General features: G+C 43.2%; 8 protein-coding genes and 3 long non-coding RNA genes across 15 annotated transcripts; 7 read left to right on the top strand and 4 right to left on the bottom strand.

The window, feature by feature from the left end:
• Positions 1 to 8,386: 8,386 nt before the first annotated feature.
• Positions 8,387 to 18,960, bottom strand: LOC135488672 (uncharacterized). Of its 2 annotated transcripts, none has more exons than XM_064773335.1 (9): positions 18,905 to 18,960; positions 18,016 to 18,258; positions 14,299 to 14,406; positions 13,523 to 13,781; positions 12,080 to 13,381; positions 11,231 to 11,494; positions 10,738 to 10,864; positions 10,152 to 10,322; positions 8,387 to 9,940 (listed from the first exon to the last, which is right to left on the bottom strand). In XM_064773335.1, the coding sequence occupies exons 2-9, from the start codon at positions 18,238 to 18,240 to the stop codon at positions 8,851 to 8,853; spliced, it is 3,546 nt and encodes a 1,181-aa protein (XP_064629405.1). In that variant the 5' UTR covers positions 18,241 to 18,258; positions 18,905 to 18,960; the 3' UTR covers positions 8,387 to 8,850. The 2 variants fall into 2 exon arrangements, with proteins under 2 accessions (XP_064629405.1, XP_064629404.1); XM_064773334.1 differs by having other exon boundaries at positions 18,821 to 18,953.
• Positions 18,961 to 20,487: 1,527 nt separating this feature from the next.
• Positions 20,488 to 28,268, top strand: LOC135487552 (sorting nexin-12-like). Its single transcript, XM_064771337.1, has 4 exons — positions 20,488 to 20,662; positions 21,346 to 21,441; positions 21,941 to 22,065; positions 23,127 to 28,268. Exons 1-4 carry the CDS (start codon positions 20,489 to 20,491, stop codon positions 23,233 to 23,235), a joined length of 504 nt encoding a protein of 167 aa, XP_064627407.1. The 5' UTR covers position 20,488; the 3' UTR covers positions 23,236 to 28,268.
• Positions 28,269 to 29,695: 1,427 nt separating this feature from the next.
• LOC135488594 (uncharacterized) lies at positions 29,696 to 31,087 on the top strand. The gene is made up of 2 exons (XM_064773238.1): positions 29,696 to 29,843; positions 30,255 to 31,087. Exons 1-2 carry the CDS (start codon positions 29,696 to 29,698, stop codon positions 31,085 to 31,087), a joined length of 981 nt encoding a protein of 326 aa, XP_064629308.1.
• A 13,837-nt stretch (positions 31,088 to 44,924) lies between these two features.
• LOC135488438 (uncharacterized) lies at positions 44,925 to 48,876 on the top strand. The gene is made up of 3 exons (XM_064773047.1): positions 44,925 to 45,164; positions 46,719 to 46,876; positions 47,500 to 48,876. Exons 1-3 carry the CDS (start codon positions 45,118 to 45,120, stop codon positions 48,393 to 48,395), a joined length of 1,101 nt encoding a protein of 366 aa, XP_064629117.1. The 5' UTR covers positions 44,925 to 45,117; the 3' UTR covers positions 48,396 to 48,876.
• Positions 48,838 to 59,775, bottom strand: LOC135488437 (uncharacterized). 2 transcript variants are annotated; one of them, XM_064773045.1, is made up of 13 exons: positions 59,349 to 59,775; positions 58,673 to 58,815; positions 55,628 to 55,771; positions 55,243 to 55,363; positions 54,663 to 54,825; positions 54,310 to 54,496; positions 53,960 to 54,120; positions 53,534 to 53,613; positions 51,824 to 51,924; positions 51,369 to 51,482; positions 50,834 to 50,966; positions 50,233 to 50,325; positions 48,838 to 49,811 (listed from the first exon to the last, which is right to left on the bottom strand). In XM_064773045.1, the coding sequence occupies exons 2-13, from the start codon at positions 58,769 to 58,771 to the stop codon at positions 49,624 to 49,626; spliced, it is 1,584 nt and encodes a 527-aa protein (XP_064629115.1). In that variant the 5' UTR covers positions 58,772 to 58,815; positions 59,349 to 59,775; the 3' UTR covers positions 48,838 to 49,623. The 2 variants fall into 2 exon arrangements, with proteins under 2 accessions (XP_064629115.1, XP_064629116.1); XM_064773046.1 differs by lacking the exons at positions 58,673 to 58,815; positions 59,349 to 59,775 and adding an exon at positions 57,064 to 57,208.
• A 1,352-nt stretch (positions 59,776 to 61,127) lies between these two features.
• On the top strand, positions 61,128 to 67,229 carry LOC135488701 (uncharacterized). Of its 3 annotated transcripts, none has more exons than XR_010447014.1 (5): positions 61,128 to 62,460; positions 63,940 to 64,008; positions 64,800 to 65,733; positions 66,148 to 66,301; positions 66,823 to 67,229. It is a non-coding gene; the product is annotated as an uncharacterized LOC135488701 (long non-coding RNA). The 3 variants fall into 3 exon arrangements; XR_010447015.1 differs by having other exon boundaries at positions 65,693 to 65,733; positions 66,823 to 67,220; XR_010447016.1 differs by lacking the exon at positions 61,128 to 62,460 and adding an exon at positions 63,464 to 63,594.
• A 1,636-nt stretch (positions 67,230 to 68,865) lies between these two features.
• Positions 68,866 to 70,716, bottom strand: LOC135488323 (uncharacterized). The gene is made up of 3 exons (XM_064772884.1): positions 70,674 to 70,716; positions 70,061 to 70,249; positions 68,866 to 69,747 (listed from the first exon to the last, which is right to left on the bottom strand). Exons 2-3 carry the CDS (start codon positions 70,149 to 70,151, stop codon positions 69,521 to 69,523), a joined length of 318 nt encoding a protein of 105 aa, XP_064628954.1. The 5' UTR covers positions 70,152 to 70,249; positions 70,674 to 70,716; the 3' UTR covers positions 68,866 to 69,520.
• Positions 70,717 to 70,729: 13 nt separating this feature from the next.
• LOC135488325 (uncharacterized) lies at positions 70,730 to 73,995 on the bottom strand. Its single transcript, XR_010446953.1, has 5 exons — positions 73,759 to 73,995; positions 72,274 to 72,493; positions 71,855 to 71,944; positions 71,265 to 71,512; positions 70,730 to 70,814 (listed from the first exon to the last, which is right to left on the bottom strand). It is a non-coding gene; the product is annotated as an uncharacterized LOC135488325 (long non-coding RNA).
• A 1,045-nt stretch (positions 73,996 to 75,040) lies between these two features.
• LOC135488743 (uncharacterized) lies at positions 75,041 to 77,947 on the top strand. Its single transcript, XR_010447034.1, has 4 exons — positions 75,041 to 75,101; positions 75,453 to 75,528; positions 75,736 to 75,806; positions 76,027 to 77,947. It is a non-coding gene; the product is annotated as an uncharacterized LOC135488743 (long non-coding RNA).
• A 6,943-nt stretch (positions 77,948 to 84,890) lies between these two features.
• On the top strand, positions 84,891 to 96,771 carry LOC135487697 (cytochrome P450 20A1-like). Its single transcript, XM_064771742.1, has 11 exons — positions 84,891 to 85,055; positions 85,607 to 85,656; positions 86,365 to 86,534; positions 87,022 to 87,167; positions 87,557 to 87,724; positions 88,017 to 88,089; positions 88,491 to 88,667; positions 88,895 to 89,015; positions 89,359 to 89,473; positions 89,915 to 89,979; positions 90,310 to 96,771. Exons 1-11 carry the CDS (start codon positions 84,984 to 84,986, stop codon positions 90,566 to 90,568), a joined length of 1,416 nt encoding a protein of 471 aa, XP_064627812.1. The 5' UTR covers positions 84,891 to 84,983; the 3' UTR covers positions 90,569 to 96,771.
• A 12,287-nt stretch (positions 96,772 to 109,058) lies between these two features.
• On the top strand, positions 109,059 to 119,918 carry LOC135487696 (cytochrome P450 20A1-like). The gene is made up of 11 exons (XM_064771741.1): positions 109,059 to 109,206; positions 112,722 to 112,771; positions 114,377 to 114,546; positions 115,029 to 115,174; positions 115,566 to 115,733; positions 116,020 to 116,092; positions 116,490 to 116,666; positions 116,879 to 116,999; positions 117,172 to 117,286; positions 117,722 to 117,786; positions 118,114 to 119,918. The coding sequence occupies exons 1-11, from the start codon at positions 109,135 to 109,137 to the stop codon at positions 118,370 to 118,372; spliced, it is 1,416 nt and encodes a 471-aa protein (XP_064627811.1). The 5' UTR covers positions 109,059 to 109,134; the 3' UTR covers positions 118,373 to 119,918.
• Positions 119,919 to 121,896: the final 1,978 nt, after the last annotated feature.

Consider the following 121,896-nt stretch of genomic DNA (forward strand, 5'->3'; position numbering starts at 1 on the left):
TCGTACAGCATTATTTGGAGTACTCGTTCTAACACAAAGTATTTTTTTCAAGAAATCTGTCTGAACTTGTTCAACACATCTGGCTGTTGCAAAGCCCCAAATCTCAGCTCCATACTTATAAACTGGTGCAACACATGTATCTAAAAATTTTAATCTTTCGTTAACATTGACATTATAGAATTTCTTTAACTGGTCTTGAAGGGCAAATAAACTTCTGTTAGCTGCACTTGCAGTCTGTTCTATGTGATAAAACCATTTACCTTTATAATGGAAATACAGACCTAGATATTATTAATGGGAACAATTTCGACCTCCTCTTCATTAAAGTACCACTTCTCATTTACTAGTAGTTCTTCTGTATTACGAAAAACAACGATCTTTGTCTTAAGCAGGTTTACAATCAGACCCCATTTTTCTGTGTACTTCTGAAGGGAATCTATCAAGGCCTGTAGTTCTTCTGGTGTGTTTGCCATTAATACCATGTCGTCTACGAACATCAGTATAAATATATCGAGCCAAGCGATACCTGTTCGTATTTTACCAATACCTAGTTGCGATACTATATCATTAGTGAACAACTGAAATAATAAACAACCTTGTTTCAAACCTGTATTGCATGTGAAACCGTCTCCAACATCACCATTTACCAAGACATGTATCAGGACACTGCTGTATGGTACCATCAGAGCCTTTACCAGATATTCTGGGACACGACATTTAATTAGTTTATACCATAGAAGGTTTCTGTCAATACGATCGAAACACTTCGAAAAATCTATAAATAGACAATAAAGTTTACCTTTCCGTCTTTTCAGTGCTTCTTGTATGCTGGCATTTAGTATGAACATGTTATCAACCGTTGAATATTTTGGTCTAAAGCTCGCTTGCTCTTCGACTATAATGTTCCGCTCTTTACAAACTTTTTTAATCTATCTAACAACACACCGGTATAGACCTTACCTAAAATGGTAGTTAATGAAATGCCACTATAGTTATCTACACTGTTTCTATTATCTTTTTATATATAGGGCACAATAATGATTTAGACCATGTTTCCGGGTACTGGCCATCTAGCAATGATTAAACATGATTCTCAAAATGTCTTTGCACAGGTCCGGGTAAGACTTGAATAACTCGGTAGGCAGGCCGTCAATTCCTGCAGCTTTACCCGCCAATACAAAGCTCTACCTCGATACCTGTTATCGGTTCTACATCCAGAGTTGTTGTTCTATTCCACCACGTTAGATATTCTGAAACATACTCTAGCCACTGCGCATTCTTATTATGTGTTGTGTCTACGTTCAAAAGCCCATTAAGATATCTTGTCCATTCTTCCATTCTCACATTCGGTAGTACAAGTGGGCTTTTATTTCCTTTCAGCTCTCGCCAGAACTCTCTTGGGTTTCCTTTTTTCATCATTAAATTCCTCGTTTTCGTTTTCATGAACGCTCTCCTTTTCTTTCTAACCAATGTCCTATAAAAAATTTTCTCTTCGTGATATCTCTGCTTGGTTATAAGGTTTCTTACTCTTCGCCAATGATTTAATAGCCTTGTTAACCTTGTTTTACTCTCTCGACACTCTCGGTCAAACCATGATTTCCAATTTGCTTTCAATACTTTCTTATTTCCTCCACGTGCACTGAACATGTCTTTACCTACTTTTTGTAGAATTCTGTTTACACTCTTTTCAAAGGTATCAACACTCAGATCATCATTTCTTTCAACACATAATCTAGTTCCCTCGCAATTAGATTCAACTTATTTTCGAAATTATGACGATTTTGATCACACCATCTAACTGACATTAACACTCGATTGTTTTCGTTCACCTTCTGCTGCACATTCGCTGTCTGGTTCGAAACACGCCCGGTGTTGGACAAATCATATCTAAATTGTAGCGGTAAGTGATCTGATTCACACCTTAGACCCACCTCGAAATCGATCAGTTTACTGAAATTTCTATAGCTGCACAGCAAGTAATCTACAGAACTCTGCCCTTGTGCGCCGATAAAGGTAAAGTCACCAATGTCTTTGTCCTTGCCTACTCTACCATTCACAATTCCTACACCAATACCAGCACAAAAATTACAGAGGGTTCGACCGAATGCACTTACCTTCTTATCCCTATTATTTCTATTATAAGGGGTGTGAATTGTGTCACTAGTTTGTAAACACGTCATTTGGTTCGGCTTTACACATGCCATCACTTAATGTTCCAGTCCGTCCATTGAAATCAGCAAAAATCAATAGGTCGCAATCTGGGTCCTCAGGGTTAGTATTGACATCTAGTTTGTCCTTACAAACTGAGATCACTCGATCCTTGCATTGATCCTCATTGTCGTCATTTTGATCGAATCCAAAAATTCGTATATTCTGCCTGCGACTGTGTGCTCCTATCTCGTCAACTTTGTTCACTAAACTTTCATTCGTCCTTTTTTTCGAATCTCGCAGTTCATTTTTCACATGCTCCAGTTCGGTATTGACACGGGCCTGTTCCCCACAGATGGAGTCCAAGCGAGCACCAATGGTTGTCTTGAAATCTATTAGGTCGTACCTCATAGCATGGACATTTTGCGTAAGAATATTGATTGATTGTTGAATGTCGTTTAGAGGGTCGATTACAGGCGTGACTGTAGGGCCTAATGACGGTATAGTATGGTGAAGGTAAGCGTCCATTGGTACATGCCCTACATGGTATTGGTTTGCCTCGGGTCTGCCCTCCTGTTGCATTGGTGGTGGGCCTGGGTTGATTTCCACCAAGCAGCAAATTGCAAGGAGCATGAATAAACAAAGCCTTACGGCTAGACTTGGACTACACTTGATTCCGTAAACTTCTAATGACCCACTCCTCCATGCACGTGGCATAGTGTATGAACCTATGCGTGCCCGATATGCTGTAATATCAATTCCCATTTTATCCTCTTTCTCTGGGGTGCACTTCTTCTAAGGAGCCTATACTGCTTGGGTGGGTGTTTACTTACTTAATAGTCACTGAAATAATGTCACTTCTATAAGAAAAACTCAAAAAAACTGGGAATTTGTTGGAGGGGTTGTATGTGGTGTCCTCCTCACGCCGCCATGTTGTCACTTATGGTGTACAGGCATAGACTATTGAATCAAATGGGTTGGGGGGGGGGGGGGGTCACATGACTTAATTAGCAGAACCACTGCCCAGTGCATTTTGAATCAGTGCACAGTCTGTCTTTGGGCTGAGGTGTTTGGAAAAAAACTGTTTCTCATTCAAATTTATCTAAATTTGAGGGACGAAATTTCATGTCTTTTATGTCTAGTAGCCAGTAGATTCTTGGAGGGTAACCTCCAAACTGCTTTTCAACAGTTGAATATTCTGTTCCCTCTTTTCTCGCCGAAGGAGTTTCTTTCGCATTTTTCCATTGACGATGACTAGAGGTACGGCAGCCTGGTGTTAGCTGCTCCAAGTTGGGTAAAGTACAACTTCTTTTCTAGTTTCCAAATCAAAACAGATTATGCTTTTGTTAATCTCGTGGTAACCTGACAGATGATACCGACTTCTAATCTTCTCATCACAGTAGATTTTTGTTCAGAAATACAGATTTTGTTGATCAGTCACACTGAAGTTAAGAACTTTAGTAATCTCCACCGGCAATAACTCCTTTGAGAAGCTGACCATACACAATTCCCAACCTACTCGTCAGCCATTGCTGAAAGATAACCTGGGTTGAACGTGTTACTGGGATGTATTCAATACGATACCTGAGGCTGTTGGAAAGACAGCAAAGACCCACATGATGTGATGTCACATGCTTTTCTGCCCCCTCTAGGGGCATACACAGTGGTAACTAACAAACTGACTGCAAAATGAAAGCAGGTTGAACATGAGATGTGTATCATTCCATCTTGGGTTGCAGAGAACTTCAAAGATAGGAATATCATGGTCCTTGACAGCCACAGCGGCTTCTAACCATTTTTTGGCAACTTCATCAAATGAAAGTGAAATGAATTCTATCAGTATTGGCCGGTGCGGGAGAGAAAACAGCAATCCCTGAAGAAATTGTATTTTGGGTTAGGCGTCCGTCAGCAGTAAGGCACCAGAGGTCAAATACAAAGCAACTCAAAACTCGACAGTGACAAAAATACTGTCTGACACCGCCATCCCGACTGTGGTGTACACCCGACTATAACAAGTGTAAAGGAAATATACTGTTATGGATGTCAGATGGTGGTTCCTCGGCTTTGCAAACAATTTCCGGAACAACACCCCGCGGCGACACCAAGGACCGCTCCGCTTATCAATTGATTCGTTCGCAACGGTGTCAAAGTCGGGGACTAGCGAAGGGTGACTCGCTTCCTGTACCGGGTGTCGGTAAGTGTTTGCATTGTTAGCCTACAAACACGAGATTTCAATTCTCGTCTTGGGCGTCTTTGAGAAGCCGACCATACACAATTCCCAACCTACTCGTCAGCCATTGCTGAAAGATTACCTGGGTTGAACGTGTTACTGGGATGTATTCAATAAGATACCTGTGGTCGGATGGTCGGGCGGTCGATTGGTCGGGTAGTGACGTCACCCAGAGCGGATGACGTCATTCGGGCCCCGCTTGACATCACTTCGCACACCAGGGAGTCGTCTTTGTGACGTCGTCACGTCACGTCGCCTCGTCACGTCAGCGAACAGTCTCCGGCGGAATTCCGGCCTGACTTTACAATCCGGTGGTCCATTTCAGCCTCGTTCCAGTCATCGCACCTACGCATCTCATTATGGGGATTGCTCCGTCTGCTGATGCCTTGACGATCTCGCAACGGCGCACCATTCAGCGACGATAAAAAGTTGAATAGCAGACCAATCGACCACCCGACCAATCGACCACCCGACCAATCGACCACCCGACCAATCGACCACCCGACCAATCGACCGCCCGACCAATCGACCACCCGACCAATCGACCACCCGACCACCCGACCAATCCACCATCCGACCAATCCACCACCCGACCAATCGATCAATCCACCTCGATCATCCCTACCAATGGACCACCCCTCATCCCCTATTATAATACCTCCATGCCCCTACGGCTCTGCTATTCAGTGCAATTGATTCCGGGACTACTTTTTATATTTTTTATTTTCATTTTTATTTTTTACTGCGCTACTTTTGACGGGGGATTCTACACTCCTTCCCAACACTGACCCCTGTGGAACACCATATTTTAAGAGAACAGCCGTAGATCTTTGACGATCAATAACGACGGTCTGATATCTGTCATCAAGATATGATGCAATCCAGGCAAGAGCAGAGCCAGTGATGCCAAATAACTGTTCAAACCTTTTTAGAAGGATCTTATGGTCAATGGTATCGAAGGCTGCAGAGAGGTCGATCATGACAAGCACTGTCACATCACCCCTGTCCAAACTACCAAGGATGTCGCTCTGAACCCTTAGTAGAGCGGTCTCTGTTGAGTGACCTCTTCGGTAGGCGGATTGCATTTCTTCATGCAGCGAGTTGGACAGGAGGTGATGTTCTAGGCGGGCATCAACGACCTTCTCCACAACCTTCGACACAAAGGGTAGGTTTGACACAGGGCGGTAGTTTCCGAGAATGTCAGAGTCGAGACCTGGCTTCTTTAGTAGAGGCCCAATGAGCGCAGATTTAAAAGTGCGGGGGACACAGCTAGCTTTTAGCGATGCATTTATTATGAACAGTCTATTAAATGGATTGGGATTTATTATTTCTGGGATTGGGCATATGTCTACCAACACCAATACCGGTACTGCCCCTATCAAATGATCTGCGACCCACGGTCAAAGTGGAACAAAAGTTCATCACCACGGCTCTTACAGTCCATAAGGTCGACTCCCGGTACAAAATAAGATAAAACTCCATGACAATGGTCGTAATCACTAAGAATTTCTAGGCCCGGTATACATTGATAGATAGCGCTAATTACCCCAGCAGTAAAATAGGCCTAGATAGTGACCCGGGTCGCTACGTAGCGCCCCGGGACAGATTGTTTGGAGATAGGTTTGTCCCGGGGCGCTACGTAGCGGCCCGGGACAGATTGTTTGGAGATAGCATTGTCCCGGGGCGCTACGTAGCGGCCCGGGAAGGGTTGGATGGAGTTGGCGTTATACCGGGCCGCTCCGTGATAGGTTGTCGGGAGATTGCGCCACTTTTTGTGGAGCTGGATGGAGGCCGTATATGCTAGAGTATATGCTAGAGTGATGACCGGTCGTGCCTGCATAGTGCATATGGAGGTATTATTCAGATGGAGCAACTGCATGCATCTCAAAGGTGATATTACTACATCAAAATGAATTCGAAAGAGGGGGCAGAATTTGGAAACTAAGATCCCCTGATGTACAAAACTAAGACTCTGATATTTTTCTTCAAAATTTCAGTTTGGAATTGGGTCTTAGTTTTGTAAACTAAAACTCTGATATTTTTCTTCAAAATTTTAGTTTGGCATTGGGTCTTAGTTTTGTACCTCGGGGGATCTTAGTTTTGTACGTACAAAACTAAGATCCCCTGATGTACAAAACTAAGACTCTGATATTTTTCTTCAAAATTTTAGTTTGGCATTGGGTCTTAGTTTTGTACCTCGGGGATCTTAGTTTTGTACGTACAAAACTAAGATCCCCTGATGTACAAAACTAAGACTCTGATATTTTTCTTCAAAATTTTAGTTTGGCATTGGGTCTTAGTTTTGTACCTCGGGGGATCTTAGTTTTGTACGTACAAGACTAAGATCCCCTGATGTACAAAACTAAGACTCTGATATTTTTCTTCAAAATTTTAGTTTGGCATTGGGTCTTAGTTTTGTACCTCGAGGGATCTTAGTTTTGTACGTACAAAACTAAGATCCCCTGGTGTACAAAACTAAGACTCTGATATTTTTCTTCAAAATTTCAGTTTGGAATTGGGTCTTAGTTTTGTACCTCGGGGGATCTTAGTTTTGTACGTACAAAACTAAGATCCCCTGATGTACAAAACTAAGACTCTGATATTTTTCTTCAAAATTTTAGTTTGGCATTGGGTCTTAGTTTTGTACCTCGGGGGATCTTAGTTTTGTACGTACAAAACTAAGATCCCCTGATGTACAAAACTAAGATCCCCCGAGGTACAAAACTAAGACTCTGATATTTTTCTTCAAAATTTTAGTTTGGAATTGGCCTCCCCGGGTCTTAGTTTTGTACCTCGGGATCTTAGTTTTGTACCTGGGTCTTAGTTTTGTACTTCGGGGGATCTTAGGTCTTAGGTCTTATGTCTTAGGTCTTGGTTTTGTATACACCCCTCCAAAACTGTTGATTTAAGCACTCGCGACACGTTAAGCGAGGTTTTAGCAATTATTTTCAGTGAAGGTATATCTCATGTGTAGAGTCTGGGTGATTTTGAGACATTCTTAGGTGTTTAAGGCGCACAGTTTGATGAAACTTGCCAGAATTCGTAATTTTTTTGATGAATGTATATCCGCCATTGCGGGGATCTGGAAACTTTCGGATGACAAGTTTGCCTCAAAAGATGGACGGGCTCCCTATAATCACCCAAACTAACAGCGAATATATATTCTTAAGATCCTTTTCATGACCTCTGATGAGTTAATTTTGTCTGATGCAGTGTTTCAACACAAATTTGAGGGCGATTACAATCACGAAAAATTCGCACTCACCCAGTCCAGAATGCGTAGACGAAATGTCTGTTGGCTCTTCAATGTAGCGGGTATCCTCCCACCTGTTCAGGTCGGGGACAGATCAACGTTGAGCAACTTGCCTAATCGGTAAAAACGCGGGAGGCAGTGCTATTACCGGAACGGTTCAGAACCGGCGATTTTCATAAAAAAATCACCCGAAAACTAAAAAAGTAAGCAACGGCTGCAAAAATAAAGTACACGTTGTTCGTTAGCAGGTTATGAAACGTAACCTAACCAAATTTCAGGTCGTTCCGTGCGGCAGTTTCGGAGATACGTGTCGAAAACCACATCCCTCCGGTCCTGGCGATCGGCTCAGTAAAAACAATAGACCATATCCACGGAGTTGTGGATATGGTCTAATTAGGCCACGGCAGCCTCAGCGCCACCACGCGGAGCCTAATGGTATTAAGATCAAGAGATGAAGGGGAGAGTTTACAGTTGGGGCCTACATGTAGGATAGGTCCCACTGGTGCTGCCACATTAAAGGTTCAGACAGCTCCAATGTTAGTTTACAGTGGGGGGGGGGGGGGGGGGGCAGCCTATACAAATGATGTATCCAGCAGGTGCTGCCATCTGAAGGTTCAAACAGCTCCTGGCCAGGTGAGTTTACAGTAGGGGACAAGAATATCAAGACAGGTCCAGCCGGACAGCTCCTGAGTGAGTTTACAGTAATGGCCGGTAATCATTTTAACCTTTCAAAATATAGACCATGTCAATGAGGTACTTTCTTATTTATTACATTATACATTTTATACTTCATTATTTACATTACACATTTTACATTTTATAAACAATATTTGATTGAGAAAACAAATATTTTAATGAGCTGGCATACAAAAGAATATCGTACATTGCAAGTTAACTGTTTTATCGGATGGGCCACACAAATACGAGTACACCAGTAGATATCATACGTTATTCAACGGGCTGTATCTGTGAACCGGGTAACCTTTGTGCCAATTATAGCTCTTGGTTTTTTTTGATTACTTTATTCTCGGTTTTAAACGACCAGTTCAGCATGTGGTATGTGAAGCCCATTTTCAACAATGAAGCGGTCATATTTTAGGTCATATTTTAGATTATTACTTCTGCAGATTCCTCATTGCAGGTCAGCTGCTTGCAAGAAGGAAAATTGCATTAGAAAATGCCCTAAACAGTGCCTGTTCAATGCATTGTCTCAAGTTCTTTAGACATTTAGACTTGGATTTGTCGATGCTAACTCCATCAGATGTTTCAGAAGTTCAACATCAGAGGACGCCACCTGAGACTCCACAATCACCTCATGTATCTGATCGGCAGGGACCGCCATATCAGCTCCCTCTACATCGTGTTCATGAACTACCGTAGGAACGATCCGACTCTGCAGGTTCATCCCAGTAACCTGTTCAGAACCAATTTGAATTTGCTGACCACCTGTGTTTTCAAACGCGACGATGCTCGCAACTTGTTGTGACGTCACCTCGTCGAGGACAGGTTGCGTTTCATTCACAACAAAACCTGCCTCCATCTCCTGCGGTACTTCAATATAGATTGTCTCAACGTCTTCTCTTTGTTCAATCACTTGTGGGACAGGGCAAGCTTTTTTATACATGTCGCAATGAATCGTCTTGATATGTCTGTGAACGGTACTCCTGTGCTTTCCCCGAAAGTTGCACAGGCTGCACTTGTGTGGTTTCTCTCCTGTATGCAACGGCATGTGATTTTTCAACATCGTAATAGTCTTAAACCGGCGATTGCATTGAGAACATGGAAACCGACGTGAAGAACCGTCATCAGTGTGAGAATTCTTAATGTGAGATGCCAAGGTTTTTTGGTCCCTTGCACGAAAGTAGCACCTTGTATAGGGACATACGTAAGGTCGATTCTCCGTGTGCATTTTCATGTGGGACTGCAGTACATCTTCCGTCATCGTCCCGTACGGACACACCTCACACTGATACGGCTTCGGAGCATGTTTCTTTGCGACATGAGCTTTCAAATACGTATTATTCGTCGTAACAAATTCACAATGTGAACACCTCACCAACGTTTGTTTTTCATGTTTACGCTTTTTGTGGACCATCAAGCTCGCTTTCGTCTTCAGCGCTTTGCCGCAGAGATTACAAGGGACGCGTTCCCCGTTGTAATGGTGAACGAGTTTCTTGTGGGATTTTAACGTGTAGCCATTCCATGTTCGGTAGCTGCATTCTGAACACTGGTATGCCTTCCCGTCGTGGAATTTCATATGGTTTCGCAGAGCGATGGAATGACTGGCAACAAAGGAACATTGGTCACACCTGAAATTCCACAAGAAGTGTACGAGGGTTAATCGTTTTTAAAAACCGTCCACGTTTAAGCCAGAAAATGATACAGAACTGGTGGTATTTGTTGTCTCTCCAAACCCTGCGAGGGCGGAGCTAAAATGAATGTAGGCAAAAACGGAAACCGCTGCCAATCTGTGACTGCTTCATCTTCAGTTTGTTCAGATTTTTGCTAAGAAATACTCACTTGAAAGCGCCCGCAGTGCTGTGCTCTATATCCTCGTGACGCCGCCAACTGGACCAATTCGTAAACGTCTTCTCACAAGAGCTACATTGGCGTGGCTCTCTGAAGTGACCACGATTGATGTGGATGTTCAGCTGCGTCTTGGTCTTTTTCACTTTACCACAGATATGGCATCTGGAGAAAGAATTCAAGAAGAGAACATGACGAGATAAGCACAAACCAAAACGAGAACAAACCCAGGGTTATTTAACCGAGTGGACACACTTCTCCAAATCGTTCTCGCGCATGACCCGAACCCTAATTATTGATGACGGCATTGCACCTGTAAATAAGCACAACTGACTCCCGACAATGATATTGCAGAGACAGATTCATGCGCTGTTTATGCCACCCTGGGCGGTCAGAGTGGTGCATTGGAAACATCAGCACCTGTCACCTCTGATGTCCAAGGTTTGATTCTCCGTCAGCATGCCCCTGGTATCTGATCCTATGGCAGAGAGGGTGACTCTCTTTGACAGTGTATAGGTTACCTCCGGGGTCTCCAGTTTCCTCCTACAGGAGTCACTGAGTGATGACTATCCGTACTCACCTAAACTCTGGTAGATTCTGCCATTTGAAGCTCTTGCCACCGTTGTGATCCATGAGGTGGGTAACCATCGCATGCCAGGCCGTCGTCTCCTTGCTACAGCTGGGGCAACGGAACAGGCGCTCTTTCCCTGGAAAGGAACAAACCTTCTTGAAGGGAAAGTGATATACCACAGGATATCTCAAATGTCAAATGAAATGGAAACAATCAATTGGAGATCAAAGCTAGTGTCATGATAGGGAGGTTGTCCTTGATAGAGAGGCGTCTGCTGTGGGAAGTTCCACTGTCCACACTTGGGGTGACATAGATTTTTTCACATCCATGCAGTGAAGACATCTAGATGTGAAGCATTATCTGTAGGTACCATATTTAAGTAGAAATTTGCATCAGGCACTGGATCCCCACTTCATTGAAGATAACTGGATCACCACTTCATTGACGATCGCCAGTTATCAGGTTGAGGTTAAAACAACAATTCTCAATCCAGTGAACATACCTTCTACATGACAAGAATCATGAATCTCCACCTCTTCAAGACTACGCAAATGGATTGTCGAACACCGATTACATCTGTACGGTCTCTTGCGCTTTTTACCACCGACAGCCAGGGTTGCTGGGACTTTTTTCTTCAACGCAGAAACCCATACTACTTTCTCCTTGTGGCATTTTTCATAGTGCTCTTTGAGGCGGTCCCAGGTTGCGTAGGTCGTGTCTTCCTCGAACATACCACTGCAGATACCGCATTGGTGGTCGTCCGTGTCTGGAAGTTTTAAAACAGAATTAGGCCGAGCTATCATCGTATTTGATAGAACAAAAATTTTTACCAACACTTTAACAAAATTTCATTTTAAAGTGATACTATATGATGTGATTTACAACTTCGCGGAAATACGTCCGTTTTTAATTGTTGATCACAAGTGTAAAGCTCAAATTTTCCATTTTTGGTTAGATTTATTATAAAATCGCTGAATGTAAACCACCGCGACCGCGAAAATGTTCATGTTGTGACGTCATCAACGAAAACGGCATCGAAGCGAGCCGTCCGGGCGGGATTAAACCATTAATTTCTAGAAAATGTGCATTTCGATTCGAAAACCTTACCGATTTATGAGAAAGTGACGTAGTCATTTGTCAAAAACAGCTAAAACATTATATGGTGAAATTTGACACGAGTTACCCCTTAACTGTTTTGGTTCATGGGCTACTTGTCTTGACGGTGTAAAGGCATAACCAGAGGAAGGGTCGTTTGGAAAAATCCTAAACTGACTAAGAGCTCATATTTTGGAAAATGACTGCCCTCTGTGAGTCCTGCTGTGGTCTACTAAGTCCCTCTGTGATCACTCACCTTCCATATGGGATGAAGTATGGAGCCTTATCTCAGCAAGAGATCCCTTGGTCAGGACGCAGCGTGGACAGAATGAAGATATTCCTTTTGGCTTTGCCTCAGCTGAACACTCCTCAAGAGTACCACTTTCTCCTTTATCTTTCACGACATCTCTAGCAGCAGTTGAAATATTCTCATAATTTTCATCGTTATCCTCCCTGACAAGATCTTCTCCACTCGTGGACTCCTTCGAGGAACCGACACAAGTACCAGGATCACGATCATTCCGTTTAGCCAACAACGTTTCTGCATTACTAGATTCAGACACGACTGGTTTAGAGGAAAAGCCACCTCCAGGTTTGGGATACAGAAAGAATGTCTGTATGATAGGCTTAGCAGGTTTCTTTTTCATTGGAAATTTGTTGTCTCTTGTAGAGAGGACATGATCAGGGTCATCATTGTTAGGATTTACCCCGTTAGTTTTCTCAAGAGACTCTACATTTTCAGCAGTTCTAATATTTTCTGGATCAGTAGACCGAGACTCAGATTTCAACATTTGAATGTTAGTCTCGCTTTCAGAAAGTTCCTTGGATGCACGCACGACCTGAATATGACTGTCATTCCGGTTCTCTGAATTTGGAATCAAAACTACACCTTTGTTATCTTGTTGGATTGCTATTTCAACTGCTTCGAATAACCGTCCTATTTCACCTGAAGAACATACAGTGCCAGTGTAAACCGGAACTGTTTCATCTGACATGGCAGGTACATCTTCATCAGGATTTACCGAACTATCGATGTCCATTGGCTCATTCTCAAAGCTATCCTGAACTGGGACTGGTTCAGTAAGATCAGTTTCAAAATCATCGTCAGAAACTTCAATCTCACCCCCCTCAGGTACAATGGGTATCGCCACCTCCTTGATTCGCACCGAATGTTTGCGTGGCCTGCCACGTCCACGCTTTACATCTCCAAGCGTGTAAATCTTACGACAGATTTGCCGCTTTTGTGTGATGTTGAATGGCAAATCAACCTTCTCGCAAACCTCTTTAGCAGTAACAGTCAGTTTCTTAAATGCACCAGAATCACCGATTTTGCCACACTCAGAAATTTCAGTCGCTGCATTCCCATCACCTTGTCCCGTAATTTTAGACAGTGCTGCCACCTGTTCCTCAAAATCTACTTCATCGCGAAGATTGTCTTCCGGTTTTATCCGCCGCTGTTCCGTCTTGGCGAGAAGATGGCTGCTGTTCAAATGGTCTAGCATCTTTATCCAGCTCTTGGCAGGCCTGTCACAGTACGCACAGAGGAAACCCTTCCGTCCTGCAAAGACAAACGAAACAACTCAACTGTAATCAAATGACACCTTAAACACTTGTACGACTACACCAGGACTTTCATCAGTGTCCACGAGATGGCCTTTGCAATTGCTTTTGCATTTTTGCTTTATTCAATCCGTCTTACCTAAGACATGGCAGGTAAAGTGTAGCTGAAGCTCATCAATTCCGGAGACGAAGTCAAGAGGGCAGAGCGGACATGGCATAGGCTTGTTCTTCGTCTCCCGTCGCTGACGTCGAGGGCGTGTACTGGTAGATGGCGCTGAGTGTCTCCGCTCCTGATAAGCCTGAATATGGTTGCTCTGGTGGGAGGTGAGATCTTCGTATTCCTCAAACCGCTCAGGGCAGAAACCGCAGCGGAAATCTTCGAACGGAGATTCCGATCCCTAGAAAAAATATTTTACATGCTTTGAATTTGTATGATCAAAATAAGTTCACAGGGTGCTTCAAAAATGTTGCTCACCATGGGATATAGCAGTGCTTTATGCAACTACTGAAAAAAAATCCAGAAACACTTTTTGAGGACCCAAGTGCCATGTGACTGAACTGATGTCACAGTCTATTTAAGGACAACATGAATACTCCAGCCGACCTCAAGAGGATCGAAAATGCCAACACCACCAAAGATTTATTAACAGCTCTGCTTTTGCTTTACGATAAATTTAGTTATTAGCGTTACTTAGTACTATTGCACAGTCGAAAGTTAGTGGCAAAAGCAATCAAACGTTGCATGTCAACTGCTAACAGGCGATGTCTCTACTACATGTACCACAGTACATTTTTCAACACTGTTCACGCCTGTACAGTGAACATTTTTATTATATTAGTACTTGACAGAGCTCATCGACAACCAACTGGAACCCCTTGCCCCTGCCAAGTGACTTCTTTATATATTACAAGTACCTCTTGTTCCTCTTCTACACCCTCCTGTATAACTTGTCCTGGCTCGCTAAGTACTGTCTCTGCCATTTGAGCTGCATCAGTTTCCATAGCTGGGTTAGATTGAAGAGTCTGAAAGCGAAAAAGTGCATTTGATATTGTTTGATATGGGGTTTACCTGAGCCATAAGTGACAAATCTCCAATCTACTAACACTTGAAGGCACCTGCCTTGTTACCTTTAAAACTAGTAGGTTGATGGTTTGAGACCTGTTCGTAACTCATTGCATGGTAACCTTTTCTTTCATATATTCTTTAACTGAAATGAATTCACCCTTAACACTCGGTGTTCTCCACAAGGCTATTTGTCAGGGCGGCCCACCCTACCTTGGCAGCTTACCACCCTACCTTGGAAGTAGCCGCCCTACCTTGCTCTAGAGTTTTATAAAGGGTTTCTAAAGGGCCACCCTACATTAAATTGCCAGCCACCCTACCTCGTGTTGCACACTGGCAAAACTTCTTGAATATCCAGAAGTATTAAGGTAGCAGGAAGGGTTGGGCGTTTGTGGTTTCTGAGTCTGAGGGGGTTGGTGTCTGTTGACTGTGCTTTAAGAGAGACTAGGCATGGCGCCAGTCTCTCTTAAAGCACAGTCAACAGGCATTTGGTCTCAGTATTTGGGTTTTGATTGCCATGACTGTACCCCTGTAAAAGTCAGAGGAGGAGAAGTTTGGAATGATGAAAGCATTGAAGAAGAAGAAATGTTATTATTGAGGAAAGCACAATTTATTATGAGACTAGAAGGCAGTGTCCTGACTTGATTATTTTGAAAATGGCGGTCTGAACACATTAAAAGGTGGAACATGGCATTTTATTGACTTTGAAGTGTTCCGCAGTTAAAGGGAGACTATAGGCAGCAGCTAGGTAGGCAAGATAAAGTCATACAAATTTGCCAATAGGGGTCAGTCATATCTCTAGGCATGGCGCCAGTCTCTCTTAAAGCACAGTCAACAGGCATTTGGTCTTAGTATTTGGGTAAGTACAGAATCAAGGCAGCTCAGAGAGCAATGATTGAACGATGCTGTGGACAAGTCCAAGGATACTGCATCAGTCACGACCAACTTCTCATCAGAAAGCGTCACCACCAGCATATTCAATGTTCAGTTCCAACCTGTACCAGTCCAATGCACGCCTGTCATGGTCAGCAGTGGTCAGCTTAGCGCGATATGGAACATTCTTCCGAAACTCAAGCGAGGGAAGTCTGCTCATTAGCCTATCTCGCGCACTGCTCCTTCTTGTCAAACATCGTAGTGAAATCGTGGTACAGTGGGGCGTCCTCGAGGATTGCAGCTGGTCGGACAGACGTGAGGTGGAATGTGGGCGGCTGCACTTCTTCGTTGATGTGCGATGGCAGATAGCACAGTTGTTGCGTTGCATGACAGCTGAAAGTGAATGTGATATCATAGAACTGAGGCGTTTGCAATGAGACTATAGTTGAAGTAGAAGCAAGGAGTGAAATGGGCCATCTTCCAGTGACTAATATACAGAGTAAGGGCACTGGGTGTTGTTAGATTCAGCATTGAATGTATTCCTCATACAAGCGTGAATAGTGTGGACATACAGTGAGAGGTGAGAGACCCCTATTGACTACTTCTTGTAACTTTATCTTGGATATTATATTAGTATTGAACTTCTAGCCATGGAATATGAAGAAATTGAAGTTGTAGGCATGGAATATGAAAAATTATTCAACGGTGAAAGACATTATTCCATGAGGCTTTGCCGTGATCGCAAAGGACGCGACGTGATTGGTTCACATGCTAATGAGGTATGAATGATAATGATAATTACCTCTATAATGCTACTTGGATAGCGACTGTGTCGTTGATTGCAACAGTGGTCTATGTCAATGTGTGCCTGTAATGTCAATGAAGTATGATGAGGTGATGACGATAGTGCAATTATTAAATATTGGCAAGAGATCATACTGCAACATAGGTCTTGTTTTTGACAGATGACTGTGCGACATTCCCATTGGGTCTTGTTAGAGTCAGCGCTGCATGTATTCCTTGTACAAGCTTGAATAGTTGTGACGGACTTTGAGGGGTGAGAGACCCCTATCGACTACTTCGGCTAACTTTATCTTGCCTACCTAGCTGCTAGCAATAGTGCCCCTTTATCAAGACTGAAACCCACTGTGCGGGGCTAAGAAATTACCTTTATAATCCTAGTTGGATAACCACTGTGTAGATGATTTGAAGAGTGCTCTGTGGATGTGTGCCTGTAATGTCAATGAAAGTATGATGAGGTGATGACGATAGTGGAATGACGAAATATTGGAAAGAGATCTATTCCTAGAAGAACATATGTCCTGTTTTGACTAGGTGGCGCATTTTAGAATCAGCAGTGAGCACTGTGTGTAACATGGTGGAGGCAGCGGAGATAATAACTGTGTCAAAAGTATTGTTATAGGGCCTTCCCTAGGCCCATGGGGTTAAATTTACAATCCACGATTGAAAAGACGTAGTTTGATCGCATTCAACTATAAATCCATTGAACAGTTGTGTTCCTTTAGTCAACCGATGACCTTTTGTTGGGCCATGATCGGGGATTGTAAACTGTAAATGTATTATGGACTGGGAGACGGGGGAAACACAAGTGAAATAGACCAAAACAAGTGATTTTGGGGCTTTGGTTTAGACGCATGCCCCACATGCGCCATGCGGGATTATACGGTTCATGTGAACTTGTTTGTTGACATCTACATGATCTAGTGCTGTTATTGGTCATGGTACATGGTAGGCCTAATCATCATGGCTATATGTTTCAGGAAAAGCTCGGAGTAAAGTGAACTGCCGATGAATAATGATGTTGTTCATGTTTACCATGTTTACTAGTACATAGCCATAGGGTATGCACTGGCCAGTGCACTTTCTGCACGTCGTCATGGTCATGTACGTGATACCTTGCATATTTTGTTTTTTGAATGCGCATGCTTTTTGGGCAAAATCACTTGTACCAACACTAATGAATAATGTCTTCTTATCCCTATGACTCCATACACAGTGAGGGCATTGTCCCATTCCCATCAAATGGTAACTTATTGTACCGTATTAGGGTGGAAGTTGGGGAGCAGATACCTACCGTTGCACGCCTGTCATAATCAGCAGTGTAGCGCGATATGGAACATTCTTCAGAAACTCAAGCGAGGGAAGTCTGCTCATTAGCATATCTCGCGCACTGCTCCTTCTTGTCAAACATCGTAGTGAAATCGTAATGGAAAACGTCTGGCTTTGCGCCAGACGTTGAGACTAATAAGTGAAGAACTAATAGGTAAAGAACTTCTACTTGCGCGAGACTGCTCTGATAAAATTATCATTGCAGAGACTACGGTGACGTACACATATATTTTTTACAATCAAAAATGCCCTCAAAAGACGACATGGAATGATTATTTTATTGATATTTCCTACTATATACCTTCCAATTATCACTTTATACAAATAGATCGGCGTTAGGTCGCATGCTTTTCTTTCCTGGCGACACTATAAAGCAAAATAGTTGCAACCCCGTAAATGCGCTATAAGTCCAATAATAAGTGACGGTGACCCGTTATAAATGTTTCGCCAGCTTCGCTTTTTTGCCGCTACGCGGCGCGTTGGGCCCTTGCGTCAAGCCTACCACCCTACCTTGAGAAAACCCTGTGGAGAACTCTGAACACTATACATAAACCCTGAATCATTACCTCTTCCTTGTTAGTGCCCCCCTCTTCCACCAGTGGTTTCATCTCCTCCGGAGCACAGCCATTTGTGATGTGCTCAGACAGGCTGTCAAGAAGGGGGCTGGAAAAGCCACATGCCTTACATCGATACAAGGCCAGCACATCTATCACGCTCTCCAATTCCCCAAGCTCAAAGAATGAGCTCACACTCATCAACCCATCAAGTCCAGTTATCTTTAGGGTCGTCATGTTGTCAGGGGGTTGTTACTGAAATTGGAAAGTGAATTCAAAATGTATTTCAACGGAAAAAGCTGGCAATGGTGGTTGTACCTGTCAAAGCAGCATACCGTGCGGGAGATCTTTAGCCCCCATTCAGTGGAGCCAGGAAAAACAGTGGAGCCCTGGTTTTCAAACAAAAACTACCTGGCCGACCAGCCGACTTGCAAATTCTATCAATATGAATAATAAAACAGCTATTATTCGAGTTTGTGGCATATGTACTACCTCTGTCTCCGACTCTGCCTCTGGACGGTTCGTCGGTTCATTCAGGTTAAGAGCATTGCCATTACATTTTACAAGTAAGTGGCAGCAGTGAATCCTTCAGACGGGCAAGAGTGAAGAACAGGATGGATAGATACTGGGATGTCATAGCAAACAACTACAACCCATACACAAGTCCTATGCATACAGCATAGTATTGGCATAACCTACTGCTGTACATTTTGTACACACACATATCCGACTGTACATCACCGGCATAATAACAAAAAAGTACAAAAATATTCGCAACAAAATGCATTCAAAATAAGAGACAGAAACAACATCACACCTCAATCTTCTGCTCTCAAAAAGGCATAAATACAAAAGAATATATATATATAGCTGAGTTTAATGTTTGGTTCAGAGAACTCACGAAAAACGGAGTTATATTCGTGCTTTTTCAATGCAGACCGCAATTCTGTCATTTTAGAACACGAATATTTTGTCTGTACATATTTACTACGTCATCAAATGTTGTGTACAAAGTCGGGGAGAAAAACATGTGCGTCCCATCATTAAGAAACTATATAGTCATCGCTAATTAGTAGATAATCGAATATCCTTTTTACATCTAAACATGGATTTCTTCAAAACCTAATAATCACACCGGTAATTAACACTCATTGGTTTTATTACCACGCGTTTGTGATGACGTATATGGAGCGCCCGTTGACGAAAAATTCACGCCAGACCATCTTTACCCACAAGCCTTGGATCCACTGCACCGACCCGGACTCCGTTACACCAATGATGGGAGGTGACGAACTGATTAACTCCGATGGTTCAGAAATGCACCAGACCGGTATATTACCGTCATTATTCTTCATCTTACGTGAATTCCTCCCGTTATAATCAAGAAACTCTGTTAAAGCAGGTGGTTGAGTTTGTAGTCTCTGGCATCCTCGAAAATGAGAGAAACCAGACTAGTCTGGTTACTCTAAGGTCTCATTAGGGAGTTTTTTTTGTTATTCATGCGCGGCCAAGCCCTAACCGTAGTTCCTAAAATCACTGATTTCTCGGTCCTTACAGTATGTCAGCGTTGATTCAGCAGTTGTTTTGGCAAAGACATGTTTTTTTGGAGTTTCTGAAACCTAGAGCGCTACTCAATAGACGACTAACAAGAAACTACGCATTTATACTGTTGTTGCTGACGTATGTGTACACTGAACTTGGGATGTGCGTCGGCCCCGTATTGAAATGCCGTCCAGTGCCAGTTGGTGCGTTTTTCGCTGATTTGTGCAAAATTCAACATATCTCAAAAGTTCAATGGTTGACCCTCGAATTTTTTTTGATTTTTGTGTAGCGTAAGCAACTGTCTTTCATGGGAGAATGGTCTCTGTAAGAATTATTCAGGAAGAAATGTATAATATTTGGGGTTTTTCGTGATTGTCCGGCCCAATTGGCAATATTGCCATTTGGGATGATGAACAGAGCTAGGAGTAAATGCGACGCTAATGATTTATTTAAAGAAATAAAATGCCCGATTTAACATCCTGCAGAATCAGGGGAATCGGGCGTTTCCAGTGATATACGACACAAATGGGTTGTCCTCATGCATTCACTTTGGAAACGCATTTTAAAATAGATGTTACGTCCTGTTAATGGGGCACGTCATCATCGCGTACATTTGGGAAAAACTCCCTAACGAGACCTAAGGTCTGTCGTTGGGCAGATTTCGCAACCCCCTAGTATGAACGACCAAGTACGAAAGACGAAGGTCTGTCGTGTGATCAAGCCATGTGCTATACATACTTCGTACTTCGGTGTTCGAAGCTCTTCGTAAGACGTAATGTTTGCGAAACCTGCCTAACGAATGTTGGGATGCAGTGGGCAGAAATGTTTTTCTGTCAGCTTTGGCGCGTCAAATGAATTTGAATTTCCCGCTCTTCGAACTTTGCCACATGAATAGATGATGTCACCAAAAGTGGTGTAGTAGGAGTAATCTAAAGACGGCAAGATGGCGACTGCTCCAACCAGCCAAAATGCCACTGCAAGAATACAAGCCAACAAAAAACAAACTTTAGAAGATGCATATGGGTTGCCGGCCAATTTTCTAGAAATAGACGTGGTTAATCCACAAATACAAGGAGTTGGCAAGAAAAGATATACTGACTATGAAGTCAGAATGCGAGTAAGAAGATCACCACATCACAACAACAAAGTCTGAAGACGGAAGTGTAGAATGTACACGAAAATGTAGGCCTATATCTATGCACTGCACTGTACAGTACAGTATTTGTGTGGTAACAAGTATGGATAAAAGATAACATGTATGAGGCATGTACATGCATGCATGCATGCATGAATACAGCGTACAATGCAATGCTTGATTGAGATGTCCTTAGGCTTAGGCATACGACACACTGGACGACGTATGTCAATTCGACAATTGTCATGTCATGACGTCACTTGATAGATAGCCCTAGAATCGTAGGATATCTTAAGTTTTTATATTGAAAAATGACTTCATTCTAACCTCATGCAAAAAATTGTCATCGCCCTCAGCTGCAAACTTATAATCATGCCACTCGACTGAGAAACTGAGTAAGGCCAGGGGGACGTGATGTAACAAATTTCAGTCGCATGATCAATGCTATAGAGGCCAGGCTAGGCCTTTTCATCAAAGACTAGTCCGAGCCAAAACAAATCAAATGCGCACGCTGAGTCTGAGAACTCATCAGAAGGCCTAAGCAGACTTCGAACAATGCCATAAGCCACTGTGTGTGACCCTTTTTTTGAAAGGGGTGTGGATTTTAAACTAACTTTCAGAGTCACTGACTTGCCTCAATTGATTTGTGTACGTCTTTTTTTCAGACAAATTTACCTGTATTTAAGCTGAAAGAGTCCACAGTACGAAGACGATTTAGTGAATTTAAATGGTTACGAAATGAATTAGATCGAGATAGCAAGGTGGGTACATGTAGATATGTTTTCTCCAATAAGTGACCACTAAGAGCAGTGCTGAAGTGGATGCGGGGACAACTGTTCCCAGAAGTTGTAGAAAACATGTACAGATTTGAGCACTTCTGGGACAAACAGTGGTGGGACACTGGTTGTTATGAGAGTTATGTCATCAGCCTGTAGTGGCCTGGTGTCCAAGACATTGGAGGCTCAGTTTAATTCAACGTTTCTGTCCAATGACAACAGAATGACAAGTTTAGGCCTCAAAATTTGTGTCAAACGGGCACAGCAGTTTTTGTAAAAAAATCACTTCTGTCAGTTTTGAGAAAAAGGACATACTTCAAGTTCAAATGGAACTTTTGATAATGAAGAAAAAGTTGCCTTTGAGCTTGATAAGGAAGGAATTACAAGGGCACCACAAAGGCAAGAAGGCATTTGCCACCATCCATGAATTTCGAGCCCTGATATAAACTCTGACTTTCAAGTTTTTTGTTTATTTTGTGCACAGATTGTGGTGCCACAGCTACCCAGCGAGGCTCTAAAAAGACAAATCTCCCTTTGGAGTGACGACAGCATGTTTGATGATGACTTTATTGAGCAGCGACGAAAGGGATTGGAACAGTTTGTCAATCGGTATGCATCAATAAATAAATGAAAGTTTTGTGAATATTTGTAACCGATGTTCTTCCTCTTCCTCTTCCTCTTCCTCTTCCTCTTCCTCTTCCTCTTCCTATTCCTCTTCTTAGACTTAGATCATTCCATGTTTGTGCGTAGAACCCGATTTATGTTCTTTGTCACAACATCTCCCCGGGCTAGCTTCAACAAAACATTTTCCTGGCCAACGGCAAGGAGGCCAGTCTCCCCCAGCTACAACTGAGGTTTTTTACAACTGAAGTAAAACTCCTTACATGTAAATTGGCTCCCACTCCCAGATGTATTTGTTAAACATCATAAATCATGAAAACATCTTTTCCAAGAATTGCAAAACAAACTTTTGTTCTTAAATTTCTGGCATCGCCTTGCCTGCTGTTCCAGCAGTGGCATGGCTTTTTACAATCTGATCTTTATAATTCTTCCTTCCTTTCCTGTGTATAATAATGTTGTTCAGAATAGTCTTTTTTTATTTTCATATTTTTTCCTTCCCTTTCATGAGGAAACCAGCCCTGTAAAAATTATCTCCTAACCATCCCCCACCAACTAATGGAAAATGCCTTAGATGCCGGGGGGGGGGGGGGGGATGGATATTTGATGAGGGGAGAGTTTCTGAGGAATAGTTTATTGACTTTAGCTAGGTAACCTCCTGCTGAGTTGCCCGACCAAAGGCTGAGGTCAACATATGTTGTTACATAACCGATCTTGCTATCACATCCTGGTTGCCTTGTAGTCGACCAAATTACTTCTAATTTTGCCTCATCACAGTAAGGGCCAGGTTCATCATCATGTGATCATGACTGAGTGTTATCACTGGTTACGCTGGCCATCAGGTAGATAAGGTAAATATGCCGATCATCACTGTGTGTAGTATCAGCGGGGTGCTTGAAGTTGGAGGGCGACTAAATATTTTACAGGGCTGGTTTCCTCATGCGAATTGATGGAGAAAAAATTGCCTCCTCACCCACTGTTCACTCAGGGTATTAAATTAGCATGGCCTTGTATGATCTGACCTTTAAAATTCTTCCCTTTCTGATTTTCAGAGTTGCAGGCCATCCACTTGCACAAAACGAGAAGTGTTTACATATTTTTCTTCAAGAGCCAACAATCCCGAAAGACGGCTTTGTACCTGGAAAAGTTCGTACCACTTGAAAGGGTTAAGGAGGACTGGACTCAATTTCAGTAGAGAAACACCCATCTCCATTGATCATAACAAACTGATTTGGTCACATGTCACGAACTTGAGACTCATCACGTAACATGGTAAAAAATCATCATTTTGGAACCGATTCTTTTTAAAAAATAATTTTTTGAGATATTTGTAATGAGCAACTTTGTTTGACTTGTATTGTTTAATGGAAAATGGAATACAGCGTTGATTTTCTCTCTTTTGGGGAGAAAAATTTTTTTTGCAATTTTTTGAGAAATTTCTAAATGTAAACCCTCTTAAATCTCTCACATTGGTGCGATCATATCTTGTTTCCTGATTTTATCGGAAGAACCATGTCCTTCATGTCGGGTCCCCAGTTCGTGACTTGCCGCCATTTGAACTCATCCACATCAGCCACACATGCATATGCAGAGCTAAAATCAATGAATGATCTTTCTCGGTAGGTTTCATCAGGTTTGGTTTCGACATAGACCCATGCCAACCTTGTGTGTTTTGTGGACCCAGGCATTGATTTTAACTAGCTTTGTGTGTGTGTGTCTTGAGGCTACTGGGTGATTGAGGCTAAACATGCTAAATGAATAGCCTTGTCCTGGAATAAAAACCGGCAGATGGATGTGCTGAAGAATTGTTTTGATGAAAATACATGTATGTTACAGGAGATCGAAGTTAGTTAAAATTGAATTCTGTAATTGTGTGCATTGGTCAGTGTCTGTGCCACGTTAATGTACAGCGACTCTTGTTTTGCATGCTGTTGATCCAAGTGCTGGTAAATGCATGAATCGAAGTCGTGCCGAACTGACTGAATTTCAGAAAACTAACAGATATTTTAACCAAAGCATTTTGCTTCAGCACAAAGACCGTTAATGATTAATTTGATGAATGATTAACTTGATTTTCTACTATTGGCCGAAAACTAAAAAATGTAAAAATACTGTTTGATGTATTTTTTCTACTTGGCTGTGTTGTGAACTCATTGATAGTGCAGAAATGTGAAATCAAAAATAAATCAAGACTAATCTATCAGTAAAATGTTTTAAAAATTGATTTCACAGCGAAAGTTGGTCAAAAACTCATATTGTACATAACTTAGACCAGTCTAACAAAATGATATTGTCATCACTTTTAGCACTTGCAGTCAAGAACTGATTATTCTTGATGAGTGTTGGAAGTAGCAAGATGATATTGATTAGAATTGAAATTAATTAATTCAGCAAGATGTCTAATTTCTGTGTAAAGCCGTTTACTCACTCCATCAATAAATCATAGCAACTGACCAAATTTTTAGGGCTTGTATACACCTGTGACCTTTCTAGAACGTTTCTGCAACAAATCAGAGTTATTTGTGCAACAAAACATAGCTAAACGTTTAAGAAATGTTACACAATGTCATTGAATGTGCACAGGACTCGACTTACTTGAAACGTTTTGAAAACAGTTTAGAAATGTTGTGGAAGAATTGACAAACCAATTCTTCTACAGCACTGTATACACAAAAAATGTTTTTTGCTCAACCAGTCAGTTCCAACAATTCTGCAACACGGCTCAAAGTGTTATAGAAAAGTCGCAGGCATATAGAGAGTTTTGTGGTTTCAAATACTTTTGGTCACAGAATCATTGTTCAAGTGTTGGATACATCAACTAGATATGTCAACGTCAACAAGGTTTGAAATAAGTGGTGGGATGAAGCAGTCTTCATCTTCTTCAGCGTTGGATTCAGCAGTATTCTTCCTCCAAGGCTGAATGAGCGTTTCTGCGTGCCACTAAGGTATTGGTCTAGTGACTACGACTTCGGCCAGGCCTAGTGACGCCAACTTCGGCCAGAGGAAGAGTCCATGCAAACTACTCATGTTTCTCACTTGGTGGGGTCTTTAACCTGCGCCGGCATAGATACCAGATACAAGGAACCTCGGTTTTAAGTCTCATTCATAGGACTGTGAAGAGCCAGAAATTTTAGTTCCTTGATAGCCAGTAGCAGTTTCCTGCACATTTTTGCCTAATTGGGCGTGTTCAAACATGTCAAATGGAGGTACAGAATTCAGTGCATTTCCATCAAAATTGCTCGTCAATTTTCAACAAATCTTGGAAATTTGATTGGCTACACTATTTACAAGTTCTATTTCAAGCCTTGTGTCTCAGAAACACTTGGTAACAACTCCATAATCATCAAATTATTCACTTGTAGAATGTAGGCCTTAGTTTTTTGCATGGTGACTTTGAGTTTCTGTAAACTGTGACATTTTCGTGAGCGTTTTATTTTCATGAATGCGCTATCAAAAACACGAACTTAAAGTGTGTGACGCTTATTGAAAACCTCTTTAAATTTTGGCGGCGGATTGAGTCGTTAGTTGAAAATGAGCAAATTTGCCAACTTTTAAATTACAGCCATTTCATGGTTTACCATATGCAAACCAAGTCATGTTGCATAACTGTTTCACTGTCAAGTCAACTGCCGTCTCCAGTGTCGGGCCAAGGAGTCTCCTTCAGTTCGTCATATCCAAATCCTTCAGCGCTTTCTTCCTTAAAGTTAAGGTGTAGTGGTACAATTATATCCTATACAGTGTAAAAAGGAGGTGGCTGTAAGCATTAATGGAAACCGAGGCCATAATTGTACCTACCATCTTGCCTTACATGTACCCAACTTGTATATTTTTAAAGGAACACTGTTTTGATTGACTAAATGCTGAAAATATATATATGTTTTGTCGCTAGTAAGATGTATCGTCCTGTAATTGTTTTATTTATCAAGTGTCATGTCTGTATTTACGGCGTCATTTAGTTGGAGAGGTCATTAAAAGACACGCTTCGTGAATAAATGTACCCTCCTTTAAATACTATACCTCTGGAGCCACCTATGAACAGAAAGTGAACTTCTGTTTCATGCTGAATCACAGGCATTTCCATGAGAGTTCATTTTAAAATTTTGTTCATACATGTTGTCATTTAAAAAACAGTTTTGTTCATGAGCCTGCCTCATGTGGGGGATCAGTGGACAAGTGGTTAGAGAGTCAGTCTTATAACCAGGAAGTCGTAGGTTCGGTTCTCGGATAGATCAACACTGTTTCATCTTTGTGTCCTTCGGCAAGGCACTTAACCCTACCTGCTCTCTCCACTGAGGAGTAAATGGGTGCCAGGCTTGCCTAGGAAGTTAACCTGCGATAGACCAACATCCTATCCAGGGGAGTAATACTCTTAGTTGCTTAATGCTGGGGAATCAGGGATAAGCTCTGGTGCGGGCGATAGCCCAGCTGACTTTAACTTCTTTTTTATAACAGCCTCAGGTCCCTGATTATTATAGATCCTGGCTTGACAAGTGTGTCATTGACATCGGAATTCCTCGGCATTATTAGCTGGAACTGTAGGTACACAGCTAATTCAAGATAAGTTGATGTTGACGTCATGCTATGTTTACTTCATAGTAAGTTGATGTTGACTTCATAGTAAGTTGATGTTGACTTCATGGTAAGTTGATCTTGACTTCATGGTAAGTTGATGTTGACATCATGGTAAGCTGATGTTGACTTCATGAAGTTGATCTTGACTTCATGGTAAGTCGATGTTGACTTCCTGGTAAGTTGATGCTGACTTCATGGTAATTTGACATTGCAAAACATCAGTCACCTCTCCAGCTTTGGTCTACGTCATGAAGTATATAAATCATGCATTGTAAATTTGCTTGAATACATTTTATACATGTCCATCTATTTCAGTACCATGCAGCTTTTTAGTAGCCAAGGGTCTGCATCCAAAAGACTCTGAAGTAGCAACTGTAAGACCTAGTGGCAACTGTCTTGTCATGTACTTTTGTAACACCCTGTATAATTTCTTAAATCTGCGTATACTGTCATTCTGAGTCCGGTTTTGATGTTGTCTCAATCATCTCAATTTCGCAACCTGAGTAGGAATGTATGCCTGCTTCAAGTAAGTTTTATTTTCGTCAAATTGTTATGTTAGGCCTACATTGCAGTTAGTGTAGAAGTGATTAGATGATGTATATCTGCAGTCCGAAATGGGTGTACAAATTGTATCATTGGGTCTATGATGTGTATCTGCAGTCCAAAAAGGTTTTTTTGTTGATAACGTCATCTATACAACTAACTGTAGATCAACCTCTGCGTTCAATTGCCACCAGATGTTACAGTACTAACTTTGGAGTAATTGGATCTTAGAAATAAAGACAAGTAAATGCTTTTGCTTCAGTTTTGTACAGAAGGGTATTAATGTACACGGAAGTTTTCAGTGAAGGCATTTACTAGTCTTTATTCTCATCAGCCATTGTCTTGTATCTTGTTAGTGCAATCCACTTCTGTATAATGCTTGTGCAACGTGATATGAAGCCATGATTCTCCTTGGAAATTGTGGTACACATGTACAAGTGTCTGATGATTCGCCTTAACTCTTTAAGCCTGCAAGCCGTTTATACACGGTCTGCCATATTTGATTTCACAGCCGCAAACCGTATACTCGCGGTTTTCCACAGCAGGTGTGGGAACAAAATTAAAGGAGGAGTCCTGAATTTATTATCATTTGCGATGGCCTTAATTTATGCATGACTAAACACTTCCTTTAATGAGGCACTACTGAGCCATCTAAAATCCTCCATTGTTTACATACAATTTACAGTAAAACCTCCATTTGCAGATACCTCTCTATTAAGGACATCCTTTCTATTAAGGACACTAGCTTTTGGTCCCAAATTGGTTGTTTCCATTCGATTTGACCTCTCTTATCAGGACACCTCTCTATTAAGAACAGTACTTGTCAGTCCCGAGGGGGTTGCAAATGTAATTTCTCAGGTACTCCACCTTTAACAAATTATGGCGAGATATTCTTCATTCTCTGGAGGAGATTTCCTGATAATTTCTGTACATTAGATTAGAATTAGATGTTCAAGATGCAATTTCATGTAACCATGGTTACCAGTCATTATGGTGATGGTCACATCATTTAGCCTACTCTGTGGTCACTTTACATCATTGCGATGTTGATTGCTCGAAATAAACTTATCATGTCTTAATCCAGTCGTTACTGCAATAAGTTGTCAAAATAACTAAAGTAGGTTCTACGATTCCAACCAAGAGATCAGAACTTGACAAGTTACTGAACCAGTATCTGTGTGGACCCTAGCTCACTAAGCTAGCAGTGGTGTTGCATTGACCCTGACCAGTTTCTGTCTTGACCCAAGTTAGGACAAGAGGATCTAGTCAGACTGGCAGCACTGACCAGTTTCTGTTTAACCGGTCACAGATCCGGATCCGTTTTACAACTTCCCTGACTAGGACAAGATACATTATCCGAGAAACTTGTTATTAATGACATATACAATATATAGGCAACCATGGCAACAGCAAGTTGCAAAAGTTACAAAAATACACCAATAGGGGTCTCTCACATCTCAGTAAGTCGAAAAGATTCACGCTTGTAAAGTTGTACGAGGAACATATTTAGTGCCGAGTCTGACATGACCCAGGCCCCTTACTATGTATATTAGTCACCTGAAATGGCCAAATTAGCCCCTCTGCGCCTGCCAATAGTCCCCCTTGAGACACCCGCCCCATAAGGCGCCGCGCAGACGAGCGATTTAAATCGCTGCTAGCTGCTATTGAGGACAAAAGGATCTCCATTATCATACTAACAATCAAAGTTGTGAAATTTATGACTGAAACAGACAACTAATATGAAAAACCAACTGTTAAAAAAAAATTGCGTCGTTAACATTCGTAGCCAAAGATCGTTTATAATTAGGCCCCGGTATATGTAGCGGCCGCCTCAGCGAACCACGCGGGGCCTAGTGGTATATTAGGCTATCCCTTACGTATAAGCCTCCGCCACTCAGGTGGCCAGTGTCTAACCACCATTGGCCAGTTCCGGCCACTCTGTAGTAATCAAAAGAGTGGTTGAGTCACTCTAGATTTTGATGCGAACAGGTGTATCGTATACATGTCAAGAAAGTCATATTATTATCAACCATTCTTACAGCTGCATATTAATTGCTCCTATATGCGGATGCCATACGATCACGCGCCGGTTCTCTGGAAACTCCACTAGGCATCCGGTAAGTCTCGAATTCTACTGAATTTTGCGGTTGTTCGCAGCACATCGGCATGGTTACATAACGAGCCAAGGCAACAGCCGACCCTGAACATAGACGAGGAGATACCACCAGCTATGTACCCCAGACTTGGCGTCACCATGGGTACCTGCCCAGAAAGAGTTGTGATGAGAATCATCTGTAGCCGGGTGTTCAAAGTCGCCCCATGTCACCGTATAACGCAAAAAAGCTTGTGAGAGTGCATGCCTGCTTGCCGGTTTGCCTAAGAAAAATACGTGCTTACCTGGAGAGCAAGTGACGACAGTAGAGTTTATTTGGTTGTCAGTTCCGGTATATCCTGATTCTGACTAGGCTCTTCTTTCTAAACAGGGATACATTGACGCCCTAACATGATGTCGGTTGCCGCCTCATCAAGAGGCTGGTTCCTATTGGTGGTCATGAACCTCTTGGCGATAGGGATCGCTCTCTGCATGTTGCAGACAAACCGATGGGATGTCAAGCCTTGTGCGTTTGCGACGAAGCAACCGGCAACCCCATCAAGTAAGTTGTCATGATCAGTATCAATTTATGCACAAGATAAAGAAATATAATTTTTCTAATGACGTATGGTGTGTTCAAATGGTGTATTTTTCCATTTCCCTTTTGTCGTCGGAGGACGCGAGTCTCATTTTAAAGAAAAAACAGTTCTTGGGGAGAGCTGATAGACAGTGTCGCCGCCAAATATCATAGGAACTGTACATTGATGTTGTATTTCAAGGGCTTAGAGCACGAATGACGGAATATAAAAGTACACTTCTATGACTAAGACTATACCGATAGTTGTAATAGATGGTGACACCGTCTTTCCGCTCTTGTCAGTTAACCCTTTTTTCAAATTGCACTTTATGTGCTGTAAGCTTACATGCTCTCACCCCTTCAAATGTCTCCATATTGTTTCTTTTTCCTCTGCAGGAAGTGTCCAGAAACCACATGTCCTTGAGTTTCCCAGGTTATTCCAAGCCCCGCTGTGCGATCCAAGCAATAACACATCCGTCCCAAAAGGCGTCTGCGAGAACCTTGCAGACACAATGGACGAAATCAAATACCGTCAAACATATCTCAGGCTTCTGAAATATTTCGATGAAATGGCGACGAAACACAAATGGACGTATTTCATGACTTCTGGTACACTTCTTGGGTCCTGGAGGCATCATGACGTCATACCTTGGGATTTGGACATGGATTTATTGGTTGAGTATGAAGATCGGATTGACATTGTTGATAGAATAGAGGAGCAGGAACGGTTTGTTCCGAAACAGTGCACCCATCATAAAATACGCCTACACGACCGTGACAACGTCGAGCGCAGCTATTACTGGCGGGGCCTAGGACGGTATTCCATACCATCGATAGACATTTTCTTTTTCAATCGAAACAGGACTCATATCCAGCGTTCGGACTACCCGGAAGAGTACGTTTTCGAACTTCACCACATATTCCCTTTGCATAGGCGCCCCCTATCGAACCTAATGCTTTTGTCACCACGTGACCCTATCAGCCATCTTGTGACGCTTTACGGCGCTACGGACGAATGTGGGGGTTTGGGTAGGCAACAGAAATGCGATCTTTATGAACCATACGTGCCCTTCGTGCACCGGAGGTGGTTTAATGGTTTAATGGAGGAATCGCTGGTTCTGAATGGGACTGTGTTGCAGGTGAAACAGATTGATGAGATGGATATAAGCCTACCCCTTAGCCCGTACACCTTGGAAACAAAGAGTTCGCAAACTAAGGCTAAAGATTAAATTTGTGTCCGCACATTTTCTTTTTTCTGCCATTGATTGGCAATTTACAATTCAAATTTCAATTTCAATTCATTCATAAACAATGTAGTGTGAAATGTATGCAAGTAAACATAGATAAAAGCACAGAGATGAGAGGAGATACCTTAAACTTATCGTAGGCCTACTAACTTTATGCACTATATACAGACTTAAATAATGTGATGATGATGACATTCAATGAGTGCGATTGCATGTTTCCCATTATTTCTACTGGTCTAAATATTAGGGCGCAGCCCGAACACCGTCAGGAGATGCGTGTCAAATGGTTTAAACCGCGATATTTATCAAGCATTTAGGAAAAACTGCCAATTACACTTTGTACACAGCACCCCCTAGGTCAGGTGACCTCTGACACTGAATTTCGGTCCGATCTGATTCTCAACTTGGCCACCAGGGGGCCAAATGTCGATATCTAAAAAGTGTGATATCTCGTTTATTAGTGACTTGTTTTCGATGAAACTTTTGTTGTAGGTACTCATAGCAAATATACATCTTATATCGTACGGGTTTTTAATTTGACCTACTTTTCAAGGTCACAGAGGTCATATGGCGTAAATTGGCCGTTAGAGTGTAAACTATGGCACGTTTCTTAACCACTAAAGCTATGAACTTGAAACTTGGTACATATAACCCCCCTTTATCACATAGCCTCTGGTGCTGAATTTCAGTTTGATCTGATTCTCAACTTTGCCACCTGGGGGCCAAAAGTGGAAATCTTAAAAGTGTGATATCTCGCTTATAAGTGACTTGTTTTCGATAAAATGTTTATGGTAGGTACTCTTAGGAAGAATACATCACATTTCTTACGGGTTTTCAATTTGACCTACTTTTCAAGGTCACAGAGGTCATATGGCGTAAACTGGCCGTTAGAGTGTAAACTATGGCACGTTTCTTAACCAGTAAAGCTATGAACTTGAAATTTGGTGCATATAACCCCCTACATCAGATAACCTCTGATGCCGAATTTTGGCCTGATCTGATTCTTTATTCGGCCACCAGGGGGCCATAATGGAAAAAGTAAGAAGTGCAATATCTTGCTTATTTTTAGTGATTCGTTTTCAATAACATTTTTATGGTAGGTTCTCCTAGCAAGGATACATCACATATCATATGAGTTTTTGATCTGACCTGCTTTTCAAGGTCACAGAGGTCAAATGGCGTAAATTGGTCGTTTGATTGATACTATGGCACGTTTCTTAACCACTAAAGCTTTGAACTTGAAATTTGATACACATGACTCCCTACGTCATGTAACCTCTTACACCGAATTTCGATCTGATCTGGTACTCAACTCGGCCACCAGGAGGCCAAAACTAAAATAGGTAAAAAGTGCAATATCTCGTTTATTAGTGACTTGTTTTTGATGATATTCTTATGGTACTTACTCCAAGCAACGATACATCACATGTCATACCGACTTTGGTTTGACCTGTATACTATACATGTACAAGGTTTCTTAATCTGGATGAATTCCAAAGCACCAAATATCTATACGGTGAGCACAATGGCCCCTGGCCGTTTCATTCGATATTGCTGACGTTTCTTTTTCCATAACATGCACAAAAAAAAATTAATTCATTATTGACGCTATTTGTCAAGTATCTGTGGTTATTTCTCGATAGAACCATTGTCATCTTCAGATGTGACCTCCTCGGTGATGAAGAGAAAAATTAATGTTCAATTTTTTCCAGTTTTACGAATATTGGAAAAACATATTGCAGTGGGTCGCGCTATTGACAACGTGATTCATACCCACCACCAAATGGAGTTTTGGCACACGTATTGATCCGAATTAGGTAATGTCTCTGGGGAAGGGTTAACCTACCCGAGGCAATTCAGACGCTGCACTGTCTGAGTGTGTAGGCTATACCATAGATGTAGCCTATTAGCAACTGTGTGTTGCAGCCTGTCTTGCTGCAGCGTATCAGTCGCCTCGATTTTCTGGAGTTACCTGACCTGGTACGGCCACATGGAGTTAAAAAAGCTTCCATCTGTGATCTTCAAGTGTTAAGTTTATACACCCTATGGACCAGCAGCATGCATTGGACCCGCGTGTACTGCTGACGGATTCTGAACGACGTCTGATCGTGGAGAAAGGATACCGTCTGTTGACGACTGTTGTGCTCATATGCTTGTATGCAAATTCATTGTCTGTGTCTTCCTGTGCTGTAGTGACTCATTAGCTGTATTGTTCATCTCTTGGGTGGTGGGTTGATGAAGTCGGCTTTTGGCGAAGGCACGACACACAAAGAGGACACAGAAATGAATTTGAGGCAATTTAGTGCTGAAAAATTGATCAAAATATTAGAGCCAGAAGAATAGCTCAAAGCATTACATTTACAGTGCCGCTTTTGTTCATTCGATATAGACATTCTCCAATATGGTGCCTGTCGGGGTACAGTGATGATGCAGTGCACCGGGTAACGCGGGAGCCTGGTGTGTATTTTCATCAAAGTGTGTATCTTCCTATGCAACGCCATATATCAATGCAAGCTGTACATGTAGACGAAGAAATGAGTGTTAGTGTTACTCAAGTTATTCTGAGGTAAGTATAGGCACTTTAATTAATTAATTGCGACAGTTACATCTGCATGCATATATATACTTTCTGCAAATAGGTCGTTTAATGTGGTATAGGCAAGTACTTGAATAACCCATTCCACTCTGTCATCTTCTACATGTAGAGTACAGTCACAAGTGGTACTTTAAAGCCTTGATATAAAGATGGAATGTTTCTGACGAATTTGGGAATGCGCCTTTCTCTCGAAAAAACGCGTGTTTTTAATTGAATGCGCCATTTTTGGTGCTACTAGTGTTAACGAGGCAGTCTGTAACCAGCGCAACGGATTATTCATGTTCTTTGTATACACGTGTAGTCAATATCGATTTCTCCTGCTTTAAGATGCGCTGATACGCTTCTTGACTAGTGGATCAACTCAAAACATTTCCGTTTGAGGGTGTTTCTTGCCAATAACCCATTGGTTTTTCACCACAGATGCTGCATAAGATAACATAAGAATCGAAAGTGCCTACTAGAGGCATGTTCACAAATCAGAGCGGACATCATCCGGCTCATTGACGTCGTGACCGGATATACCGTAGTGATTTCTAGTGCAGTTTATCAGCAATCTGATAGTTGAAGTGAACTGCTGCATGACTTGTGTTGCTGACCCACTCTTTCGTTGAATAGTGGAGCTGAACAGATCTTCTTGCCACTTCATGCTTTAGCACCACAAGTATAGGTCATATAATTGAAGATAGGCATCAAAGTACATCTCTGTGTTTAGCACAAGAGAGCTACGTGGACTGAGTCCCCAGATGAGTCATCGTGAACCAACCGATTCAGATTCCTCCCATTTCGTGGCTATGGGTGTACAACTAAGCTATCAGATATCCTAAAATTGACCATCTTCCGCAGGCTCAGTGTGTGTAGCACATCATGTGTAGGTAAGACCACGAAATTGAAGGAATCTGAAGTAGTGGTAGCCATCCGTAGGCCAAGGGCCAATGACGAAGAGAGGTCAACAAGGCAATTCTTTCAGGCCAAAGATTTGGGACTAACCCGACAATCAGAGGTGATCTAGGGGGTCCGTGGGCCGGGTCAGCCTAGGCTTTCTTATACTGCGGTCAAGGAGTATGGTTTGTCACAGAACTTCTCGTGTCTTACGGTAATAAGAAGGTACTTTCCTGAAGATCCTTCGCAGCTAACCTCACTAGGTCCATAGTAACATATGCACCCCTTTACCTAAGATTGTAAACCTTGGCACTACTTCTAGTGTATCTTCAAATGTGTTACCAGAGTGCGTGATGGTGACTTGCCATCCAGAGCCTGGCCGCCATAGTCCTCATGCAGCTGGTCTGTCGATATCCTTCCCTCTGTTTTAGTGAGTCGTCGGTGCTGGAGACAAACCATCCAGAGCCTGGCCGCCATAGTCCTCATGCAGCTGGTCTGTCGACATCCGTCCCTCTGTTTTAGTGAGTCGTCGGTGCTGGAGACAAACCATCCAGAGCCTGGCCGCCATAGTCCTCATGCAGCTGGCCTGTCGACATCCTTCCCTCTGTTTAAGTGAGTCGTCGGTGGTGGAGACAAACCATCCAGAGCCTGGCCGCCATAGTCCTCATGCAGCTGGTCTGTCGACATCCTTCCCTCTGTTTTAGTGAGTCGTCGGTGCTGGAGACAAACCATCCAGAGCCTGGCCGCCATAGTCCTCATGCAGCTGGCCTGTCGACATCCTTCCCTCTGTTTTAGTGAGTCGTCGGTGATGGAGACAAACCATCCAGAGCCTGGCCGCCATAGTCCTCATGCAGCTGGTCTGTCGATATCCTTCCCTCTGTTTTAGTGAGTCGTCGGTGCTGGAGACAAACCAACCAGAGTCTGGCCGCCATCGTCCTCATGCAGCTGGTCTGTCGACATCCTTCCCTCTGTTTTAGTGAGTCGTCGGTGGTGGAGACAAACCATCCAGAGCCTGGCCGCCATAGTCCTCATGCAGCTGGTCTGTCGACATCCTTCCCTCTGTTTAAGTGAGTCGTCGGTGCTGGAGACAAACCATCCAGAGCCTGGCCGCCATAGTCCTCATGCAGCTGGTCTGTCGACATCCTACCCTCTGTTTTAGTGAGTCGTCGGTGCTGGAGACAAACCATCCAGAGCCTGGCCGCCATAGTCCTCGTGCAGCTGGCCTGTCGATATCCTTCCCTCTGTTTAAGTGAGTCGTCGGTGGTGGAGACAAACCATCCAGTGTCTGGCCGCCATAGTCCTCATGCAGCTGGTCTGTCGACATCCTTCCCTCTGTTTAAGTGAGTCGTCGGTGCTGGAGACAAACCATCCAGAGCCTGGCCGCCATAGTCCTCATGCAGCTGGCCTGTCGACATCCTACCCTCTGTTTTAGTGAGTCGTCGGTGCTGGAGACAAACCATCCAGAGCCTGGCCGCCATAGTCCTCATGCAGCTGGCCTGTCGATATCCTTCCCTCTGTTTAAGTGAGTCGTCGGTGGTGGAGACAAACCATCCAGAGCCTGGCCGCCATAGTCCTCATGCAGCTGGTCTGTCGACATCCTTCCATCTGTTTTAGTGAGTCGTCGGTGCTGGAGACAAACCATCCAGAGCCTGGCCGCCATAGTCCTCATACAGCTGGTCTGTCGACATCCTTCCCTCTGTTTTAGTGAGTCGTCGGTGCTGGAGACAAACCATCCAGAGCCTGGCCGCCATAGACCTCATGCAGCTGGCCTGTCGAAATCCTTCCCTCTGTTTTAGTGAGTCGTCGGTGCTGGAGACAAACCATCCAGAGCCTGGCCGCCATAGTCCTCGTGCAGCTGGCCTGTCGACATCCTTCCCTCTGTTTTAGTGAGTCGTCGGTGCTGGAGACAAACCATCCAGAGCCTGGCCGCCATAGTCCTCATGCAGCTGGCCTGTCGATATCCTTCCCTCTGTTTAAGTGAGTCGTCGGTGGTGGAGACAAACCATCCAGAGCCTGGCCGCCATAGTCCTCATGCAGCTGGTCTGTCGACATCCTTCCCTCTGTTTAAGTGAGTCGTCTGTGGTGGAGACAAGCCATCCAGAGCCTGGCCGCCATAGTCCTCATGCAGCTGGTCTGTCGACATCCTTCCCTCTGTTTTAGTGAGTCGTCGGTGCTGGAGACAAACCAACCAGAGCCTGGCCGCCATAGTCCTCATGCAGCTGGTCTGTCGACATCCTTCCCTCTGTTTAAGTGAGTCGTCGGTGCTGGAGACAAACCATCCAGAGTCTGGCCGCCATAGTCCTCATGCAGCTGGCCTGTCGACATCCTTCCCTCTGTTTTAGTGAGTCGTCGGTGGTGGAGACAAACCATCCAGAGCCTGGCCGCCATAGTCCTCATGCAGCTGGCCTGTCGACATCCTTCCCTCTGTTTTAGTGAGTCGTCGGTGGTGGAGACAAACCATCCAGAGCCTGGCCGCCATAGTCTTCATGCAGCTGGCCTGTCGACATCCTTCCCTCTGTTTTAGTGAGTCGTCGGTGCTGGAGACAAACCAACCAGAGCCTGGCCGCCATAGTCCTCATGCAGCTGGCCTGTCGACATCCTTCCCTCTGTTTTAGTGAGTCGTCGGTGGTGGAGACAAACCATCCAGAGCCTGGCCGCCATAGTCCTCATGCAGCTGGTCTGTCGACATCCTTCCCTCTGTTTTAGTGAGTCGTCGGTGCTGGAGACAAACCATCCAGAGCCTGGCCGCCATAGTCCTCATGCAGCTGGCCTGTCGACATCCTTCCCTCTGTTTAAGTGAGTCGTCGGTGCTGGAGACAAACCATCCAGAGCCTGGCCGCCATAGTCCTCATGCAGCTGGTCTGTCGACATCCTTCCCTCTGTTTAAGTGAGTCGTCGGTGGTGGAGACAAACCATCCAGAGCCTGGCCGCCATAGTCCTCATGCAGCTGGCCTGTCGACATCCTTCCCTCTGTTTAAGTGAGTCGTCGGTGCTGGAGACAAACCATCCAGTGTCTGGCCGCCATAGTCCTCATGCAGCTGGTCTGTCGACATCCTTCCCTCTGTTTAAGTGAGTCGTCGGTGATGGAGACAAACCATCCAGAGCCTGGCCGCCATAGTCCTCATGCAGCTGGCCTGTCGACATCCTTCCCTCTGTTTAAGTGAGTCGTCGGTGCTGGAGACAAACCATCCAGAGCCTGGCCGCCATAGTCCTCATGCAGCTGGTCTGTCGACATCCTTCCCTCTGTTTAAGTGAGTCGTCGGTGGTGGAGACAAACCATCCAGAGCCTGGCCGCCATAGTCCTCATGCAGCTGGTCTGTCGACATCCTTCCCTCTGTTTAAGTGAGTCGTCGGTGATGGAGACAAACCATCCAGAGCCTGGCCGCCATAGTCCTCATGCAGCTGGCCTGTCGACATCCTTCCCTCTGTTTAAGTGAGTCGTCGGTGGTGGAGACAAACCATCCAGAGTCTGGCCGCCATAGTCCTCATGCAGCTGGCCTGTCGACATCCTTCCCTCTGTTTTAGTGAGTCGTCGGTGCTGGAGACAAACCATCCAGAGTCTGGCCGCCATAGTCCTCATGCAGCTGGCCTGTCGACATCCTTCCCTCTGTTTTAGTGAGTCGTCGGTGGTGGAGATAAACCATCCAGTGTCTAGCCGCCATAGTCCTCATGCAGCTGGTCTGTCGACATCCTTCCCTCTGTTTTAGCTCTCCGTATTGGAGACATATATTCCAGAGCTGTCTCAATGTTCTTCCATCTGTTTGAGTCCGTGGTGGAGATTTGCAATCCTGAGCTTGGTTGTTCGGTGCTATGTTGCTGCTCCTCGATCATGCTTATCGACAGACTGAGTAACCTAATCAGTGACAAGGACTTGGATGTCATATTCCTGACTGAAACATGGCTCACTAAAGACAATAACATTACTGCCTCGGAAGCTACCCCCATTGGGTTAACTTTCAAGCACCAACCTCGGACCAACAAACGGGTAGGAGGGGTAGGAGTTATCTTCAGGTCATCGTTAAAAGTCAAGGTCTCAGCAATGAAATCGTCATCAGTTTTCGAAGGAATGCAAATATCGGTGACTAGGGAAAGCAGGATATACAGGGTGCTACTCATCTATCGTCCACAAAAGCGATTTAGTGAACAATTCATTGATGAGCTTATTCAGGTCATGGATGACATGATCCTTGAATCTCCAACTGGAGATCTGCTGATCCTGGGTGATCTAAACTTTCACTTCAACAAGCCGAATGATCCCGACTCCGTGCGATTGACTGATTTTCTGTTGGCCTACGATCTTGTTCAGCACGTCACTGCGCCTACGCACAAAAGTGATAACACCTTGGACTTGGTAATCACTAGTGCGACCCATGTTCCAGTCAGCAACATCTCGGTGTTTCATCCGCAACTAGCCGATCACTTCTTCGTGCTTTTCTCATTAAACATTGCGAAACCACCCCTGCCGGTAAAGCAGGTAGAGTACCGAAAGATCAAGGATATTAATCTGACCAACTTTCAGGGTGATCTTGCTGCTGTCGTCTCTGAGATACCGAACAATCTCAGTGATGCTGTTGTGCTCTATCATCGGTCTCTCTGTTCTGTTTTTGAAAAACATGCACCAGCGAAGAAGCGGACTATCATACTTCGTCCAAAGTCACCATTGTTAAGTGAACAGGTCATTGAGGTACGCCAAATTGAACGTGGACATGAACGTCGCTTTCGCAAGTCTGGCCTCACTGTCCACCGTCAAATCTGGAAAGAACAGGCCAGAGCAGTTGATAAAATGATTGAACAATCGAAGGTGATGCACTATAATGCTGAACTTCAGTCCTCCTCACAGGCTGAAGCCATTAACATTGTTGGCAAACTGATGTGCCGCAACGTCCCCTCTCCTCTGCCATCACACGAGTCTGATATGGAGCTTGCGGAACGTTTCAGTGAGTTCTTCATCTGTAAAGTTGAGAGGATCACACAAGCTGTACCAGCGAACGATGCTGATCAGTGCACGGCTGGTGAGTCATACGAGGTGAAAACTGGGTTTACGGAGTTTGATCCCGTGGACACACAGTCTGTTTCTAAAGTAATCCGATCGATGAAGTCGAAGCACTGTGCCTTGGACCCGCTGCCAACATCATTGATGAAGGACTGTCTACCCACCCTAGTGACTCTGATCGCAAAGATCATAAACAGTTCACTATCTTCCGGAGTCTTCCCAGAGGAATGGAAGGAGGCGATAGTCAGTCCTCTTTTAAAGAAGGCATCCCTAGATGCTGAGGTGTTGAAGAACTTTCGCCCGGTCTCGAACCTCAGCTTCCTCTCAAAGGTTCTAGAGAAGGTTGTGTCGGTTCAGCTAATGAACCACATTCACATGAACGGCCTGCAGACGCCCTATCAGTCCGCACACCGAGAGGGTCACTCGGTGGAAACAGCACTTCTGAAGGTGCACAACGATATCAACTCTGCTCTTGGATCACGGAAGTGCGTACTGCTAGTTTTGTTAGACTTAAGCGCTGCGTTCGACACGGTCAATCATGCTGTTCTTCTGGCTCGTCTCAAGTCAATGGGAGTGGACGGGATGGTACTGACTTGGCTTCGCTCGTACCTGTCTGATAGGTCCCAACGTGTCCGCATTGGCAGTGAAGTGTCAAAACCTGTCAAGCTTGGTTATGGCGTCCCACAGGGATCCGTCCTTGGTCCGTTGTTGTTCACACTTTACACGAACCCACTCGCGGATATCCTGGAAACGGCTTCCGATGCGGACAGTGACAATGCATATCATCTATACGCCGATGATACACAGGACTACCTGGCATTTCGCATTGTTAGTCTGTCATCTGCGATTTGTACTGTAGGGAAATGCGTGTCAGATGCTAGTGCATGGATGGTTAAAAATGGTCTGTCTTGTAATAATGACAAAACAGAGTTCATGTTTATCAGGTCACAGTACATGCGTTCCCTTCCAGCAATACCGGGCATAAAGGTAGTGGACTGTATCGTCGATTCTACGGACACTGCCCGGAATCTTGGCGTTATATTTGATAAACATTTCTCCTTCAAGGCCCACGTTTCGGCCACCGTCAGGCGGGCAAATCTCACAATTCGTAACATTGCTCGTGTCAGAAAATATCTTACAATGGACACAGCAAAGTTGTTTGCCAGTCTGCTTGTGACATCAAAGATTGACTTCTGTAACTCTCTCCTTGTCGGTTTGCCCTCTACAACTATTCTTCCACTCCAAAGAGTTCAAAACTCCGCTGCGCGACTCGTAACAAGAACCCGGAAGTCAGCGCATATTACTCCAATCCTCGAGGAACTGCACTGGCTTCCCGTCGCGCAGCGGATTCATTACAAAATCCTGGTTTTTGCGTTCAAGGCAATTCACAATCTTGCCCCATCCTACCTCTGTGAACTGGTCAGTGTGAAGCGTCCCGGGCGCTCCGATCATCAGTCGGTGTTCATTTGTCACAGCAAAGGTCAATCATCCCATCATATGGGGACCGGGCCTTTTCTGTGGCGGCACCGGCGATGTGGAACGAGTTGCCTTTGGGGCTGACGCTTTGCACTGACATCAACATCTTTAAATCAAATATAAAGACTCTGCTCTTTAAAAGAGCCTTCTGTAAAGCGCCTTGAGCGGGACTAGTGCCTGGATACGTGCGCTATAACAAGTTGCATTATTATTATTATTATTATTATTATTATTATTATCTCGACATCCTTCCCTCTGTTTTAGCAGTCCGTGGTGGAGACATATCGTCCAAGGCTGTCCGCCATTGTTCTGATGTTGCTGCCTAGCTCAATGTTCTTCCATCTGTTTCAGGAGTCCGTGGTGGAGACTTACCATCCTGAGCCTGGCTGCCATGGTCCTCATGCAACTGGTCTATCTTATCCACGAAAACAGGAGGGAGCTCTACCAGAAGGTCTGCCGGTTTGAACTCTGGAATAATCATGAGATCACCCCTGTCAACCACACATCCGGTAGGTATTCGCTGGGAATAGAATGTAACTGATGATGTTGGTGGCCTGCCCTGCCCTGCTCCGTGGCAATACAGATCACAGGGTACAATGTAATCACAGCGGGGAGACTGTACTAATTCTATTCAGATTCAAAGGCGACGTAATGTTTGGACTATCCTAGCTTTGAGACTGATTCCGGGCTGTCCAAACACCGGGTCTGATGTGCATGCTTAATCGGAAATGCCTTTTGCAGAATCGAGAGAAACTGGATGGATCCAACTTGCAGAATCATGGTCATCATCATGAGCAGCATCAAAATGGCCGAACGCCGAATCGAAAAGCCCTTCACTGACTCAAATGTCACAGACTTATCCGTCAATGAACCTTACTATTACTGTATAAGTGTGGTTTTTTTATTGTTCGCGCTGAAGTCTGATGACCTTTGCGCTCGAACTGGTGGAATTCAAATGTTCGACCGATATTCGAAATCCGGGGGGGGGGGGGGTGTTCACTCCACGTACTGGTCAGTGTAGGTCTACCGTTTTGATTATTTCATGTCCCGCATCGATAACATAAAACTACGCTAAAAACGTTCTTACATAATTCAAGAATTCATAAAGGTGTAACATTTGCATTAGGGTCGGTATCGTATCTGGCTTAGAATTATATTTTTTCCCCAGGTAAACTGGAGTTCCCGCGCCTGTACGAGATTCCAGTGTGTGGCCCAAAGAAGAATTCCTCCACCTCGAAAGACATGTGCAGTAACCTAGGTGCGACAATGCGAGAGTCTGACCGACAAGCCTTCCTCCGCCTTCTGCAGTATTTCGACAAAGTAGCGACCGAATACAACTGGACATATTTCATGGCCTTCGGGACCCTCTGGGGCTCCTGGCGTCATCATGACGTCATCCCGTGGGATCATGATGTTGATATAATGGTGGAGTACAATGACCGGATAGATATGGTGGATAAAATTGAGGCCTTTCAGGAGCGATTTGTGCCTAAGCAATGTTCGCATCATAAAGTCAGATTACACGACAGGGAATACATAACGGGGACGACATATCTCCAGGATGTTGGCCGATGGTACGACCCGTCAATTGACATGTTCTTTTTCACCAGAAACACAACACACATAATGCGCTCAGATTACCCGGAACAATACGTGCATAAACTAGAAGACATATTTCCACTTCACAGGCGTCCCCTATCGACACTCCAATTATTTGCTCCACGTGACCCTCTTAAGTTCCTTATGCAATATTATTCCGAGGACAGTATGGATACATGTGGAAAGTACAGTTTCCCAAAATGTGAGGATTATAAGGAATTCTTACCTTTCGTTCACAGAAAGTGGAAAAATAATAAAATGGAAGAATCGTTGGTATTAAATGGAAAGGTTTTGCAGGTGAAGGCCGTGGACGAAATAAGAGAAAGTATTCCCTTTAATCCGTATACTTTGGCCTCGATGAGATTTCCCCGTAAGATACGGTGATCGAAGCTTTCTGTCCCCGAAGGCAAGACTGACTCGAAGCCTGCTCCAAAACAACGGTCTTAATTGGCTCATTTTCGATGTGTACGCACGTGGCGGGGAAGGTCTTTTGCGCTTGTGCGTACATTGAATAACGAAAAATGCGTTAAGAGATGAAACGAAATTGAAAAAGCATGAAACACGTTTAGAAAAATAATTTACTGTGATGAACCAGAAGGAGAACAAACATACTGCAATGAAAAGCCGCCCATTCCTTTAAATATATTTGATCAATCGAAAAAGCACATGGCGAGAGAAATTGCCAGGCTTTGACACGAAGCATAAGTAGCGCTATGGTTACAGAACAAAATAGAGCCCAAAAGTATTTAATAATGGTACACACTCAAAATGTATACAGTCAAGTAAAGACACAAGGAGCAGCGAGAATTTGCATTTTTTCATATCAAAATTAAACTTTTTCTTCACTCCAAGCATTTTTTTATGCAACCCTTAAATAAATCCCCATACTCACTTGAATAGCTGATCGATATCGCAACTGAGAAATTTTCCGCGACACACCAGCGCAGTCTAATGGCAAGTTTAGGAACCTTTATCTTTGCCCAGTGGGTGAGTGTCGCACATTAAATCCTCTTGTTATTGGTGCGCTTCCACGTGATGTTTCGCACGGTGAAGCAGGTTTTAATGCTTTTGATTGGACAATACGACGTTGCTTAGGAATCACTGATTGGTTTGGCTGAATTGCTAGATGTCTTGTGACATTGCGTGAATGTGCCATACAAATGCATAATATCCACCATTATTATACGACGTTTATTAATCTGAGGTCTTCTAACTATTATATGATTTTAATCATAAGTTTTTTCCATGTTTTTGATTTTTTTTATACAAAGGCCATAATAATTGTTCTCCGCTATAGTATTGCACCCAGGAAAAATCAAAAAGCCACTTACGATATATCCCGTTCTGAGGAAAGATATGAAGACGTCTGGACGGTGATATGAGACAAGACCACCATTGAATATTCAATATTCAGGTTCGAGGATCCAGACCTATCAATTAGACGCGAGTATGTATTTGGCAACGGGGGGGGGGGGGCATTTTTAAAGATGTTTCTGCCAGTTTGTTGAAAAGATTGGAAATATCAACGTCTCTCCAATTGTCCAATTTTCCGTGGTCAACTACCAGTTTAAATTCCACCAGCTACTTGACCGAGGGAGTATTGATTTGCCAGCATTTTTTGTTTCAAACGTTTTTGGAAATATTTTCGCTACAATGAGATAAAACACAAAATTTTAGGAATACTGACAAAAAATCATCAAAGTCGAACATACTTGAAATATGCAGACAATAGATAGCCAATGAATGACATCAAAATACTTGATATAACAGCAGATGGCGGCAACAGCTGTGATGATTTAATTTTTTAATGAAGATGGAGCTATTTTTCAACAACGCATTCACTGCCAAATGGCATGTTTTTACGAGAAAAACATGCTTTTGGCAGTGAAACCCTTAATTTAACAAAAAGTTATTAATGGCTCTATTTTCATTTTTACTCCTTCGATTTTGATGATTTTTTGTCAGTATTCTTAGAATTTTGTGAACATGTACTATCGTTCTTTCTAACGAAAAATATTTCAAAAGTTTTTTGTAAGGGTTTTTTAATTGGCTGATTACAAAATGAAAGACTCATGCATTCACATTCTTGCCATAATGCATAAATAGGAAAGAAGATTTCTGATAATATCCTGAAAACTGCATTAGAATTGGTGCACTATGATCAGGACTGTACATATAAAGTATAACTGAAATTTAGCCCCTCCCTCCCGCCCCATCGCCATGTTGGTTCCTGGTATGGTATGGATTACCAGTATCATCACGCTAACCAATAATTGTACACCACGCGGCCTTGGCCAATGAGGAAGTATACATGCACGATATATTCACATAAGAGGACACAACAGATCGATCAAAATATTTGCGCCAGAAGAACAACTCAAAGTATTGCATTCACAGTGCCTGCCGGGGTACATTGATGATGCGCTGCACCGGATAACGCGGGACCAGGCATGGTGTGTATTTTCATCAATGCAAGCTGTACATGTAGACGAAGAAATGCGTGTTGTTAGACAAAGGCAAGTACAAAAGCCAATTACTAATCACTTTGCATCCTGAGATCAGGTTTTTTCTTGAAATATCGAGAGGAGAGTAGGCCTATAAAAAACCACTGGTTACGTCAGGATCATCACTGGACGCAAGGGCCCAAAGCGCCGCGTAGCGGCAATAAAGCGAAGCTGGCGAAACATTTATAAAGGGTCACCGTCACTTATTATTTGACTTATAGCGCATTTACGGGGTTGCAACTATTTTGCTTTATAGTGTCACCAGGAAAGAAAATCATGCGACCTAACGCCGATCTATTTGTATAAAGTGATAATTGGAAGGTATATAGTAGGAAATATCAATGAAATAATCATTCCATGTCGTCTTTTGAGGGCATTTTTGATTGTAAAAAACATGTGTACGTCACCGGAGTCTCTGCAATGATAATTTTATCACAGCAGTCTCGCGCAAGTAGAAGTTCTTTACCTATTAGTTCTTCACTTATTAGTCTGGCGCAAAGCCAGACGTTTTCCATTACGATTTCACTACGATGTTTGACCAGAAGGAGCAGTGCGCGAGATATGCTAATGAGCAGACTACCCTCGCTTGAATTTCGGAAGAATGTTCCACATCGCGCTAAGCTGACCACTGCTGACCATGAAAGGCGTGCATTGGACTGGTACAGGTTGGAACTGAACATTGAATATGCTGGTGGTGACGCTTTCTGATGAGAAGTTGGTCGTGACTGATGCAGTATCCTTGGACTTGTCCACAGAATCGTTCAATCATTGCTTTCTGAGCTGCCTTGATTCTGTACTTACCCAAATACTGAGACCAAATGCCTGTTGACTGTGCTTTAAGAGAGACTGGCGCCATGCCTAGTCTCTCTTAAAGCCCCTCAGACTCAGAAACCACAAACGCCCAACCCTTCCTGCTACCTTAATACTTCTGGGTCCATAGTAACAAATGCACCACTTTGCCTAAGATTGTAAGATTGTAAACCTCGGCACTACTTTTAGGATATCTTCAAATGTGTTTCCAGAGTGCGTGGTGGTGACTTGCACCCTCAGCCTGGCCACCATGGTCCTCATGCAGCTGGTCTATCTCAATCGGTCCCGTTTCTTCTGCTTGCTTCAGGGGACCGTGGCGACTAGCCTAACCGTTATGGTACTCATCGAGCTGGTCAGTCTCAAGATCCTGTTCTCTCTGGCTGCTTCAGGAGTTTGTGGTGGATAATTGCCATTATGATCGAGCCCAAACGCCATGGTCCTCTGATAGGCAGCTGATCTTTCGCGGCATCCTTCCCCCAGTTTCATATCTCTGTCAGCGGAGGAGTCTTGCCAATCTGGCTGCCAAGCCATAATCCTAATGCAGCTCCTCCATCGCATTACCCTTCTATTGCCATTGTTTCTGGAGTTCGGGGTTAAAAGACTTGCCATCCATTGCCACCATGCTTTTCATGCAGCTGGTCTATCTCGACATCCTTCCCTCTGTTTTTGCTGTCCGTGGTGGAGACATATCGTCCAAGGCTGTCCGCCATTGTTCTGATGTTGCTGCCTAGCTCAATGTTCTTCCATCTGTTTCAGGAGTCTGTGGTGGAGAATCGCCATCCTGAGCCTGGCTGCCATGGCCCTCGTGCAACTGGTCTATCTTATCCACGAAAACAGGAGGGAGCTCTACCAGAAGGTCTGCCGGTTCGACCTCTGGAATAATCATGAGATCACTCCTGTCAACCACACATCCGGTTGGTATTCGCTGGGAATAGAATGTAACTGATGATGTTGGTAGCTTGGTGGCGACGTAATGTTTGGACTATCCTAGCTTTGAGACTGGTTCCGGGGCTGTCCGAACGCTGATGTGCATGCGGAATCAAAAACTACTTTTTGCAGAATCGAGAGAAAATGAATGGATTCCACTTGAAGAATCATGGTCATCATAACGAGCAGCATCAAAATGGCCGAACGCCGAATCGAAAAGCCCTTCACTGACTGAAATGTCACAGACTTGTTCGTCAATGAACCTTACTATTACTGTAAAAGTCTTGTTTTTTTAAATTGTTTCGCGCTGCAGTCTGATGACTTTTGCGCTCGAATTGGTGGAATTCAAATGTTAGACCCATATTCGAAATCCGGGGTGGGGGGGGGGGGATTGTTCGATCCACGTACTGCTCAATGTAGGTCTACCGTTTGGACTATGTCCTGTCCCGCATATCTACCGGCAATAGATATAAAAAAACTACGCAAAAACGTGGTTCTTAATTTGATAATCCATTTCTCTAATAAAGTTCTTAAAAGGTGTCGTGGTGGCCTTTCATCATTTGCATTAGGGTCAAAATGGTATCTGGCTTAGATTTATATTTTTCCTCAGGTAAACTGGAGTTCCCGCGCCTGTACGAGATTCCAGCGTGTGGCCCAAAGAAGAATTCCTCCACCTCGAAAGACATGTGCAGTAACCTAGGTGCGATAATGCGAGAGTCTGACCGACAAGCCTTCCTCCGCCTTCTCCAGTATTTCGACAAAGTAGCGACCGAATACAACTGGACATATTTCATGGCCTTCGGGACCCTCTGGGGCTCCTGGCGTCATCATGACGTCATCCCGTGGGATCATGATGTTGATATCATGGTGGAGTACAATGAACGGATAGATATGGTGGATAAAATTGAGGCCTTTCAGGAGCGATTTGTGCCTAAGCAATGTTCGCATCATAAAGTCAGATTACACGACAGGGAATACATAACGGGGACGACATATCTCCAGGATGTTGGCCGATGGTACGACCCGTCAATTGACATGTTCTTTTTCACCAGAAACACAACACACATAATGCGCTCAGATTACCCGGAACAATACGTGCATAAACTAGAAGACATATTTCCACTTCACAGGCGTCCCCTATCGACACTCCAATTATTTGCACCACGTGACCCTCTTAAGTTCCTTATGCAATATTATTCCGAGGACAGTATGGATACATGTGGAAAGTACAGTTTCCCAAAATGTGAGGATTATAAAGAATTTTTACCTTTCGTTCACAGAAAGTGGAAAAATAATCAAATGGAAGAATCGTTGATATTAAATGGAAAGGTTTTGCAGGTGAAGGCCGTGGCCGAAATTAGAGAGAGTATTCCCTTTAATCCATATACTTTGGCCTCTATGAGATTTCCAAATAAGATACGGTTATCGAAGTTTTCTCATCCCGAAGACAAGACTGACTCGAAGCCTGCTCCAAAAGCAAGCCTTGCTCCAAAACAACACTCTTGATTGTGTCGTGACCAAGTGATCCGAGCTGTAAGAGCACAGTCACTATTTACTTCAAATATTGGTATATGGCACAGGGACTAAATGTTCTGTCTTTTAGCAAGTACAACCGGTAAGACTCATCAGAGAAAGGAGATCTTCTGTGGTTGCAACCCAAGTCTTAGGTTAACCGAACCGGTCATATGGTGCACATGACATCCAAAAACCGGGTCTCCATACACCTTCGATTTATTTGGGGGCTCAAATCTGAACTCTTCAAGGAGTGTAAAGTAATCGGAAGAGCCACCTGTCCCAACGGATTGTAGGCTACTGGATTTTGTCAGGGTTTTGTAGACGATGTAGGAGAATCAAAAATCTGTATCTCACGGTTTTAATCTCGGGGAGATGTTGTTTCAGTGAAAAGTATTTTTGTAAATAATATCATTATTACCAGTATACGTTGTTCTTTTAAGCGGCAAATAACCGCCAAATTATAATAATATGAAATACATGTACAAATGTTTCTCTCTGTTGTTTATTCCTTCCCACCAATTATCAAACACTCCATATTGTGTCGATGCCCAAAATTCCGAGTGGAGCACGGGTAATTGCTTGTAATCATGAATTCTCAAGTAGAAATGTTCAGATATCCCTACTTCAATGAACACTTCCAGATGTTCCTACTTCAATGAACACACGTTATCGACGTGCATTACACACAGTGCTTGCTTCGGCAGAGGTGGCTTGCACTGGGCTGCCATGTTCAGAGTTGGCACACACTCGGTAGTCAATGACATACATGAGTTACACTCAAGGCGGATACACTAAAATGGCCCTTGCTCGCATCGGCAGAGAAGGCTTGCATGCATTGGTTTGCCATGGTTCAGAGATGCTATACACTCGGTCGCCCATGCTTGCTTCGGTTGCCTTAATTGTTGGCATACACGCGATAGTCCACGTTTGCGCCAGAGTTGGCTGCACTGGATAGCCATGGTTCAGAGTTGGCGTACGCTAGCGCTAGACAAGTCCAAAGGGTCACAGTTTTAAGTATTTAACGGGCATTTATTCTCTGGCTCAGAGTTACTACCAATCTCATATTCAATAGTTCCACGTTGAGTACAAAAATGACCAATATATCGGCACGACATAGATCCTCAGAGATGATGATCTGGAATATCAACCTCGTGATACTTTAGTACTGGTATCTACGTCTTCAACGCCTCATGTCTTAATCCAGCTGCCTGAATTACGTTTATATTCCCGATGTGCCCGCAGATATGACGTCCTCCGACTCTGGCTCAACTGGCCTCTCAGGCTCAACGATCTTCGTACCGGGGTACTTCTTGAGCCCCTCCTGAAAGGCGCTGTAAGGCACTTTGACAACGAGACAGACACTATCCACGATGACGGTAGCCTTCTTCGGCATCCAAGATGTCCGCCCTGAAACGGAGAGAATCGTGCTCAGTGTATTAGTAATGCCGTTGTTGTTGCTGCTGGTATTATTTTCATTTGTTTTTACAGCGCCGACGACAAACTCGCCTGGGTTTATATTCAGAAATGATTGAATTGATCGAAGGTTGAACACGCATCAGAGTCACGCCGTGGAATTGTTTCCCAGCGTTGAGGGAAAAACTTGTTTTGGACATGAGCCGGGCCTAGGCCGCCATGTTTAGAGCGACCGTCGGCCATCTTAATAACAACTGCCCTCAGATATGATCGACTACCAGCCATCCAACACAGCACGTTGCAAGTCGATCGAAAGATCGGGACGAGCTCTCGAAGCCAATGCATCGCAGCAAGGTGTGTTAGAATGTGATTTACTTAAACATCGGATGCTCATAGAGCTTATACATGTACTTACAGAAGACATCTCCCTGTGAATATGACATGATTGTGTTCTCGTCGCTAGCCAATGAGCATTTGCCTACCATTACCATGAAACAACACTTCTTCTCTGAAAGTCAAAAAAAGAACATTTGAACTGCGGTTGGTGATTGGTCAGTGATTTTTGAAGGGAAAGCTTAATTTTGTGTTCTTATCTGATTTTATGGCCCATACAGCCTCGTCCTAAGTCATTGTGCACCTCCACCAACTGCTTTTAACCGAATTGATCGACCCCAAAATATCACGAGATATCGCATGGAGGCACGTGGTTTAACCAGGTCGTCGCTGATAGCTGACAACGACCCGCACAGCAGAATGCAACTTCAGTGTTCAGCAAAACACATGTTCGAAATTCGGATCCTGTGGCCTTGCTTGAATAACGCAAATTATGCCAATGAATTAGAATGCACCCCTACCGAAAACACAAAGAACCACACACATGGCCTATCTTAACATTAGCGTTTCATGCGGTGTACATTACATTGTCCTTTGCCCTTGTGCAACATGGCGTAAAACATGTAAGTTGCATGCGTGAAATGCTTATCTGATGATATGCCGCAATTCCTTTTTCTTCGTACCGTATTCCTCCTCTGTAAGACAGACCTGCTTTGCCTTGTAGGAAAAGGCCACCGCTTGAAGGGATATGTGGTAGCTGAAACCTATGGGCAGGGGCAAGAAGATCTCCTTCTCTCGAAACATCTTATACAAAACCTGGAACGAATAAGAAGATGGTGAAGATTAAAGGTCATGGTCATGTTACGCCGAAGCTGTCTTGACCTGGCCTAAGCTATACGCAACGTTACTTTGTTTTTAAACGTGACACTGGCGCTACATCATATACTGTATAAACCGAGGCAATGACTTACAGGTTTAATAATCGTGCGCTACGTTATCACTTTTACCATTAGGGAGATTGAGATCAGGGACTTATCGTGGGTCCTTCGTATACGGATAGAAATGTACACAAAATTCGTCGTAATTCTACAGAGTTTTATCCGTATATGTATTCCGATCCTTGAAAAGTCGCTGTTCTCAAACTCCCTAATCAAGTATACACGCAGATTAGTTTAAACGATACTTTCTATTATTCGTGAATATTCAATCTTAACTCACCTCGATCTGTAAGTACACCTTATACTTGTTGTACAGGGCCGCGTCCCGCCTATCAAACACACGCTGCCATCTCTTCGTGGCCTCCTGCCAGACCTTATTGCTACCATTCAGATTCTAAAAAGGAAACATTGAGTTGATATTAGCCCTGCAAACATCGGCTGCCGATACACTTGCTACAAACTGCCGGAATGGACGCCTGGAGGAAAAGAGGTCCCTCTGTGGTGATTGCGCTGTGCTCGTAGCCTCGTGTACAGGTCTGTCGGTTAACGCCCCTAGCTACTACCCAAATGAGCCCGGGGAAGACCCAGGTTGTATCTTAGGATGAACCGGCGTGGATTTAAGGAACTGAATTCTCGGCTTTTCCCTTGAATGAAACCAAGGTTTTATGTGCCTGGTGTCTATATGCCAGGCAAAAAAATACCAAAGTAACTAGATTGCAAAGTCAACTGGCTCACCATGTCCTTGGCTTTCAAGATGGCGTCCTTGCCAACATGAGCCACCACACACCCTGTCTTCGCTTTGACAGTTAGCACGTGAGTTCTGTCGATAAAAAGACCTGGAATAAAACATGAAAGGGCTGAACTACATTCTACTCTGTTGAAAGGCAATAAATCACCGCTATCTCAGATTCCAACGTATCCGAGGAAGGGCGAGAGAGGACCCAATCTTACTGTCATCCTTTTTAGCTCACCTCTTAGCAGAGGTGAGCTTATCCCATACCGTGGCGTCCGTCGTCCGTCGTCGTCGTCGTCGTCGTCGTCGTCGTCGTCGTCGTCGTCGTCCGTCGTCCGTTAGCAGGGCACGTTTCGTAACTGTTAGAGCTATTGAGTTGAAACTTGGTACACATGTACCCTTATGTAATGACACCTTGGAGACCAAGTTTCGGTCCGATTCGTTTCATGGTTTGGCCACCAGGGGGCCAAACGTTAAAAGTGAAAATATGCAATATCTCCCTTAATAGTAGTCGGGAAATTTTGAAAAAAATATGGTAGGTACTTCTAGCAAAGGTGCATCATATATCCTCCGGGTTTTTGATTTGATCTCCTTTTCAAGGTCACAGAGGTCAAATGGTGTAAATTGGCCGTTAGGATGTAACGATGGCACGTTTCTAAACTGCAATGACTATTGATACCAAATTTATTACACATTTACCCCTTAGTCAGGTGATCTCAGGGACCGAAGTTTGGTCCAATATGATTCACCACTTGACCACCAGGGGGCAAAATCCAAAAACCTTAAAAGTGTGATTATTCCTTAACTTCTTGCTCGATTGCCACCAATTTGATATCATGGGTACATCTAACCACCATACAGTATATGTCACACAGGTTTTTAATTTGACCTTCTTGTCAAGGTCACAGAGGTCAAATGGCGTAAATTCGCCGTCAGGCTGTAACTATGGCACGTTTCTTAACTGCAATGACTATTGATCACAAATTAAGTACACATGTACCCCTTGGTCAGGTGATCTTAGGTACCGAAGTTTGGTGCGATCTGATTTGCCGTTTGGCCTCCAGGGAGGTGGCCAAATCCTAAATTCTTCAAAATGCCATTATTCCTAGTAATGACTTGCCCGATTGGCACCAATTATATATCATAGGTACATCTAATTCTAACAACCATTCAATGTGTCACCCGGGTCTTCTTTGATTTGACCTACTTTTCAAGGTCACAGAGGTCGAATGTACTGTAAATTGGCCATTTTGGGGAAATTGTAATTGCTTGGACCTACATCAAACCTAACACTACATGACACAATACCATGCTCTTTATCCATCTTTCCTCCACATGAGGTGAGCACAATGGCCCTGGCCATTTCATTTTTCCACTCGCAACTTCGTCCCCAGTATTCCCAATAATTATTGAGTCGAAGCATTTGAAAATCCGCGACACAAGCAGAATCAAAATCCAAGATGGCTGCCCTATGGCCGCCATTTTGGATTTGCGATGTGCGGTGTTGGTAATGAATTCGCGAAAGCAACCATCTTTCTTTTACATGTGAATCGTCGGTTTCACTTTGTGACATGTAGTGGAATTATTGATAGTTTATCATTCGAAACGTTCTTGAATGGTTGGTTTCCGCCTTTAAAGTTTGTTCAGTGAATCTTATGTGAAAGGGCAAGCTATCAAAATAGGTTATCCCAATGCTTTGACCTGGGGCCTACCTTCCTCTCCAAGAACGAAGGGGTATTTCCTCGCTTGGATGACCATGGAATTCTTCAGAGACTTGTCCACAACGTCTGCCCTGGAATAATGAACGAAATCAAACCTTTAATGGACCTGGCGATTCAGAAGTGGACATCATCGACTTATCAACAACTACATGTAAATGGCATAACGGAAGTATCTTTGGCGTCTTAAACACACTAAAACTGTAAGTCTCCAGTTAGGCGTGTCACCACGGCGTTTATCGATCACCCGCTTCCTATTTTGAGACAAGCCTTCGCAGTCAACGCCTTATTTCCATCTTCAACATTGAAGTTATGAATAGTTAAAAACAAATGCTAATAGGTTCTGTCTAGTGAAATAGTTATATTGAGCCAATACGTCTCCCGTTACAAAAACAAATAAACGACAGCCATTGTACTTACTTCCCTCTGATTAGCAAGATGAGATCATTTGCCGGGTCCCCGCAAAAGACGATGGTGGATTTCGGGGGGTAGAGGATCAGCTTGGCATTCAGACTTCCCATCGAATGAGTGCGGACCACTGTGTCAAGTGCCTCCTCAGACCAGCCGCTAAATAACGGCCACTGAAAAAGCAAATAATTCATACTATCGGTTTCCCTACTGGTATTTCCTTGACCATCTACTAATACCTGAAGGACGATATCTGCGGAAAACTTTTTGCCTTTGGCGCGTTTTGCAAAGCCCCCGAAATGCCTTTTTCGAAACAAGCCTCGTCTTTGGTAAAAATAGACAATTATAGTCCACTGACTTACTGTTTGTATAGCTTCCTTAACTGTCTTTTTCTCTATTGCATCTTTCGAAATATTCCACGGGGAGTTCAGGGAGACATTTTTGTCTGTTGCCAGGTAACGCCTCTTCACGTACCAGTCTAACATGCCCACGCTCTCGTCTCGTTTGAACTTACTAAAGTGGTCGCGCTGAACGAAAAGAAGGATTGCACTGGAACGAAATAGGGGGGCATTTTGTTATCAGTAAATTGCAATCACACTAACTGTTATCCATGACCATGTAAGGTTTGTCACAAACTGATTCAAAATTACAGATTTTAGTTGGATAGAAGCATAGGTAACGTGACGGTTACGTGTCAGTACAGTTGTATACATACCAGGAAGGTATCTTCACCCTGGCGGTTGCAGGAACACCAAATAGGCACGATATCTCGCCGAAGAAGTCCCCGGGACTGATGTTGAATAGAGTGACCTCAGCCGACTCTGATACCACCACAGCCTCTCCATCGATGAGGATGTAGACACCGTCCGATGGCTCACCTGCGGAAAAACAGTGCGTAACCGTTTAAAAGCTATAAGGGTTTCAAGGTGAGTTGATAGCGAGCTTTCGCAAAGCCCCAAAACGCCAACGCGAACACTGTCACATTGTTCGACATCATGATCAGGAGCTCGAACAATGGGATTGGTGTTCGCGTTGGGGTTTCGGGGACTTTACGAAAACTCCCGCCTATTAGCAACGCCCGTTAGTTCAGAGACGGGCACTGCATGGCCCACCCCGCTTCAAGTGGGGCGTGTATAGCGGATCGAAGCCTTGAAAAAAGCCCGTCCACAAGATTTCCTCGAGTACAGCTTCAGAAACATGTTTTGACAACAAGGAACTGGAATTTGCCTTGCATAACTTATACACGGGTGTAACGCCCTACATCCGTGATAAAGACGTCAATTTAAGCCACTCACCTTTTATTATGATATCTCGTGGTTCCTCTACCAAAAGCCTGTCCACCTGACTTGCTAATTTGACAATATCTTGCCGCGTGATGTTCTTGTAGGGCAGAGAACGGATGTTTCTTTCAAATATCTGTAATGCCAAATGATGAAGTTGTTTTTGGTGAAGGGGTGGACGTGGATACGATTACTGATGGGTGACATAGGCGAAATGATAGGTGGTCTATGCTCCATTTCATGAGATTTGAGATGAAATATATTTTTTCCCACAAACACCGTCGGAAATTTTGCCAGCAAATCAAAAAGAACATGTGATTGCATATTATAGCGCATCCATCTTATCACCCGCATAAACATGTAAACAAGGATTGTGAAATCGGCACTATTCTTTCCTTACTGAAAAGACATGATTCGGAAGACCATGGACGACTTTTTCCTCAAATTTCCCCTCCACTACATCTTCACCTGCAGTCCAATGCGCAAGGGCACCCTCCACCTCGTCAACGTCTTTGCCTTGTTGGTTACCCATGCTAGCATGGCCCTGCAATAAAATGAAAAGAAATTTCAAAAAGTTAGTTTCATTTTTGGAACAAACCCACCAGCGGACCGGTTCTCCGCATTCTGCCGCCTCAGAAATGCACGCTGCATTGTTGCTTTGGTTGCATTGTAGCACGTTGTCCTGACGTCACCAAATTTTCCCGAAAAGGCGCGCTTTCATGGATCTGTGCGGCACATTTTGCATTACCTCGCTTCTCTTTTCAAGACGACTATTTTGCTGAACAGCCCATGATGATTGCGCAGGTGTTTGTACAAATCATGGTATCATCTAAATAGCATGTGAATGTGACAAAGTGATGGGATTTGGAAAGCAATCGATATGATGTTATGACCAGATATTAAGAGCGAGAATGCCATCATGCTGTGGATGAAAGGCTGACTTAGCGTAGAGTCCGGTCGCGGTTGATCATGGTTAAAGGGACAACTTGGGCGTGGGATTTATCTGGCCAGGAGGATGCCCCTGTTTGCCACCATGAGCCAGTGTGCACACAATCAACTTGATACAACGACTCCCGAGCACATGCCTTATGCCCCCTTTAATAGTGGGGTTAATTTAGGAGCATGACCTATACCTGTGATTCACAAAATCTGTCAAGTGAAAATGATATTTTGTCTATGAATACGTGCAAATATATGTAGTTGAGTTAAGAAATTTATTACTCACCCCACAAGTGAACTACTAGTAAATCCCAGTTACATTTAAACTCCTTACAATAAGGCTCGCATGCATTATGAAGGGTCTCTCCAATATTACTGTGTGTGTATACATTTGTGAACAACTTGTCGCCAAGCATTATAGCAGTTGAAACCAAAACAACCCATTATTATTGAATCGATTAGTTTGCGTTTGGCATGTAACAATCACAGGTTGGAAGCTTGTTTAGAGACGAGGGGCATCGATGGCGAAGCCTTGCGGAAAGGGGGGGGGGGGGGGGGGGTTGCTACCTGCAACCTGTCCCTGCATGGCTTCCCTCGTCTTCATTCACGCCATGCATGGTGGTTTGGGCGGTATAGCCTAATTTACAATAAATAGTGCTAATTAGGAGTATGTATGTAATTGAGGACGTAATTGAATTGTCCCCTCGAACTATTGTTCTATTCTGTTAGAGACATATTTTAAAGACATCTACCCCCACAAACGCAAACGGAATCTCAAACCGCGGAGAACGATTTTTCACGAAGTCCTTCTTCCTCAATACGGTATACGCAGACGTTTTTTTCCGGGTGAAATGCTTCTTCAGTGAACTTTAAAATAGATTGTCCAAAATACATTACCTTTTTCAGATAAGGAGTCCCATGATTTGGCATGTCTGGTAGTCCATCGGGTTACCATCGATTATGAGGGCCACAGTTTTGATAAACTCGGTTGTGGCCCCTTCTAGAAAGGGCTTGTGGCTCGGCTGGTGTGCGATGGAGCACTCTATCAACCAAGACAGTGAGTCAAGTTCACACCGGTTGACAGATGACATAAGGTTATCTCGCCGACACAATTGCCTCGATTCCGTCAGAAATGATATGTACATGTATATATACATGTATCATTTTTTCACTTAATCAATTCATGAGTAATATACGGTCGATTGATTTGAAACTTAAAAAGCTCCTAGATAATATCAGGTATGGATCTTATTCATATCTGATAATACATGTACATGTATCAATGACCATACGAGGGCATATTTTCAACAATTTCTGTGTACACAGTCTCGTTTCAAAATTGAACTTATCCATACCGTGTAAGCCTTAGAAATTGATGATCGCTTCGCCTTCCGATCGACCGAGTATGAGACAACCTTCGCCTCTCTCCTATATCTGCCAGAGCCCAGCCCCTGTTTGTCGTCCTACGAGCACCAGATCATAGAATTCCCCGCTAGCACCAAGTCCAGACCTTCATGGGACCGGACCCTATATAATGACCCACCGAATAAATGACCCAAAGTATTGCGTTTGCTTGTGAAAGTGTTGTTTTTCTGCTAGGATTTCCTTTGAAAGGTTTTACGGCTAAGGCCGACATGTAACCCGAAACATGTAAACAAGACTTCAGAAAAATCTCTTTAAGCTATATATTTAGTTAATTAAATTATGTTTGGCTTCGAGGGAGCAGACATGTAGGCAATGTCACAATCCTGGGGTCACAATGCGCAAACCCATTCCATGGGCGAGAAAAATAATTACAATGTACATAAAACATGCTAAGGCCTCATATTATGCTTGGTCATGCTCATTCTCATGCTAATGCAAATGCTAGGCTATGCATTGTTCTTTTGGACCAGTCGAAAACAGAGCATAAGCGGCTAGACTGTGTCTAATTCGATATTTGATGCCAGGCCTTGTTATAGGATAAGCCTTTTTTGGAATTTATGGTACCAGCTAGACCCTACTGCAGGCAACTTATCAGACCACGGACAACTAAAGCAGAAGGACTAATCGTACGCGAAATCTGTCACAGATAAAGCATGTGCAAAACGGAATTACATGCATATCGTAATATCTTTGGCAGAGTTCACAGAAACATTATTCATCATCCATGCACACTTTTTTTCTTTCTTGACCATAAAGGGTATGCCGATCTATCGGCGTCGTTCGTCCGTCGGTACCCGTCTTCCTTGGCATGCTTGGCATGGAGAAAGAGACTTTCGGATAGTCGGACATCGCTCATAAATCGGCATTAGGGTAGCGGTTGGCACGTGACCGTAATACCTGAAAGGCAATCCGACGATGTGATTCACCCCTTCCCCACCCGTTTTTTAGTATATATATTGTCGGAGTATTTCATATAAAAAAGAAAATTAATTTGAAAGACTCTGATATTGTCAAAAGATTTGATTTTGATGGTGAAAATATAGTTATATACTATATATCATATGGACGATTCCTTACTCACATGATCATTTTCCGATAGCTTTTCCGGCACTCCTCCCAAGTCTCCGCTGACACTCTCTGGACTGCCTCCATTGCCTATTTCTGTCTGAAGTTCCTCCATTATCGGTCGCCCCGAGGTATGACAGATTATTTTTGATGATCGAACTACGACAAAAAATTATTCAATTTTTTTTTTATTCTGTAAGTTTAAAAAGGTAGCCCTGAACAACCTAGCTCCTCCACATTTCGCCTATCACGCAAAAAGCTTGTTTCCGTTGACAAGGCTGCGGAAATTAACATAGGACGCGGAGTGACGCGCTGGATGTGGAGATAGGTGATAATGCCAAAGATATCATGATTGACAGATACGTTGAGCTTTATTGTATCCTAATGACTGGCTTGCAAGGACTGATTATTGTTCTCACTCCTTCCTTTTGAAAAATAGTCCTCTTGGTATTTGCCGCCAATTATCCGTTAGATTGAACTGATTTCATAAAATTGTTGGTCGCTTTGAGGAAGAACAAAGGGCGAAGCTAGCTCTTGGCCTCGGGGGCAAAAAGTTATCGGGGGGGGGGGCAAAATGATACTTTTTAAAATTTCTAAATCATGGTATAGACAACAATTTTTGGTGACTTCTGGGGTGGGGGCATTACCCCCCCTGCCCCCCCCCCCCGTAAGCTACGCCACTGGGAGCCTACCTGCTTTTAGCCGTCAGTCATCAGCTCCCGTCCTCCTTGTAGAAGATTGGCGTTCATCAACATGCATTCTTCGTTCAATCGAAGTGCCTCCCAACGGATCTTAGAGTAACCAGCCTAGTTACTCTACAAACGGATCAGACATTAATTTTGTTCCTTCTGATATTGTGCCATCCTCGTAAGTCCTGCGGCTGCTGATCATGGAGCCTTTACAAAACGCAGTTAGGCTCGTATATTCCAGCGATGGTCCGTGCCAAACGGTGTTGTGACATGGTTCCCACAATCTGAACCATGCAGATGCGCAAAAATATACGGAATTCGGCCTGTGTTGATCGTCGCTTGAAAGAGGTCAGTGGTCGCTTATTTCGTCTAATCCCCAATGATAAAACCAGATCATTCATTTAAGATGTCCTCACTATAATGTAGCGTTCCAATGGTACCAGGACACTGCTTTACCGGCTTACATGTAGTTTTTATCCGGCCACGAGGTCGACTCCGGATACCGACATGGCCATTGCGCGGGCGATGTTGCCAATTCAAAGCAGTTATGCTTTTGGGGCGTATTAGAAGGGCTTCCAGAGAACGATTGTGCCGTCTTATCAGAACTGTTTTATTGGATTAAACAATGTCTGAAGAATGCTTTGATATTCTTATTTCTTATATTGACATTTCATTTTGGATTACAAGATAACTAACAATAGGGGATTACCATACTGAAATGAGACTAGTTGTTTTAGTATATAGGCCGTCATATCACAGTTCCAAAGAATTGAATAGAATATTTAGCGTGGGGGGGGGGGAGGCAGCTGCGTCCACATAGGCCTCGGAGAATGTGTAGATTTGGGCCTTTTTCCGACGAAATGTGTTCCCCCCCCCCCCCCCCCCGTAATATTAGCCCTTACACTAAATCTTCAACCTACTCCCTAATTATTATTCACAATGTGATCTTATTTCTGTTCCTGAAAAGTTGTTTTCAGTGTATTTTCTCCTTGAAATCGATCACTTCAGGTACTATTACTGTGCATACCTAGCTAAATTAGTGTCTAGTTTCGTCTCTGATGACATTTATTTCGTAAAAATCGCTGTTTTTTTCTAAAAAGGTGTTTTTGTGGTCATTTTGGCTGTTTATTTCGAGGGTACGGTAGGAGGTCATCGTTCACTCGATAACTCTTTTTAAAATGAAATAAAAGCGTTTTAAGATACATGATATGAATTGATATTAATATTCGTTACGTGGGATTGTCGGTGGACGTTCATTGTTGAACAGTTGTGCTGGAATTACGAAAATATATCGATATCGTTGAGAGTTCATTCATTAGGGGCCTGTTCTCAATTTTCCTTACAACGCCTCTAGCACTGGGCAATTGCCACCATCTTGAAAAGCAGTGCCGCGGATGGCTATCGCATCGCCACTACGCATGAGAACACGATGGCTGCCCTGCGCTGCATTGATAGTTCGTAATAAATTCACATAAAAACACACCAGAAGATCTCCGATTTTATTTACAAAGATCATATTTTGTTATTTATTGATAAAACAAGCCATTTTACCACAGCAGGTGACACATTAGGCCTGAATAAGACTTTAGAATTTGAAGTGGTGGTGACGATGCCGATATCCAAGATGGCGGAATTATACCAGTGGTCAAATCTCATCTATTTTGGGTAATTGCATCATTATTTCTTTTTGTGATTGGTGATTTGTAAAATTGAGAATGATTGAAAAATCAGTATTTTTTCACCCAAAGGCATGAGTGAACATTTGATAACCCGAAGTTTATTGTGATTTAATTGGTAATTTGGTCGACATTTTGACAATTATATTTAGCAATATTTCGATAAATGCGGACCTGCTTCTTCCTCTTTTCGTAGTGACGGTGTTTCGATAACTCAGGTCAGTTTCACGGCAAAAATAAGTGGTAGTTTTGAAATTCGAATGTGCATTTATTGATGTAACGATAAAGTACATTTCCGAGAATAATTAGTGAAAGTTTCAGTAGGTGTCGATTTTTGTAAAGTAGTGTATAGGCGATGGATTGGCTCAGCCATGTGCTCGTCGTGTCAGCGGGGCGCAAGCCGTCATGGGCGGGAGATGTAGGCTACACTACAATGCACGTGATTGATGGTTGAACATTCACTCTCGTTGCAACGTAGTCTCCTCCAAACAAACGTGGTATATGTACGATTGACATCTGGCCTTTATATCGTGGGCATTCTACGATTAATGAACAGCCAATCAGGAGTCCGTTCTAGTGAAGGAGGTTAGGTTGTTGATCTTTTGTTTTAATATATGGTCACTGTCCGCTCGTCCCCGCTCCCCGGGCGCCCGCCCGCCCGCCCCCCCCCCTCCGATTCCACCCTACCATAGACCCCGCATTTGCCCTACCCTTTTTAGTGCAGGCAATGCTTTGAATTACCGAACATCTGGTTATGCGCTCCGACCGTGCGACCCGACCAGTACGAACTGCCGGTGTAAAAGTAGAAAATGTCCCCTGGAAAAAGTGTCCGGCCCTATTGTATTCTGCTATAATAATAATATTTTTATGGTCCTATTATCTGGTCTATCGAGACCATGACTAACAATGCAATAGCTCAGAGATTGAAGTACATAATAGAATCCTTTGATTCCCGGACATTCTATCCTAGGACATTTTAAACTTCTACACCGGTCCAGTGTAATCGTTATTGTAGTCCTCTGAAGATATCAGCCCGAGTCAGCTTGCAAGCACAAGGAAAATAGTGGAAGAGTACCCTCCCCTGATCCCCACCCATAAACGTGCCCGCCCACGGACCCCAACCACCACCACGCCTTTGGCTGCACATTGATTTTTTTACTCTCTCCGCCTCACGTTTGATTGGAAATGCCCCCAAGCTCAGGATGATAGGCCTACTTTTTCCTATTCCGCTGGGTGATTAGTCAACCGAACGTAATCACGACGCCAACAGAGGTTCTTCGAATGCATTGCGAAAGTGACGAAATCAGCGCCTCCAGTCGCAAGATTGCGAAATGCCCGGTTAGCAGAATTTCTTAAGAGTCGGACCTCAATTCATTTGTCGTAATATATCGCTTACCATCGGGACGAAATGGATTCTACCAGTAACAATAATGATACAGGTAATAGCATGGTTAATGAAGATTTAGCAGGTATCAATATTATTGTGAAGTTTTCTTTACATAATCGACATTGGCGGCGTTTGGCCAACCAAACCAGCCAGCCCCTTTCGGTACAGACTGCATACAATGTCAATAACATAGGCCTATGCACATGCATCGAATGTAACTGAAATGAAATGCATGAACAGCAGGCAGCTGCTGTGCAGACTGACAGAGGTATAAAGTTATTTATGGACCCTTGACATTAATAAGCGGAATCTTGATTTGTTTGCTTGTTTCACCTATAGGAGATGGGTAGGCCTATTACTTAGTATTGGGATTATTGTTAATGTTATGTTAGGTGAGCACACTCACTGACGCTCACACTCGCGGGCCATCATGACCATGGCCATGCAGACGCAGTGACAGTGTGGGCTATTATAAATCACATAAACTGTGAGATACAAACTTGTGATATCGCGATATGGGTAGGTAATCATTAAGTGCATCTCACGGTTTATTATAAGCCCACAGTGTGACGACAATCACAATTGAATAATGTCGATGCCAAAATCATGAAATGCGAGTATCGTATAGCGAGGCTATAGTTTTGTCCAAGTTGTTACGTAATGTTGGAAATCTGGACTTTTACTACAGCAAATACATTACACTTATTTACAGTCATAGGCTTACTCTGAAAAGGTTCCCTTCAAACTTGGTACATGTGCAAACAAAATTGGCATTTGGATTGTGAAAAAAAAGGATGCAACTGTGACTCTTTCCCGTTTCCCTCTCTCTGCAACCAAACAATGGAGAGAATAAAGTTTTAATCCTTCTCGTATTGTTCTGGACACTCTCCACGCATGCGAGGAGTTTGGTCAGGGTCTTTCTCGAAACTGTCTATTGTACTGCCACATCGTGAGAAGATGATGGTATGGTACAAATGTAGATAGCCATGGTATCTAGCACTGCATTTACAGAAGCTTAGCAGCCCACCAGGCCAGGCCTACCGGTACATTAATTTAGTTAATGAATTATGAGTGACTTCCTAACGCACGCTGTTATTGTAACTGAACCACTGAGGACCAGGAATGGTTATTAAAAGTGGACCCACAATGATTATGATGACAGTACAGTACTGCCACTTTTTAAAGGGTAATTAAATTAGCGCCATGTCTGCATGACAGAAATAGTAAAATGGGGATACAAAGCAGACCTGGCGATATATTATCGTGCAATGTTAGCATCATTGGGAATTGCCATTCTAAATTTTAACTTCTTCATCTTTGCGAAAATTCTGGCTGCATAGCAGCCATCTTTGAAATCTTTTTTTTCCGATTTCATTGCCAATTGGTTGTATGCAGAGGTACAAATAATACCCAAAAGATTGAGAAGCAGATACACTGCCACTAAAAGTGACTGACAATAATCTTCAGATTGTGGCATGTGACCTCTTTGCTAGACCGTCTGACCCAGATGTGTTTGCCTTCTCTTTTACAGGCTGCACCAGCAAGTAGGCCTGAGGCAACTTCTCAACCTGTGAACAATAGGAAGTCAGTCAAAGCTAAGGTATGTGTGTGACCAAGTTTCCATCACCGAATTCTTTTTAGACCTTGAGATTGTTCAGACTTTACTTGTCATGTCCAATCTGTCATCATGACTTTATGGGAAAACCTGTGGCATGTTTGTCAAGGTTCCGCAGCAAAACATCCCCATAGCATAATGCTGCCACCTCCGTGCTTCACAGTCGGTACGGTGTTCTTTGGATTACCCCCCCCCCCCCCCCCCGTTTTGCCAAACGTACTGCTGGTAGTTGTGGCCGAAGACTTCGCTTTTAGTCTCATCAGACCAAAGAACACTCCTCCAGAAGGCTCTGTATTTGCCCACATGTTCTCTCGCAAACTCAGCCTTGCTTCCCGGTGGCGTTTTTGAAGTAAAGGCTTCTTTCTTGCCCTGCAGCCTCGTAGTCCACTACGATGCAAGACCTTCTGGACAGTGGACAGTGACACATTTGTCTCTGTAGCTTCTAATTCCTGGCAGAGGTGTTTCTTGGTCGTCTCAGGGTTAATGTGCACCTTTCTAACCAATGTGGGCTCATCTTTGGCTGTCAGCTTGCGCTTTCTTACTGACCTTGGTAAGGCTGCTGTTGTCCCTGGGTCCCTGTACTTCCGCTTTATTGTCTGAACTGACGCCCGTGGCATATCAAGCTGCTTGAAAATGGCTCTTAGTGACGTACCAGACTGGTTCAAGTGGACAGGCGACTCTATCAGATCTTGAGAGTACTCCTTTGACTTCCCCATGATGGCTCTAAGCTGGCAAATGACCTGAGCAGAAACCCAGTCCCTTTAATACTGCTACAGTGGCGCCACCTGAGCTATGACATAATCATGATGGTCAACAGGTAGTGGAGACAAGATAAAAGCCATTGCATAACATATTTGCCCACCTCAAGGCCAAACAACTAGTAGATAAGGTAGGTGTATGTAAACTTATGACACTCTGAAATATGCATTGTTCTCAAATAGAGCTCATAAAAACAATGAAATTAATGAAACAGAAGTATGTTTTTTAGTTGATGACGAGATGTGATGATAGACTTCCTGTAAACTATATACTATTCCCGCGTTCTGTAGTTGCAGAGAAAGAGACAAGGTTATATCATCCTTTGAATTGTATGTAAACTTTCGAGCACGACTGTACTCTCTAATTTTTGCCTTGGCCTCGAGAAATGATAGTGTATTTTCAAATTCTTTCTTACCAAACCTGAGTGTGTGTTATTATTGCACCACCAATATCCAATTTGATAACCAGTACGCATGTACCCAATGGTTTGGTTGTCTAATTTTCTAATTGTAATTTCTAATTCTAGTGTAAAAGTCAATAGTTCCCTTTTTTGTCATGGTAATGTTGTGGCATTTTCTATTCTTGGCTCACATGGGTGAGCTTATATCCTTACGATTTCATCTTGTCCAGCATTGTTGGCTTTGACTTTGTCTGTCGTTAAGCACTTTTATCATATACCCTAAGTGCAGTGATCTGGCAGACGTATATGATAAATAGAAAACTGCACGAGTGTCTGATCCGAGTATCCAGATTGCACTCGATGATTTTCTACGCAGGGTGAGAGCTTTTCAAGCCGTAGAAAATCATCTCGTGCAATCTGGATACTCGGATCAGACACACGTGCGGTTTTCTTATTGTACATGTACATGTAAGAAGCACTATCAATGGAAACACGTACCACTTTTTTCAGAAAAGAAAAGCCCAGCAAGGGAAAAGCAAGCAAGGCGAAGGGTAAGAAATTTTTATTAGATTCAAGTTGCCGTGTTGGAAATAACAGTGGTCATAAGATATATAGAAAATGTAGCACTTGTCTTCATGGCATCATTGCATCACATCATCAGGAGGATAGGATTTTTGATAGAAATTTGCAACCATAAGCTGATTTAGAAATTTGCAACCATAAGCTGATTTAGAAATTTAATTTGCGGTGCAAAAACAAACAGTTAAATGTGATATTTCCATTGAAATAATGGACTCCTCGGAGTGCATGATGCAATGAGATTACAAAGAAACATTTAGCCAAATGTTCAGTTGTTGAAAGGTTTAATAAGGAACTGACCCCTGTATCCTCATATCCAATCGGGGGGGGGGGGACAATTTGGTCGCATGGCCATCAAAATGAAATGTAATTGACTTATTTTGCAGGAGACTTATTGCGCAGCTGAGAGAATAGACAACTACGACCCCAAAAACAACACGTATTACATAAAGTGGCAAGGATATGATGCGTCCCACAACTCATGGGTGAAAGCGGAAGACGTAACTTCTCCTCTCATCTCTTCTTACAAAGAAAAATTAGGTAAATCATGATTGAAAGGATTATGGCTGTGTGCTCTATGCAGTTGATGTTGTAGTGGTTGTGAGTCAGGCTGATGCAGCAGTTTCTTAGAGAGCGTGCCCAATTCGAACAACTGTAGCTTATCACATAATTATCGTTTATCAGAATTGTGGAGTCAAAAGGAAGGATTGACAATCAATTTATTGAAATTCCTTCAGATGATACATTAAAAGATGTCATAAAACTCACCTGTCCATTCAAAAGGCTTTTGTACTGCAATTACAGAACGGTTTCTATTCAATAAAAACACTTCGCTGGTGAGAAAATTGTTGGGAACTCTTCAAAGCAGTGGAAGTCTTTGGTTCAAAGGCATCTCAAACTAGTATGAGGTTGCAGCATGAATGCAGTGTAATTGAGATTTGCTTGTTTTCTTCACCTTAATTCCATATATTTTGGTAGTGTACCCTTGGAAGAAAATGATATGATGTCGTGTGATTCTAATATCTGCATAATAGTGGTTCTTTTAATTTCCTCTATTTTAGGTTCAGAAACGCACAAGAAGTGATGCACCTCATGTCTTAGCCCTTCGATTGTTGAAAAAATTTATGTGAATTTGTGCAAATCCTCCCACCTGTGTTTTTTTGTTCAGTGGAATTCACGTATTTCGGTATTCCTTCTTCACCTCCACGCATTATTCATTCTGACATAAACTCACATGATCACTTTTGATGAAAGATTACATAATGGATAATATTGAATTGGCACAAATATAGTAACAATGTAAACTTATCATATCTTTCAAAGGTCTCATTAAAAGTAAATGTAAGTTACATGTACATGTACTGTGGAATTATTGTTTTTTCAGACAATCTGTGGCTGTTGTATACATGTATCATTTAATAAACGTGGCGTTTTTCATATTATTAGATACATATAGTCTTGCCTTTATCTTTGCTACCTCACAGCGACTTGACTACATGTATTATAAGGGACCATCTCAAAAGTATTTTGAAGCCTAAAAGACTACGGGTAAGTCATTTAGTCTTTTTGAGTGTGGTCACACCCAAGACTAAGTGACTTGAGTCATTTTTGCTTCAAAAAACATGTACCTGTGAGATGGTCCCTGAATGCATACCTTGAGACAATATCCAGACCGGCACTTGATACTGAGTTTCTCTTGAATTGGCATCAATAGAGAAGTCTGGCTACATGTGCTAGGATTGCAAATTACAGCATACTTTACATGTACATTGGACTTAGAGCCTCCCTCGGTGGATACCTCTCTAATAAGGACACCGGTGCTGAATTGGTTTGGGTGGAATTCCACAACCAGGACGCCTTTCAATTGTGGACGATATTGGAGTGTCCTAACAGCAAGGTAACACTTTACTTTAGACAACGTCGCGTCCAACAAGAATACACCTGCCACATACGGAAATACTGCCTTTGAAGACATCATTCAGAATGTTTGGGTTACTTAAGGACACCCACCCAGAATATACACAAGATGTCATTGAAAATGCTTAAAAAAATGTCACATCCCACCTGAATACGCCTGATCGTATGGAAATACCGTCTCTGAAGACATTATCCAGAATCATGGTCGGTTTACTTTCGACACAATGTCACATCCAACCTGAATACGCCTGATCGTATGGAAATACCGTCTCTGAAGACGTCATCCAGAATGGTCGGTTTACTTTCGACACAATGTCACATCCAACCTGAATACGCCTGATCGTATGGAAATACCGTCTCTGAAGACGTCATCCAGAATGGTCGGTTTACTTTCGACACAATGTCACATCCAACCTGAATACGCCTGATCGTATGGAAATACCGTCTCTGAAGACGTCATCCAGAATGGTCGGTTTACTTTCGACACAATGTCACATCCAACCTGAATACGCCTGATCGTATGGAAATACCGTCTCTGAAGACGTCATCCAGAATGGTCGGTTTACTTTCGACACAATGTCACATCCAACCTGAATACGCCTGATCGTATGGAAATACCGTCTCTGAAGACGTCATCCAGAATGGTCGGTTTACCTTCGACACAATGTCACATCCAACCTGAATACGCCTGATCGTATGGAAATAATGACTCTGATGATATCATTCAGAAGAGTTGGGTTTACCTACATGTACGATATAATGTCACTTCTTACCAAAATACTGCAGCTGCATATGGTATGTAATTCAGAATGATGGTTTACTTGAGACAATGTCACATCCAACCAGAATACACCTACCGCATACTGAAGTACGGAAGATGTCATTCAGAGTAGTTTGATTTTTCTCAGTAATCCAACAGCCCGCTTCATGTATACATGTACATGCAGGACAATACAATGGTCAGACACTTCAAAGCGTGGCCTTCAGGGGATGGCACAAGGACAAGGGCAACTTGAATACACAACCTTTCTCAGTCAAGATGAGGCAGATGCTACTTGACCATACACATCTTTGACACCTGTCTGCTCATTTCCGGCAAAAATTGATGTTTCTTTATACATGTAGGCAGCCTGATAGTATCAGCTGTGTTCACCCAAGGTGAGCAACAATGAAAACAACTGCATGTATTTTGATGCAAGAATCATTTTATTGCTGCTGAAATTCACATTCAGCCAGTAATACAAATCTGCTTATACATAATTGGTGGATTCACAATATATCAGATTACACAAAAGGCATTTTCCAAGGTCCCTAGTGGTCCGGCAATAATTCTAAGTCGTTTTGGGAGTTGCAGGACATCAGCCTAGCCCCCTGCGGTCAGATAAAAAAATTAACCAGCAGCAGGTACCCCCCCCCTCATGGTTAAGTTCGTCCCGAGGGCCGGAACATCGCTGTATCGTCGAACAGTTGGCAGATTCCTGAGCGCCAGACGAGCAAAAAAAACTCTCACTGAACAGTTTTGCCTCAGTTGACACTTTTTGCCATATGACGTCATTTTAGGGTCGTCACAACACCTGATTTGTGGCGTAGTTTCCCAATAAACTGCATTGGAAGTTCGAACTTTCACCAGAAAAAGTCACCTTATTCACAAACATGCTTCTTGAGAACCTCTGCAAGGGCCTTAAGAGATGCCACAGAGTTCCGAAAACGTTAGCATCTCGTGGCATACTTTGTTAGCTTCGAGTGACATTTGGGGATACTATACCCTTTTAGACAAACTTAGACCAAATCAAGTCGAAAAATATCGGGATTTCTGAAATAAATCCGGCTTCAAAGGGTTAATTACACGTACTCAATGCCAATGTCATCACAATCCTCCTCCTCCTCAGAGCTAGACGCATCCTCCTCCGAATTTGATTCTTCACCACCAGGTTGCACCTCCCCTTCCTCAAAATCCACCACGATCTCTATGTCAGTGTCTATACATTCAAATACATCTGTTGCTTCTAGGAGAAGGTCTGTGTAGAATTCCTTTGATTCCAGCAGCAACATCACCAATCCATGGTTTTCTTAAATAGAAGGAGAGCTGGAGATTAAAATTCTGAAGTCATCAACAAAGGTAATGCACATACATCTGCAAACCAATAGTTTATGTCTGTCCAGTTAGATTAATGAAAGGCATTCGGTTTGAATTAATTCAAAGCAAGGCGTAGTACATTTGTATTAGTAAACTGAACCTGAGCTGGGAAAGAACGAAGTTGCAATCAGATCCTGATCTGCATCCACAGCCCAGGTTAATTCAGAGGTAGTGCCACAGCAAGACAAGTACATGTATGCATCAACCACCACAATGTTGGGTAAAAATAATTGCATGGCCACTACCTTGGTTTTTGATGGCCTCATTGTTCACGGTGTTGATTCTGTCTTCCAAGGTGTTGATTTTTTTCTTGAAGAAAAGAACAGTTGATACCATCTCTTGAATGAGCACAGGCAATTCCTCGATGTACCTGGTCACGTGTTCATGTATATCAACTATTTTCTTCTTCAAAGCAAATGTTTCTCCCTTGTTCCCTGAATTGAAGAAACAAATATTAGGACTACAGGCTAAAAGTTTTTTGCTCCATCCCTCCTACATGTACATACGAAACTCTGGTAAAAATACATGCTGGATATGTCAGAAATGTGACTATAAGATTGAGGCGCAACTTAACATTTTACTTGCAACCAATGCTACATTGCCACCAAATTGTGTTAAATGTACAAGGTAGAATGTACTTTACATCACTTGAAGACCAATGTACCAGTAAGCCTAGAGCAAAATGCCGACCCAGGCTTTAAACCTCAAATTGCTTGATAAACAACAGCTGGATCAATTTCTCTGAACAATCGAAAATGACTGCAGGACATTACCACTTGGAGTTATTTGTGTCCTGGACTTTGTGTTACATGTACTAAGTGAAGTTTGTGGGTAAATGAATATGAAGTGAATGCCAACCTGCAGGATTATGCCAAGGCAACAAATAGTCCTCTTGCGTGACTTCGTCAAAGAAACATGACAGCAGACTAACACAATGCTGAAGTTGCTTTCTCTCCTTTTCAAGACACTTTCGTAGAGAAGCCCGACTCTTTGAAGCATCTGAAATGAAAATGATAAACTTTTAAACTGATCGATATAGCAGTGAACTCGACATGCATCGTAACTGCACAAACTGCTAATATGAAGAAAGCCCCTTTAATACTGTCGTGTTAATTTCTCTCTTTCAAATCATGTCATGTTATTTAAACCAATGAACTTTATAAGAATCTGAAAAGAATGAACGTGTGTATATAATTAAATTGAAAAACTCCCGAAGATAGGGCGAAGATAGGGCAGAAGGCTGGAAAACCTGGTCAACAAACTGGGTTGACCATGGCACAAGGGAAAACCGTGGTGTTCTTGCAGCTTCTATCTTCAGCTCCAGACTCTGAATCACATTCTAGAGAACAAATTGTGTTTTGATTAAATAGCTGTGTTCCTTCAGTTATTTTTAGTGCCTGTTACATGTACACTTTGAAAACAAATTTATCTCCTACAAATATGTCATACCTGATAACAGCTGACGACGCACATGAGACACAAACTGCACATGATGAACTACCGGGTATGTTTTCCCATTTTCCTAAGTATTGACCTCAATACTGGCTCCTGCACCTCCTCCCAACTCTCCTCTTGTCTTTGCTTCCGGTCAGCATGCGCAACAAAATGCCTTTTCTTCCATTCAGATTCAGTGCTTGGCACTTCAGTACTATTGGAAGCCCGAATCCCATTCAGAAGCTCCATAAGTTCAGCTCTCACTGTAAATTAAAAGTGCATTGATAAATACTACCGGGAAAGAAAAAAAAAGTTCCTAAGTGTTGATTCGAAAATACCATTATTTGCCTTAATCAGCAGCCAGTGTTGCCCAATTAACCTTTAAAAAAGAATAAATCATTTGCAAACTATAACCTGACTTGTGATCAACACAAAATTCAAAATTTAGATGAATCAGTTCACGTCGTTTGACCTCTGCAGCCGTAAAAAGTATGGTTGGTCAAATCGGAAACTTACTCCTTATAAAATACACAACTTGATTTGTGTCTTAGAATAGAGCCAACTAGCTGATGAATAAAAAGACCTTAAAAAGACAAATCACAAACCTTGCTGGAACACTTGAAAATCGAAAGGTGCATCGATTTCTACTTCATGATTACTTGGTTGCAATTCCTCAGGAAAGTCCTTTAGTTTCTCTGGAAAAACAAGCAATTTTGAAATTACGGCCAAATGCAGATTACGCCAGAAAAGATGCAATTTCTTCCATGGAATTTCTTACATAAAAAGGGTGGAAAAGACTAATTTTTCTGGTTTGATTTTAAAGATTGGTGAGAAATTTTAAAGAGGTATAGCAGTGATAGGGTTGGATTTGTAGGCATAAACCATTTGTCCAGAACATGAAATTATCAGTTAATTGCACGAATGTAAGCCTAGTCTAGCAGCAATATTTTTCCATGTATAAAGCCTAATTGAATATTGATGGCTCAGACGAGGTGAAGGCATTTGTCAACCAAAAACAATCTACCTGTCGTTGAGGTTTTCTTCCCTTTTCTTTCTCTTCTGGGAACTGATGGACCATCTATAGCACCATTGATGTCCCTGGATGGAGCCTTCACATATGGCTAAGTTCTTTTTAGGATAGGTTTTCCTCTTTCTCCTGCGATAGGAGGCAGCCAACTCTTTGATTCGTGCATAATGCCCTGCATTCTCACAAGAAGGATTGTCATCATTACCATTGGATGATGCTGAAAAACAAACACATAAAGTGACAAATACTAATAGTCAAAACTATGACTTAGCCTAGACAAAATACAGCCTCCATGCAGGCTACACTCGATCTATGATTTTAACGAACACGAGGCTTTAGAAGGCCTTAAGACAACTTCAGACAATGCCAATAGTTAAAGGGGAGGCGCCTGATTGGCCACATCCTTGCCAATGAACCTACATGTGGTGGCAAAACAGGAAGACACAAGGTTGGCCTCGGGATGAGCAGAGCCTAATCAACGATAGCCCATTTGAATACTCTCGATGTTCTACGCTCCAATCCGCCATTGAGTCGAGTATCTGCGCCAATCAAGGTAGGGAATTCCTGCACAACGAGTTTAAGCTTACTACTATGCAGATACGGTCTATCGCAGTGCTATTTTTAGGAATGTCTAACGTCAGGGCTGTAGCCGGGGGGGGGGGGATCAGGGGGGTTCGAACCAACCCCAGCTTGAGAAAAGGATCCGCTGAGGGCAGTCAAAAATACTTTTCTACTGAGTTTTGTAACACCATGATTCTATCCAAATGGGCCATTGTACGATAGAGTGACAGGCCTTTCAATTACGTGGAGACCTCTACACCCTGTATTTTTTTATCCTATTTTGGGGGACATGTTTTTTTGCTTTTTGGCTTAATTTGGAGACATTTCATCACGCCAATTTGCCTGAACAGCGATGTCATAAATCAAAGTTAGTGACTGATATCACCACATACACCAGAAAAATCATAATTTTAGGGGAAAACTTTAAAATGAGGCCATTTGGATGAGATTTGGTTATGTTAGGGGTCAAAAAACGCTTCAGGGGGGTCATATTTAAAAAAAAAAGAAAAAAACCACCTAATTTGGGGACATCCTGTACGGTAACGGTGTAGGAATCATGTAATTGAGAGGCCTGAGTGACCTTATACAGTCATTCGTAACTGGGAGTGCTGACCTGCCAGATTTCGGTCTCATGTTCACGGGCTTAGCACTAGGCCTACCATTACATCAATGTGATACTGATATGTCAATGATTGATGACAAATAATGATGAAGATGTCCACGCATCGAGCATTTACATACATTTACGGCAGCAGCATGGGGATGCATCTCATTTATCAATACAGGTGGTAGGCCTAGCTTGGCACGTGCCCTGCTGGGCCTGGGCCGGGGCTGGGCGACGGCCATGCTTTTTTCTCAGATCGATTTAGGACATAGGTGACAAAAAAACAACACCTTTGGCGACCATCTGGCTATACTTACCACCAAATTCCATGGTCATGATATTTGATGCGGTCCTAACTATGACATGGTCTACGTTTCATAGCCTACCGGTACTTCAAACCGTAAATAGCAATGGAATTGAGCAAAACTGAAATACTACAACACCATCCGATAAATCGAATGTCGCACGTTCTGTATCCCGCGAGATCTCGAAACTACTGCGCACAGGCGCGAGAAATTATATAATAGCTCAATTGCCCCCTACCCCTTCAATTCAGCTCAGGCCCCTCGACTGACTACCTCCATCCCCCCCCCCCAAATGTAAAATGATATCGTTTTTAGATTTGCTGTCGGTGTAGTTGGGGTTTGTTTGTCAGTCAAGGGGGCAACCGAAGGGGGGGGGGGGGGGGTCTCTAAGTTTCACGTGCCTGTGCTGCTATTTTAGTAGCGGCAGAGGCAGTGGCTAAAAAAGTAGCACGAGAAACGAGGATGAGCTGATATAGTTCCCCAGTAAAATGGGTTGCCGCAAATATTGACAACTTTAAAACTGTCGAAAACTTGCGTAAAGATTAATCAGAATAATTGAAGAGTCATGAAACTATATGATTACTACAAACCTAATGCAAATCTAAAACATTTATAGGGGCTGGTTTTGCGAATAGATGGATACCTTTGTTTACAAAATGACGTCACTCTGACGTCACGCATACCTTAAAAGATACTTCGTTGCTATAATAGTTCATCATTATCCCACTGTAGCGCAATGTCTGTTTAGTTCCACCCCTAGCTGAAAGGTGGGGCAGCCTGATTTGGATCGTGGGATATGTACGTTATAAGCCACTAATACCAATCGTAGATATACCACTATTGTTTGCGGAGAATGCACTGCTCGTTGACAGTGTATTATTGAAATATTTGATTGTGATGATGGTGTATTGTACTAGGCCTTGCATGCTCCCAACGTGTGGCATATTTCACATTGATACTACCAGTATCAATTACAAAAAAATAGATTGTGAGTAACAATAGGCCTACAATACAATCAATCAATGCTACATGTCATGAGGGTGGGAACGGGGAAGGGGGGGTTAACTGTCTCGACGTCCCGTTAGGAAAAAAGGCTTATCCCGTTTCCCAATATGCAATTTTAGCTGAATCGTGACGCAAAACACGGCTTGTCTCGAATCCCGCTAAAATAAGGGTGTCTATCCCGAATCCCGACAGTTATTTTCGGCCCATCCCAGTGTCCCGAAAATACCCGTTCTCCCCCTCATAAATAGTAGACCATATTGTCACATTGATGTTTTCTTTCATTAATACAGTTGGACTTCGAGATCTACATTTTCGACAAAGGCCTGGTGTAAATTACGTACTTAATGAAGGTAATATTAATTTCTTCAAATTTGAAGCATGACGTTAATGGGGTACCAGCACAACTTCATTGACTGCTACGTGGCGCTGGTGGTAACTAAGGTATTGCATCGCTCATATCACTTGAAAAAAACATTTACCCTAGTTACGACCAAAGCTGCTTAGCAGAGGGCGATACCTCATCAGGAGCGCCACAATCATATCATTGGTGTGAAAGCATTTGTATGAAGTTTTTCAGTTCTCAATGTGTTCAAAACCTTAATTGTGAAATTGTGCACTTCGAATTCAAATTTACGTCACTACGTTAGTTTGACATCCATTGATGTCACGGTAATTTCACTGTTATGCTGTGCTGCTTTCAGGTTTAATGACACGAATGAGTACAAGTACATTACATTTTTCGACGAAGGCCTTCTGTAATTTCATACGCTTCTTACGGTTAGTATTGATTCATAATTTCTAGTAAAAAAGTTAATTTTGAAAGTGAAAAATATGTTACAATACAATAGACCTGCAAATACCATATACGCAAGTTTTGAACAAATATCACACATATTCCCCAGTTGACTTGTGATGATATTGATAATGGTGGTGGTGGTGTTATCATGTACATGGCTTCTAACGTAGTAAATGTTTTCTTTTCAGCAACATTCAATAGATTTATTTACTGTATTATCATTTCGACCAAGGCGAATTCGACACTTCAATTACACAAGGTTAGTAACTTTTGTTCACAAAATCCAAATGGAGGCAAATACAGAACAATCAAACTTAGTCATTCCAGTCAGTTACTGAAGCACAGTGAAAACTGTCGGGAGCAGTGCAACTGATGGCATGTCAAACTTCCAGTGACTGTCCCTGTCCATATATTTCAAGACAGTACAAATCTTGTAATCATTTTGTTTATGCAATGTACGTTATTATGTATCATTTCAGCACAATCAAACTTAGTCATTCCAGTCAGTTACTGAAGCACAGCGAAAACTGTCTGAATTAGTGCTGCTGATGGCATGTAATTACTCTACTACCACTACCAGTGACAGTCAATGTCCATATATTTTCAAGTGTGCGAAATTAGTACTCGTCTACTTCTTAGTGTTATTTGAATGCAATGTATGTTATAAAAATATTTTTTCAACACTATATCAACATTCTCATTCCTGTCAGTTTCTGAAAATCAGCTAAAGCAATCGCTACCAATGCAGCTGATAACAGCAATTCTTTTTGTTCCCAATGCCCATCCATGACAATATATTTCACGCATGTGACAAGCATGTGACAATCATGTAATCGTCCTGTTTTTTGTGTTCTATTCATGCAATAAATAAATTCAGTATTTTCAAATCATTGGTGCTACAAAACTATTCTCATTATAGATTATTCATATTTTATAAAATGCTGTCATATCAAATTTTGTGTCCTATAAATCATTATGAAGTCGGCATTTTATATACAACTTTTGTACTCCTCCTAAATAAACATACAAATCTTGTTTTATGTAAACTTTGTATATGTGACCCGTCACAGCAAAACCAGGCGCATGTCGCTCTGAGCTTGGCAGGTTGAGACGGACTGTTTGTTCATTTATCTATTGTCTGCCTTTTGTAAAATATGAGCACATCAATTTCTTCCATTATCTCCTGGTGTCATTTAGGCTCATCTTCTGTGCGACATGTACCTGGTTTTGCTGTGACGGGTCACATATTCTATAGATATACAACACTCTAATGTCACAATGCCTCTCTCACTCGCTTTTATATAGCAAGATGTATGAATAAACATGACACACCAACTATGTACAAAATTGCTAACAAACTGCACCATTTGTCAGTACACCACATGAAATACAGAGATATGTCTGAATTCTAATCTTTCATTAGCGACACCATTTCTTACCCGAGTGCCTCCTTTATTCATACATCTTGTACTTTAACTCAAGATACCCATCTTTGAATATTTTTAGTATACCAAGTACTACAATGTCAATGTATTGAAGTCATGTTCTTGTAGTGTTATTGGCTTTCTATTATCTTGTCAAAATACCACTTGGTTCTCGCAAAATCTCAATAAAAACAAATGCTATTGCATGTATTGCATATTCTAACAGCTATCCACTGTATCGATTTATCCATCATCTGTACTATTTGTCACAAAAATGTTATATTATGTAAATCATATTTCATTACATAATGCACACTGCCAATTACTGCTGAACCATTCATATGTCATTTAAATAAATAATTTTCAACTTTTTAAAACCGTCTTATAGTACTGTTCTTGTCACTTAGCTGAACCAATTGCTCTATAGCATGAAATTTCCAGAAATGCCCCAGGGACTGAAAAGTGCTGTTTTAACAGAGAGGTGTCCTAAACTGAGAAGTCGAGTTGAATGGAAACAACCAATTTGGAACCAAAAACTACTGTCCTTATTAAAGAGGTTGTCCTCAATAGAAAGGTGTCCACAAAAAGTAGGTCCACTGTATATGAAAGTACAAACCCTGGTACATGTAGTGACATCATCTACTCCTCGATGTGGACACCTGCAAATGCAGCGACAATGTCACATCAGTTATTTAATTCATCGTCCTTTGTGCAGATGGCACCACCCATCAAGCATGTTGGTGACGAATAGTGTCGCAGCATTTCGTCACCGAGCTTACACGAAAATGCACTGTCATTCATTCAGCCATAAGTGCAAGACTGTAGGGTTGTTTCCAACCAAAACATGTTCGAAATGTGTCAAGCATTCGGAACACCCAAAGACTGATTAGAGAAGTCAAAATTGAATGGAAACAACCAATTTGGGACCAAAACCAGTGTCCTTATTGGAAAGGTTGTCTTTAATAGAGAGGTGTCTACTAACGGGGGTTCCACTGTACATAATGTAGGAACCCTGGTTGTGACATTGTCCACTCCTCCAGCTGCACACCACCAAATCCACAACAATGTCACACCAGTTATTTAGTTCATCATGCTTATGGTCATTGTACTTTCATCTTATGTAAAATGTAACTTTTTACACGGTTTCAATAAACGATTTGTAATTTGTAAATTATAAATTTCACTAATAATTTGACGCCGCCAATTCCACTGGTCTTCGAAATACGTAAGCTACACTGTTGACGACTATGACACTCCTCACAAACCACATTGTGAATCAGACGCCGATAGGCTTGTTATAATCCTTTATTCCAACCTAATTCATAATCCCACTCCCTAAATCGAACCACTTATTCTCTGTCCCTAATTCGATAAGCAAAGTAAAAAACCTCTAATTCGAACCCTTCTCCTCAACACACTCTCCTGAATTATAACCCGTTTCTTAATGTTGCCCTTTCCCCTAATCTAACCACACATCCGTAAATAATTCTAATCCACCTCCTCAGTGCAGAGCTCTACTTCCCAACCTCCTAACCATCCCGAATCATCTACTCAGCCGAAGACCGTTTTGGGATTTGCAGGTGCTCGCGGGTGAGATGGAACTTTTTGCATTAGGAAATGAAAAAATAAAATTATTTTTCATGGCCAGATACCTCTAATATGTAAAGTCAAGAACTTAGTGAGCCCCCCTTTAGGTCGGGGGAGCTCCCCCGAACCCCCCTACGAGCATATGTTAAGTGCAAGCTCTAACAACTACAGCTCTTACAATGGGGGGACACCCCCCAAACCCCCCTCCGTCGACATAGGTTTTTACCAGTGCGTTGGGGGGAAGCTCCCCCCAACCCCCCCCCCCCCCCCGGTGAACAGTCAACTAGCCCTTCTGTGTCATACTGCTGGAGGGGGGGGTGCGATGGGACCATCCATATAGTTCCTTCCGACACATTTTTGTTTTGGTAATGTAATACATTGTGATTGACCTTATTCACGGGAATCGGGCGTTTCCAGTGATATACGACACAAATGGGTTGTCCTCATGCATTCACTTTCGAAACGCATTTTAAAATAGATGTTACGTCCTGTTAATGGGGCACGTCATCATCGCGTACATTTGGGAAAAACTCCCTAACGAGACCGGAGCAGACGGCTGAAAGTAGTTTAATTATTGGCCGCTAGGGTACAGAATGTACGTCGCTCACCCGAATTTTTCACGCAACTATAGCTAAATAGAGCTAGTTCTAGTTTGTGATTCATTTTGATACTTCAGATTTGGGCAGAAGACCAATATAACTTAGTCGTCAGTGTGGTTTTAAGCTGGAAAAACGTATTTGTTTTTCTTAAAGTGCCTTTTTTGGACGGGTGTGTGCGATTGTTTTGTTTTTATGTCACGTGACCTCGATCATGTCGACACAAAATTGAAATAAACCACCCTTTTCTGTCATTATTTAGGACGGATATTTCTCTAATAAAAATATTAATATAATTGGCCAATTTCTTAGGCATATGATGTAGCGAATTCCCATGAAGATTTAAATTAATTTCAATTAATTTCAATCAATGGGATAGCAACCACCACCGGAAGATCGCGGAGAAATCGGTAAACTCAACGGAGTTAATTCAGAAAAATACCAAAAAAAATTGTTTGTAGGATATACAATATTTACTCTCTTTATTTCACTTCATTTACATTATATACTCCCGCACACACGTGTATCTTAAGAGCCCCTCCTAAAGGGGGTCTTATAAAGGGGGTCTTATTAGCCAGCGTGTACATTCTGTGTACATTTTAATGAACATAGGTTGGCGAAAAAAGTACACCAAGGGTGCTTTAATTCCCACCAAATTTTATATGTGTTATGAAGAGGCTTTTATCAAAATAATGGTAAAAATTCAAAACATTCCAATATCGAGTGCCTGAGAAAAATTGATTTGTGTACAGGATTGCCATCAAATCGTCACTCGCGGACTGATATTGGCCTATTAGAATACAAGTTCTAAACTGGCCACTGACACGATATTTCCTTAAATTAATAATCAAAAAGTATATCCCTGTTATGGCCTGGCTCTGTAGATTAAGAATCCACCAAAGATTGCAGAATAAATCCACTTTCACCCATCACAGTCATGTATTTACCACAGCTTCACAGTTCAGTACGGACTGTTTCGTGTGATTGTCTCTTGATTGGAGGTCATAAACTTGACAATGAAAGCGGATGTAGAATACAGTGCTGTTTACTAATCAGCCATATTGTAAAGACAAAGGATACAGGTTGGTGGTGCCATCTACTAACGATGTGACTAACTACAGTGTGCTAAGTATATACATAAGATCACGGAACATCTCCCCTTTTTTTGAAGAGCTTCAGTGGAAACAGATTGTTGCGTATCAACACAGACGAAAACGTGCATGTATTGCTCTAGAGATAAATGAAATGTCCTATAAATCAGTCTTAGACTACAAACGTTTGTGAAGAATGATTAGTGAACTTTGCTATATCCAAAGACACAAACTATAATGTTCTGTCTCGATTGTCCAATTGTCCAATTGTCACAATGTCTAGAGCTCGAGTCTGAGCGCTGGCCTGCTGACACGCCCTGATCGGGTAGTGTAGTGCTGGGTGGTTTGCGGTGGATCTACACTGGGAGGTGCGGACACACTTGGTTGTGGTGTCGGTGACGTTGTCTTTGGAGTCTGAATCGGGTTGACTGGTGTCGCGCAAGGTGTTTGTTGGTATGTTGGGGAGAGACAGGGACAGGCAGCCTAGATTTTGACGGTGTGCCGGCAGGTTTCAGGCGCAAGTGTTGGCGATTACGCCTGAGTATGTTGCCTTCATTGGTCTCTACTTCATATGTCCGTGGCCTGAGTTGTTTCACTACAGTGGCTGGACGCCACTCTCTGGAGCCTCTTTGTATCGGCTCCATGCGGACATATTGTCGCCACTCCTTAGCGGTTTTAGGTTTTGGCGAGTGAGGTTTTGCCTGTTAGCAGAGTTCATTTTCAGGATCTCTTTCTTCTCCTTTTGAGAATTGTCGGCCTGACCCTGTGGTCGTAGTTGATTGTTCATCGTGGGGATTTGAGTCTTGGTCCTCCTACCGAAAAGACGTTGGCACGGACTGGTATCGAGACCCTCAGTGGGCGTGTTCCGTGCGTTTAGGAGACCGAGATAGGGATCCTCTTTCTTCAAACGACACTTACGCATGATTCGTTTCGCGGATTTCACAGCAGCTTCAGCGGCGCCGTTAGCTTTACTCTTGCCTGGCGACGAGTATTCGTGAGAGAAACCCCAGGCGTTTGCAAACTTTTCTAAGTTTTTGGGACCCCCATCAGATACGACGGTGTCTGGTATTCCGTGACGCGCGAAGTGATGTTTGACCTTCGTCACAACAGTTTCAGATAGAGTGTCCGGAAGGTAATCGAGTTCATAGAAGGTGTCGTAGTAATCAGCCGTTACCAGATACGATCTGTTTTCGTACGTGAATATGTCAGTTCCAACCTTTTGCCAGGGACGATCTGGGACCTAATGTAGGTTGAGTTCCTCAGGTCCTTGTCGATCAGCGTAAGTTGCGCATGTCTCGCAGGCTTCGATATATTGCCGTATTTCAGCAGACATACGCGGCCAGTATATCAGTTCTCTAGCCCTGCGCAGGCATGAGTTTATACCGAGGTGACCAGCATGTAGCTTTTCCTTAAGCTCGGCCCGCATGCTGGTTGGTATCACTACGCGGTTTCCTCGTAACAGAAGCCCTTCTTGAATTGCGAGCTCGTCTCGACAGTGGTAGTATGTTGACAGAGCATCTTGTACAGTGTCCTTGTCATTAGGCCAGTCCTTTGAGACAATGTCCATGAGCTGAGGAAGAATCGGGTCTTGAGCAGTGGTAGTCTTGATCTGCTCAAGGCGATCAGATTTGATCGGTAAGAAGTGATTCACAGTAACCATTTCAGTTTTAGGTTTGTCCGGAAGAGGTGCTCTGGACAACGTGTCCGAGACTGGGATTGCGGTCCCAACCTTGTGAGACAGGTCAAAGTCATACTTCTGAGCCCTGAGCAGCAGAGCTTGGAGTCTCTTTGGCGCTTTGAACAGTGGCTTGGTGACTATGGGCACCAACGGCTTGTGATCAGTCACGGCGTGGACCTTCTGTCCATAAGTCTAGTAGTGGAATTTTTCGAGCCCGTATACTGCAGCCAGCATTTCCTTTTCGATCTGTGCCCAACGCGTTTCGGTGTTCGTGAGTAACCTGCTAGCATAGGCTATCGGGCGGCCACATTGCATTAGCACAGATCCGATTCCATAGTCACACGCATCGTTTTCCAGAGTTAGTTCGTTTTCCAGAGTTAGTTCCTCAGACGGGTTGTACATCGCGAGTACTGGCGCTTCAACAACTAGTTTCTTTACTTTGTTGAAGGCCTCTTCTTGTGCCGTTGACCACGAGAAGGGTACGTCCTTCTTCGTGAGGTTTCGCATGGGCGTAGTTTCTGAGGTTAATTTGGGAAGAAATTTAGCCAGATAGTTCGCAAGTCCTAAGAAACGACGGAGAGCTTCCAAGTTCTCAGGCCTTGGCATTTGTTCAATAGCGCGCACCTTTTCAGGGTCTATACCAAGACCCTTGTCTGTGATCTGATGTCCCATAAAGGCGATTCGTCGAGAGAGTCTCAGTTCTAGCTTCGACAGATTGAGCTTTATTCCCTTCTCACGACATCGAGTAAGAAAAGCATCAAGGTTGCGGTCATGTGTTTCAGTGTCAGGGCCATGGACTACCACATCATCTGCAATGCATTCCACACCAGGTAGCCCATCAATAGCCTCCAGCAGTTTTTTCTGAAAGATTTCAGAGGCTACTGAGAGTCCAAACGGTAGGCGGCGCCACCTAAAGCGCCCGAAGGGGGGTAGGAAAGTCGTCAGTAGACTTGACTCCTGATCGAGCTCCACATGCCAGTAACCTGATGACAGATCAAGCTTTGAGAAGACACGAGAGCTCGCCATCTTGTGAAGCTTGTCCTCGAGCACTGGCATTGGAAAGTGTTCCCTTTGAAGAGCGCGATTGAGTTCTCTTGGATCGGACAGATCCTGAGGTCACCCGACTTTTTCTCTGTGACAACCATCTGGTTTACCCATGGGGTGGGCTCTTCAACAGGGGTCAGAACATTGATATATGCAAGACGATATATTTCCGTTTCTAGCCTAGGCTTGAGCGAGACAGGAATCCGACGACTGCGGATACCACAGGTGTGATGTTTTCATCCACTTTCAGGGAAGCTTTCCCTGGTAGCTTACCAAGAGATCCGTCAAACACATCAGAGTATCTGTCGCGGACCGTTATCGCAGCAACGCGTTCCATCAGCGAGTCATTGGCAGTGACCAGCTTCATGCCGACTGCTGCCTTAAGACAAAGAATAGGAGTGAGTTCCTCTCTCACAACCAAGAATTCGACGGAATGGTGCTTCCTGTTTTTTGGATTCATGAGCACCGTACGGCAGGTGCCCACAGGGACGATCTCTGAGCCATTCCACATCTTGAGACACTTGGCTGTCGGAGTGATATGAGCATGAACTACGCAGCGAAATGGTATGAGATTAACAGTAGCACCAGTGTCCACTTGAAACGTAAGCGATTGTTTCTCTTCTTGCAGGGTCTCGGTCATCCTGCAACGGATTTCCTTAGACTTAGTGTTTGCATCGGCGGAGACGGAATTGATCCAGTCCTGATCAGAGTCGTGATCATCAGAGACGTCCACATTCGTATCAATGCTGTGAACGTTGCTTTTAGTCTTGCATTTACGTGCAAAGTGATTTTTCCCTTTTCATGCGGCGCACGTCTTGCCCCAGGCAGGGCACTCAGACTTCTTCATCACGTGAGCTCCACCGCAGTAGTTGCATTCCTTGGGCCTCTCAGGTACATTCCTGCTGGATGAGGGACGTCTTCCTGGCGCTGAACGAATCTTGTTCACTGCTGCTGCTTGATCGGATGAGATGGCCTTGCCATGGGTGACTGCATTTTCAGCCGCTCGACAGATATTCAGGGAGGTCTCGAGCGACAGGTTCCTTTCACGCAGAAGCAGCTTCTGTGTGTCCTTGTCCGCGATGCCAAGCACGATCCGATCTCGAAGGATGGAGTCGATAGAAGCATCGTTGTAGTTACACGTTTTGATGAGTTGACGAATGTTCGAGAGAAACGCATCGAAGGTTTCGTCTGCCCTCTGATCGCGTTTGTTAAAGATGAAGCGTTCATAAGTCTCATTGACTTCTCCAACTGCAAATTCGTCGAATTTGGCGATGATTTCAGCACAGGTTCGGTCCGCCTCGGGAGTGTCAAAAGTGAATCCGTTAAATATCCTCAGAGCGTCATCTCCCAGCGTGTGGCACAGCAGCGCCACCAGGCACTCACGATCCTGACGTGCTAGTTCCGTAATTACAGCGTAATTCAACCACTTTCGTTTGAAAAGTTTCCAGTTATCAGCGGCACAGCCAACATCAAGGCTCGGGGGTTGTGGAGGCCGAATGCCGCTAACAGACGGCAATACAGCGGGCACAGGAGCCACAACGGAATCAGCCATGATGTAGTGCAGTATATATACAATGTTGATGCACAGACGGATGTACTAGGTGGCGGATCTGAGAAGTGGGTCACCACTCAAAGTCAGTTTTCACAGCAGAAAGTCACTTTTAAGCACGAATCTTAGAGCTCGTGGGTCTTTGCAATATGTTTTACCGCTGCCACCATGTTTGGTGTGATTGTCTCTTGATTGGAGGTCATAAACTTGACAATGAAAGCGGATGTAGAATGCAGTGCTGTTTACTAATCAGCCATATTGTAAAGACAAAGGATACAGGTTGGTGGTGCCATCTACTAACGATGTGACTAACTACAGTGTGCTAAGTATAAACATAAGATCACGGAACACGGACTATGTGTCAGTGCCACAATTCCGCCTGTGGATGAATACGTGTCTCTGCCCTGCTACTCGCAAGTACCATGTGAAATGTTGCAATAGATTTGCGTACAGAACTCTGCAAAAATATGCTGGATTTTGCCATATTTGCGGTGACAATTGTAGTTGCACTTATTGGTCTGGTTGTCTACTTGTATCCGGTAAGTTTATAGTTTTAATTCACCCTCTTTGCATTTGTAAAACGTGTAAAGTAGCCTACTGTTACTGTATAAAGTGGGAGGTAATTTTTTGAAAAAAAGACCAGCCCCAGCATAGGAATAAGATGACGTAGGCCTACTCATCATGCTTAGGGCAGTAGGTTGGATATCCTCTCACCTCATGACTTATCAGAGCCAGAGGGGACTTTGAAGGCCACCCAGACCCAACAAATCAGCAAACAAAGGCCACATAACCGCATACTATCGGACCTGACGACCAGTTTTTGTTTGTCCAGTAGGCCTACATGGCACTTTTTTGACATGCCCCTCCCAACTAGTCCCCACTCGTAGTTGACCACTCATCAACCGATCAAGGATGAATCCCCGTAATCAAGCCCAAAGAGCGTTGAACTACAATAAGATGTCGGCTAGCTTCATGGCTGTATGTAGACCAGTCATTGCTGTGACAGTCATTGCTACCAAAGTTGGAAGTCCTGCGCATGCACATAACGGTACATATATGTCTTGTAATAGTCCGTTTATTCATATTTCAGGGGCGTAGTAAGCCAACTACTGTACCAGGCCTTGAACCAACTGATCCCAGGTAACACTGCCACTAGAATTTCAGTCTGCCAGGGATTTCCAGCATTTCCTCAGAGTGGGTTGTCGCTGATGGTCTCTGATGCCGCCAAAAAACGCGCGACAACCCCTTTCTCACTTTTTGGGATTGATTGTATGCATTATTTAGCCCTAATAACGAAGAATTCGAGGCTGAAGTAGACTTTTTTATACTCATTTGCCATGTGTTTGGTGGTTGAAATGTGATTGGGAACAGGCTGCTGACCCCAGCATCCTTTCGGCCCCTGGGGCAGCCTGTCAGTTTTAGGTGTCCCCTGGTTCAACCTGTCGGCCCCTGGGGCAGCCTGTCAGCTTGAGGTGTCCCCTGGTTCAACCTGTCGGCCCCTGGGGCAGCCTGTCAGTTTTAGGTGTCCCCTGGTCCAGCCTGTCGGCCCCTGGGGCAGCCTGTCAGTTTTAGGTGTCCCCTGGTCCAGCCTGTCGACCCCTGGGGCAGCCTGTCAGTTTTAGGTGTCCCCTGGTTCAACCTGTCACCCCAACAACGTGCTTATAGTGGTTGGAAAGCAGGCAGACCATGCCAGAAAAAAGACAGTGCAAAAACAAAATTCAGAAAAGGCAGAGTGCTGGGCCCTGCAAAAACTCTTGAAACATTATGAAGTTGAAACATTATGAAGAGAGTATCATTTGTTTTGTATTACATGATCAACACTTATTGTCTTCACTCCTTCATTTTCAGCGAGGGAAACTTGGCGGACATCGCCCAGGCCGGCAGCCTCCATGAATTCCTGATAGTTCTTCACGACAAGTATGGTTCAATTGCCTCCTTCTGGATGGGCAACCAGCTCGTCATCAGCATCGCCAGAGTAGATCTCTTCCAACAGCAGATGGAACTCTTCGATAGGCCTCGTAAGTGCATGAAGTGGATGAAATGAGCGATTGAATTCATCTTCACGAAAAACTAAAGTAATAAGCCTTTAGCGACCATTTACAAAAAAAACCATGGTAACATTTCAGACTATGAACTTTAAAGGCGTAGGCCATTCATTGGATTTGGAAAATTTCAGATTGTGTAAATATGTACCGACTTGACGGTGATAGAACAGTGCCATTCTGTTGGCAGATATACAAACACTACATTGCACTACAGCATTGTGTACAAATGCATTTCTGTTTTTCCTGGACCACCAGTAACTACGAACGTCGTACATGTACCTCTTTTAAAGAGGGGGAGAGGGATGAACTTGTTTTTCATCATCTCAAATTTACAATAGGGAACTAGGAGCCAATGGGTCAATATGGTGGTCTTTATGTCGCTAATATGCTAATATGTCACTCCTCGTGGTTAATAATTTCTTTAGAAACGACGTTGTACATTCCTTTTTTTCTCTTTCAGCATTTCTTTTCAAACTATTCGAGCCAGTCATCGGACCAATGTCGATAGAGTTTGCAAATAAGTCAGACGGGAGGATGCGACGTAACACGTATGATAAGTGTTACAGTCACAGCGCTATAAAATACTTGTACCCGATCTTCAACGAGGTTGGTAAACTAAAGTAGGCCTTTAGAAGCCTAATTTAGTACTTTCACTGCTTGGCCAGCAGGGGGCCAAATCTGAAAACCTTAGGTATGCGTTTAATGCTTTACTTCTTGCCCGACTGCCACCAATCTGATTTTATGGGTATATCTTACCATCATATGCAGTATTATATGTCACATGGGTTTTTAATTTGAACTACTTTTCAAGGTCACAGAGGTTATATGGCATAACATTTTCATTTTGCTATCAACTAAACAAATGTAGCATGTTTCTTAACCAGCATGAATTCTAAGCCACCAAATGTCTATACGATGAGCGCAATGGCCATTGACCTTTTCATTGTAGTAGGCCCGCGTCCGTGATGTATGTCGATGCATTTTCTCCATTTTAGTTTGCGAATGAGCTGGCAGATAAGTGGGGGAACCTCGTTGGTGAGGAACACATTCCGGTCGTCAACTACATGTTGTCGTTTGCAATCAAGTCCATCACCCTGGCCTCCTTTGGTGACTACTTCAAGGATGAAAAGAAAGTGCAGAAGTTGAACATGGCAAAAGATTTTGTAAGTACTGGGTGTCACAAAAAAGATTATACGCTTTTGATCTTGAAGATCAAGGCGAATGTCGAAGGAGACGACAAGGAAGATCTAATGACCTCGTTTATCAGTTCACCACTGTGAGATTGAATGTTTGATCATGTTGGTGGCGCATTTGTCTTGGCCTTTAGTATCTCCACCCCCCCCCCCCCCCCCCCCCGTCGTACTCCAGGTCTGGACGGATGGCATACGTGGGTTCTTTAATCATTTGGCGCTGTTATCGTCAAAGCTTATATGTTGTCGTGATTACATTTTCCAGGTGTGGACAGAAATGGAGAGACGGGTAACAAGCACCAGTCAAGATGCTGAAACGCAAAAGCGCTTCGAAGAAAGTAGGTGTAATGTTTCACTTTTTGTTTTGTTCCAATGCATTCGACAGTTTTGAGTTCTGCAAATTTAGTAGATGTTATGCCCGATTTTTGCCCCTCATCAATCGATAATTTTGAATTCTGGAAAATGTTTCTAGATTTACATTACTGACAATGAATGAGATCAAACATAAGGTAGAATGGGGTAATTGTAGCCCCGGTTTAACTGTACAAATACAGCGGGGCTACAATTACCCCATTCAACCTTACATGTTTAAAATTTGCAAAATTTTAATGCTATCATGAGATTTATTCAAAATCAAAAGTATCTAATCTTTTTCGTGTCACCTAGTAGTTTGAGTATTTCCGTCATTTACCGTACCCCTCTTCCATTTCCTAACGCTTGTTATTTACCCACATTGCAGACATAAAAATCCTGCTGGATATATGTGATGAGCTCCTCAAGCACCGCAGAAAGAACCCCCCACTTGGTGATGAGTATCTTCTCATCGACACCTTTCTCGAGGCAGATATGTCGGACGAACAGCTCCGATCCGACGCCATAACATACCTGATCGGAGGATTCCACACGTCGGGAAGTCGTAAGTTTAACGTCTTTCTTCTTCCTATTACTTGTAATATATCAGTATTTCCGGCCAAAAAAACCTATGGACATCTGTGAAGAACTGCCCAGTCATCACTATTTGGGCTAGAAACTCAAAACTAATTCGGCATGAAAACCATTTTTAAGTGTCCACCATAGGGTGATGTAGGGTTGTTGATATCGACTTCGTTCTGACTTGTTCCACACCGTCCATTTCTTCTATAGTTTTGTCGTGGGCTATTTACTTCCTTGCCTCGCACCCTGAGGCCCAAGAGAAGCTCTATGAAGAAATCAAGGCAGTCTTGGGAGACGATGATGTTGACAGTGAAAACGCTTCTGCACTCATGTAAGTACAGTAGAACCTCTCTATTAAGGACACCCTCTGGGCTGACACGCACTGTCCTTAATTGAGAGGTGTCCTGATTAGAGCGGTCACATTGAATGGAAACACCCAATTTGGGACCAAAACTAGTGTCCTTAATACAGAAGGTGTCCTTCATAAAGAGGTGTCCGCTATGGGAGGTTCTACTGTAACATCCAAAAGGATGCTACAGAAAAGGATGTTGGGCCAGTTGGCTGTAGGGTTGACGTTGAGTCCTATTTAACGCCACTATTGTAGAACAAAATTGAAATAGAAAATGCACGTACAGTCTGGGGCCGGAGATTATAACTTCACTTCTCTGTTATAGTTATCTTCGCCAAGTGATGGATGAAACAATGAGGTGTGCTGTGCTGGTTCCTTTGGCGGCAAGATATGACCCTGATTCTGAAACCGAACTCGGTGGTCATGTCATTCCACCTGGTGTAAGTATTCTTCACATCAAAATTCAGATCTTACATTTTCATGCTTCGAATATTTTGTCAACAGTGACTGAGAATTCAGATGATTTTCACTAAGAGGCCATGCTATAAGTATGTACGCACATTTCTGATCTTCAGGATCCCCATTATACGCAAACAAATTGTAAAACTGTAAGGCGAATGACCTCCAGGATTCTTAACTCTCCCCTCAGATGCGCATCTTACATACTTAAAGTACGACTCCAAAAGCACTTGGGCAAAGCATGATAACAAAAGGTTTCATTGTGGATGGAATGCAGCCGCTGATTGGTTAAATTGCAACTCCTTGACATGTAGTCATGGCTCTGTCGCAGTTGACCTTTTACGTCCTGTCAGCTGGGTGAATCAGTCAGTCCAGTCCAGGGGTATGGCATTCAAATTAAAAAACTGAATTCTTTATTCAAGACGCCTGTGATCCAAGCTTTTGGTGTTACCTTCCAAGATGAAGAAGTCTGGCCTAATCCAAACAAGTACGTAAAAACAGTTTAGATTACACCATGTTAGTCTACAGAATGCCTATAGTCTGTAGACTAATATAGTGTAGACTATAGAATGGTCTGCTTTATAGCTCCAGTTCAGATGCGGTGGTCTAAAAGCGTCTATATTCTCTGAACCTGTTGTCTAATTTTCCCAGAAAAAAGATCGACTGTAATCTCATTTCTCGACCTGCGATAACCATCGCAAACGAGCGAGTATTGTCGCCTGCGATTTAAATTGCGGATCACTGCAATCTAAATCACTCATTTGCAGCTCACTTAATTTTCATTTAAAAGTATTCATAATTCATTGGTTGATTTTAGATTCGACCCCGATCGATTCAGCTCTGAAAATGTTAAAGGTCGCCATAGCCTTTCGTTCAGTCCGTTTGGTTTCGCTGGGAAGAGAAAGTGTCCAGGATATCGATTTGCGTACGCCGAGGCAACGACCGCATTGGCGATCCTCTTCCGTCGCTTCAAAATCAAGCTGGTGGACAACCAAGTTGTTGTGCCGTTATATCAAATCGTCACATCTCCGGCTGATGAAATTTGGATTCAAGTTGAGGAGAGAAAGAAGAAGTAACTGTGTTCAGTTGACTACGCCAGGTCAGAGTTTTTGGATCCTTGTTCTACGTGTATAATGAACCGGCATGATCATTATCGGACAAACTGTGATTTTCCACTGGTATAAATGCTGAACTGCCTCAGTTGAGTTCTTAAAGTACTTCGATGCTGGACAGCTGATCAGAAATTCCTTAGTACCCACGCCTTGTTTAGAGGACAGTACTCTGACATCAGAAATCTCCCCAGAATTCATAAGATGGTAATGGGGTTTATACTGGATGCTTTCTTGTAGAATAGGTATTACTTTCTTTGTTTTGAGATTGAATAAGCTATTTTAGTATTTTAATTAGAAAAGGTGCTTAACTTATATTTATATGCCCGTGCCATAGTCTTCAATTGAACACAAAATTATTTCATTTTGACACAATATTGCCCATTCATAACTGATATGCATGTCACATTCGAAGTTAATCCGGCAATTGGAAGAGATAGCAGACAATTTCATACTACGCTGTAGCCCCTGCTATCTGCCAAAACAACTATAAAGGTAATCAAAATCAACCCTGTTGAACTATTCAGGTGCATGGGGCACCTATTGGAGGTGGTGGTGGGTGGTGGAGATATACAGGCTTTTCATGGGTCTTACTAGTAGTCCTTTAAACCAATCCTTATGAAATACAATTTTGTCTTTTGAACCTACAACTTTAAATGCACTTTACTAGCTCAAATATCCAGTCTCTTAACCGACTTATATGCCCTACCCTATCTGGACCTAGAGGCAGTTGGTTCTGGTTTGTCTTTTGTTGTGTTTGTTGTGGTTTATTGTGTCTCAATGCTAGGTGTGACCATTGTTTGCTTTGCAGGTGTGTTTGTGTTTTGCATATTGGTGGAAGTGTGGTGTAGTTTAGCTGGGCTGTCGGAGTGATCGATTGCACTTGTTTTCCCAGGTGTAGTTGTGCCAAGATTCTGACCCGCTGGCCGCTCACAAGAAACTACAGAACTGTCAGGGTCCACAGTGATTTGTGGATGCTCTTCATTTGCTTGTTTAGTGACTTGTTTTAGGAACCTTCTGTTTCTTCTATATCTTCTCCCTGAACACTCTACTACGTAGGATCTAGGGGATGTGTGAAGACCCACTACTGTTCCTGCATGCCATTTCTTCTGTCCTGGCAGTGGTGCCATTCTGATGCAATCTCCGGGCTGTAAAACTGGCTGTTCTTTCCCAGCTTTCTGGTTGTAATTATAGACCCCACATACAACAAATGTGGGGTCTATATTGAGATTACTAGGAGAAGGTACAAGGCTTCTGCATTCTTCCCAGGTTATATTATGGAGGTAGTCCAGCAAAACTGCTATTTCAACTGAAAAACTGTCACCCCTGTCCCATCAAACTAAACTCGATCTAGTGCACCTGGCAAAGATTTTTTCGAAATTCGGATAATTTTGATGACTTTGAAGCGTTTTTATGCGCCGATTTTCTGATTTGCTTTCAAATCTCCGGCACGATGTCAATCACACGTATATTAGCATAAGCTCCGCCCCGTTATGTTGACGTCATATCCTCATGCATCATGGCGCGGTATCTCTTTGCCGAAGCGGCGAGCTGTCGAGTATTTTGAGCAAAGAACGACGGTTGACATGGTTGAATGAAGGAATAAAATAAAGGAATAGCCTTAAATGCTTATCGATGATCCATCCTGCGTCTGAAAAGGTTAGGGTGCTGTTTGAATGTTACTGAGCGTGTGATTTTGAGAAAGTGCGAGCGTGTTTGTCCGGAAATAGATCATCCGCGAAACGGAATAGACTTCACTCCATACGTGTAGCCTACTGTGTGGGCCCGTGGGGGCTATCAAATTTGCTGACAAGCAAATTTCAAATGTCTAGTATTTCACTTGTTTCTGCTTGTCTTCCCCCAACATTCGCCTGACCTCTCGTAAATCCTGTATTCCCGGCTTCAATAGCTCTCTCGCTATTGGAAGTTTGGTTCTATACCTTCGGCTGTCTAGCAGCTGTGCTGGTGACTTGTTGCAGCTTTCAAGGGGTGTGGCTCTGTAGTCAAGAAGTGCAAGATGTTTGTCCTAGTTTGCACTCCATAGTTGTTTCACTGTGTGCACTGCCTTTTCAGCTTCACCATTGGATTTGGGATATCTTGGGGATGATGTGATGAGCTTTATACCATAGTCATTCAGAAATTCTTCAAACTCTGCTGACACAAGCTGTGTCCTATTATCGGCTCGTAGGGCTTCTGGAATGACATGTCGGCTTATCTGGGACTTGAATACTTGTATCACTTGCTTGCTGGTCAAGTTGGAAAGTCTGTCGACTTCTATGTATTTTGAGAAATAATCTATCGTGATGAGGTAGTCATTTCCTTCCCAGTGGAAGATGTCTCCTGCCAGCTTAATCCAGGGCAGTTGAGGAGTCTCTGAGCCAATCATTGGTTCCGCTAGCAGCTTGTTGTGATATTGGTTACAGATCACACAGTCTTTTACTATGTCTTCCTATGTCTTGCTCATTCCCGGCCAATACATAATCTCCCGTGCTCTACGCTTGGACTTGTTGATGCCGAAATGTGTCTCCTGGATCTGCTTCAGCATGGCCGTCCTCTTTGAAGGAGGGATAACAATGCGTTTTCCTCTGTATATAATTCCATCTGTGAGGGTCAGCTCATCTCTCAGAATCCAGTATTCTCGGATTGCATGTGGCACCTGCCATTTGTTGTCTTGCCATCCTTTCCTAATCACGTCTTTCAGGCTGTCCATCTCTCTGGCTGTCTGTACCTGGAATTCAGCATACTCTGCTGACACAAGCTGTGTCTTTTGGGTCAATACATATCCTCACCTTGTCCTTTTTGACAACTGTATACCACCTGTCGTACACCCACCGAGACGGCAACCCAAGGCACTAACAGGCAAAATAGTGGCCAAACTACGTGAGATGCAGAAAAACGGACACACAGCCCCGTGACTGAATCTACAGACTGGGTTAGTTCAATGGTGGCAGTTGTCAAAAAGGACAAGGTGAGGATATGTATTGACCCAAAAGACCTTAATAAGGCAATCAAGAGGGAGTACCACCCCATCCCCACAGTGGAGGAAGTTGTAGCTAGTTTTCCCAATGCGACAAAATTCTCTGTTCTAGATGCAAAACAAGGATTCTAAAAAAATCTTCTTGACTACGAATCCAGCCTTCTCACCACTTTTAATACGCCAATAGGGAGGTTTAGATGGCTCCGCCTACCCCAAGGGATCAAGTCTGCTCCTGAAATTTTCCAAAGAACCATGGATGGGATCCTCGAAGGTACGGGAGCCAGATGCCAGATGGATGACATTCTCATAGGAGGAACCCCTGCTGAGCATGATGCCATGCTAAAAAGAGTAGTAGACAAAGCCCACGAGAACAACTTGACATTCAACTTTGACAAATCGCAGATTGGGAAGGCAGAGGTGAAGTTCAGCGTAAAATATGGTATCCAAGGATGGACTGTCCCCAGATCCAGATAAGGTGACCGCAATAACGGAGATGCCACAGCCCCAGACGAAAGAAGACGTCAGACGATTCTCGGGTATTGTCCAATATCTGAGCAAGTTCCTGCCTAACAAAAGCACAGTCGATGAACCGTTGAGACTTCTAACTCAGAAGGATGTTGAGTTCCATTGGGAGAAACCACAGCAAGAAAGTTTTGAAGAACTCAAGAGATTATGCACATCAGCCCCAGTTCTAGCAATATTTATGACAAAAACAAGAAACTACCGAACTGTCAGGGTCCACAGTGATTTGTGGCTGTTCTTCATTTGCTTGTTTAGTGACTTGTTTTAGGAACCTTCTATTTTTCACGAAGTTAACTTTTTGGTCTTCTCCGATTATTTTCATGCTTTGCTGGCTCGCCTCGTAGTTCTGCCCAATGCGGATTGCAAGGGCAAGGTCAAGGTCGTCGCCCTTGTCTAGACATTTTTCGCGAACCTGCTGATGATACGAACTCGGCACTATCGCATCTCTCAGCATCCTATCCTCTTCTGCATAACCAGTCTTTCACCAGAATCTTAGATCAGTGACGAAAATGTCAAACTTTTCGTCTGCCTTCTGCTTTATTCTGCGATGGAAGTTCACGGTGGCCCGAATTTGATTTCGTTTAGGCTTGACGTATGACTCAAACTTTGTGAATACACCGTTCAAGGTGTGGTTTTCCGCTGGCACTGCCGCAACACCATGGTCGATATCTGCAGCAACCGCAGGCGTCCACGCAAATGTGTTGTATATCTCGCGGCCCTTGTCGCCCATGTACGTCATCAGATAGTTCACCTTCTCCAATTCAGTTTTAGCACTCAGTGGGCCCCCGAACTGGAATTGACAGTGTTGTTTGAAACGCCTGAACTCTCTGTCGAGATCATCTTGATCCCAGTTCATACGTGGATGTTTATCCATCGTTACAGCACACACACAACGACGAATCAAAGTTACTTGTTTCGATGATGCACTGGGTCCTGTACACTCTTGCATGCACTGCCACTCTCAGCTCAGCTGGTGTGAATTTTCGGCGTTTCGCAGTCTACTTGATCGTCAAAATACTGCACTTTAACCATGCCATCGGTGAATATCATCAGCGTTGAGTTGCCTATTGGTAGGCCCCTATCTCATGTACCGCATGGTCACTTTAATTTTGAAACAAAGTTCGATTTTGATCTAAAAATCGCCCACTTCTGGTACCATGTAAAGAATGCAACTCGTGTGATTCATATACATGATGCTCGACGCTTTTATACACTAGATGTAACACATTGAAGAGAGATGTAATGCTTAGATGTCATACTTTACAACACAATTATATATGCTTGCGAAATAAAATCCCTCAGTCTTCTTTCATTGCATATAAAGTGCAATTGACCTCCTGTACTGTATATATGTGGCCGTTCATACCCACCTTACCTCACATCTGTACATACCTTATGAAGATTATGAAACAATGCAGATTAATGAAGTACATATAAAGTAAGTTGCCTTGAGACAAGTTGGCTAACATTAGCAACTACCAATAGCCACTTTCAGTTATTATTGCTATAATACGGCAATACATGTCTTGTGCCCCTCATCGGTGGTATGGTGCAATACAATGCTGCAAGTAAATCTAAAATATCAAAATACTAACATTGTAAAGTTGTTATACTGAAATACTGTAAAGGATAAATATAGGTTGCTAATATTGGCTCATAGAGAGAAAGAATGAAATAAGTGCAGACAAAAATCAAGTTCCTTTGACAAAGTACAAAATGTCGCGAAACCTCGACAACTCAATTGGTAGAGCAGTGGACCCGCAATCCAAAGATCCCCGTCAAGGCAACTCGATTTTTCTGTACTAATTTAATTCATTTACTATCAAATATACTGTAACACTAAAACGTTGCAAAATAGCATGCATTTGATGGGAATTGCCTGCTGCCAAGACCGAGGCAATTCCCGTACCGTCTCAGAAGCCAACAGCACCTATCATCATATAGTGACCTGCTGTACATCCCTACACACGTTCGATTTGACTTGCTGGTAGGCTTAAAAACTTCAGCTGCACTGCGATGATGCTGTCATCTGGGAGCTTCGCAAATGGACGCCGTCCATCTGGTAACAGGAATTTGTTGATCTGGTAGGTCAAGAATGTCTTGTAGCCCAGGTAATATGTTGCAAGATTCTGAAAAGATGTAAGAATTACCAATCGGTGTTTATGGTAACAATGGCAGTAGTCTGATGTTCATGTTCATAAGGCAGAAATGGGCACAGTTTTGAAACAGTCATTCCTACATTGATATGCCTGTCCCCTGCCACACACAGAACCGGAATATAAAGAATCGGCAGAACTATAACATGTTTTAACTGGGTAAACAAAACAATACGAATGATATCTATTATGACACTACATCCAAAAAAATTGCTGTGTTCACTTTTTGACACAAATTATTTTTCCTTTAAAAAATTAATGATAGAAATTTGACGGGTAAAAATAATTTCGCTCTGAATTCACCCCAACTCGACATAAAATTAGAGGTGCACATGTGTGTGAGTGTGTGGGGGTTGGGGAGGGATTTACGAATAACCGTTGCATTGGCTAAAATGTGAAATCTTTGGTTGCAGATAAAACCTTATGTGTTCGTTCATCAGGAATCCCATTGCTTCCTTCCTCGTGACGGAATTATAGACGCTTTGCAATATGCGTCACAATGCCCCCCAAACAGCGCGACGCTATGTTGTGACGCTTTGTCGCAAGAAAGCCGACGTCATCACGTTATCTGGCCCCCAACATGGCCGACATCGTGACGTCATTGCAAAGGGTCTATGGGGGGGGGACCTTCACCTGATTTCTATAGATCCATGCACTTGATTGGGAACATCGTTTACATAACGTGTTGTTTAAGGAATTGAACCCGAGGCGGAGGACCTTGGTTGAGTTACCAAGACACTCGAGGGTGGAGCTAAAATACAGTCCAAACCCGAGCCGACAGGCGAGGGTTTGGACGAAATTTTAGCTCCACCCGAGAGTGTCTTGGTAACTCAACCAAGGTCCGAAGCCGAGGGTTCAATTTCTATTCTAAAATACCTCAAACTTAAAAAGATAGGCCACGAAATAACTTGAATATGTGCGAATTTGGCAAATTCCATCCATCGCCTGCCCGGAGCGCCGGTAGCGCCGTTGTTTACATTATGTTACGGCAGCGCGTATAGGAAGTCCGGATCGGCTCGCTCAAGTGACGCTAAAATCCGCGCAAATGGGCTATTTGGAGCGTTTTTCTCAGCAAATATGTGTAGTGCTCATTAAAAAACTTAGGGTGGTTGATGCTTCCTTGGCTGATTTGTGTTTGAAGCAGTGTTTTGAGAGCCTCAAACTTCTGAAGTGAGCTGTGTGCATAGTTCCACATTCTAAAATACCTTGGTACCGTAAAGTCAACTTTTAAATGGAAAATGCATAAGCCTCGTTCTGAGAGTGGAGTGTTTTGGACACGCAACCAAGATGCTCTACCAAAGTTCCCTCGGGTTGCACTAAAATGTGGAACTATGCACACAGCTCACTTCAGAAGTTTGAGGCTCTCAAAACACTGCTTCAAACACAAATCAGCCAAGGAAGCATCAACCACCCTAAGTTTTTTAATGAGCACTACACATATTTGCTGAGAAAAACGCTCCAAATAGCCCATTTGCGCGGATTTTAGCGTCACTTGAGCGAGCCGATCCGGACTTCCTATACGCGCTGCCGTAACATAATGTAAACAACGGCGCTACCGGCGCTCCGGGCAGGCGATGGATGGAATTTGCCAAATTCGCACATATTCAAGTTATTTCGTGGCCTATCTTTTTAAGTTTGAGGTATTTTAGAATAGAAATTGAACCCTCGGCTTCGGACCTTGGTTGAGTTACCAAGACACTCTCGGGTGGAGCTAAAATTTCGTCCAAACCCTCGCCTGTCGGCTCGGGTTTGGACTGTATTTTAGCTCCACCCTCGAGTGTCTTGGTAACTCAACCAAGGTCCTCCGCCTCGGGTTCAATTCCTTAATTTTAGTGCAACCCGAGGGAACTTTGGTAGAGCATCTTGGTTGCGTGTCCAAAACACTCCACTCTCAGAACGAGGCTTATGCATTTTCCATTTAAAAGTTGACTTTACGGTACCAAGGTATTTTAGAATGATCGTCGTCACGTCACCATGCATTTTTACATTAGTGTAACGTGACGTGACGCGAAGTCTTCGTAAGCCTAGTGCCGGAACTTTGAAGTAATACTAGAGGAATTCCCTGATGTAGGTCCCGTGGTCAGGGTGCAGGAGTTCCCGTACCACCTGGCTATCCGATTTACTACCGTGCCGGAACGACATCAGCGCCTCTAGATCGTAAATTTGCCATTCTTGATTTTGGCGCCAAACGAATCCAAAAAAACGCGTTTAAACAATTAAGAATATAATATTATCAGTGCAGTGCCCTAGTAAGCGCGCAGCGCCTTTAGGTTGGGGGGAAACCCCCCAAACCCCCTGGTTGGGAACCTGCTATAGTTCCTTCCGCCAATTTTTTGTTTTGATAGACAGTTTTCTCCGTGTATCGCTTTAGCAGTAACTCAACTCCATCATCATTAATATCCGGCAAAGAAAGCCCCCCCCCCCCCACCCCCGTCCTTCTGACATGTTTTAGCTAGTGCATTGGGGGAAAGGCCCCTCAACCCCCCCCCCCCTATTGGCCTCTCAATAAGTCCTTCTGAGCTGCTTACCCCGGGGCGCTTGAGTGGAACCTCCAAACCTTCATGATGGTGCAGTCCTTTGACACGTTTAACCCAGAGCGAGGAAGAGGTACTCCTTTGATGGTACCCTTACTGCAACCCTCAACCATCATTACCCTTCCTTTTCACTGGCATGATATTGGCAAGACTACCAAGAGGTCGTACTGGTGGCTTCCTTTAGGTAATTGCTTGTGGTCGTACCTGGGCAACCAATTCAAGGGGTCAGGGATCAGGTTTTTCCCCCACCAACATGTTGCCGAATGGTTGATGCATAAAAAATTGGTTGGAAAGGGTTTTTGCAGGCTAAGAGACTGGAAGACACTTGACTCTTGAGGAACACCAGACTGATGAACAAAGAACCTGAGGAACCAACGTACTCTCTACTATACAACAGTAGAGCATTTCACTGTTGTCGATATCGCATTAAACAGTGAACATTCTACCGTGTGTTTGCTTTTGCGCACATTCTCTGCGCAACGAAGAATACCATTGAATATTATATAAATATTGCATGTCATTGTCAAGCCATAGAATAGTCAAAATTATTTGTCAGGTAAAAAATTATTTCACGAGGCTTTAAACCAAACCTTGAAGAAATCGGCCCAGCAGGTTTTGCACAGCGACCCAAACCACTGTCAAAGTGATTTTTAATCGGCGGATACGCAAATCATGTATGGAGCCAAGACGTGTACATTATGTACTGTAGACAGTGTGTGTTTACATTAGCAGACGATGTTTGTTTGAAGCGAGTCCAGGCCCAACTTGAATGCCTTGTACTTTCTGTTCGTGAATGTAACAGTCCCACCCAATGCAACCTACCTACTTTGTGGGTGTAATTCAAGACCCTGACAGTATCAATGTGCAACTTCCTGGCTTAAAACGCCGTAAATATGCTGTTTTTTATCGCCGATTTCGTCGAAATCTTAATGGCCGCCATTTGCAATATCGCGTCATCGATGACGTCAGCCGTGGAATAATGCCGTGGAATAGTCAAAATTATCGCATGGCACGTGGTCGTGAATGACGCGACGTGATTGGCTCACATACTAATGAGGTATGATAATCTGGAATATTGTTGAATGACCACGTGTTTTTAATTTGTTCTATATATATAGTTTTGACTGTAGCCGAATAGACAATTTGAACTTGAAATTTTGACTCTTTTATTTCATTTTAGCAGTGAGGATGGGCGGCTACAGGCGGTATCATTTCCAACAACATGTCACAATAAGAGACCTTTTTCCCCTATGTGCCAGGAGTATGAGGGGTTGGGGCGGTTAGGTCCTGTCATTCCCAGCCGCCAGTCACAATCTGGTAAATTTTTGTCTCAAGTATGAATTTTGGCAATGATTATGGGTCGGGGTCCTATCATTCCCAGCCGCGAGTCACAATCTGGTAACTTTCTGTCTCACGTATGAAATTTGGCAGTGATCATGGGTCGGGGTCCTATCATTCACAGCCACGAGTCACAATCTGGTAACTTTTTGTCTCACATATAAAGTTTGGCAGTGATCACGGGTCGGGGTCCTATCATTCACAGCCACAAGTCACAATCTGGTAACTTTTTGTCTCACATATAAAGATTGGCAGTGGTCATGGGTCGGGGTCCCATCATTCCCAGCCGTAAGTCACAATCAGGTAACTTTTTGTCTCACATATAAAGTTTGGCAGTGATCAGGGGTCAGGGTCCTATCATTCACAGCCACGAGTCACAATCTGGTAACTTTTTGTCTCACGTATGGGCCCACTCATTGTTAGTTCAAGAAGCGGATAATAGACGGCGAAAGCATCTGGCCAACTGTGAACTGTCCACTGTGTAAGCGGAAAATGGAGACAGTGAAGAGTTCACTGTTTTGTGCGGAGCATGCTCTGGAGGAACATAGAACCCTCTTCATACCTGGGAGCATAAAAAGCCTGCTAGCGAATATTGATTATTCTTTAGAAAAAAACAGAAGATCTGCAAAACCAATAGTACCCCATAAAAACATACATTCCTCCTTAAGGTGTCTTCGGATCCCACCACGGCCCATGTGGAATTCGTTCAAAAGGTTTATTGAAATCTCAAAATAAATATTTTTTTCTCGAAACGCCTGCCCGTCTTTTGCTTCATTATTTCGGGATTATATCCATTTTAAGCATCTTTTGGATATTATTACTAAAGTAATATGTAAAGAGCAATCTCTAGTGAACTCACACAACTGTTTGACATGGGGGAGCCCCCCAAACCCCCGTCCTTCTGACATATATAGCCAGTACATTGGGGGATGAGTCCCCCAACCCCCCCCCCCCCGTTCTCTGAAAGTGACAGGTTTTAGTCAGTACATTGGGGGGAAGGCCCCCCCCCCCCCCCCCCCCCCATTGGACTCTAAAAATAGAATTCCTTGGAGACGCTGAACAATAAGGCCCCATAAAGAAATAGTCCCCGCCCCGGTAGCTGTCTCATATCTGCTGGAAGAAGCAGCTCTTTGTGGTGAAATAATAATTGAATGCATGTCATGACACCCAGGAGCTTTTTCTCATTTCTGAAACAGTTGCATGGTTGGAATGAATTTCCAAATCAGTCCGTCAAATCTCTATGCAATGAAAATTGAAATGTCACAACTGTCTCCACCGACGTTGTCCTGTATGTCCTAGCAGACGATTTTTAAATAAATGATGTGATTGATATACTTGTAGATTGGAATGAATTATTTCTTCAATGATATGAAAATTGAAAACCCTCTGATATGCCTGAGTACAAAAATGCAGAGGCAAGACACACCATGCATGTCATGACACCCAGGAGCTTTTTCTCATTTCTGAAACAGTTGCATGGTTGGAATGAATTTCCAAATCAGTCCGTCAAATCTCTATCCAAATGGAACATTATGACCACTCTATATTTGTGCAGTAGTGTTAAAACTGACTTTTTTGAAGTAAAGTACGTAAATCGAGAAGAAGAGGACGTTTACTTCGTCTGCAATGAAATGTCACAACTGTCTCCGCTGACGTTGTTGTCCTGTATGTTCTAGCAGACGATATTTAGGTCTCGTTAGGGAGTTTTTCCCAAATGTACGCGATGATGACGTGCCCCATTAACAGGGCGTAACATCTATTTTAAGATGCGTTTCCAAAGTGAATGCATGAGAACAACCCATTTATGTCGTATATCACTGGAAACGCCCGATTCCCCTGATTTTGCAGGATGTTAAATCGGGCATTTTATTTCTTTAAATAAATCATAAGCGTCGCATTTGCTCCTAGCTATGTTCACCATCCCAAATGGCAATATTGCCAATTGGGCCGGACAATCACGAAAAACCCCAAATATTATACATTTCTTCCTGAATAATTCTTACAGAGACCATTCTCCCATGAAAGACAGTTGCTTACTCTACACAAAAATCAAAAAAAAATCGAGGGTCAACCATTGAACTTTTGAGATATGTTGAATTTTGCACAAATCAGCGAAAAACGCACCAACTGGCACTGGACGGCATTTCAACACGGGGCCGACGCACATCCCAAGTTCAGTGTACACATACGTCGGCAACAACAGTATAAATGCGTAGTTTCTTGTTAGTCGCCTATTGAGTAGCGCTATAGGTTTCAGAAACTCCAAAAAAACATGTCTTTGCCAAAACAACTGCTGAATCAACGCTGACATACTGTAAGGACCGAGAAATCAATGATTTTAGGAACTACGGTTAGGGCTTGGCCGCGCATGAATAACAAAAAAAACTCCCTAATGAGACCTTAAGGTAAGGTTGACATTACCCTGACAGCCTTTTTTTAACATATGATAAAACTGCAGCCTCCTACAAGTCTCCTGATACCCGACAACACTGGTTTCCTCAAAAGGAAAGGCTGGAACGACCATCTAGAAATATCATATGTACTATGACAATCTGCTCAAATTGTGTCATACTTAGCATCCCATACGTCGAAATATATAGAACGCCTCAATTGTGCAAAATAATCACGATCAGCGTCAATCACATACTGCAAAACATGCATGTTCTTATCCGGAAAGAATCAAGCTATTCATATATTCATATATTGGCCGCGCATGAATAACAAAAAAAACTCCCTAATGAGACCTTAGATACATGATGTCCCACACCCGCACGTCAGGACAGTGACGCCGGTGTGAATAAATCTACTTGCGTAAATGGTCAATGGCTCATGACGTCATGAAATAATTGCGACAATGCGACTCATGGTAACTGTGGTTGCGGTGCGTCATGAAAGCAGGATCGGCAAGCGCGGCCCGTATGGAATGCGACAAACTGTACCGGAACCAGAATTGTCCTGGGTCTGCACAAATTTTTTCAGATTCGATGGACATGATGGATATACTTTACTTTCGGCTGTCTATGGTCCCTTCCGGATATTCATGGTAGAATTTATGCCTTGCCTCCAGGAATAACTACACAAAGAAAGATTCTATTCAATAAAATTGACCAATAGGCTGTGTTGCAATCTGTTTGCACTGGTACTCACGATGAAGGCCTGAGTTCACACAGCCCCACATTGTCAATTTCATTGTGGACCATTCAAGAATTACCGCCGTAAAATGGCATGGTTTATACAGGGTGTACCAGAAAAAAAGCATCTTGCTATCATTCGACAAAAACACTGTGGGCCGATTTCACAAATGGTGTTTAAGACTTAGACGCGTGTAACTTCGTATATCAATCAATCAATCATTTTAGATTTAGGGTGCCTATATCCACTGCCAGTGATCAGAGACACCGTAGCTCCAATTCGGTACGGTACATTTCACAACATTTTCGTGCTCTTGAAGGCAGGGACACTATCGATGGCGCGAAGTTTTTGTGGTAAGTTGTTCCACACTCGTGGTGCAGCACACTGAAAGGCCCCTTTCTCTCAGCAACAACTCCCCTGATGAACGCAGAGATCTGGATGACACACACCTAGTGAGGAGCTCCACAAGGTATCCTGGCGCAAGACCATGCAAACATTTGAAAGTCAGTAGGAGGATTTTACATTCTATCCGTCTCGCGACTGGCAACCGGTGAAGTTCACGCAGAATGCACGGTGGAAGTGCATTTAAAGTGAAGTCACACGCGTCTAAGTCTACTTTGATGAAATCGGCCCTGGAAGTTTATGTGGTTTGTACGACGGAATTTTTCGGCCGTCCCTGTATATGAATATTCGGTGCATTATCTGCGGATATTGGTCTGAGCTGATTGGTGAAATTAACACACTGAAGTGTGATTCACAACTTTTGTGGCATGCGATATAAAATGACGACACGGCACTTTGTCATGAAGTTGTCAATTTCTCTCTGGTCGAGTCTTCGTGGCCATCCTAGGCCTATAAAAATGAGGTCGATGGCCATTTCCATCTCAGTTTGTCCATCAAATATGGATCAGCAAGAACCCCTACGAAAACGGCGAAGGAGCTACTCGGTTCGTGAGAAAATTGCTTATCTGCGGGATCTAGAGGCAGCTCTCCTCAATGGCACAGTCGACAGGATGAGCGAGTTTGCGCATCACTACAAGATCCCAGTGTCGACCCTGAAGAAGTGGGACCTTCAAGACCTGGAGCGAAAGGCAGGTGAAGGTCGCGGCGACGACAGAACCTCTAAAGAGCGACAAGTTGGTCTTTGGCCCGAGGTAGAGGACGACTTGTATCAATGGTTACAGCAGCAACGGGAGATGAGGCTACCAGTCGCAGTCCAAGACATTCAAGAACGAGCCCTGACCATTTTTGAAGACTGGTGGAATGCGTTACCACACGAGCTGAGACAAGACGTTATCCAGGCCAGACCGACACTCCACCAATTCAACGCATCCGCTGGCTGTGTAGAGGGATTTATGACAAGAAAGAAGATAGCCCTCCGAAAGGCGAATAAAAACACCACCACTCTCCCAGCTGATGCCGCCCATCCGGTCCAGGTATTTCGCGACAATGTGATGCAAACTATCCAGCATTTGGAGATTGCCATGAGGTTGCTGCTAAACATGGACCAGACGTTCGCACTATTTGAGTATCGACCAATGTATACTGTCAATGACAAGGGAGCGAAGTCAGTGGATGTACGTACATCGAGATCAAACACAAAACTGGGCTGCACCGTTAGTCTAACAATCAGTGCGACGGGATGGAAGGCACCGGCACACGTCACCTTTCCAAGAAGAGGGTTCGTACGACAGCTCGATCACCTGCAGGAGGATGACGACTTGCCAGCAAATCTCATTGTGACGTCCTCTGCTACCGGTTGGATGAGACGGGAGCCAGCCCGTCATTGGTCAGACCAAGTATTGGAGCCATTCGTCACCCCAGAGAACGATGAGCGATTCCTTCTAATAGTAGATAGATATCGTGTGCACCGCACAGAGGAATTCGGCCAGCGAATTACGGAACTGGGAGGGATACTCGATTTTATTCCAGCCGGCTGCACATCCTTGGCCCAACCCCTCGATCTGACTGTTATGAAGTCGTTCAAAAGCAACATGAAAAAGAAGTGGAAGGCCTGGAAACAAGAAAACACGGACGATGCAGGACGCTGTGAACGCATTGGGTTACGTAACGTGGTCAACATCATCAGTCAAGCCTGGGAATCCGTACCTGTACAAGTGGTAGAAAACGGATTTGAAACGGCTTTCAGAGCAGCAGCGGTAGACGCAGGACCAATTCAAGAGCTGGACGATGAGGAGGACGAAGCAGGACTCGAATTCTTAAACATCCAGGGGGATGAAATAGAAATAGAATAAATAGTCTTTTACTTGGTGGTAAAAAATCTGGGATGATCTTTTGAACTACCCTGTATAACGCTCTTTCATTTCAACGAAATCAGTCTGTAGGCCTATCGCTCATCAAACCGATCAGTTTCAAAATGATCACAGTCGGTGACTCGGATCACCGCTCTCAGTTGTACCATTCGGACAATCGGTTAAACAACTTCATTATTCCCCACCTTTCAGAGAACCAGCCAGTCGTATTGAAAGGCCTTCAACTTGGCCAGTGCATACGTAATGAATTGGTATTTAGTGAAGGGACCATAGACAGCCGAAAGTAAAGTATGAATTTTGTTTACACTTTATACACATACGTTACCATTACACTCACTACGTTGTGTGAGTTAATATGTAAAGAGCAATCTCTAGTGAACTCACACAACTGTCCTTCTGACATATATAGCCAGTACATTGGGGGATGAGTCCCCCAAACCCCCTCCCCCGTTCTCTGAAAGTGACAGGTTTTAGTCAGTACATTGGGGGGAAGCCCCCCCCCCCCATTGGACTCTAAAAATAGAATTCCTTGGAGACGCTGAACAATAAGGCCCCATAAAGAAATAGCTGCCTCATATCTGCTGACAGAAGCAGCTCTTTGTGGTGAAATAATAATTGAATGCATGTCATGACACCCAGGAGCTTTTTCTCATTTCTGAAACAGTTGCATGGTTGGAATGAATTTCCAAATCAGTCCGTGAAATCTCTATGCAATGAAAATTGAAATGTCACAACTGTCTCCACCGACGTTGTCCTGTATGTCCTAGCAGACGATTTTTAAATAAATGATGTGATTGATATACTTGTAGATTGGAATGAATTATTTCTTCAATGATATGAAAGTTGAAAACCCTCGAGTACGAAAATGAGGAGGCAAGACACATCATGCATGTCATAACACCCTGGACCTTTTTCTCATTTCTGAAACAGTTGCATGGTTGGAATGAATTTCCAAATCAGTCCGTCAAATCTCTATCCAAATGGAACATTATGACCACTCTATATTTGTGCAGTAGTGTTAAAACTGACTTTTTGAAGTAAAGTACGTAAATCGAAAAGAAGAGGACGTTTACTTCGTCTGCAATGAAATGTCACAACTGTCTCCGCCGACGTTGTTGTCCTGTATGTTCTAGCAGACGATTTTTAGATACACTTCAGGACAGCGGCGCCGGTGTGAATAAATCCTCTTGCGTGAATGGTCAATGGCTCATGACGTCATGAAATAATTGCGTCAACAACGGGAATCATGGTAACTGTGGTTGCGGTGCGTCGTGAAAGCAGAATCGGCAAGCGCGGCCCGTATGGAATGCAACAAACTGTACCGGAACCGGAACTGTCATGGGTCTGCACAAATTTTTTCAGATTCGATGGACATGATGGATATATGAATTTTGTTTACACTTTATACATACACGTAACCATTACACTCACTACGTTGTGTGAGTTATCAAAAACCAAAACACATATGTCGGGGGGGTAAACCCCCTGATATTGAAGTGTGATTAAAAAACAGTGTGAATATTCATGTGGTTCTCTCTCGGAGCTCAGAATAGTCGAGTTGCTTCAGGCCAGAGTCCTCTATTAAAACCTGTGTACATTACGTGTACATTGTTGTGCATAAATTTTGGTAAAAAAAGTACTCATTGGACCAATCAATCTGCACAAAATTTCATATGTGTCAAGAAGAACCCTTTGCCAATAGCATAATAAAGTTTAAAAACATTCCAATACCGATTGCCTCAGAAAAAGAGATTTCCGTACACCATATCCATCAAAACGTCACTGGCGCATTGATATGGCCCTGTCAAAGTACAAGTTCTAAACTGACCAGTGAGACCACATTTTCTTAAATATATTATCAAAAAGCATACTTCTGTGATGGCCTGACTCTGTAGATTAAGAATCAACCACAGATTGAGAATTAATTCCACTTTCGTCCATCCCAGCCATGTATTTACCACAACTTGACATTTTGATAAGCTCTATGTGACTTCCGGTCGTGGATGAATACAGGTCTCTGCCCTTCATTCGCGCGTTTATCCCTTCTGGCGGCCATTTTAAGTCAAATTTAAGCCATTTGAAACGAATCCATGGACTTGAGAAACATTGTTTACATTGGATACGTCGTATGCACGTTAACCATAGTAGCGCTTCGCAGAACTGCTGCGCGTTTATAAGCTCCAAAAATTCGTAATTAACTAACTGGTGAAGAAAAATACACAAATATCAAGGCTATAAGCAGGAGGAAAATTCATTTATTATTTCACCACAAAGAGCTGCTTCTGTCAGCAGATCATGAGACAGAAATATCTATTGATACAATGGCAAGTTCTACTACACAGTATACAAACAAAACTATACAAGCAAAATGGGTTCAAATGACACAAGTAGAATAGCCATCCCTGCTGTTTTGCATACAGTAGTCAAAATTTATCATTTCGTGCAATGTGCTTTTTCAAGACTGATTGTTTTCAACGCACTTCACTAGACAATGTGGTGCTTTCTGATTGGCTGAGACAAATGTAGTGTACAAATGTACACTATTGCCCGAAAGGTTCAGGAAAAAAAATTCGCGGGCGGGCGGGGACTATTTCTTTATGGGGCCTTATTTTTCAGCGTCTCCAAGGAATTCTATTTTTAGAGTCAAATGGGGGGGGGAGGGGTTGGGGCGCCTTCCCCCCCAATGTACTGACTAAAACCTATCACTTTCAGAGAACGGGGGGGGGGGTTGGGGGACTGATCCCCCAATGTACTGGCTAAATATGTCAGAAGGACGGGGTTTGGGGGACTCCCCCATGTCAATTCCATTCATGCCCGGATTCCACATTTTCCTTGGACCCAGCTACTTGCAAGCCAAAACAAATATGGCGACGGTAGCCCCGATTCGGCAATCGATTGGCATGTCTTGCATTCAAAATACACAATGTAACTCAAAAACTTGACTCCCTAAATGACTGAAACGCATAGAATATCTTTAGAAACATTATTCAATGGTTTTAAACCACATATACCCTGTTCTTGAACTGTTGGTCATGATTGGTCATGATTGGTCATGATTGGACATGATTGGTCATGATTGGTCGTGATTTAGTATTACCGCGGTAATGATTTAAGGAGAAATTGACGGTTCTTAGTGTTGTATGGGACAGAAGTGAGTTCATACTTCATAAATACGTGAATATATTATGATATGGGCGGGCTTCTAAGTCAAAACAATAACAAACTCAACTGCATCTCTGCCGTGTATCGCGTATTGCATTGCCTAGTGTATTTCGTAGTGTATTTTAGCGAAGACATTATTTCCGCACTTTGGCCACGCGAAGTTAATCTGCTCTGTAAATGTTATTTTACACAGGAAGAATTCATACTAGGTATTGCAATGTTTCATGTCTTGTTTGTGTTTTTGTGTACAGGAGCGCACCAGACAGTGAGACGTAGAGATGTGTTCAGTGCTGGTGCTGTCAGTAGATTAAATCTGATCAGCGCCATAGCGATCAGTAATATGGGATGTGATCACGTGATGTGACGTCACCGCGGAATCCTCCTTGCGCAAGTACCATGTGAAGGTTGCAATAGATTTGCGTACAGAACTCTGTAAAAAATGCTGGATTTTGCCATATTTGCGGTGACAATTGTAGTTGCACTTATTGGTCTGGTTGTCTACTTGTATCCGGTAAGTTTATGGTTTTAATTCACCCTTCTTTGCATTTGTAAAACGTGTAAAGTACTCTTACTGTATAAAGTGGGAGGTAATTTTTTGAAAAAAAGACCAGCCCTAGTCTTAAAACTTAAGACGATAAAAGAAAAAAATACTTCAAAGAAGCTTTCTTTTACCGTCTTAACTCTCTTATCAGCGGCCATTACTCAGAAAAGACATATTCGTATCGAGTACGTAATAAACACACTGCATGCGCTTAAACCATAACAAGAATTACTTATAAAACACTACCATGTTAACAAGTACCCTTAGCGGTTGATGAAAAACATATTTTAAAGCCAAATCGATAGACGGAAATTAGTTAAAATCTGAAGTGAATTTGGAGGCAGTTTCGAAACCTACTTGATTTCGTAGACGGCTCGTTTCAGACAGTCTAAAAATAGGTTTAGAGATCACATCCTCGCGAAAACATGTCATTGCATGTTACATGTGTAAACCGCTGACAACAACGGCGCCATTTTGTGCAAAATGGCGCACTTTTTAACCTCGTCAAAATTACCGTGACGAAAAAAGAGCATCAAGATTTATTTTCTTATCTTTCTGAAATTACAAAAGAATATTATCAATCACCAATGGAATGACCCTATTGAGAAATTTGATGTAATTTTTGTTTTTATTTAATCGTTATCGGTCACCTCCTCACATATTGCTGCCAGGGGTGAAAGACTTGGGTAAAGAACGACTCTCTGCATGGTGAGGAGATTGATAACTGCACGTGACAATAATAAGCGCGCAGCAGAAGGCTTTTCTGCGAAGCGCTACTATGGTTAACGTGCATACGTATCCAATGTAAGCAATGTTTTTCAAGTCCATGGATTCGATTCAATGTCACCAAAGGTCAGCCAAAAGAGATAAACGCGCGAATAAAGTAACTCGACTATTCTGAGCTCCGCCAGAGAAGCTCACGATTATTCTCACTGTTTTTTAATCAAACTTCAATTTCTGGGGGGGTTCGGGGGGTTTCCCCCGACATATGTGTTTTGATTTTTGATACATTAGTAATAATATCCCAAAGATGTAAACCCCAATAATCAAGCAAAAACCGGGCAGGGCAGAGACATGTATTCATCCACAGGCGGAAGTGACACATAGTCCGTACTGAACTGTGAAGCTGTGGTAAATACATGACTGTGATGGGTAAAAGTGGATTTATTCTTCAATCTTTGGTGGATTTTCAATCTACAGAGCCAGGCCATAACAGGGATATACTTTTTGATAATTAATTTAAGGAAATATTGTCTCACTGGCAAGTTTAGAACTTGTATTCTAATAGGCCCAAATCAGTCCGCGAGTGACGATTTGATGGCAATGCTGTACACAAATCAATTTTTCTCAGGCAATCGGTATTGGAATGTTTTGAATTTTTATTATTATTCCGATAAAAGCCACATATAAAATTTGGTGGGAATTAAAGCACCCTTGGTGTACTTTTTTCACCAACCTATATTCATTAAAATGTACACAGAATGTACACGCTGGCTAATAGAGGTCTCTGTCCGGCAGGCGTTTCGAGAAAAAAAAATTTTGTGATTGCAATAAACCTTTTCATCGAATACCACATGGGCCGTGGTGGGATCCGAAGACACATTATGGAGTAATGTATGTTTTTATGGGGTACCATTGGTTTTGCAGATCTTCTGGTTTTTCCTTAAGAATAATCAATATTCGCTAGCAGGGTTTTTATGCTCCCAGATATGAAGAGGGTTCTTTGTTCCTCTGGTTCTTTGGTCAGCAGTCTGGTGTTCCTCAAGAGTCAAGTGTCTTCCAGTCTTTTGGCCTGCAAAAACCCTTTCCAACCAATTTTTTATGCATTTACCATTCGGCAACATGTTGGTGGGGGAAAAACCTGACCCCTGGCCCCTTGAATTGGTTGCCCGGGTACAACAAGATGCAATCGTCTCAGCCTCAGGGAAGCCACCAGTGGGTACCATCAAAGGGGTACCCCTTCCTCGCCCTGAGTTAAACGTGTCACAGGAATGTACTATCATGAAGGTTCGGGGGTTCCACTCGAGCGCCCCCGGGTAAGCAGCTCGGAAGGACTTATTGAGAGGCCAATGGGGGGTTTGGGGGTGCCTTCCCCCCCAATGCACTGGCTAAATCATGTCAGAAGGACGGGGCGGGGGGGGGGGGGGCTACCTATGTCGACAGTTGCGTGAGTTCACTAGAGCTTGCACATTACATATGAATCTGCCAGAGTGGCAGACTACCAGGGGGAGGGGGCACATTTTCCATTTCTTTGCTGGCTATTGTGATGAGAGTTGAGTTACTGCTAAAGAGATACCCGGAGAAAATCGACTATCAAAACAAAAAATTGGCGGAAGGAACTATAGCAGGTTCCCAACCAGGGGGTTTGGGGGGTTTCCCCCCAACCTAAAGGCGCTGCGCGCTTACTAGGGCACTGCACTGATAATATTATTGACGGTAGAAGATGCCGGCTTTGCGATTTTCTCGTCAATAATGTCCAAATATGACTTTATTTCTTAGTTGAATTCGAAATTGGTGCATATAAACACTGTACAGCTACATAAAGAATACATTAATTTGGTAAATTATGTAGATACATGTTCCCTTTTTATAAAATTTGCACATAGTTTTTCCGGGTTCTTTGATATGCAAATGTGCATTTCCACGTGCTTTCATCTACGCGGTATTTCTGATATCCTTGCATCGACGTATATATGGCCTAAATCCCATTGTCTCAGCCAATATACGTCGATGGTTCATTCGACTATACAAGCCCCAGGAATGACGTAGGCCTAGGCCTACTCAGCATGCTTAGGGCAGTAGGTTAGATATCCTCTCACCTCATGACCTGTCACTGTCAGAGCCAGAGGGGACTTTGAAGGCCACCCAGACCCATCAAACCAGCAAACAAAGGCCACATGACCGCATACTATCTGACAAGACGACCAGTAGTTTGAGTTTGTCCAGTTGGCCTACATGTCACTTTTTTGACATGCCTCTCCCGACTAGTCTCCACTCGTAGTTGACCACTCATCAACCAATCAAGGATGAATTCCCGTAATTATGCCAAAAGAGCCTTTTAGATTGTTTAATGTCGAAGAATGAGGCCATATTCCAGATGGGATGATAATATATCAAACCATTCATCATATTTATTATCCATTAAATTGTCATCAACAAGACAATTATATGCTTACATGTAGGCTGCCCTGCTTTGTATCAAACCACTTGCGCGCTAATAATCATTTGGGTGCAATTATAGTATAAATCAGTATAAATGTAATGACTGTAGATGCTTAAACACATCAAAATGTGTGCAAATCAGCCCTCGGAACCCAGACCATGTTTTCCCCATGGCAACAAGCAACAACAAAAAGATGTCGGCTAGCTTCATGGCTGTATGTAGACTAGTCATTGCTGTGACAGTCATTGCTACCAAAGTTGGAAGTCCTGCGCATGCACATAACGGTTCATGTCTTGAAATAGTCCGTTTATTCATATTTCAGGGGCGAAGTAAGCCAACTACTGTGCCAGGCCTTGAACCAACTGATCCCAGGTAACACTGCCACTAGAAGTTCAGTCTGCCAGGGCTTTCCAGCATTTCCTCAGAGTGGGTTGTCGCTGACAGTCTCTGATGTATAGGCGATGCCGCGAAACACGCGCGATGACCCCTAACTTTTTGGGATTGATTGTATGCATTATTTAGCCCTAAAACGAAGAACCCTGTATTGCAACAGGCTGCTGACCCCAGCATCCTTTCGGCCCCTGGGGCAGCCTGTCAGTTTTAGGTGTCCCCTGGTCCAGCCTGTCAGCCCCTGGGGCAGCCTGTCAGTTTTAGGTGTCCCCTGGTTCAGCCTGTCAGCCCCTGGGGCAGCCTGTCAGTTTTAGGTGTCTCCTGGTTCAGCCTGTCGGCCCCTGGGGCAGCCTATCAGTTTTAGGTATCCCCTGGTTCAGCCTGTCGGCCCCTGGGGCAGCCTGTCAGTTTTAGGTATCCCCTGGTTCAACCTGTCGGCCCCTGGGGCAGCCTATCAGTTTTAGGTGTCCCCTGGTTCAGCCTGTCAGCCCCTGGGGCAGCCTGTCAGTTTTAGGTGTCTCCTGGTTCAGCCTGTCAGCCCCTGGGGCAGCCTGTCAGTTTTAGGTGTCTCCTGGTTCAGCCTGTCAGCCCCTGGGGCAGCCTGTCAGTTTTTGGTGTCCCCTGGTTCAGCCTGTCGGCCCCTGGGGCAGCCTGTCAGTTTTTGGTGTCCCCTGGTTCAACCTGTCGGCCCCTGGGGCAGCCTGTCAGTTTTAGGTGTCTCCTGGTTCAGCCTGTCAGCCCCTGGGGCAGCCTGTCAGTTTTAGGTGTCCCCTGGTTCAGCCTGTCAGCCCCTGGGGCAGCCTATCAGTTTTAGGTATCCCCTGGTTCAACCTGTCGGCCCCTGGGGCAGCCTGTCAGTTTTAGGTGTCCCCTGGTTCAGCCTGTCAGCCCCTGGGGCAGCCTATCAGTTTTAGGTATCCCCTGGTTCAGCCTGTCGGTGCCTGGGGCAGCCTGTCAGTTTTAGGTGTCCCCTGGTTCAGCCTGTCAGCCCCTGGGGCAGCCTATCAGTTTTAGGTATCCCCTGGTTCAGCCTGTCGGCCCCTGGGGCAGCCTGTCAGTTTTAGGTATCCCCTGGTTCAACCTGTCGGCCCCTGGGGCAGCCTATCAGTTTTAGGTGTCCCCTGGTTCAGCCTGTCAGCCCCTGGGGCAGCCTGTCAGTTTTTGGTGTCCCCTGGTCCAGCCTGTCGACCCCTGGGGCAGCCTGTCAGTTTGAGGTATCCCCTGGTTCAGCCTGTCGGCCCCTGGGGCAGCCTGTCAGTTTTTGGTGTCCCCTGGTTCAACCTGTCGGCCCCTTGGGCAGCCTGTCAGTTTTAGGTGTCCCCTGGTCCAGCCTGTCGACCCCTGGGGCAGCCTGTCAGTTTTTGGTGTCCCCTGGTTCAACCTGTCACCCCAACAACCTGCTTATAGTGGTTGGAAAGCAGGCAGACCATGGCAGAAAAAACACAGTGCAAAAACTAAATTTAGAAAGGCAGTGCTGGGCCCTGCTAAAGCTCTTGAAACATTATGAAGTTGAAACATTATGAAGAGAGTATCATTTGTTTTGTATTACATGATCAACTCTTATTGTCTTGACTCCTTCATTTTCAGCAAGGGAAACTTGGCGGACATCGCCGCGGCCGGCAGCCTCCATGAATTCCTGATATTTCTTCACGACAAGTATGGCTCGATTGCCTCCTTCTGGATGGGCAACCAGCTCGTCATCAGCATCGCCAAGGTGGATCTCTTCCAACAGCAGATGGGACTCTTCGATAGGCCTCGTAAGTGCATGAAGTGGATGAAATGAGCGATTGAATTCACCTTCACGAAAAACTAATAAGCCTTTAGTGATCATTTACAAAAAAAACCATAGTAACATTTCAGAATATGAACTTTAAAGGCGTACGCTATTCATTGAATTTGGAAAATTTCAGATTGTGTAAATATGTACTGACTTGACGGTGATAGAACAGTGCCATTCTGTTGGCAGATATACAATCACTATACTGCACTACAGCATTGTGTACAAATGCATTTCTGTTTTTCCTGGACCACCAGTAACTACGAACATCGTACATGTATCTCTTTAAAAGAGGGGGAGAGGGATGAACTTGTTTTTCATCATCTCAAATTTACAATAGGGAACTAGGAGCCACTGGGTCAATATGGTGGTCTTTATGTCGCTAATATGCTAATATGTCACTCCTCGTGGTCAATAATTTCTTTAGAAACGACACTGTACATTCCTTTTTTTCTCTTTCAGCATCTCTTTTCAAACTATTCGAGCCACTCATCGGACCAATGTCGATAGAGTTTGCAAATAAGGCAGACGGGAGGATGCGACGTAACACGTATGATAAGTGTTACAGTCACAGCGTTATAAAATGCTTGTACCCGATCTTCAACGAGGTTGGTAAACTAAAGTAGGCCTTTAGAAGCCTAATTTAGTACTTTCACTGCTTGGCCAGCAGGGGGCCAAATCTGAAAACCTTAGATATGCGTTTAATGCTTTACTTCTTGCCCGACTGCCACCAATCTGATTTTATGGGTATATCTTACCATCATATGCAGTATTATATGTGTCACATGGGTTTTTAATTTGACCTACTTTTCAAGGTCACAGAGGTTATATGGCATAAAATTTTCATTTTGCTATCAACTAAACAAATGTAGCAAGTTTCTTAAACAGCATGAATTCTAAGCCACCAAATGTCTATACGATGAGCGCAATGGCCCCTGACCTTTTCATTGTAGTAGGCCTGCGTCCGTGATGTATGTCGATGCATTTTCTCCATTTTAGTTTGCGAATGAGCTGGCGGATAAGTGGGGGAACCTCGTCGGTGAGGAACACATTCCGGTCAAAAACTACATGTTTTCGTTTGCAATCAAGTCCATCACCCTGGCCTCCTTTGGTGACTACTTCAAGGATGAAAAGAAAGTGCAGAAGTTGAAGATGGCAAAAGATTTTGTAAGTGCTGGGTGTCACAAAAAAGGTTATACGCTTTTGATCTTGAAAATCAAGGCGAATGTCGAAGGGATGACAAGGAAGATCTAATGACCTCGTTTATCAGTTCACCACTGTGAGATTGAATGTTTGATCATGTTGGTGGCGCATTTGTCTTGGCCTTCAGTATCTCCAACCCCCCCCCGCCCCCGTCGTACTCCAGGTCTGGACGGTTGGCATACGTGGGTTCTTTAATCATTTGGCGATGTTATTGTCAAAGCTTATATGTTGTCGTGATTGCATTTTCCAGGTGTGGACAGAAATGGAGAGACGGCTGACGAGCACGAGTCAAGATGCTGAAACGCAAAAGCGCTTCGAAGAAAGTAGGTGTTATGTTTCACTTTTTGTTCCACTGCATTCGACAGTTTTGAATTCTGGCAAATTAAGTAGATGCTATGCTCGATTTTTACCCGTCATCAATCGATAATTTTGAATTCTGGAAAATGTTTCTAGATTAACAGTAATGACAAAGAATGAGATCAAACATAAGGTAGAATGGGGTAATTGTAGCCCCGGTTTAATTGTACAAATAAACCGGGACTACAATTACCCCATTCAACCTTACATGCTTAAAATTTGCAAAATTTTAATGCTATCATGAGATTTATTAAAAATCAAAAGTATCTAATCCTTTTTTTGTCACCTAGTAGTTTGAGTATTACCGTCATTTACCGTACCCCTCTTCCATTTCCTAACGCTTGTTATTTACCCACATTGCAGACAAAAAAATCCTGCTGGATATTTGTGATGAGCTCCTCAAGCACCGCAGAAAGAACCCCCCACTTGGTGATGAGTATCTTCTCATCGACACCTTTCTCGAGGCAGATATGTCGGACGAACAGCTCCGATCCGACGCCATAACATACCTGATCGGAGGATTCCACACGACGGGAAATCGTAAGTTTAACGTCTTTCTTTTTCCTATTACTTGTAATATATCAGTATTTCCGGCCAAAAAAAACCTATGGACATCTGTGAAGAACTACCCAGTCATCACTATTATGGACCAGAAACTCAAAATTAATTAGCCATGAAAACCATAGGGTGATGTAGGGCTGTTGATATCGACTTCGTTCTGACTTGTTCCACACCGTCCATTTCTTCTATAGTTTTGTCGTGGGCTATTTACTTCCTTGCCTCGCACCCTGACGCCCAAGAGAAGCTTTATGAAGAAATCAAGGCAGTCTTGGGAGATGATGATGTTGACAGTGAAAACGCTTCTGCACTCATGTAAGTACAATGTAAAATCCAAAAGGATGCTACAGAAAAGGATGTTGGGCCAGTTGGCTGTAAGGTTGACGTTGAGTCCTAATTAACGCAACTATATTGCAGAAAAAAAATTGAAATAGAAAATGCACGTACAGTCTTGGGCCGGAGATATAACTTCACTTCTCTGTTATAGTTATCTTCGCCAAGTGATAGATGAAACAATGAGGTGTGCTGTGCTGGCTCCTTATGCGGCAAGATATGACCCTGATTCTGAAACCGAACTCGGTGGTCATGTCATTCCACCTGGTGTAAGTATTCTTCACATCAAAATTCAAATCTTACATATTCATGACTACGAATATTTTGTGAACAGTGACTGAGAATTCAGATGATTTTCACTAAGGGGCCATGCTATACGCACATTTCTGATCTTCAGGATCCCCATTATACGCAAACGAATTGTAAAACTGTAATGCGAATGACCTCCAGGATTCTTGACTCTCCCCCTCAGATGCGCATCTTACATACTTAAAGTACGACTCCAAAAGCACATGGGCAAACCATGATAAGAAAAGGTTTCATTGTGGATGGAATGCAGCCGCTGATTGGTTAAATTGCAACTCCTTGACATGTAGTCATGGCTCTGTCGCAGTTGACCTTTTACGTCCTGTCGGCTGGGTGAATCAGTCAGTCGAGTCCAGGGGTATGGCATTCAAATTAAAAAACTGAATTCTTTATTCAAGACGCCTGTGATCCAAGCTGTTGGTGTTACCTTCCAAGATGAAGAAGTCTGGCCTAATCCAAACAAGTACGTAAACACAGTTTAGATTACACCATGTTAGTCTACAGAATGCCTATAGTCTATAGACTAATATGGTGTAGACTATAGAATGGTCTGCTTTATAGCTCCAGTTCAGATGCGGTGGTCTAAAAGCGTCCATATTCTCTGAACCTGTTGTCTAATCCCAGAAAAAAGATCGGCTGTAATCCCATTTCTCGACCTGCGATAACCATCGCAAACAAGCGTGTATTGTCGCCTGCGATTTAAATTTCGGGTCACTGTAATCTTAATCACTCGTTTGCAGCTCACTTAATTTTCATTTAAAAGTATTCATAATTCATTGATTGATTTTAGATTCGACCCCGATCGATTCAGCTCTGAAAATGTTAAAAGTCGCCATCGCCTTTCGTTCAGTCCGTTTGGTTTCGCTGGGAAGAGAAAGTGTCCAGGATACCGATTTGCGTACGCCGAAGCAACAACGGCATTGGCGATCCTCTTCAGTCGCTTCAAAATCAAGCTGGTGGACGACCAAGTTGTTTTGCCGTTATATCAACTCGTCACGACTTCGGCTGATGAAATTTGGATTCAAGTTGAGGAGAGAAAGAAGAAGTAACTGTGTTCAGTTAATTACGCCAGGTCAGAGTTTTTGGATCCTTGTTCTACATGTATAATGAACCGGCATGGTCATTATCGGACAGACTGTGATTTTCTACGCGTATGAATACTGAACTGCCTCAGTTGAGTTCTTGAAGTACTTCGATGCTGGACAGCTGATCAGAAATTCATTAGTACCCACGCCTTGTTCAGAGGACAGTACTCTTGACATCAGAAATCTCCCCAGAATTCATAAGATGGTAATGGGGTTTATACTGGGTGCATTCTTGTAGAATAGGTCTTACTTTCTCTTTTTTGAGATTGAATAAGCTATTTTAGTATCTTAATTAGAAAAGGTGCTTAACTTAGATTTATATGCCCGTGCCATGGTCTTCAATTGAAGACAAAATTATTTCATTTTGACACAATATTGCCCATTCATAACTGATATGCATGTCACATTCGAAGTTAATCCGGCAATTGGAAGAGATAGCAGACAATTTCATACTACGCTGTAGCCCCTGCTATCTGCCAAAACAACTATAAAGGTAATAAAAATCAACCCTGTTGAACTATTCAGGTGCATGAGGCACCTATTGGAGGTGGTGGTGGGTGGTGGAGATCAACAGGCTTTTCAAGGGTCTTATAAATGCTGGCTCTTTCCAGCTCTTCATCATAGTATTTGGTCGGTCATGAAATGATAAATGTTACATATATTTAAATTTGTTATTGAACATACTTATATATAGCTTATATTGTAATAAAATATAATTATATATGCTTGCGAAATAAAATCCCTCAGTCTTCTTTCATTGCATATAAAGTGCAATTGACCTCCTGTACTTTATATATGTGGCCGTACATACCCACCTGACCTCACATCTGTACATACCTTATGAAGATTATGAAACAATGCAGATTAAGGAAGTACATAAAAAGCAAGTTGCCTTGAGACAAGTTGGCTAACATAAGCAACTACCGTAGCCAACAATAGCCACTTTCAGTTATTATTGCTATAATACGGCAATGCATGTCTTGTACCCCTCATCGGTGGTATGGTGCAGTACATTGCTGCAAGTAAATCTAAAATATCAAAATACTCATAAGGTTAAGTTGTTATACTGAAATACTGTAAATGATAAATATAGGTTGCTAACATTGGCTCATAGTGAAAAAGAATGAAATAAGTACAGACAAAAAATCAAGTTCCCTTGACAAAGTACAACATGTCGCGGAACCTCGACAACTCAATTGGTAAAGCAGTGGACCGGCAATCCCAAGATCCCCGTCAAGGCAACTCGATTTTTCTGTACTAATTTCATTTATTTACTATCAAATATACTGTAAAACTAAAACGTTGCAAAATAGCATGCAGTTGATGGGAATTGCCTGCTGCCATGACCGAGGCAATTCTCGTACCGTCTCAGAAGCCAACAGCCTCATTACCAGCAATCCCCAACTTTATTATGCCGCTGCTAAATGCAGGCGCTACGATCGAGTTTGACACGTGACCCAATTTAGCCAATCAGAGCGTTCATCGAATAATAAAATATATTTTTAGTACAAGAAATCAATGCCTTGTGTCAGTTTTATGCCTTCAAGTTGTGGGTTCACAATTTTGAATGTGTTCCAGCTCATCAAAAGATCAGGGTTTTGTCTAGAATCACGGTTTTCCGAGTTTCTCCTTGTCAATGTGACGGTGTGACGGAGAGGTTAAAAGGGGGTACCCTAAAATTTGAGTTGTGCCGCACGCGGTCTCTTAGCAACAGGCACCTGGGCGTGGCCTTGTGGGTTCTGGGAAAGACGCGGTGCAGTAGCCATTTTGTTGGGGAAATAAACCCGAGTTTCGGGAACCTCTGTCACAAAATTATAAGTTTCTCCCTTCCTTTCTTGCAGGTAAGCTAACATCTGGGCCAAAGTGACAGATAAATGTATATAGTACAAACTGATGCCCAGGTTTTTGGGCAATTTTCGTGTTTTTGAACGATATTTAGCAGTTGAAGTGGCGGTGACAATCGCGGTTGGTTGCCGGCCAGACTTTTCGTGGGTTTTATTCCCGCGCTTTAGTTTCGGCCGATTAAAGTCAGGTTAATCTAAGTAACGCCCACTCTGGAGTGGTTGTGGTAGTTGATTTGGCCACCCAGAGCTGTGTGTCGTACTCGTATGTCAGATTCATGTGATTTTAGCCATGAATAAGGGTCAGAAAGGGCACAGAGATGGGTCAGCCAGAGCGCTGTTTAGTTTAACGGATAATCGCCCGGTGGCAGCAGCTGACGGTCAGAGATGTGACAATATTTTGAGATGCTGATTGTGTTTGCTACATTTGGCTGCAATATCTTTTTGTTATTCCTTCTAAGTAACTAAGCCAGAGTTAAAGACTTGTGAGTCCAGACTATAAGATATATTATTGCTAGTTATTTTCATGGTTTAGACCTGGCTGTGTAGATAAATGTAATGAGTATGATTTCAAGACAAAGAGACTGAATTGGAGTAAACTGTTGAGTAAACTTTGGAACTTTTGGTTCATGTGCAAATGTACATTGTGTATAGGTATAGGACAAGATCGCCTAAATTTCTATAGGTTGTTTCAAGGTTGTGTGATAACTTGTAGTGAAGGTTTTGGACTTACTTGATTACAAAAACAGCTTGTGAGGTCACTGTTTGTGAGTCCAGTAATGATTAACCCTTTCTGTGCTACAGATAGTCTAGTGTGAGATTATACTCTGTTTCCAAGTTGCTGGGCGATTAAGGTGCGCCCTTTATTTTATGGTTTCACCCTGTGAGTTAGGTTGGGCTGTGACCAAAATGCTGTTCATTCCATTTCTCCTTAAAGGTGTGGCCAGTTTAGGAATAATTTCCTTCGGCCTGGTTGGTGGGATTAACCCATTATTTTCATGTTTGTATATTAACATGTCTTTGTCTACAACTTGTGTAAGGTGGAGTCACCTCTATGGATTGGACTTGGGGGTCAAGGGTATTGATGTCACAAGAAGGGGCGGTTGGGAATCCAGACTTTGTAGTCTCCGGGGTTTGGCTTCTGCTGGTTGTGCCTTAGATTTCCATGGTCTGTTCCATGTCTCTGGGCGGCTCCGACTCCACTGATGCCTTGTTGTGGAAAAATGTGTTTGTTATTACGTTATTCTTGCCTAATCTAGATGTAGGCAGTAGCCATTTTGTTGGGGAAATAAACCCGAGTTTCGGGAACCTCTGTCACAAAATTATAAGTTTCTCCCTTCCTTTCTTGCAGCGACAATTCCCAGTACGTGTATTTGGACCCTGAGTAAGGGCTACATTTTGGGGGCTCAGCCGGGAACGTCAAGTCAAGTTGCAAGAAAGATCAACCACCAAGATGGGAGAACGACAGAGGGCACTCACCCGAGTGCGCACCAAGCTCTATGGTGCGGAAAAGGAAACGCTGTTTGGATATATCCGGGAACAGTTCGGTGAAGACAAGTTAACGGGCTTGTCCCGGGAGGACGCCATTGGACTTTTTGAAGACGAAATGGCCAAGACATCAAGAGATAAAGACGATGGGGTGGATGC

This window comes from Lineus longissimus, chromosome 5 (genome assembly GCF_910592395.1).
Source record: "Lineus longissimus chromosome 5, tnLinLong1.2, whole genome shotgun sequence".
NCBI lineage: Eukaryota > Metazoa > Nemertea > Pilidiophora > Heteronemertea > Lineidae > Lineus > Lineus longissimus.

Excerpts from the sequence above, each read along its gene's own strand:
- LOC135487696 (XM_064771741.1), top strand. The coding sequence starts at position 109,135 with ATGCTGGATTTTGCCATATTTGCGGTGACAATTGTAGTTGCACTTATT. Across the intron at positions 114,547-115,028 it reads GGGACTCTTCGATAGGCCTC|CATCTCTTTTCAAACTATTC; the intron begins GTAAGTGCATGA and ends TTTCTCTTTCAG. Across the intron at positions 117,287-117,721 it reads GTCATGTCATTCCACCTGGT|ACGCCTGTGATCCAAGCTGT; the intron begins GTAAGTATTCTT and ends TCTTTATTCAAG.
- LOC135488672 (XM_064773335.1), bottom strand. The coding sequence starts at position 18,240 with ATGACGACCCTAAAGATAACTGGACTTGATGGGTTGATGAGTGTGAGC. Across the intron at positions 13,382-13,522 it reads CTTTACCTGCCATGTCTTAG|GACGGAAGGGTTTCCTCTGT; the intron begins GTAAGACGGATT and ends TTGTCTTTGCAG. Across the intron at positions 10,865-11,230 it reads TGATTCTTGTCATGTAGAAG|GGAAAGAGCGCCTGTTCCGT; the intron begins GTATGTTCACTG and ends GTTCCTTTCCAG.
- LOC135487552 (XM_064771337.1), top strand. The coding sequence starts at position 20,489 with ATGGCGACTGCTCCAACCAGCCAAAATGCCACTGCAAGAATACAAGCC. Across the intron at positions 20,663-21,345 it reads ACTATGAAGTCAGAATGCGA|ACAAATTTACCTGTATTTAA; the intron begins GTAAGAAGATCA and ends TCTTTTTTTCAG. Across the intron at positions 22,066-23,126 it reads TTGGAACAGTTTGTCAATCG|AGTTGCAGGCCATCCACTTG; the intron begins GTATGCATCAAT and ends TCTGATTTTCAG.
- LOC135488323 (XM_064772884.1), bottom strand. The coding sequence starts at position 70,151 with ATGGTATCAACTGTTCTTTTCTTCAAGAAAAAAATCAACACCTTGGAA. Across the intron at positions 69,748-70,060 it reads TGAGGCCATCAAAAACCAAG|AAAACCATGGATTGGTGATG; the intron begins GTAGTGGCCATG and ends CTTCTATTTAAG.
- LOC135488438 (XM_064773047.1), top strand. The coding sequence starts at position 45,118 with ATGCAAGCTGTACATGTAGACGAAGAAATGCGTGTTGTTAGACAAAG. Across the intron at positions 45,165-46,718 it reads ATGCGTGTTGTTAGACAAAG|GAGTCTGTGGTGGAGAATCG; the intron begins GCAAGTACAAAA and ends CATCTGTTTCAG. Across the intron at positions 46,877-47,499 it reads TCCTGTCAACCACACATCCG|GTAAACTGGAGTTCCCGCGC; the intron begins GTTGGTATTCGC and ends ATTTTTCCTCAG.
- LOC135488594 (XM_064773238.1), top strand. The coding sequence starts at position 29,696 with ATGTCGGTTGCCGCCTCATCAAGAGGCTGGTTCCTATTGGTGGTCATG. Across the intron at positions 29,844-30,254 it reads GCAACCGGCAACCCCATCAA|GAAGTGTCCAGAAACCACAT; the intron begins GTAAGTTGTCAT and ends TTTCCTCTGCAG.
- LOC135488437 (XM_064773045.1), bottom strand. The coding sequence starts at position 58,771 with ATGGAGGAACTTCAGACAGAAATAGGCAATGGAGGCAGTCCAGAGAGT. Across the intron at positions 54,121-54,309 it reads TTAAGGAAGCTATACAAACA|TGGCCGTTATTTAGCGGCTG; the intron begins GTAAGTCAGTGG and ends TTGCTTTTTCAG. Across the intron at positions 50,967-51,368 it reads AGGTGTACTTACAGATCGAG|GTTTTGTATAAGATGTTTCG; the intron begins GTGAGTTAAGAT and ends TATTCGTTCCAG.
- LOC135487697 (XM_064771742.1), top strand. The coding sequence starts at position 84,984 with ATGCTGGATTTTGCCATATTTGCGGTGACAATTGTAGTTGCACTTATT. Across the intron at positions 88,668-88,894 it reads ATTCCACACGTCGGGAAGTC|TTTTGTCGTGGGCTATTTAC; the intron begins GTAAGTTTAACG and ends TTTCTTCTATAG. Across the intron at positions 89,474-89,914 it reads GTCATGTCATTCCACCTGGT|ACGCCTGTGATCCAAGCTTT; the intron begins GTAAGTATTCTT and ends TCTTTATTCAAG.